Source organism: Anolis sagrei, chromosome 1, assembly GCF_037176765.1.
Source record: "Anolis sagrei isolate rAnoSag1 chromosome 1, rAnoSag1.mat, whole genome shotgun sequence".
NCBI classification, from domain to species: Eukaryota; Metazoa; Chordata; class Lepidosauria; order Squamata; family Dactyloidae; genus Anolis; species Anolis sagrei.
Genome location: NC_090021.1, coordinates 109,838,323 through 109,982,501, shown reverse-complemented (window position 1 = coordinate 109,982,501; position 144,179 = coordinate 109,838,323). Strand labels below are relative to the sequence as shown.

Below are 144,179 nucleotides of genomic sequence, written 5' to 3'. Positions count from 1 at the left end.
CAAATCTTATTTCCCAGAGTTGTAGTTCAGTGCCCAGTTCTGTACTCCATCCTGCCTCTATTCTGTACATACACATACGTATTTGCATATGTATATGCATACGTATTTGCACACGTATATGCATACGTATATGGATATGCATATACTGGGTGGCAAGAGAGAAAGATGCTTATATCAATATAAATAGCCACAGTTGTATGCATATCTCTTGACTCATTCTCTGTGTGTGGGTGTGTGACTGTATACAAGTGATTTCTTTTTTGCTCACAGGTGACAGTTTAGACAGCCATGTCTATTTTACTAACAAAGGCCTTGGAGATAAGTGGGGACAGATGGTATGTGTTTTATATATTCAATACAGTTTTGGGTTTAGATCTAGACTTATTTTATTTCTTTTATTAGCTTGTATATTTTGAAAACAACATCACAGGAATTTCTCTGTCATGTTTTGATTTTAATGTAGAGACCCATCGTTCAAAGCCTTTGTGTGTCAACTAGTTTTTTCAGTTTTAGTGAATTCTCTAAGCTTCTTTTTCCTCCACTGTCTCTGTTATTGCTTGTGATTAATTTTCCAGCTTCTTCATATGGATAATGTAACATCTCTCCAATTTTCTACAAGGCACAGACTTACCCCTTTACAAGATAAGTAGCCGTAATGAGGCATGAAATTTCAGGTCAGGGAAATGTGTGACCTCCAACTAGGCTTTGCAGTCAAATGGTCTTTTTTCATGTCCTGTTAAACTTACCAACTTGTTGCTCAAAGAACATATCCCGATCCTTAATACAATTTGACACCACTTTAAGTATAATGGCTTAATGCTATGGGATTATGGGAGTTAAAGTTTTGTAAGGCACTGACATTCTTTGGCAGAGAAGGCTAAAGACCTTGTCAAACTACAATTCCTGTGGTTCCATAGCATTGATCCATGGCAATTAAAGCAATGTCAAGCTGCAGTAATTCTACAGTGTGAAAGCACCCAAAATCAATTAATAACACTACTTATCTCTGAGGTATAAAAATGCAAAAGCAAAGCCATCCGATGTGCATTGCTTGTACAAATAATTGGCTTTCAAGTTTTTCTGTTCACTTATGTGTTGTAATGTAAAATAAACCATGTGTAGTTCACGTTTGATCAGCCCACATAATGACTTGCCAGAGAAAGAAAACATGCCATGCAGGTGAACAGTAAAGAACAAGTAGTTTACTCTTCGATGTTCAGAACATATGTACAATGTGATCAGCTGCATCAACTCACATCATGTCCTTTTATGAGAGATTTAAAATGGTCTTTCTCTGTCCATGTGGATAAACTCCTTCAACAGCTCATGGAGCTAGAGCACACTCCAAACTCTCTGATTCTCTCTTCTTTTCTCTCTGCACCTGCATAGCTCAAGCCTGAACAAAAATGTAAAAGTATCCAAAAGGCTCATGTTTAGCCATCTCCCCAGGCATTGACTGACCAATCAGCTTCATGCATCTTATTTTACAGTTCACACACACACACTGATTCCTTGTATGCTCCAACAACTTATATTCATATAGAAAAGTGTTACTCTAATTTGATCGCTCTGTATTCCTTTCCATTGCAGAGCTGTGTGGGGTTTGTTTTTTTTATTTGATCCTAACAAGGCTTTATGGTATTCACTCTAGACTTTTCATGGAGTACTACTCATGCTTCAAAGCGTGTTTTGTCTAATCCTTTCTCACCTGTGCTTTTCTCTCAGTATTGCTGAACTTAGCAAAAGATGTGTAATTCTGTTTTAATTGAAATCGGGAGAATGAATCCTCCTGTCCCTTCTAGCTACCAAAAGAAAATAATTCTTGGATTAATCCAATTATTTTAATTATCTTCTGAAATGTGATCTACATTTTACCTGCTCAGTCTATCTCCTCCATCCCTTTAGCAATTTAAGGCACCACATCATTATTAGGAATATCTGAGAATACAACGGTATCTTACAGAAAACATTACACTGTATAAGAATAAAGAGGATCAATGAATTGTCAGAATTACCATATATACTTATATACTGATCGATCTCATGTATCGGTCAAGGGCAGGTTATGAGGCCAGAATTATGGCTTTTGATATGATCTATAGATAAGTCCAGGGCCATTTCCATTCCACAGAGATAAAGTGCCAGTACTACCTAAGGAAAACTTGCCAAGAAAATTCTTTGATATGTTCACCTTAGGGTCACTGTATTTCGGAAATTACACAAAGCCACACTACAAAAAGTGTACTGTATTGATTTAAGAATTCTGTCCTTCTCCTTTCATTGTCAAGGTCAGCCTCTGTAACAAAGCCAGCTGCCCAAGAGTTTTATCTGTGAGTAAAAATTTAAATAGTCAAATAATCAATATTTTTATTTGTTGGCTACTGCCTCCCATGTTGCTGCCTCCACTGTGCTTCTCCATGCACCAAAAGCATTAGTAGGGCGGATCCAGACAGGCCTTTATCCCAGGAGAATCCGCATTTTAAAAACGTGGATTTTCCTGGGGCCTGTCCACACTTTCTGGGGTGGGTGATTAGACGTTCTCCCGGGACTAGCCTGAGAGAATGTCTGGAGGCCCTACTCCCCTCCCCTGAAGCCCTCAGACCCCTGAGAAAAGTAATGAAACCTTACCCGGCCTCCATTATAGGCTTTGGCCAGTTCTCCCGGCACATAGAAATGATGCACCAGGAGAGCGGGGGGGGGGGGGCAATACCACAGTAAAGGTACTGTCTGGACGGGACCACAGTGACATGGAGTGGTGATTCATTAACCCAAGATGATGATCTCTCTTTCTCTCATCAGCTTCCCTATGCGATCAGTGGTTCCCTTGATGTATGGCAGGAACACTTTTCCTCTGGGTGGATCTTCATCTTTACTCTCGTGGCTTGTTCTTGGTCTTGCAGCTCTTCTGATGTCTGAGGTGGAGTATCCATTGGCCTGGAGAGCCCAGTTGAGGTGGTTCAGTTCATCTTGGAGGAGGTGGGGTTCGCAGATTCTTTTTGCACGGTCTGCCAAGGCTTTAATGGTGCTTCTTTTTTGACTTGGGTGATGGTTGGAGTTTTTATGTAGATATCTATCTCTGTGTGTGGGTTTTCTGTAGACGGTGTGACCCAATTGTTGATCTGGTTTGCGGATGACTAGGACATCTAGAAAAGGCAGTCTTCCTTCCTTTTCTTTTTCCATGGTGAACTGGATGTTTGGGTGGATGCTGTTAAGATGGTCCAGGAACCTGTTGAGTTCTTCTTCTCCATGGCTCCAAATGGTGAAGGTGTCATCCACATATCTGAACCATATCGTGGGCTTTTTGGTTGCTGTCTCCAGGGCTTGTTCTTCAAAGTGTTCCATGTAGAAGTTAGCTATGACCGGGCTGAGAGGGCTCCTCCATCTTTCTGTTCGTAGAATTCATTGTCCCACTGAAAGTAACTGGTGGTGAGGCAATGGTGAAACAGAGCCGTGATGTCTTCTGGGAACCTCTGGTTGATGAGTGCCATGGTGTCTGCTACCGGGACCATGGTAAATACAGATACCACATCGAAGCTGATCAGTTTGTCGTTTGTATTTAGCTTGAGATTGCTGATTTTTTCTATGAAGTGGGCTGAGTCCTTGATGTAGTGTGTAGTGAGCCCAATATGGCTTTGTAACTGTGCAGCAAGAAATTTTGCTAGGTCGTATGTGGGGGATCCAATTGCACTCACGATGGGTCTGAGTGGGGTGGAGTCCTTATGGATTTTTGGAAGTCCATAAAGCCTGGGTGGATGGGCTTCCGATTTACATAGCTGTTGTCATATGTCAAAGTTTATTGAGAAGTTCTTAATCAGGGTGTTGGTTTTCTTGGTTATTTTGGCAGTTGGGTCTTGCTTGAGTTTTTTGTATATAGTAGGGTCCAGGAGTTTTCTGATCTTCTCCTTGTATTGTTCTGTATGCATGATAACTGTGGCATTCTCCTTGTCTGCTGGCATAACGAGGATATCAGGATCTGAATTCAGTTCTCTGATGGCTTGTCTTTCCTTCCTAGTAATGTTACTGGAGGGAAGTTTTGCCTTTTTTAGGATCCTTGCTGTTTCTGCTCGTACTTCTTCTGCTTCCTCCTCGGGGAGGCGATAAATTGCTGATTCAACATTGGCAATGATGTTTTCTACTGGGATCCTGGTGGCGGTTACAGCAAAGTTTCCTCCTTTCGCTAGTATGGATACTTGGTCTTCAGAGAGTTGTCTGTCTGTCAGGTTGATGATGGTCCGTGATGTATCCAGTTCTGGTTTCGGCTGTTGCTTTTGGCGTTTGTGGAATTTTTGTTTTTGTCTGTTGGTGTGGACAGCCATGTTTTTCTCCATTTTCCTGTAAGTGAGGTTGTCTATTTTGTCCCAGTCCTGGGAATTCATCTTCTGGCTGATGTTGATATGGAGGTGCAGCAATTCCTTGTCTGTGTTTGCGAGTTCTTTGCGGATGGTGTGAATTCTCTCTCTTAAGAGGTTGCGTTCTAGGCGGTCATAGATCCGATGAGCCTGTGGTGTTTTGAAAGTCCTTTGTAGCTATTTTCATCAAATCTTTGTAGCTATTTTCATCAAAGATATCTCATTTCTGCTTTCTGATTGCATGAACTTTAAAAGGTTGCAGTGTTTTGTTTACCAAAGTGGATCAGCATATTATTGTTAAAATAAACCTGATTCCCTTTGTGCACCATTTTGAGATGGAACGTGACATGGAAGTATGTGAATACCTCCTCATATACACACACATTTTGGTTGGAAGGACAAATATCCATTCATAGGCTTTTATAATTTATAATTTCGAGAATATGATGGTGGTAAGATGGCGACACGCTAACAGCAATCCTTTCACCGGGTAAGAGAAGATCGCTAATCCGAGCTAAATCGAATCCATCCACTCCCTCTCTATTCACCCATCATAGATTTCTGAATCAGCAGCATCTCAGGACCCTGAAGGGGGCCTTGGGGTGCTGACTGGGGAAGAAACAAGGGAAGATAAGAGGGGAGAAGGAGGTAGAGCGAAGGCAAGCTTCACCACCTTCATTGCGGCCTGACGCTCCCTCCCAATCTGACTGCCGGATTGCTCGGACCTTCCCGGTTTTACCTTATCAGAGACCATTGAGGGATATCCATATCGGGGAGAGACCAGGAAAGCTGCGTTACGGCTTTAGTCAAGCCGCTTCTCCTCCATCCACACCGATCCAGGGCCGGGCCAGAGCACCCTGAAAATGGGGCTTCGAGGCTGCTAGATCTGAAGTCAGCCTGCCTCTTTCGAGCGTCGGCCCGATCGCCAATCCGTGTGGCCGCGGGTGTTGGGCCTGGCCCACAGACAGCTGGAGCCGACGCGCCACAGACAGCTGGAGCCGACGCGCTGCTGGATTTGCCGCTGCCGTCTTGGCGTGCTTCTCGGCGTGCCCTCCATCTCGGCGTGCCGTTGGATCTGCGTGCGTCTCCATCTCCCGCTGGCTCTACTGCTGGATCTGCCGCTTCCATCCCGGCGTGCTCTCGCGGTGCGGTCGCGATCTGCCGCTTCCATCCCGGTGTGCTTCTCGTGGCGCGGTCGCGCTGCGGCTCCTTTACGACCAGGAGCTCTATTACGAGGCCTGGGTTGCAGGCCGCGAGCGGTGCCATGTTGCTGCAAGCTGTGCTGCGAGCCATCTGTTGCCTCCGCGCTACCATCCTGGCGGAGGCCTCAGGAGCGGCCTTGCTTTGAGTTTTCCGCGCACCCTGGGCCACGATCCCTCCGCACCTCTTTAGCGCCACCTCCTCTCTCCCCCCTGGGTGCCCATTGCTGCCTGGCCTGCTGAGAGAGCCTGACCAACAACGGCCATCAGAAGGGAAAACCCCGGATAATTGGTTTATATAGAATTGCTGATAGTGTGTATAGGTTTTATTGTGATTTACGCCTCTATTGTAATAAGAATGTAACAACAGTGCAATAGCAAAAATTAACATCTTATTGCGGTCGTTGGGCTCAAAATAACACTTTACATCACGGACAGCTGAGCCTAAACGGAAACCGGAAGTACTGTCCTGCTCATGACTCAGGGTTTTTAATATAATATAATCTGCAGAGCTCCATACTAAAGAACTGGACACCCATTCCTCCCACACTGCCCTCTGTGGCCAAGATAAAAAGTGCAAATAACATCCATCATATAACGGACAGCTTACAAACTGTGCTGCTAGTTAGCAATAATTGCATATACTGCCTTCATCACACGGACTGCCATCTGTTCCTTTGGATCATCCCCACCCAAGACGGTCAAGAAGAGCCGGAGTCCTGACCCTGGGTGCCGGCTTGTTGCTCCACGGGCCCAGGGAGCTGGGTTTCCGTGGCTCGAACTGTCTGTCTGAATTAGTGGTTGGAAAGTGAACTGACGTATAGAAGACAGAACTATCTCAGCACGAAGTCACTTTAAATTAAGCACTTTAGGTCCTTCTATCAGAACCCATACCATTTCTAAACGGTTCAAAGTATCAGGTCAAGTGGTCACAACAATTGCACTTTTATGTTCTGTACTCTGGGTCCCCACTCTATTATCTTGGAGTAAGCACACCTATTGCTAACAGCATTATATTATCTTAATGTCAATGTTTACTCTATCTTTGCTGCTATTGATACCCCTCCAAATTCCAGCACACGTGCACTTTATAACAGCCTTTGATACACTGGAGGGAATAGATAGCTTTAAGGGGTGGGATTATCGGGGCCCAGAGACAGTTAACCATAATTGTAAACATGCGCCTATTATTGAGACTACAACTGCTGGAAACAGAGGAAACATCCCCGGGGGGGGGGGGGACGACAGAACGGGTGGGGGAGCCGCCATAGAGGTGGTGATGGGTAGAGGGAGATACGGGAAAGGGAGAACAAAATTTCCATTTCGGCCCAAAATTTATAGCAATAAATTGGCAATTCCTAAAGATGTTAGAAATCAAAGTCAGAAGCAAATTCGGCCCAAAACTATCAATAGGACATTGGCAATTCCAAAAATAAACGTTACTATTCGGCCCGAAATTAATAAAAATAGATTGGCAACTCCAAAATCTACTCCTGACAAAATACAACTGAGGTGCCAAGATGGTGGCCCCTCCAAGCTAAAGGTGGTGCTGTTCAATGCCAGGTCGGTAAACGGAAAAACTTCCATTATCCAAGATCTAATCCAAGAAGAACGAGCCGACCTGGCTTGTATAACGGAAACCTGGTTGGACGAGGGGGGAGGGGTTAATCTCTCCCAACTCTGTCTTCCGGGTTACTCTGTTCAGCACCAACCAAGGCTTGGAGGGCGGGGAGGCGGTGTCGCAGTGGTCTATAAGGAGTTTATTCCACTGATCAGGTGTCCCATCCCACAGTAATCTTCTTTTGAGTGTGCCGGCTTTAGGATAGTTGACCGGGATAGGATAGGGATTCTGTTAGTGTACCGACCACCCCACTGCACTACAGTCTCCCTACCTGAGCTAGCGGAAGTGGTCTCGGACATGGCATTGAACTCCCAACGGCTTTTGGTCCTGGGAGATTTCAATATCCATGCCGAGGCCTCTCTTTCTGGTGCGGCTCAGGACTTCATGGCTGCCATGGCAACCATGGGCCTGTCTCAGCTAATATCTGGTCCCACCCATAGTGCCGGACACACCTTGGATCTAGTCTTCGCCCAGGGATGGGATGAAGGTGACGGGGTGGAGGAGCCGACCATCGCCCCTTTGCCATGGACCGATCACCACCTGATCAGATTTAGACTAACTGTGCCTTCTAACCTTCGCAGGGGTGGTGGACCCATTAGAATGGTCCGCCCCAGGAGACCTGAATGCCTTTTTAAGGTCCTACGGTGTGGCAATAACGGCAGCTCAGAAAACATTCATCACAGCCAATATTGCATCAGCGAAGAATCGTCCAGCGGAGCTTTTCCGAGTTGTCAGGGGCCTGTTAAATCCGCCAAAAAGCGAGGCCTCGGATAACTCGGTGGCTCGCTGTGAAGCATTTGCTCGATCCTTCGCGGATAAAATTGAGCGGATTCGGTCAGGTTTTGACGTCATGTTAACGGCAGTCTCTGGGGATGTAACAAGAGCATCTGCTTGTCCAGTTTTGTTGGATTCTTTTCAATTGGTTCAGCTTGAGGATGTGGACAGGATCCTTGGAGAGGTGCGACCCACCACATGCATCCTAGACCCCTGTCCATCCTGGCTGATCAAGGAAGCCAGAGGGGGTTTGGCGGAGTGGGTGAAGGTGATGGTTAATGCCTCCTTACAGGAAGGAAAATTTCCAGCGAGCCTAAAACAGGCTATTATAAAACCGCTGTTGAAGAAACCATCACTGGATCCCACTCAATTCGACAACTATCGGCCAGTTTCCAATCTCCCCTATTTGGGCAAAGTCATGGAACGTGTGGTGGCAACACAACTCCAGGGGTTTCTGGTAGACACTGATTATCTAGACCCGGCACAGTCTGGCTTTAGGCCGGGACATGGAACTGAAACAGCTTTGGTCGCCTTGGTAGATGATCTACGCAGGGAGCTAGACAGGGGGAGTGTGTCCCTGTTAGTTCTGCTGGACCTCTCAGCGGCCTTCGATACCGTCAATCACGGTATCCTTCTGGGGCGCCTCATGGACATAGGGCTCGGAGGCACTGCTCTGCGGTGGCTCCGATCCTTCCTGGAGGGACGGACCCAGAAGGTGTTATTGGGTGACACCTGTTCGGCTCCGCAACCGTTGTTGTGTGGAGTCCCACAGGGTTCAATTCTGTCTCCGATGTTATTTAACATCTACATGAAGCCGCTGGGAGAGATCATTCGGAGTTTCGGACTAAGATGCTATCTCTATGCAGATGATGTCCAAATCTGTCACTCCTTCCCACCTGTCACCAAGGAGGCTGTCCAGACCTTGAACCGGTGTTTGGCTGCTGTGTCGGACTGGATGAGAGCTAACAAATTGAAATTGAATCCAGACAAGACAGAGGTCCTACTGGTCAGTCGTAAGGCCGAACAGGGTATAGGGTTACAGCCTGTGTTAGACGGGGTTACACTCCCCCTGAAGACGCAGGTTCGCAGTTTGGGAGTGATCCTAGATTCACCGCTGAGCCTGGAACCCCAGGTCTCGGCGGTGGCTGGGAGAGCTTTCGCACAAGTAAAACTTGTGCGCCAGCTGCGCCCGTACCTTGGGAAGTCAGATCTGGCCACGGTGGTCCACGCTCTTGTCACATCCCAGTTGGACTACTGCAACGCACTCTACGTGGGGTTGCCTCTGAAGACTGCTCGGAAACTTCAACTAGTCCAGCGAGAAGCAGCCAGGTTGCTCACCGGAGCGACGTACAGGGAGCATACCACCCCCCTGCTACGTCAGCTCCACTGGCTGCCGATCCAATTCTGAGCACAATTCAAAGTGCTGGTTTTGACCTATAAAACCCTATATGGTTCCGGCCCAGTGTATTTGTCCGAACGGATCTCCCTCTACGTCCCACCTCGAAGTTTAAGATCTTCTGGGGAGGCCCTGCTCTCGACCCCGCCACTCTCACAAGTGAGGTTGGCGGGGACGAGGAGCAGGGCCTTCTCAGTGGTGCCCCCCCGCCTGTGGAACTCACTCCCCGGGGAGATTAGATCGGCGACGTCCCTTCTGGCGTTTAGGAAAAAACTGAAGACCTGGGTGTGGGACCAAGCCTTTGGTCATTCTGACAATTAATTTAAGGATCTGACGATAAATATGGAATGGATATATGGACTCTAACCCTGATCATGAGATTGTTTTATTATTGTATGATGTATTGATGTTTTAATTTAACTGTTGAATTGCTTTGTATTTTATACTGTTTGTCAATGGATTTGACATCTAATTGTGCCTCCTCTGTAAGCCGCCCTGAGTCCCCTCCGGGGTGAGAAGGGCGGGGTATAAGTAAGTGAAATAAATAAATAAATAAATAAATAAATATACACAGCTCGCTGAGGTCCCAAGAAAACTAAACATCATTATTTCCTGGAGATTGGACTGTTTTGATCTTCTTGCAGTCCAAGGCACTCTCAGAATTTTCCTCCAGCACCACAATTCAAAAGCGTCTATCTTCCTTCGCTCAGCCTTCCTTATGGTCCAGCTCTCGTATCCATAGGTTACTACAGAAAATGCCATTGCTTTAACTATGCAGATCTTCGTTGCCAGAGTGATGTCTCTACTCTTCACTATTTTATTGAGATTAGTAATTGCTCTCCTCCCAAGGAGTAAACATCCTAACTTTTAGCTCGCCAGAAATTCCTGACTGTTGGCCAGCCCAACTGGGGCTTCTGGTAGTTAATATCTTAAATGCCTAGTGGGTCAAAGGTTGGGAAACTTAACCCAGCCTTGAAGCCTAGTTGGAGGAAATGCCAAGTCATTAAGATCCTTATACACTGCCATATCAAATCCAGATTATTTGATTTAAACTGGATTATATTATCCAGTTCAAAGCAGATAATATGAATTATCTCCTTTGATAATCTGAATTTTATGGCAGTGTAGAAGGGGCCTAAGAAGATGATACATGTGAGTAAATAACTATTGCTAAAGATGTCAGAGGATAGTCGCAGATTTGGTTATGTCTTCTGTTTAAAAAATGACTGACCTGGAACCATAGGAAGTGAATGCGCAGTCTAAAGTCTTTCTTCCTTTTATCTATTTCTCTAATCTCTGAAGATGGGAGCACTCAGAGACAAAAATTTAAGGCAATGTGAATGGGCAGTAAAGGTAGGTGGGTGTAACTACTTACCTAAGAGCCATCTGTATTGAATCCTACATACCAGCACTGTATATGTACACCTGGTGCCATGTTTAACAAAACTGGTAAATGGTGAAACATAATCAAACAAGAAAAACAAGAAAAAGTATATCATATCTGTGAGACCAGTACCCATGGTTTCACCTACCTGCATTCAACATAATATGTCCTCTCTGGGAATTTTGTAGGTCTTTCAAATGATTTTACACTATGCCTCTGATGGAAATTACTATGCATCTCTTGGAATTTTTTGGTCCTCCAACAGGAGTCTATGCTAACTTTTCACAAAAGTCAAACATTTCAAAAGTTTTGGTGTTATTCCAGGTTTTCTTTTTCCACAGTAAGTTCAGAAACATATCCCCCAAAGCCAAAAATATAGTAGACTGTTTCTGGAAATTATAGTACTTCTGTGCATCTATTTCATTTCCTCCATTACTGTTGAGAAAAGAACATCGGTACTGTTTCATTATCTGGGCAGGGACCACTAGGGGGCGCTAGAGAGAGAAGGGCAGTCCATTTTACGAGGATAGAGGTTTGAGTTAAACCATTTCCCCCTATTTCCCTATTATTCCCCCCACCTATGTGCCCATTGTAGAAGCAAGCCTTGTTTGTGATATGGGAAGGAGGAAGGGGAAATAACCAGCAAAAACAGGGGAAATTGTTTTCCTCCTTCAAGCCCCCCCCCCCCCCCCGAAAATGGACTATCCTTCTCTCTTTAGCACCCCCTAGTGGCCTCTACCCAAATAATGGAACAGTACCAGAAAATCAAATCATTTCATTTGGTGCTACACTCAAAATCAAAATGACTTATATCCTTATTTGCCTACATTGTTTCTTTAATCAATATAGCTGAAGACTTAACCCAGTCTTGAAGCCCAGTCGGAGGAAATGCCAAGTGACGCAGAGGATGATATATCTGAGTAAATAACTATATAAGAACCTTTGAAAAAGATTCACTATATGCCACTATTACATCTGTTACTTTATGTTCATATGTTTCTATGCTCTTTCTTAGAAAGACACCCATGGATTCAGTCAATGTGTGCATGGTTTCCCACTGCACAGTTGTATCATTATGAATCAGAAAGTTATACTTCTCTCTGTTGCCTTTGATAAACCCACTTGCAAAGTTTGTTCAGTTACTATTTTTTCCTTTCAATAATCCCACAATACAAGGCTATAGGCTCTTTCATGCTGCAAAATTATAGCATTATGTTTTTACTGTAAATGCTATAGTAACATCCTATGAAATCTATGAGTCTGTAGTTTGGTGAAGGTAAAGAGCTCTCTGACTGAGAATGCTAAACATTCTGCCCTGAACTACATCTTTGGGAATTCCATAGGATGGGGCCATGACAATTAAAGTGGAATCATAGCATTATATTTGCATAGTATGGGAGGACAGGAGAGTGGAGGTGTTAGAACTATCTTTCTGGGAACACTATCATACAGAACCTTGAAATATTATGGTAATCCATGAGTAGGCAACTGTACAAAATGTGGGGCTACACTGGTCGTCCTTAAAAAATGCCCCCAATGCTCCCTCCCCCAACTCCATCTTTCAGTCAAGGAAGCATGTGCTGTGGCCTTCATGGATTCTTAAGAAGCTTCACTAATTTTCAAACATTCTGAGTGAAAAACCTTTTTTTTTGGAAAAATTCTGCAAAAATTATTTTAGATGTTTGTTGTGGCAAGGGTTTCAATGGCACGCCAAAGTGCCCCCCCCCCACACCTCCTCCACAAAATGGCTCTGGGGGGCACCATGGAGTCTGTGCCAGTTTGCCCACTCCTGCTACAAATAGTATCACGTTATTTATTGGTTTTCCTAAAGCAGAATATTGCTCATTTTGTTAGCTATACCTCTTGAGTAATAGGCAAGATAACACATGAATAATGCTTTCAGGGAGGGGATGCTATTTTTATAATATAATTTCTTTTAAAAGTGTATTCTCTTTGAAGGATCTCTCCTTACCATCTATTGCATTGACAGGATAACTCAGTCTTCCCTTCCTTCCTTCCTTCCTTCCTTCCTTCCTTCCTTCCTTCCTTCCTTTTGTCTTTCCTTCTTTGCTGTGCTTAGAATTTTCACTGACAAAATTTTCACCAGAAGCAAGGTGCATGGATGTTTCTAATGTATCACAACCTGACCATATATCCCAAAAGAGATATGTTTGGTAACATAGCACTGAATGAAACATGTAGAATAATCACAGGATGTCTTAAACCTACACCTGTTGATAAGCTCTACAAGCTCTCACACTTTGCAGTAACTTCGCTCCTGATGTGAGATGGGAAGTGGCTGCTAACTGTGAGAGAAATAAGTTTGAACACTGTGAAAACCATCCACTGCATGGATATCAGCCTCCTCCCAGTAGACTCAAATCAAAGAAAAGCTTCATGAGAAGCACCATTCCTCTTAATGTTTACCCAGCAAGAGCATCTCTCTGAGCAGCTAAACCAGGAAATCCCAAATGGATGGCCCTGTACGAGAGTCTGCTTCCAGGGGCAAACCAAGAATGGGCAACTTGGAAGTCCCTGAACAGACTTGTAAACAATGCCCTGCCTCATGCACAGAGGGTTTAAAGCTACAGACAATGCAGTTGCTGTTGCCCATTTTTGGTCAAATATTATTTAACAGTCAGTGTTCCCTCTATTTTTATCAGTGTTGTACTTATTTACACAATGCTTTTGACACAAAATAAATAAATCCCAAAAGATACTTGCTCCTAAGAATACTGTAGATTTTTTAAACCACTGAATAAGGGGTGGTCAGTATGTATTTTTTTAACATTGAAGTATGAGTCTTTTGGCTATAGTAGCTGGATGCAGACTTCACTCACACTGGTCATCAGTTGCAGTCTCAACAATAGGCACTAGTTCATCTAAATCAGTACATACATGTTGTTTAAGAACACATGTAACTATGCATATGTGCATCACATCTATCAAATGTTTCTTCAAACATAAAATAATTATATTGCAATATATCCAGCCAGACAAGAGTAATCTCTTGATATGTTCACAGCTCTGAAAAAAGGAAGAATTACCCTTATTACACATGTATAGGCATGTACGTATTCTTTTATCTTCCCAAATTTAGTATTCTGAAGTTTGTATGAGCAACTTATACTTTCTATTTTGATTTCTTTTTTTTCCCCTGAAAGCCACATGTCTGTGAGTAAAGATTTAATGTCAGACCACCAGGAGAAGAGGCAGACAGCAGAAGCAGGAAGTTGAAGATGAAAAATCAATTTTTATGAAACTATTGCTTTTAACAACTCCCATCATTCATGTGCCAAATAATAAATTATTTTCCTGCATTAGTCATCTGGTAAGGTAAAAATCACCACATCTATTCTGATCTATGCTATTTTAGCCTTCTCTCCTGAAACTCAATGCTCTGTGGAACTGCTGTACTTTAACTTAGAAATAAATTGTGAAAGGATTTTATCTATATACATTATGTGTGAATATAAATAACAGCACAATTATATGCATGTTTGCTCAGAAATGTCAGCAGGACTTCTTCCCTAACAGCTGAATATAAATTCGCAGTGCAAATATCACTAATGTAATATAGATTCATTTTATTTACTTTGATACATTGTCTTTTTCTATCTTTACATGTTCTATGTGAACAGAACTTCACCCATAACTACTAGCTAGGTGACAGGCAAAGGCGATAAACTAAACTCAAAGTTCTTCTGCAACCAGTTTCAGCATTCGTTGTCAAGTGTCAAAAATTACTTTCAAAAGTTTCACAGGCAGTTTTGAAAAGTGAGGCAAACAAGTTAAATCAAACAGAATTGTCAGCCAAGGCACTAAATATCTGAAGGACAGTTGAGCAGACCATAAAACTGAGGGAACACAGTTTGTTTAGGAGGGGATGTTGCTTGAGTAAAAGACCTGCTCAGGACTTATTCAGCACATTTCCTAAAAGTGTGCTGAAATAGAGGCAGTGGTGCTATAACTCACAGATGTATTCATGACAAATAGACAACCTGCCTATTTGATATAGCAACCTGATGCAGTCCCCAAACCTCAACAGGATGTATTGGTTAGCTCTAATCAACCTTTTCCATTCTCAAACACAGCTCTGCCATTCCTCTTTCCAAGGGTGCATCTACACTGTGGAATTAATGCAGTTTGATGTCACTTTAACTACCATGGTTCATTGCCATGGAATCCTGGAGATTAAAAATGTTAAAGACTTTCTCTGCCAAATAGGGCTGGTTCCATAACATTGATCTATGGCAGTTAAAGTACTGTCAGACTGCATTCATTCTACAATGTAGATTTATTTATTTATGACATTTATATGCTGCCCTTCTCACCCAGAAGGGGACTCAGAGCAGCTTAAAAGTATTATGTAAATACAATTTATTATATTATTAGCATAGCACAATATTAGTATTACATATCACTATATTGTACTATACTATTATACTGTAATATTATTATTAGATGAACCCTTAGACTGGGAAAAATATTCTCAAAGATAGGGTTTATATTACATAACCTAGGAATGTAGTCCTTCTACATTCCTAGGTTATGTAATATAAACCCTATCTTTGATAGGGTTTATATTACATTATATTACATTATATTACTATAATAATACTTGCACTATAGGAGTGTGAGTCCCCCCTCCTTTGTCCCTGTATCTGAGAGACAGATAAGATTCCTGTTCTCAGACAGAGATAACCTTATCCATAAAACTGATGTGGCCTAGCATCAATTGTGCATTTGTTTACAGTTGCACCAAATGTCTCTTGAGCTTTCTCCAAGGAAGACCCAAATCCCAAGTTGAGTGATCCTAAAACACATAGTCCTTAAAACAAACCAATGCAGATAAGTCTGATCAAAATAGGGGAAGAATAAGGCTTATTCCTGTATTGCCACCTCCACTGTTAGTTAGCTACAGAACTTTATGAGAGCACGGCCATTGCAATTTCATCAGCAATGTCAGAATGAAGTACCTTTCAAGATCAGCAAGAAAGAGGGAGTGTATCTACCTCCTCCTTCTTACTGGTGGCTTGGACACCTCATTATAACATCACAGATACAACAGACAATGGTCAGGTGTTCATAAGAAGCTCCATAGGTAGTAAGGATTAACAGTAGTGACATGGATAAAGAAGTGACATTGTGGTAAGGCCAAAGTAATTTTTGTCTCAGTGCCAACCTAGCATTACAGTAGGTTTGGCATGGTCTGTCTGGTTGCCGTCACAGTCACTTTGGACCAGTCTGGTTGTAAATGCTCCAGACTGGTCTTGGTTTAAGTGGGCATTGCAGACCCACCCTTGCGAGGGTTGATAAATGTAAATGAACATAAGAAGAATCTTTACCACAGTATTAAACCAAGATATACCCTGCAGTATAATAAAATGTCACTCAGGCTTGTGTAACAAGTAACAGTATCTTTACTTTAGTTCAAAAGTTCAAACAGGGTAACAATATATATTTCAATCTCTTTGAATTCAGGCAAAGAACAGAGGAATAAAATAGTCTTTTAAAATAGTCTTTAAAATATGCCTCATGCCTTAAGATGATCAGTCTTCAAGATAGTTGGCAGCCAGCAACCTCTTCACTATCCAAAGTGAGAAATGGCAAAGTGGAAATGACAGTTAGAACCGTTGGTCTCAGCAGCTGTCCAGAGGCAGCAGCCAATCAGAACTTTGGCTTCTGGCATGCTCAGCCAATCAGCTGGTGACACATGCCTCTCCTGTTAACCTCATATCATGGCGTTCTTTTTCAAATTCTCACAACCCTTAGTCCTTGTCAGTTCTGGTGGGACATAAAAGACCTTTGACTGAAACATTGGAAAGCTGTTGGTATTCAATAAAATAGGTTAAAATTAGACAAATCAAAGGTGTGACTTGATATAATGGTACTGCCTATGACTTTTTTTCTATCAATAACTACACACTCCCTTTCTAGAAATAATGCAAAACTCAACTGGCAGCAAAAAACATGTGGCATATTTAATTTAATATATGCCAATCCTTAGACTTAAATCCTATTGTTAGTTCCAAATAGATTAGACTCATTAAATCAATGAGAATTTGGTAAGTAAACACTATGCAAAATCTACTAGTGCAGTGAGTCTACTTTAGGCAAGGTTTAAACTGGGATTTAGGTTGTTCCTATCCTAGGGGGCAAACTAGCTGTTAAATAAGTAACTTAGCTGAATCCCATTTTCTCTCATCCTGAAGTAAACATGTATGGATCAGACCTACCACCTGTGAACCATTTTCACCAATAATTTCTCCTTTCGATTTGTATTTAAAAAGTCAGATGGTAGCAATGAATATTCAGGCAGGCTTTGGGAGAATGTAAGAAAACACCAGCTAAAAGGGAAAGATTTAAATGCAGGATATTCCCTATCTGAATCAGATTAGTGTTTTGCTTATCTTAGAGTGAGAAGGAAAACCAAGACTCAGCTGCATGCCACACATTTGATATGGCCCATAGTTTAGCCCTAGGGCTGCAAATCTGTCACCGTGACTGCTTGTCCTGCTTCATATCCTATAAAAATACCTAGTAAAATGGGGAGATGTTATCATTGTCATCTTGTCAGACAATTGTCTAAACTTTATTACCTGCCAGAATTGCAAAATGTTCCCCCTTTCCATCTCTGTTCACAGCTCAGTTGTCAAGTACAGCTCACTATGGGACATCAACCTGTGCGAGGAAGGATCTGCTAGACCTTGGAATACTAAACTGAAATATTAATTCAGGACTATTGATCACAGAAAGTAGGGGTGTTATTTCACTGTTTGAATACTGGGAAGGAAGAAATTTAATTGGTTCTTCAATTAATTGCTGTATGGTTCTCTGTATCCAGGGGGATCAAGATGTCATAGATATCTGAAATGGTAGATAATAGCAAACCCTATATTTTGACTAATATGTGAGCTGGAAGCATACCATAGACTTGCACTGGAAGACATTCAGAAACCAACAAAAATGGGAGGGGGTATTTTTTGGAATGTGGATGTGTGAAGGTGTGGATATTGAATCTATAGATAAAGGAATTGTACTATAGTTTTAAATTGAATGTATGAAGAATGTTGTGTTAGATTATCACTGTTGGTCCCATTTGAGCACTGATGGTGTTAACTGTTAGAAGCAGCATCACAAAGACATCAGGTAAATCATTCTATTCCACAACTGAGGTGCCCTCACTAAGTAGGTCCTTTTATTACTACCTGACCCACTTTACTTGGGCAGTTGTACATGGAACGGGATCTAAAATGAGGATCTGAAGGTTTGGTGAAATAATAGACTAAAGTCAGCCATTTAGAATGTACCTACATTGTAAAATTAATGGAATTTAGAACCACATTAACTACCATGGCTCAGTGGTATAGAATCCCGGGATTCCATAGTTTGGTGAGGCATCAGCAATCTTGTGTAGAGAAGGCTAAGATCTTATAAAACTATACTCCTATTATTCCATGGCATGGCAATTAAAGTGGTGTCGAACTGCATCAATTCAACAGTGTGGATTCTTCCTTAAACTGGGAGTGTGGCAGGTAAAGCGCTGCCATAACATGATCGCAGTACTCCATCTCAGTTATTCATCTAGTGGCTCTGTTATGAACCGGCTGGGTCACTGTTAAAGACAACATCATGGTCAACTCATTGCCCTACTTTAAATGGGACATCTTGTTTGATGTCTTTATGCTAATATGTCTATAACAATTTGCAGTGTGCAAAGGAAGGAAATTTCCTTCTTGGTGACAGCTCCCTCTGCAAGCAATGGATGTGTTGCACCCCATTTATTCAGTTTGTTTTCATCCTAAAAGTTATTACTTCCAACCTGCCTGGGCGTGTTTGCATTGTGCTTTGAATTCTCCCACATGTTAGACAGCGACGTGTGTCCTGACAATTATTTAGTTTGTTGATTTTTTTCCAGTCTAATGAATTTCCAGTCTAATGAATTTCCTGTTCATTGTTTCTTTGAATGGCAGGTTGCTAGTTCAGCTTCCAAAAAGAGTTTAAAACGATCTGTTATAGGAAAGAAACTGTCTTTTTATTTGCATCATTTGCTTGCCGCTTCCTGTTTACTGGGCTGCTCTCTTGAAGTCTGTAACTTTGGAAATCCAAACTTGGATTAGTTTCTTCTCGCCCACATCCCTTAAAAGAAATGCATTTACCATTTTCAGTTTCTAAAAGGCCAGCGCTTAGAGTCTGAGCATAGGTTCTGTCCACAATTTAATCCCTGGTTTTTTTCAATTTAAAAGGGATTTCCAGCATTACAGCCAGGGGGAAATGACATCTGCACCAGATCTTTGTGATTTTCTGCTAGGCAGCAAGCCCAGGCAGCACGGTTAAATTAGCTGGACTGATGGCATGTTGTCTTTTTGTAGGGGAATTTAGACCTGTGAAACTTCATTCTGTAATAGCTGTGCATTTTAAAGAGAATGGGGGCTGAACAAAATCAGAGAAAGAATTAAAGGTTATCTACTTCTTGTGGAAAAAAATATACAAAATGTACAGCTGGGAAAGAATTTTTCCAAAGTTCAAGAAGGGGCAGTCCTGTTGTATCCATGGAGTCTGCATCCACAGGTTCAATCAGCCATGACCATTTTACTCCATCCATATATATATATATATATATATATATATATATATATATATATATCTGTTCGTTTTGAGCAACATCATAACTCAAAATCCGCTGGACAAATTGCTGACAAATCTGGCCACAAGATAACTACTAACCCAAGGAGTGATCATCACTCAAAAAATGATTGTGTCATTTGGGAGTTGTAGTTGCTGGGATTTATAGTTAACTTACAATCAAAGAGCATTCTGAACTCTACCAATAATGGAATTGAACCAGACTTGGCACACAGGACTCCCATGACCAACAGAACACACTAGAAGGGTTTGGTGGGCATTGACCTTGAGTTTTGGAGTTGTAGTTCACCTACATCCAGAGGGCCCTGTGGACTCAAACAATGAAGGATCTAGACCAAATTTGGCACAAATGCTCTATATGCCCACATATGAAAACAGATGGAGTTTGGGGGAAATAGACCTTGACATTTGGGGATTGTAGTTACTGGGATTTATAGTTAACCTACAATCAAAGAGCATTCTGAACCCACCAACAATAGAATTGGGCCAAACTTCCCACACAAAACCCCCATGACCAACAGAATATACTGTGTTTTCTGGTGGTTTTTGGTGACCCTTCCAACACCCCCTCGCAATCCCCTCAGGGGTCCCGACTCCCAGGTTGAAAAATGCTGCCTTAAGGCCATCCAGTCCAACTCCCTTCACCAGGGCAAGAAAACATAGTTATAGAGCTCTCCATAGTTATAGATATATATGATTCATACACACACACACATGTATATGACAAATATAATATCATAGATTTGAAAGGGACTCTTAACAAAAGACAATTATAGGTTTTATGTTTCAGAGTAGGCAAACGAGACAATATCTACATCAACACTGACAAAGAAACAAGAAATATTGTTTATTCACAAGCATAAAGAAATTATATATATTAGAAACCAGTATCTTCTCATTACTTTATTTTTCAGGTCACCATACTGGGCCACAGCAACGCATGGCAGGGGATAGCTAGTCATTGTATATAATGGGACTTGAGCATCCATGGATTTTGGTTTCCACAGCCTCTAATATCCTTCTCTCCAATGAGCAGTCGGGCTTTATTTCCTGAAGTATGGACTGGATGGATCTTCTCACAGTCCAAGGTACTCTCAGAATTTTCCTCCAACACTACAGTTTAAAAGCATCTATCTTCCACAGCCCTATTTCCCAAAATATCAAAGCGGAAAATCCCACAATATCTGCTTTGAACTGGGATATCTGAGTCTACACTGCCATATATCCCAGTTCAAAGCAAAAAATGTGGGATTTTATTCAGCTGTGTGGAAAGGGCCTAAGTCCACCCTGGAAAAACCAAAAAGAAGCACCAACCACTTCTACTCTTTCTGCTGTGGAACTGCTTCTGGCTGGGCAGGAAAATGGTGGCGGCAGCAATACAGCCATCTTACCCATGGATTTAATATCCACAGATTCACTTACCTACACTCCCAAAAAATAGTTCCCCCAGCTCATGGGCTTTTGTAGGTCCTCCAGTGTGATTCTATGGCATGTTTCCAACCCATGTATAGTCAAATCATAGGGTTCACTATCATCCACAGTTTCAAATATCTATGAGGTGTCTTGGAACCTATCCCCCAGAGATACAGGAGTCATGCTTTATTTTTATTTTTCTATTTTTAAAAAACCCATCAATACAAATCTATGGTGAGGCAAATAACGAGAATGAATTTTCTACTTACAAATTAGTATATATCTCCAAACAATGTAATTTGAAATGAAACATAGCAATAGAGCCTTAATTTTATTCCCAATAGGAGCTGGATGATGTCTTTAATTAAAAAGCAATGAATCTCATTGATGGAATGAATATTGGTAAAAATTCATGTGTCAAGAATGGTCAAATGTCATGATCTAAATGCAATCTACGGTAGTCTGTGACACAAGAAATCTACTAATTCCTTTCAAATGTCTAAAACCGCTCCTATGCACGTCTCCTCAAAAATATTCCTACTGATTTTCACTGGGCTTTCGTCTAGATATGGCTTGTAAAAAATGCAATATTTAATACCTTTTCAATGGTCTAGACTTCCAAACTACTTGATAAATGAGCTGTTAAAAATATTATTTAACCCCAATGGTTAAGGGTGTCCACAGATTTTTTTTCTAGGGTTTGGGGAAAAGTGAAAATAGAGATATGTGACCACAAATTGTGTATATGCCACAGGTTGTTGTATCCTACATGTACATTCACTTTATGGGTTTATGCATGCTTTTCTTCAATAATACAAAGATCTCTGCACACATCTGGAAAATAATTTTCAGGACCTGGAACAGGAACAAATAATGAGGAGCGCATAGGAATAATCATAAACCTCAACAAAGTTTTATGAGATTTTTTTTAAAGGAAGAGAAACACACGAAGACATACAGCACTTAATAATGCATCACCTGTTTTCTGACATTTATGCCCCTTTCTTAACATTAACTTGTCAGAAAAAGGGCCCTTTGTTCTAGAAGGATTTCCTTCATCTTGATTGTCATATATATTGGTGTATAATTTTGGTTTTGAAGCCAAAATTGTGGATTTTCATATGACCTGTGGATAAATCAAGGGTCGTTCCATGGAGAGAGGAAAGCAGTAGCCCCGCCTTAGGGGGCTACTGCCCCTGGCCAATGTTGCCACTATATTCCTGCCTAGGCATCCAAAAAGATATTTTGCTCCTCTGCATAGAAAAGAGGATGAGTCCTTCTTAAAATAAAAATTAATAACAATAATAACTTTTATCAAAAACATAGCCATATCCTTCTTTGAGTAGAGTGGTAAAAGGCAAGAGTTGAGTACATCCTGGAAGAACTTTAAAGAAGCATTGACCCACTGTCAAAACTAGCAAGGAGAGAGGTGCCCATGTAACTAGGAAGAATGAGGGAGCCAACCGCCTCACCTTCTTCCTGGTCAAACAGGTGCCTCAGTATGAGGTGTCCACAACAGAAGGAAAGATTACTGCTGCTAGCCAGCTACAATGATCTGCATGAGATAGTCATGATCCTTTCCCTTTTCCCTATGCTGATGACTGCCATGCCCTGTGTGGACAGTGGACCAGTCCAAATCAGCCCTGATCCTGTTGTTCACACTAGACGTGAGCATTTGTATAAAATCGCTTATCTATTCCTGTTTGATTCATTTGTAAGCCCCTCATTTTCATTTTCGCGTGCCTCCCAAAAATGGGCGCCTTTCTGAATGGGCGTTTTTGTTCTGCTTCCAAAAAAAAATATGAAAATTTTGCACCCATTGGCACTTTCTGTTTCTTCTGCAGAGGAAAACTGGGTTGAAAGACAGGGCTTAAGATACAATTATTTCTGTGATGCTTTCCCTTCTGTGAGACAAGTGGTGGTGGGCAAGGCGAGGCAGGCAGCAGGCGAAGTGGATGGAATTATTTTCCTCCAATTGGCCAAACAGGCAGGGCTCAGAGGGAAAAAGCACTCAATGGGATGAGTGAAAAGTGCCACGTGGCCCGAAAAGCAGGCAAGGAAATGGTACCTGCTCCCGCTTTCTTTCATTTCGAGCTTATTTTTGTTCTGAGGGAGAGGTTCCCGTTTCGTTCTCCTGGCCAAAACAAATGGAATGAAAGAATGGATGAAACAGGAGAAATGGGTATTGCCCACACCTCTAGTCCACACTGCTCCAAAATCACAGGGTTGTTTTGGGGTTTCAAGCAAACTCAAGAGATTCTCCTAAATTTTCATAACATGGGATTAAAACACATTATACCCACCAGAAGCATAAGAATATCATGGAGAGAGTCAAGATCAAATTCAAGATGATTCTAGGTTATGTTGCCATGTACATGATTCCTGAAGACCCTGAGGCAAAGGATTCAAATCTTGTATCCAGTTTAGTCCTCTTGAATGATGTTAAACAAGCCATACATCACTAACTATTTGTTTTTGTGAGACTTCAAATTGTGACCTGAAGGCAAAGCTATCCCGGGGGTTTTTTCAGCAAAGTTTGTTCATCTGGGATTTACCCTTGACTTCCTCTGAGGCTGAGAGGTTTCCATGGCTGAACAGACGTGTGAACCTTGGCCTTCCGCAGTCCTCATCCAACACTGAAACCATTCCATCATGTTGGCTCTTTTCATCAACAAATCTAGTGGAAAGATCAGTGAAATACTTGTGGAGTTTTGAGTTTTTCCAACAGTTCTAACACATATTAAATGTAACAAATGTGTTAAATGGATCCCACAGGAATGGACACAACTTGTTTGAGCAGGACTGTGACCACAACTTGCACCTTCACCCTTTAACTCCTAAAACTAAGAAAAAGATTATCATTGCACAGGTTTTTAGAATGTAAAGCACATAAAAACATTACTCATTAAGACGATTATATAAATTAATAACCATCATGGTTGCCATAATTCCCAGCATGGCAAAATTCTTCAGTTTCATTATTATAGACCCCACTTTCATCCTAATATGTGGTGTTCATTCCTTTTTGGTCTTGTGTTGTGTTAGTTGCTATAGTTACTAGCTACAGCGCTATTCTAGTGGCTTTTTGTAGACTGTCATCTTAATTATATTTGTCAGGCTTTTTTTTTTTTTTTGCCCCTTTGTGACATTTCCATAACTGCTAGGCACCCAGCGTGGTAACTGGTACAGTTCCAATGAACTGAGTTATTTTAGCAGCATGACATTCATAGACTTTAATGGGAATCTGAAGGTTGAAATGTTGCTTTGATATATAGGATAAATGTTAAAGTCTATATTAACAATTACACAGCAAGACATACCACTTGTTAAATATATTCTTCATAAGTAATCATTTCAACATCCACTCTTTCAAACTACTACAGTGATCCTTTCCTACACAGAATATGTAACATTTTTGCTAGGCAAGGGAGAACCTGGGAAAAATTCTACCTCTTTTGTTCTGAAAATGGACAATATGTGAAATTTGGATCAGTCAGGAATGCCTGCATTCTTTCCTTATTGTTCTTTGTTTGTGGGAACAATTGTAAAGCTCTTTTTGACCCATTTAATAAATTTCTGGTTGCATGTAATAATTAGATTGCACTGAACATTCATTAATCCATACATATATTAGGGAGTGACTCTAGTTTGAAGACTGGTCTATTGGAGTAGGGGGCTCCAAGAGATTTTCTCTTCCTAGGGCTGACCAGTTACATATCTAACACATTTAGAAATCAATTACCAAAAATATGCAATACTATAGATTTTGTGAAATTTCTTCCCATGCTTGCATATTGGATTCAAAACCTTAAAAAAATAACTTGAGCAGAGTGGCAGCCCTCCATTGAATGGCTGCCATTTCTGTTGTAAACCACCCTAAGTCCCCTTGGGGAGATGAGACAGGGTATAAATAAAGTTGACTTGACTTGACTCCATGGTCTACTAGAAGTTCAATGCATCTACTAATCCCCAACACTTGCCCGTTCCGATATAGACTGAAATTTACAGAGAATTTCTATAATTAGAATAGAAATTGACCATGATCTATCTGAGGGAGGCCTCCTCAGTGGAGATAGGGAATGAAAGAGGAGGCTGACATTAAACGTAAGAGATACATAAAATTTAAACATTCAGACAAGCATAAAATCAAACTAGTATAAACATTAAAATCCCATAAAGTTTTTGTTGTTGTTGTTGTTGTTATTATTATTATTATTATTATTAATAATATTTATAAGAGACTATAAATTGGCACAGCCCCAGATGTTTCTGTACTGCAAAACAATCACTATCAGGCATCATATGACATTCCCTGTTCTAGTGTTTCCTGAACTCCAATCTATTCCCTGAACTACTTACTCTCTTAAGCAACTCCCTGTTTGGCATTTGACCTTTCTCAGACTGCCATTTTTTTAAAACTTAGCCTTTGAATTACTTCCACTACACTTCTTCTCTTGTACACTCATTGTGTATGAATCTGGACAGATTTGATTTGCAATTGTTGTTCTCCTGTAGGTGCATTTCATTGTGTATTTGCCAACCTACACTTGGACAGAAATAAGAATGTGAGATCAATGACAAAAGATACCATCATCCTAAAAAGTTAGGTTGCTGAGTACATATGATGGAGATGTATCTGTAGGAGCACCAAAGTCATTCTGAATTTATCCTTGCTGGGCTTCTGGCGAGCAACCACAAAAGTTCTGTTTAGATTTTAGTCTTTATGACTGTTTATAAAATTGATTTTCTAAATGAGTTTCACCTGCTTTTAATCTACATTATTGCGTCTCACCTTGGGATCCATGGTGGCTGAAGAACAGTAAATACAACACAATGCAAACATTCAGTGCAGTGGGGACTTGTATGTATAAAATCAAGTTTCTCATTCTTGATGAGCAATTTCAGGATCCCTGCTGTCCTTTTTAGAGGATTCTTTACTGTGAAACTAGCACTGGACTAGACAAATAGGATCCTGACTTTTTTAATGCAGGGCACACAAGCAATCTCCAGTACAAGGAGCAGGGCTTACCAACCAATTCAATTCTGCTGCCCTGTTACTTCCTCTGAGAGAGGACTCTCTGAAATAGCTCTTGGAAGTTCAAACCATCGAAACCAACAGATGCATGAAAGAACACTCCAGGCTCGCTTAGAGTTCTTTGAATATTTTCAACTGCTCTCTCCTCAAGAGTTGAATGGTTTGCTGCTTTAAAAACAAGAAAGCACATTTTAAAAAATGGAATTTCTCCAGGCAATAGAAGGACATGAAGAAACTGCCCATTACTTTGTAAATGGAAAATGGGGGGGATGCTCTCTCATCAGCCCTACTAAGTAAAAGAAAACCTAGGTGAACATATAAAATAGCAATTCAAGGCAATTAAAACAGTAAGCAAGAAGAAAATTAAAATAGAATTATAGGGAAAATAGTAAGTTCTCTATGTAAAGCACCTGTTTAAAGAAAATATGTTTTACTTGCTGGTGGAAAGCCATAAGTGAGGCAATACAGGTGCTTCCCTCTGCTTTACATTAAAAATAAATTGCAACCAAATGGAAGTGGTGATTATTAATTGGATTTAGTGTTTCGGCTGAGACAAAGGGCCCTTCTACACATGAGTAAAACCCATGCCAAATAACCAGCTTCAGTGCAGGTTTTAGTCTCCACTCACCCACTGAAACCATGGGCTTTCCTGGGGGTGGGGGTGGTGGTTACATGCCATCCCGACTGAAATTGGGATGGCATGAAGCCAGCCCAAAGCCCCCCCCCCCAATTTTCCAATAAAATTTACTTTAAAAGGTCCCTAGCTGCCATAAATCCTCTCTCCGTGTCCTCCTGGTGTGAAAAAATGACACCTGATGAGATGGGTGTTGTAGTTCAGCCAGCTGAGCATGATGATGAGGGGTTTGGGGGTGCAGGGCCTGCAGAGCCTGATGCTTCTGGAGGTGCTCAGACAGATGGGATGTTGGAACAGGATGATGATTCCCCAGTTGGGTGAACGGAGGGGGATTTGATTTATTCTCTGTGTGAAAACAAAACTGTTTTAGAAGCTGAGAGGCAGAGAAGGGAGGAAGGAGGTTGGACAGAGATTCAAGACTGATCCTGCAAAGGAAGAATTCCAGGTGCAAGCCAAACTATGGGAAAAGAAGTCAGAGGCCGAGAGAGACTTCTCAAGGCCAATGGAATGGTTTCAACATTGCTGTCCTTAATTAGGGAAAGAATAGCTCTCAGGTCTCAGATCAAGCAATGTAGCAAATAGAGCAAGAAGCTCCTGCCTTGCTCCTGCCTGGTTCTATCTTAGCTCAACCCAAATTTTCTAGTCAAGTTTTGCTACCAGTCTTGGGGATTTTACCATGGACTCAAGCTCATGTTTTGTTCTTTGTTTCTTGGACTACTCAAATTCATGTTTTGTTCTTTGTTTCTTGGATTACTGAAGGTCATGTTTTATTCCTTGTCTCTTGGATTAATAAAGCTAATGTTTATTCCATACACCTTGGATTAATGTTCATGCTTTAACTTTTGCATTGGAGATTATCTCTGGGCTATGGGATACTTTCTAGCTTTATATATTTGGATTTTTTAGTCTTTTACTATGTGTGCTTTAACAATAAACTGTTTATTACTTTGCTTCACTTCCTGGTGAGTGCTTGAGCAAGGTGAACTCTAGCTAAGGTGCAACAATGGGAGCTGTAAGGAGGAAAATCCCTCCTCCCCCACCCTTTCAGGCATTATTTTCTTGCACCAAGGCGATGCGAGGAGAGGATTTATGGTGGTCAGGGACCTCATAAATAAATGGGGGCTTGGGGGAAGGGGGCTAGATGCCTTCCCAAACTTTTGAGTTCCAGAAGCCCAAAAGTGTGGGATAACTATGGAGGCTCACCCTGGTGTTGTGACCCTGGGAGTCAGTCGCCGCAGGCTCAATACCTCCTTATACCCTGACCTTTCAGGAAGATCTGGATCTAATGAGATATTTTATTGATTTGGAATAACTTGGTTTATTCAGAATTAATTCATTTTTACCAGAGGTATGATTTGGAACATTTCATTGGGGTAGACTCAAAATGCCCTGGAAAAAAAATAAGAGATTGATGAATCCAAAGAAGACTTATACAGTTTGAGGGAAATTCTGGAAATATATCCAACTCTTCATATTTTTTCCTACTAGAGAGTCCCCACAGTTGCACAACTGATACAACTAGGAAGTAGAATTAGAGTTTTTTCACATGAGGCTTTATCTCCACCATAATAGCATTAATTGTAAAAAAAATGTTATTCAGTTGGGATTACTCTCTTTCCTTGGGCACTTTCAGAACCATTCCAGGATTCCAGGATTCATTTGCATTAATTCCAGGATTCCAGGATTCATTTGCATTAATACCACAGAGGTTTTTTGGGTCTGCCCACCCACTACCCCATCCAAGACATTTTCCCCACAAACATACAGTTCCCTAGCCCCAAAATATACATGAAAATAATCTCACCTTTTAAAATGCCTTTTTTCTTGGGTAGAGGGTGGGGAGGTTGGAGGTTGAATGGGTAGGACTTCCTGACCAGGACAGATCAGACTTCTCAAATGTAAGTAACTGCTGACAAAGGAAAGTCAGCAGCTACTATATCTGTCTGATCTATCCCCATGACAGTGATTAGTGTGTCTCAAGAAAGAAACAGAAAGAAAGAAGCAGAAGGTTAATCGAAGAAATGTTTCTGGCTTTTTCTTTTACATTTCCAGGAGTGTGTGTGTGTATTGAAGGAGGGAAGGAGAGAGGGAGGAAGGAAAGGAGGAAGGAAATAAATGAGGCATTGGCATACCATGGCGATGTAGCACAGAAAGAAGAGAGGGATGTCAGAACAGAACTAGAAAAGGAGCTGGGAAGGTAATTTTTTGGCTTCTCTGATAGTCCTCAAGGGGAGCAATGGATTTTTTCTATCGAGAAAAAAAGTTGAAAAGTTTCTCACAGTTACTTTGCCAGTTGAAAGGAAATCACATTGAATGCCCACTCCTTCTCCCCTAACATTTCCCCATTCAAAACATGCCCAATGACAATGACAATGACACAAAATCAGCATAAAGGCATAATGAAACTATTGCATAGAAAATAATAGTACAGTAGAAGCTGAAGATGTAATTAACATATTTGTGTGTTTGTGTGTTAAAACAAGAAATACTTTTGAAATGGTTTTGCATGAGAGAACAACACAAGAAGAAGCAACACCATGCAATAACCCCCAAGTGAATGCAGTTGTAATTTGCTGTCTCATGTGATAAGGCGCTTAGTTTATGAAAGCTTATAAAGTAGATTCTCAGTTAACTGGCACCCATGAGGATTGGTAAATACCAAAAAAAAATGTTGTTTCTGATTGTTTGTGAGTTACTACTAAAAATAGGCCTAATATTATAACCCATAGTATACCGTGCCATAAACTCTGTATTGACTTGATATTAATATTGAAATTAAAAGCAAATAAAAACAAATAGACACATTTAACTTAAACTTACATTTCTGCTAAAATATTTTGTTTTAAAAATATTTTATTTTTTTAAAAAAATACTAATGTTTATTTTGAGTATTATTTCTTTTATTTTTCCCAGTTGCTTGAGAGTTCCAGTTGCTTGTGTTCTGGCTAACTGAGAATCTACTGTACTGTGTACTACCAACTTCATTCTCTCAGTCTCTAGGCTACTTACAAGATCCCTCTGCAAACTAATGTCCTGTAAAGGACTTTTAACATTGGTACAGAATAGAGAGATGCGACATGCCAGGATTGGAGAGAAGTACTGAAATAAGGAGCCCAATTTATTCAAACCAGTCTCCAGAGACTCCATTCTTGAATCTGAATTCTGCTGGGCATCATTTTGTTTCTTTCAAGACAATGGGTCACCCATCTTGTTTTATAAAGCTCGGGTTTTCTTTTTCCACTGTCATCTTAGGGGAAAGGTTACAGTATCTGAGCAGAATACTGTACACCTTCACTAAGTAGGTTATAAATTGCTGCTCCGCTTTTCCTATCAGCATTTTGGATAGCCCTTCCCCCTCTTAATAAGCTTAGCCAGGGAGATAGTCTCTACTGCAAATAAGCTGTACTTGCTTACTTACTTACCTCATTTTTACCCTGCCTTTCTCATTCGAGGGGACTCAAGGCAGTTTACAGCTCCGGCAAGAATTCAATGCTGGTAAAAACCAATAATAAACAGTAAAAACATATCCCACAGTTAAAACAATTAACAGTTAATCAATAAAACACATAAAACCATATACAAATTAAAAACATATAAGGTGCATAGTTCCATTCATCCGATAACCTTGCTCAAATTCTTAATTCAGACCATGTTGAAACTCATAGTAACTTATTCTTCAAATGCTTGTGTGCAAAGCCAAGTTTTTAGCTTTTTTTCTGAAAGCCAGAAGGGATGGAGCCTGCCTGGTGTCACTGGGGAGGGAGTTCCACAGCTGAGGAGCCACCACTGAGAAGGCCCTGTCTCTCGTCCCCATCAATCGCGCTTACGAAGAAGGTGGGACCGAGAGCAGCCCCCCCCCCCCCCAAGGATTTTTAAGTTCTAGTAGGCTCATAAGAGGAGGTGCATTCAGACAGATAAGTTGGACCAGAACAGTTTAGGGCTTTATAGGCCAAGACCAGCACTTTAATTTGGGTTCGGTAGCCAGCTGACGCAATAGAGGAGTTGTGTGCTCCCTGTCTCACTGACATCTGTTGAACTAGTTGAAGTTTCCTGGCTGTCTTCAAAGGCAACACCACATAGAGCACATTGCAGTAATCTGTATGAGATGTAGGAAGAGCATGGACTACTGTGGATTGTTTATTTTCACTAGCATAGTAGTGTAGTGTCTGTGCATAATCTTTGAATAACAAAAATATAAATTAGGTAATCAGAAAAGAACAAAGACTACATCCTCCTCTTCCTTCTTTATCATCTTGCCCGATAGACAGACAATTTGTTCTGAATCTGTGTTTAATTTTGAATTTCCAATACATCATTTTAAACAACATTTTAAAAAAATTAGGACCCTAACAGTGTGTAATTTTTAAAAATGTAATGCAACAACCTATAAAATTAAAACCATTTAAAAATCTATTCAAAGCCAGAAGATAAAAATCAATAAAACCACACACCATTAAAAATCCATTATGGTTAATTTCTAAAAAGCCTGTTGGAATAAAATAGCATACCATAAATATATGGCAGTGTAGCTACGATGGGCCCTAGTTGCCCAACCAATTGTGTTTTGAGTGGCAGAGTCTGGGGCTCATTATTCGTACAAGAGTTGATTAGCTCCTTGCTCAGCAATTTGCCACTTTGAGAGAAAACAGTATGTAAGCTTGCAGACCACACCTGCACAACCTTGGAGAAAATGCACCTGTTTGCGCAATTATTTTTATGTTAGTGTAGTGTCCCAATCGGATTCTGACCACAATGGGCTGCATGTCAGAAAGTGTGTTTAAATGGGAACATTAAAAATAGTGAGAGGGAAACTAATTTAATTTCAGTTGGTGTTGGAAATGAAGGCACTTCTGTGGTTTTGAAGAGAAAATGAATGTAATAGTTCAACAGAGGATGACCCTTCTTCACTGGAAATAGGTCCCAGTGACTGATAATGGTACAAAGGCGAACAAGAAGCAAATTGTTGCTGGATCCCATTTCACTGGAGTCAATGATGCATGAAACTTGCAGCTTAATCCTTTAAGAACTTCTATTACACTAGCAGCTAAAATGCTGAGATCATGGAAACTGTACAAAATCCCACATTTTATTTCCCCCCTCTTTTCTTCCTCCCTTTTTTCCATTCTGGTATGTGTCATGAGCACAATGTGTGGCAACTGCCTTGTCGATTGTTTGTTTGCTTGCTCGCTTTTATGGCTAAGGGAATAGAACCATCCCTTGAAACTGTGAAAAGGTGGCATGGCAATTTCTTAGGTTATAGTCTGGAATATGAGAAACCCTCAAACAAATCGACTAAAGATAGATAGATCACTTATGTTTCTCCAAATCCCAATAAATTCCAGAATCAAGGAAATACACTGGTTCTGATACAACTCTGCACTTTTGTGGCTCATTCAAGAGTGCTATGGGAGTATCTGGGCTACAGAAGGGTTAAGAGATTATGTATGTATGCATTTTCTACGGAAGCTGTTCGATCAAACCCACCTAGCTTACAAACAAATGTCTGAGCAAGAGATGTGGCAGGAGAGAAATAGCGCAGGCACCTGAATGTGTGCCTAAGGCAGTCGTTGGTATGCGAAGAGCAGAGTGCTAATGTAAGTAAAGTAAGAAAGAAACCTTTGCATGCAACTCCAGGTTTCTACAGTATGGAAGCTGTCCGATAGCACTAGATGCTACAATAGTCATGATGACTGGTATATTCTGCAAGTTAGAATCCAAAAAGTAACTTTTTTGAGCTCTACTTTTATACATAGACAATACAACCTTGCTGAAATGTGTTGATTCCAACTAAACTACCATTTAGAAGATAGAGGTATACCTGGATATGGAAGCTGGAGAAACTGGAAAGAGTCAGGACTTCATGTTATCCTTCATTTCTCACTGTTGTGGCTCATTCTCCTTTCCTGGAACTAGGCAGAGATGGGTTTTAGGAACAAGAAGAGGCAAGTAGCAGCCATTTCCTACCAAGATGCTTTAACAATCTTTTCCTTGATAGCCAAGCTAGTGAAACAAATGGGAGAAAATGATGGAGAAATTGGTAATTTCCATGAAACAAAGAAAAGTCAGAGGAAAGAAGAAAATAGGAGGAAGTGTGGCATTATTTCACAGCCTCATGTATGTATGTTATGAGTTTTTTATTGCCTTTATTTATTATTTATTTATTTAAAAGTTTTCTATACCGATCTTCTCACCTCCAAGAGGGACTCAGATCCGGTTCACAACATGTGTTCATATACAAAAATACAAACCACACAATGTATTATCATTACACAATTAAAACATATTACAATACAACATCGTCATCATCACACTTACACAGCCACGTCGTCAAAACATTCCTGGTCATAATTCACAGTTAGTTTTATTCCCTCATGTTTCCATTAAAACAGATGTTTTATTTATCCAATATCTAAGAAAAGGTAAAGTCTTTGCTGAACCTTCCTGAGCTATTCAGAGCATAGTTATCTCAATTATAGAAGAATGCTCTACAGCTTGTTCCCACCTTCCTGAATTGCATAAAAACTGGTCTGAAACAGTAGCAGTAAAACCTATGTGAGATGTTTGTGGCCATCCAGATGTTACTGATTTACAATGGTATATATATATATATATATATTTGGAAGGAGAAGTCACAGAGTCAGAATTCTCTCTTAATCCCATGCAATGATGAAAATTTCTGGGTTTTAGCTAGTCAACTACCATTCTATAACCATTTGTGAAGGTCCTATTGGATAAAATTGGCATTCTGTGTCTGGTTATAAGGACATAGCCAGACTATGCTTCTGAGATTCTTGCTTCCACCAGTCACTAAATGACTATGGAGTAAGGGCTGCAGAAGCTAAAGGTTGGTCCTGGAGAAGATGAGAGGGAAACAACTGAAGTTACACCCTTGAAGTTCATTATCTCGAACAGTGGTTCTCAATCTATGGGTCCCCAGATGTTTTGGCCTTCAACTCTCAGAAATTCTAACAGCTGGTAAACTGGCTGGGATTTCTGGGTGACCCACCTGGTGACCCACAGGTTGAGAACCAATGGTCTTGAACATTATTGAAGATCCAATTGGTCTGAGATACTGTGGCAGTCCCTAGTCCTGTGCTGAAAAAATCAGTATACAGAACATTGAAGGTCATTCAGCAGCCATCGGAATTCTAAGCAGATGACATTCCTTAATTGTGGAACATGTTCTTTCCAGTACAACATCGTCAGTAGCTAAGGAAGCATTATATTCAGTAGAAAAGCTATTAGCAAATCTTCAGGTTATGCATTGCTTGAGATTACACTGTATCCGCCTCCACACAACCGCCCCTTTGAACATAACCCTGTATCAAATGGTGCACATGAATATCTAAACTAATTTTGTGTATTCCAACTCCCAACCCACCATGAGTTTATTCATAAAGATTGGCATATCTGTAAAGGATTTAAAAATGCATTAAATTGTGGTGATGCAGGATTGCCTCTCAACTACAGAGTATTGTTTTGATCATGAATGTTCAAATAAAACTGAACATTGGCATTTCAGCTCTAATTCCCGAGGATCCGTGGTAGCACATGTCACTGTCACTTTTAAATGGCACTGCCTACCATTTTATTTCAACCTCACCGGAGTGTTTTATGTAGTGCAGAAACTACTTCCCGTGGGGAAGTTTGTTTCAGCATTTGTGTGACTCACATTGATTCTCTTATTATTATTTTCAGTACTCCCTTTATTCCAAGTGCCTTTTAGATCAACATAGTACTGTTAATAATAATTGGAAAGGGTTATGTAAGGATTTTAATGCAAGCATAATACAAGCTTCATAAAAAGAATTGCCTAATTAAGCCAGTCACAACACTTCTCTAAAAGTATATTTATAGAGGATTATTTCACCCACCACTGAAATCAAGTCACACTAAAGGTCAAACAAGGTAGTACAGGGTAGTTTCACACAGTAGCATGCGAAGATAATGTAGTGTAGGAGAGGAAAAGTACAATTAGTAAATGGTGAATCACTGTTCCCGTTCCATTTGTTATCATCCGCGTGTATGTGAAAGAGCATTTTTCTCCTATACAGGCAGTCTCCAAGTTATGATCAAGATAGGTTCTGTAGGTTTGTTCTTAAGCTGAATGTGTTTGTAAGTCAGAACAGGTACATTTTTAACTTATGTATTTATCATATCAGAAGCAGACCAAGGGTATAATTATAATGTATTTAAAAACACAAAAAAGTTTAAAAACTTGGCATTATACTACATGTTCCTTTGATCAGTAGCTGACCACTTGGCATGTCTGTGTTGTAATAAGAAGGTCCTCCATTATGCATGTGGCAGGGCTCAGACTACATTGTAACAAGTAGTCTGTAGTTTGATCTTCTCCACACTCGCATGTCAAGGACTCGACTTCATAGCCCAATTTCTTATGGTTGGCTCTGCATCTCATGGTGCCAGAGCACAGTCTGTTCAGCGCCTTACTAGTTGCCCAGTCTTCTCTGTGCCCAGGGGAGAGTTTCTCTTTTGGTATCAGGCATGGCTTGAGGTTCTGGGTTTAAGCCTGCCATTTTTGGACTCTTGCTTGCTGAGGTGTTCCTGCAAGAATCTCTGTAAATCTTAGAAAACTATTTCTTGATTTAAGGCATTGGCGTGCTGGTTGATATGCAAACAGGGGATGGTATGCTGGCTGATATCCATACAGAAAGCAGTAATATCATACAAGAGCTGACTGACACAACCTGGGGGTCACAACCAGACACAGTGAAGACATCTGCCCATGTGCTGAATATGCATGCCCAGTGTGGAGCACATCTCACCACATTAAAACCGTGGATGTAACTCTTCATGAGACATGCCACATTATCGCATTTTAAAGTGTAACTTCAGGTGTGTGTGTATGATTTGGATAGCATAGGGAAGGGTTAACATCGCTGTGGTGTTTGTTTTTCTGTCTGTGCCCCTGTTCAGAAGATTTTGTCTCACTTTCTGTCCATGGGAAGGTTGGATTTTGAAAAAAAATGGCTTGTTTTGGAAACAAGAATTGGTGATAAAGCTTCAGTAGAAACACCTTTTCCCCATGATCACTTTTCCAGGAATGAATTTGTAAGTTGGCTGTTTGTAACAAGGGGACTGTCTGTTCTTGATCACTGTGATGACTGACAGTCGAATGAGGGACCTGACATTTTTAAAAACTATTATCTTCGAGATTGACAGGGAAGCATTTTTGTGGCATCATATCAGAGATGGTCCAGTCACAGCTGCTAGTCATCCCCTGATGACAATCATCACTGACACACACATGTTAAACATACACATGTTAATCAGCCTTTCAAGAGGTTAATTCATGGGCAGTTCACTGACCAAGTGGAAGGCTTCTTCCCCTCTACCATTTCAATGTGAGGCATCCCCTCCCGACTTGCTCAGTACACGAGCAGTCGCTGAGATAAATCAATAACTGCTTCAGGCAAGTTCTATCTTCCTTTTGATACTGGGCTACATTCAAATTGGGCTCTGTAGCAGAGGATACGGTATAATCTCAAACAAGTGATATCTCAAACTTGGGTAACGGCTTTTTTATTGAATGTAATGTTTTCTTAGGTGTTGATGTTCTCGAACTGGAGGAAGCTTTTTCCCCAGGATAAAAACAGTTGCAAAGGCTAGCTCCCGGCATATTTCGTGCCTTCGCAGATACACAGTTATTTAAATTCAGCAAAGGATTTCATCTGCTGTTATAGTTTAAGGTTCTGGATAGTCTCCTGGTTGTTACCAATACAGTATGATGACTGTAATTTAAAATGTATCATCCACCTACTGTGTGAGGCTCTGTATAATATATCACATTACAAGTGTTCAAAGAACATCATGTATATTATTTCTATAACCTGCAATGATTCTGAATGGTGAGCTAGGATTACAAATAAATTCCAAGACTATATTGCAGATGAAGATGAAAGGATAACCTTCAATATTGATTGAACGTCATTTGGATAGAAAAGAATGCTCCTGCCTTAACTTGCTCTTTTTCATACACCCTGACCTCAATGCAGAGATCCTAGTCTGTGTCAAATCATGATTTTAGGTTATATTCCTAAGAAGGACTTCTTGTTTAATCTTGGTTCACTTAGGGCAGTGTTTCTCAACCTTCCTAGTGCCGCGATCCCTAAATACAGTTCCTCATGTTTGCTACTGTTATGAATTGTAATGGAAATATCTGATATGCAGGATGTATTTTCACTCACTGGGCCAAATTTGGCACAAATACCCAAAACGCCCAAATTTGAATACTGGTAGGGTTGGGGGGAGGTTGATTTTCTCATTTGGGAGTTGTAGTTGCTGGGATTTATAGTTCACCTACAATCAAAGAGCATTCTGAACTCCACCAATGATGGAATTGAACCAAACTTGACTCCCATGACCAACAGAAAATGCTGGAAGGGTTTGGTGAGAATTGACCCTGAGTTCTGGAGTTGTAGCTCACCTACATCCAGAGAGCACTGTGGACTCAAACAATTATGGATCTGGAACAAACTTGGCACGAATCCTCAGTATAACCAAACATGAACACTGGTGTAGTTTGGAGAAAATAGACATTGACATTTGGGAGTTGTAGTTGCTGGGATTTATAGTTCACCTACAATCAAAGAGCATTCTGAACCCCACCAACAATAGAATTGGGCCAAACTTCCCACACAGAACTCCCATGACCAACAGAATATACAGTGTTTTCTGATGGTCTTTGGAGACCCTTCTTACACCCCCTTGCAATCCCCTCAGGGGTCCCAGCCCCCAGGTTGAGAAATGCTGCCTTAAGGCCATTCAGTCTAACTCCCTTCACAAGGGCAAGAAAACATAAAGCCCTCCTGACAAAGAGCCATCCAGCCATAGAACTCTCTGACCTCACGACTCTGACCTCATAGACCTCACGAGTCCACCAGGGGTGTCGACCGCCAAGTTGAGAAACGCTAACTTAGGGGCTCATCACGGGAGGCAAGTAAATCACAATTGTATCAGAATAATAACATATTTTGCAGAGACTTATGTTATGTCAGTTTTGTTCTATTGTTCTCCAAGTGGATGATGGTTTGGAAAATGTTTCTTTTGTGGTCACAAAAAAATCCATTAATAACCATCGTTTGAAATGGTCACTGGAAAAGAAAGGTATTAAGTTCCATTGTTTTTCCGCTGTAATTGCTTTTTACCTACTTTGTGTGATAAAGTCCAATCTAGAATAAAAACCAACCTTAAGCCAGTTCCCCATTTTTGACAAGATATAACCACATCAGAGCTAGTTCAGAGAGGGGAGACATTGTGTCTTATTGGAATTCATCTTCCTTTTCATGGCTTTCATCCACCCCATTACAGCATCCAGGGATTGTTCTAGAATCTGCCCTCCGCCAGCTGATACCAATAAAAAAAAGTTAACAGAACTGAGTATGATCAACACCCTGATGGCACCCAGTCTTCAAACAGGGGGAAGGGAGCAAAACATAGATGTTAATTATGCATGAGCCAAATAAGCTCTTGGAGACATGACAAAAAGCATGGCATCAATTTACATTAAAAACAAACATCAACAAATAAGACTACTAATCAAGATAATTATACAGAAACCAACAAAATTATAATTATATTAAAATGATAAAGCATCTGTCAATTATGCTAGAACTGAAAGAACTATGTTAGACTTAGCTTTTCCCTCCCTGCATATTGGAGGGGGGGGGTGCATTTGTTGGCACCTAGTGATGAAAGATTAATGTTTAATTAGTCCCTATGGGTGTGTAAGCCCCTTCAGTCAACAGAAATGCCATTCTACTGGGAGAACCCTCTTCTGCAAGGTGATCTCAGGTATTTTCTAACAGAGTGATCTGCTCTGCTGTCCAAATTCTTCAATAAGGGAAAAAGGAATATGGAGAATGGCTGGGGTGAAGGCAGTGGCACCATCAGATGGGTGCAGACTGGGAAATGATGGTTCACACATTGTTTTAACAAATCAGTGTAGTTAAATATAACTGCAGAAACATTTTTAAGCCAAGTTTTTTTTTGTATCAATACAAGGCTGAAACTCTAAGCTAATTGATATTTTGAACTTTCTAACATTCATGCACTTTGGTCACAATGGTTACCCAATTATAATGGCATTAGGAATCATGTGTCTCATCTGCAAATGTGTTACAAGTACACATTGTTGTTTTTGTGGGTATTGTTTTTTTATATATATAATTATTGATCTTGCCAAATTTTCTGGTGTTTTAGCTACAATAATGTGATAACAGGTCCATGTGGGCGTTTAATCTATAATATTGTGGTAAGAGATCCATGAGGGTAAAGAAGCCCATGGGAGTGACACCATGAGTTAGCATGCCAGGTGACACCAACCCTAATGACTGCACTAGTTGAAAGCTAGACCAGGGTGAAAGTACTCCTACATATGGTAATCTCTAACATCTCCAGGATGAGAGGGGTTGGGATTCAGGGTAGCTTCAGTTAACCTAACATCAGCTCAGTAGGCCTGTGGCTAATGTTGTAGTGGGATTTGCATTCTAGTATTTATATTCTAATGATGTTGGGTGCACTAGCTGATTTGTATTTGAATATGGACATATGTATGCAAAACTTCTTCAGAGGTGTGTATTATAAAATATAACATGATTACCTATACTATTATGAAGATCTGTACTTTTGCTTAATTAGCTAGTTGTTCATTAACAGAAGACATCCATCTTATAATATTGCCGTTATTTTATGGCTCCACTGGAGCCCCTGGTGGCACAGTGGGTTAAACCACTGAACTGCTGAACTTGCTGACCAAAAAGTTGCAGATTTGAATTCGGGGAGTGGGGTGAGCTCCCGCTGTAAGCCCTAGCTTCTGCTAGCCTAGCAGTTCAAAAACATGCCAATGTGAGTAGATCAGTAGGTACTGCTCCAGCGAGAAGGTAACAGCGCTCCATGCAGTTATGCCAGCCACATGACCTAGGAGATGTCTACTGACAATGCCAGCTCTTTGGCTTAGAAATGGAGATGAGCACTACCCCCCAGAGTCAGTCACGACTAGACATAATGTCAAGGGAAAACCTTTACCTATGGCTCCAGGCAAGACTAAAGTAATGTCTTTGATATAAGATGTGACTTCTACTATTTTAATTTTTTTCCCCTGGGAGCACCTGAGAAGCCTCCAGTTTCTTCCTCATTTTTGGGAAGAAAAGAAGGATTAAAAACCTATGTTTGGCATCAGTCCCTCTGTTCAACATTGCTATTCTTCTACCTTATAAATCTCTCAAATGTTACAGATAATATGAAAAAGGAAATTATGCGCTTTGTCCAGTCAATCTTCATCGCTATGTTTCTCCCATGGAAATAGAAGCATACAACTATGAATATTGACTTGACAATGTGCAAAGTGTCCTCTTTTTATACCATCTGCTTCCCTGTGTTCAGCAACATTTGGGAGACTATCCCTGCTCAAAGAGCAGAAGGATTTAAAAGACAGGCTTAAATTGAATAGAGGAAGACAGGAAATGATTCTGATAGGGTGGTGACTCGCTGATTTGTGACAGTTGCGTGTCTGCAAATCTGATGGCCATTCTTGCCCACTAACCCGTAACACTCCATATCAGGGCTTTCAAGTTAATCAGTCCTCAGAAAAACCCTCAGCATTTGCCAGCAGTAGTACAGACAGCACCCTGCATTACAAATGTGCTAGTATACACACACAACATTACACAAATGATACCTGTGTTGAGGTAGAATGCCTGCTGCCAACCCTAATGAACACAAAAGTAAAGTATTTGGAAACAATTGGGGCAGAGGCAGAATACAAGAATATCTCTCTTAGGTATGTTTACTTAATGCAGCTTAATTCTACATTGTACCTGTAGTTGCTGCTGCTCTTATTGTTTAAAGCAGTGGTTCCCAACCTGTGGTCCATTGACCACCAGTGGTCCACAAGAACTTAAATATGGTCCGCGACCTCACCGTTACTACACCGTTGCAACAAGAGTGTCTGGTCTCACAAAACCCTCTTATAGTGCCGAGGTTTATTCAATATGGTTTTCTGTGGGCAAACAGATCGTGACTACTGGATGACATATGTTCTGTATCAGAAACTAGAGCTGATGTGGTCTATCCAATGCAATTTTCTGAATCAGCACCCTAAATGACCAAACCGAATCTAAAATTGATTCGTAGCCCTTTTGGTACTGTTTGGTACTAATGTCCCTGGTCAAAGTGGTCCCTGGTCAGTAAAGCTTGAGAACCATTGGTTTAAAGTATAGGAAATATTTGTTCTTATGTATTTTACCTTAATCCACACTGTATTATTTCATTATCTTTTTTTTTTTTTTTGTATTACACTTTTCTAAATGATTACCAAACTTTGGGATTGTTATGAGTCCCCACGGGTAAAAAGTCAGGATATAAATAAAGTAAATAAAAATAAATTAAATAACTATAAATAAGAAATAAATTCTTAAATTTTAGACCTATTCACAGGGTGTCCTGAACCAAACCGCTGCAGATACTGAAGTTCCAGCAAACTGATTACAAAAAAAAAAACAACTCTGTAGGTTTCAAAATAATAAGTTTATTTTTTTTAAAAAATGGAAATAATGAAGCAATTAATTCAAGTTTTTAAAATCTAAGATTAAATATATCTGCTGCTGGAGGGAATAGAATAGCAGATATCAATACAGTTGTGAATACAGTAATTTGATGAGCTTGAATGTCAAACTGTGGCACAATTCTAATATATTCACAATGTAATCCTCCTCAAAAGTAAGGCTTGATGGTTTCAATGCAGCATAGTCCTAGGGAAGTGTCCATAAGATTGCAACTTAGACATGTCTTACTCAAAAGCAAATCTTGAGTTGTACTGAGATTAATGCCAGGTAAATGATCAAAATTCACATGACTTTCAGGTAGGGCTGAAATCTCAATTATCATGCTGTAAATCAAGCACACAGTTACTGGGCTGGATCTTGCCTCAACTCATTTAATAGCACTATAATAGTGGGTGCTTTTGACATGCAGAAAGTGACAGTCCATCATATGCATGAAGAAGAGACATTCCAAGTATTTTCTTTAAGTGATGATTATGCATATATTCTTTGCACTCATCCAAATGGGAAGCTGGTAGAATTCTGTGGAAGCAAAAACCAAGAAACAAATCAAAACCAAATACCCAAACAACAAAATTAAATATTAATAAGTCAGCATATTAAAAAGTTATATTGTTCAAAGAGCTAATTAACTTTATTGCATATTGATCTTCCTGAGAGTTATTCAGCAGGAAATATGTGGTGCTTACATTTTGTAGAGAGTGTATATGCCTTAATATCAATCAAAACTATTTGCTAAAACCGATGTTTCAGAATTGCAACATCAACTACTAGGTCATTAATCAGAGTGAGAACTGTAGTCAAGAAACTAGAAGACTAGCATTTAGAAGGTCAGCTGTGAAGAAAATAGAGTTTCTTACTAAACTTGAGATTGTCCATGCCATCATATTTCCCATTCTTGTATATAGTTGCAAAAGGTGGATAGCGAAGAAAGCTGATAAGAAAAAAAATCAACTCATTAGAAATGTAATGCTGGAGAAAAGTTCTATGGATACTGTGAAGTGCCATAAAAACAAATAAATTGGTTCTAGAGCAAATCAACCCTGAACTCTTCCTAGAAGTCAAAATTACTAATCCAAGATGGCCTCTTTTTTGGCCATATTATCAGAAGACAGGACTCACTAGAAAAGACAATAATGGCTCAAACTCAGAATGTTCTACATACCCTAGGTGACATATACTTGTATGTGTGTTTCTCTTGTTGTGTGTCATTTCTAACTTATGGCAACTCTAAGGTTATCCTGTTATGAGGTTGTCTGAGGCTAGGTATGTAGGACTTGCCCAAGGTCACCCAATTGTTTTTCATAGTTGAATGGGGATTAGAACGTCATCCTACTGAATCATAGTCCAGTATTCAAATTACTCCAGCATGTTGGCTACCTGCAAAGAGTAACAGAGTTAAGTGATCCCTCGTTGTCAGAGTATGATGGTATTCCAAGTGTCCACCTGTGCGCGTGGAGGTTAATGCACAGCCTATCAACACACAGTCTTCACAGAGTGATGGTCCCAACCAGTGTCCTGGTTAACACAATGATGGTGGCTTCTCAATCTGTTGCAGCCTTTTTCTGCCTTCACAGCCATTGTAACATGTACCATGTTATCTTTCACCTAATCCATTGTTGAGGTCTTCAGGTCTTCAGATTGTGCTTGGTCTGGAACCCTCCCTGTGGCCCCTCCTAGGAGTACATGACTCCAATGGTTACGTCCGTAGGTTCATTGGAATACGTAAGCCCCCTCACCATGACAAGGTGACAATCCATCGACGGGGATATGTGTGTGTGTGTGTGTGTGTGTGTGTGTGTAGATAGATAGATAGCTTCCTTTTGATTCTAATTGCATAGCAGAGGATTATGCAATGAAATCTATCTCTTGGTATTATTTGCAAAGAAACAAACAATAGAACCCAATGTGTTTGTGCATGTGCGTGTGTTCAGTGAAAAGCAACACAACAAGATCTGTCATCTAAAGAAAAGTGCAGAGTGGAACTCGTAATATTCTTTATTAGAAGAACAAATACCATGACATACTCAAACCATCCATACTTGAACAGTATTAGCTGACAGTATGGGGCACAAAAGAGTTAATTGCTTGGGCAGAAATAGCTTCAGCATGTTATGCACAATTTTAAAATGACGCTTCCAAGCTCTGGACGTCCTCAGTCAGTGAAGGTCGCGTTGAATCATTTCTATGATTTATTTTGGAAAAGGAGGCGGGGGAAAAAAAGGAAAAAATGCAAAACTGTCTGGGGAGGGGAGGGATAGGAGGAGCAAAGATCTTGCTATTTTAAAACTTTTCTTCTCTCACTATGATTTAGTGGTGCCAGTATGGCATTAATTTGGATCATTACTGGTTTTTTCTCTTTACATTTTTTCATTCTTACTGATATGCTAGATTATGAACAGGTTTTTTTTAAAAAACGAACAAACATCTAATTAAAAAATAAAGTCCTAGGATAGGTAAAAGTAAAGGTTGTCCCCTGATATTGTCCAGTCGTGTCCGAGTCTGGGGCTCATCTCCATTTCTAAGCTGAAGAGCTGGCATTGTCCATAGACACCTCCAAGGCCATGTGGTCAGCATGACTGCACGAAGTGCCGTTACCTTCCCGCCGGAGCGGTACCTATTGATCTACTCACATTTGCATATTTTTGAACTGCTAGGTTGGCAAAAGCTGGGGCTAACAGCAGAAGCTCACGCTGCTCCCTGGATTTGAACCTGCAACCTTTTGGTCAGTGAGCTCAGCAGCTAAGTGGTTTAACCCACTGTGCCATCACCCATAGTCCTAGGATACTTCATGTAATATACTGAGCTTCCGACTGTGAACACAGATAGTATGGAACTAAATCATTTTTGAAGAAATCAATTTGAAATATGGTTTATAGCAAATGGCTAACTTACAATAAACGTATTGCTTGGTTGCTTTTTAAATTCATGTAATGGGTGATGCATCACATAATTCTGCTGTTCTTCAGGAAATAAGTTATGTTCATATAACTGAGTGAATTTTTTGTACATATCACATTTAATAATTGTGCAGATATTATGGACACTGAGCTGACACATGTTTAACACATCCAAGGGTTGATAATGAGAACAGAAACTGTTAAGCAAATGGAAATGGCTTAAACCGATGTTAACAAAACAACATTTCTCCTGGAGAGCTTATAAAATCCCTACAGCTGAGTTGTTTTACCATCCATGCTGCACCATGTTGTGGCAGTGAAATCGATGACATGGATGAGTTGAGCCGGAAAGTCTAGTTGTGTTATGAGCAAAGCAGCTGGCAAACTAGCTTCTGTAAAGGAATTAAAAAAACAGGTTGGAATTAAAACTTCACAGTGGATACGTTTGTGTATATGTGCCTTCAAGTTGCGTGTCTACTTACGGCCACCTCATGAATTTCACAGGATTTTCTTAAGTGAGGAATGCTAAGAGATGGTTTTGCCTGTTCATTCCTCTGAAATATAGCCTATGGCACCTGGTATTCATTAGCAACCTCAAGAACAAATAAAAACAAGTGACAAGAAATAAAGAAAATAAAGCTTAAATCCAATTATTGATCCCAAGTAGGAGATCTATAAAAGCTGGCATACCCATGTGTCTCTGACATATTGTGCATGCTGTACAGTATATACTTGAGTAGAAACCTAGTTTTTCAGCCCTTTTTTGAGGCTGAAAAAGCCCCCTTTGGCTTATATTCAAGTCAAAGTTATTTATTATTTTACTCTTTTGTTGTTACATTTATTACTTTACTCAATTATTGCTATTATTACATTTATTATTTTACTCTATTATCACTGTTATTGTTACATTTCCATTATTTTACTCTGTTATTATTTTTTATTACATTTCCATTATCTTACTCTATTATTATTATTATTATTATTATTACATTTATTATTTTACTCTATTATTATTGGAAGGATATGTAAGCACATTTACAATGAAGAATGTTAGAATAATAGTTTAATCAGAGTTAGACAGTCTTATCTTAAATTACAGTTTTATGTAAATATTGAAAAACATTTAACCTACTGATGCCTCAATTAATATAATTTTATTGATTACTATTTTTATTTTGAAATTTACCAGTAGCTGCTACATTTCCCACCCTTAGCTTATACTCGCGTCAATCCGTTTTCCCAGTTTTTTTGTGATAAAATTAGGTTCGGCTAATACGCGAGAATATACAGTATGTTACATTATGCAGGCAGAGGGAACTATTTGCCACAATGCAACAATATATTCTGCTGTCAGGAGAAATGACTAAGACGTTCACTAGTCATTTCCACACATATTTCCAATAAGCATGGCTGTCCACCTTGTTTTAGGGCAGTTGTTCTCATCCTGTGGGTCCCCAGGTGTTTTGGCCTACAATTCCCAGAAATCCCAGCCAGATTACCAGCTTTTAGGATTTCTAGAAGTTGAAGACCAGAACATCTGGGGATCCACAAATTGAGAAGGACTGCTTTAGGGGAATCTCATACTTCCAATAGTGTGATCTTTCTTGGTTTTGGTGGCAGTAGGTGCTTGAGGACTGCAAAATAAGTGGAGATTTGTATGGTGCTGACCCTTATATGGGATTTCTGCCTATTTCTATACCTTCCATATCTATTGTACCTTATGAATTGGAATGGCAAGCCAAGCAGGAGGTGGAGCAGTCAGAAAGAGCCAGAAATTGTTGGGAAGGAAGCTGAATTTCACATATTGCTTTGAACTAACCAGATAGTACTTGTACAATAGGCTTCTAGTTATCTTCCTGGATCACAAGGAAGAAAAGACTTCATTTATTTCTCCTTAACAGAAGTTAAAATGATACCTGTCTGGAAATGTCTAGTTAAGGGTCTAACAACGTCTTACTGTGGATCGCATCCCAATGAGATAAGGTGGCCTTACCTCTGAGTAAACAGAGTGTAAGCTTAGTTTGTTTGCAGCCAAATACCACTGTAGATATTAATTCTTAATTTTCTTAATGCAAGTAAAATAACAATAAAAACAGCAAAAAGTGAGGATCAGGAAGAGATCTGAAATACCAGCCAAGAAAAGCCCAATACTGCTTTGGCTATTTTTCTTCTTATTTGGCCCCCCCCCCCCCCCCATGGACAATATGAAGCTTCAAAGCATGGAAAGCTAGGGTTTGTTATAAAGAGACAAATCAGATGTGAGGAGTATGTCTGTGGATTATCAAATAGTGTAGCTGAGATTGTGTAATAAAGGACAGTTCTATAAAATAAAGGAAATTATCATTTCAAATTCCTGCTCTGTTCACTATACTTTAAAAAAAAAAGCTTCTTTGAACATAACGTCTATCACCAGGTGAAAGAATATGGGTGAGACTACAGCTTTGAAAAGTGACATAAATTATGCATTTATAAAAGAGCCAGGTTAACAATCCCTTGGCATCCTAGGAGTTTGTTTGTTTTTTTACCCTCTGGAGAGACCAATAAGGAGCACTGGAAGACACAAAAGTCTTTTTATATTCTAAATTTATATTCTATATTTATATTCTATATTTATATTCTCAAAAATTGGAGCTTTTCACCAAAACATTTAAATGCTTCTTTCTTCTCTTGTTTCCAGGTGTCAACCACTTCTGGGATTATTCGGATTTTTCCCCTATTTTCTCCAGAGTCTATTGCATATAACAGTTTGTTTTTGTTCATTTGAAAAGACTCAACTTAAACAGAATCAGTAAGTTCACCCACTGTCATCAGAAGATATATAAATATTAGAATGCAAATCTCATTAGCCAAAGGTTTGCCGTGCTGACATTAGTCATGCTAAACACCAACCACTCTAATCCTAGGGTTGTTAGAAATGATGTAGGAATACCCTCTCCCTGACCCAGCTGGGGTTGGGCTGGATGGCCCTTATGGTCTCTTCCCATTCTATGATTCTAACCGTTGATCTAGTCAGGCATATACTCTTGAATGGAATTCACATCACATAATGTCGCTTCTGCAGTTTCTCAAGTTGCTCCTAACACGACAAAAAAATAAATAAATCACATAATGTGATCTCTTTGCCAAATGCTTGAGGGACTGAAGACTGAGGAATCTTAAATATGCAAAGGTAAAGCATCTGCCACGTTTAAGTTTGGCCTTTAGGTTAAAATAGGTTTTGATTTTAAATAGCTCACTCTAATTCCTCCACCAGGAACTGCTTCTAAGGATAGCATTACTCCTGGCATTCAGCAGTAAAGGTTAAAGGAATTGCATTGGTAAGCAGTTGGAAAACAAATGAATAACATTTGCACTTCATAATATATTGCTAGTGATCAAAAAGAAATGATTGAAAATATTCTTGTGTTATTCAATTCTCTTTCATGGCATGCATGTTTTTTCCCTGTGTTTTCACATTTATCACTGCCTAGTTAAGGTTTCTTTGAGTAGAGGTGGTGAAAATGAATTCTATTCAGTTGCAACATGTACATATGGATAGGGAATGGGATGAAATGTGTTTCTCACATACTTTCTAAAAGCAAGATTCAATATCTTTTTGCTTTATTTCAACAGAAACTGAATTTCGTTAGTCATTTGTCTTTGGTGCAGCACTCAAAACCAAAAGGAGAGTGATGAAGGTGGCAAAGATTTTGGAAACTAAGCATTTTGAGCAATGGCTGGGTATGTTTAGCTTGGGGAAGAATGAGAGGTGACATGATAATCATCGGCAAATATCTGAAGGGATGTTACATACAAGATAGAGCCTGTTTGTTTTCTGCTCTTCCAGGAATTGAACCAATGGAATCAAATTAGAAGAAAGGAGATTCGACCTAAATATACAAAGAGCCATTCTATGGTGGAATGGGCTGCCTCGGAAGATGGTGGCCTCCCTTTCTTTGAAGATCTTTAAACAAAGGTTGGATAGCTATCTTCTGGAATATTTAGTGATGGCGAATTTTTAACCAATTTTAATAGTTTATCTGGGAGATGTTTGCAACTATTATGCTGTTATTTCACAGTTACTTATTGGAGAGTGATTGTAGTGTCAACATCTAACTCTTAAAAGTACAACAACACTCATTCAAATGCATATCTTTGTAATTCCAGTAATCATGTATTTCTTTTTTTGGTGCAGTTCCATAACTCTGGATGAACTATTCTCTCTACACTGCCACACAAAAAGGCTATTGATGCCCTTATCCCTTAACATAGAGGCTAGGAAGCCAAAATTGTGTTGTAACACATTAGTGTCTTGGATGCAGTGTGTAGGTGTGTCATAAACATAAGGAGTATTATTTATTCTTCATTTATTTATTTCTAAAGATTTGTACCCCATCCTTCTCAACCCCCGAGGGGGGACTTGGGGCAGCTTACAATGGCAACAATTAGATGCCAACACATACAAAAAACACAATACAACATGACATAACAGAGTAGACAAAAACGTTAGGTTGAAATCCATTTAAAACATTGTTTTAACCATATTGCCATATCCGTGTCCAATTCAGCGACCAACGACCCAGTTCAAAGCTTGTCCATAGTCAATTCTAAAACATTGCTATTGCTTTCAAACCTGTTACCCAAATGCCTGATCCCAAAACCATGTTTTGAGCTTCTTCCTAAAGGAAAGGAGAGATGGAGCCTTTATTGCTATGGAATATGTAATAAATAATACATATTTTAAAATACGAATGAAAGGTTTTCATTAGATTTGTTGTGTTGCCCTACATGTCGTTATTACCATTTATGTATGTGTCAGTATTTCTTATAAGGGGTTTGGGTAACCTAAGGTTTGCTAACAAAACTGAACTACTGTGTTGCAAAATGATGCAGGTATAAAAAGTGTCACCAACATAAAATGTTCAGAAAGTTCTGCAAAATGGTGTCGTGGCAAAATGGTGTCACCTAACTCTGGCACTGGAACTCTAGAGACCAGGATCTGAATCCTCACTCAGTCAAGAAAACTCACTGCGTGATCAAATGAAGTCTCTGAGTTCTCAGCAGAGTTTGGAAAATTTACAATTTCGGCCAAAACTCCCAGAATGGTTGGAGGCGGAGATACTGAGAACAGTAATCCTTCAGAAGTGAGAGCCAGCATGATATAGGGGTTTGAGCGTTGTAAAAGAATGCCTGGAAAACAAGTTTAAAATCCCTACTCAGTCATGGAAACCCACTGGGTGAGTAAGGGACACACTCTCAGCACCAAGGAAGGCAATGGCAAATCTCTTCTGAAGAAATCTTGCCAAGAAAACCCTATGATTGGTTTGCCTTAGTGTTGCCATTAGTCAGAAACAAGTTGAAGGCACACAAAACAACAACAACAACAACAGCAACAACATCAACAACAACAACAAACAGGACAGAAGATGTGCTTTATACCTGAATAAAACATGAGTGGATAATATACTGACTGATCTTGGCATGTGATGTTGATTAGGCTGTTTTATTTTATGAGACTACAATAGAGTAGACTCTCAGTTAACCAGCACCCCATATATGCAGTTTATGGTTGCTTGAGTGTTCCTATTAAGAATAGGCCTAACCATACCATAAACTCTGGATTTACTTGATATTAATATTGAAATATAACAATTAATAGCACATTATTACAAATATAGGCAAGCATAATACAACAAAGTTTTACTGTTTTACTATATTATAAAAAGTATTTTTAATTTAAAGCACTATTTCTTTGATTTTTTAAAAATTATTTTTTGCTGATTGCTTGGATTTCAATTAACTGAGAATCTGCTAGATTACTGAATCACATTGTTGATTCTAAACTTGTAAATGCCCTATGTTTCCTCTGGCACATTCAGAAAGAGTTAACTTTCAGTTAAATAATTTTTTAAAGCTTCCTTATCCCTTTTGTACAGAAAAAGTGAGAGAAACTATTTCTCAGGCTCTGTAAAATCCTTTGCTCTCAGATTAGAAATGAAATCGAAGCAATGGGTTCCATATTCTCGCAGCCATTTTAACCAGAATCCATCTAAGTGAAAAGCTGCAGCCTTATCAGGATGTTCTGAAAACTTGCCAGAGAAACATCTCATTATTCTCCCAGCATTTCGGTTCAACACATCCGTTTAGAATTGCAAATTGAGATCAAAGAAGCTTGTGTGTGTTTGAACTGTATTTCTGTCATCATAATTATCAACATAATAAGGCAGCGACAGTTACAAATGCATTATAATCTATTGCATAGTACCGTACGGAAGACCAATTAATACAAATGTTTATCTTTCATTAAAAAGGCAGCCATAATTTCAATGAGCAAAATAATAGATTGGGTAAGATGGCAGCAATTCTCCCTCATAAGGAAGTCCTCAAGAGTTCTTTTTATGTATCATTCTAGAGAAACTCAACTTAGATCTAAATGTATAATAAGGCAGCATAACTCTTGAATGGAAGGGTTCATTTTCTTCCTGTATGCTTTGCACAACTGTCTTTTCCTTCCTATATGTATTATATTGTATGTGTACGAGTTTTCAAAGGTCTAAATACTCTAAAGTGACGAGGCACCATCTTATCCTAGAAATGGAATGAGCACAAGATGGTTTGCTGATTTGTGTTTAAAGCATAATAAAATATGTGAAGAAGAGGAAGAGGAAGAGGAAGAAGCAGAAGCAAAAGAAGAAGAATGAGCACAAGACTGGGAAATAAGGGGCATCTTACAGGATTATCCTCGGGGACACTTCCTTCCTTCCTATATTTATACTCTGCTCTTCTCACCCCGAATGATGGCAAAAATTCAATGCCACATTGTTGTTCATTTGTTCAGTCGGCTCAGACTCTTCGTGACCTCATGGACCAGTCCACGCCAGAGCTCCCTGTCGGCCGTCACCACCCCCAGCTCCTTCAAGGTCAGTCCAGTCACTTCAAGGATGCCATCCATCCATCTTGCCCTTGGTCGGCCCCTCTGCCTTTTTCCTTCCACTTTCCCCAGCATAATTGTCTTCTCTAGGCTTTCCTGTCTCCTCATGATGTAGCCAAAGTACTTCAACTTTGTCTCTAGTATTGTATGTATAATGCCACATTATACATACAATAATAAATATAACATATCAAAGTATAAAACTGTCAAAACATATAAACACAATAATGCAGAATAAAAATGCATGTAATGTCGCAAAAGAGGGGAAGCGGAAAGATCCAGATACAGCTATTGATCACAGACATGACAAAAGAGTGAGCAGCTGGATCAATGACTTTTAGCTTGGGTAGCCGTGAGTTTTCCGGGCTATATGGCCATGTTAAAGAAGCATTCTCTTTTCGTTTTCTGCTTGGTTGGGGTATTTTGTGAGGCCAGCAAACTGGCTGGAGCCAATTCCCATTTATTGTGATGGTGCAAGAAAAGAGAAATGTGTGGTGCTTATGCAACTTGGTGCCAGACCCTGGAGGAGAAGACCTACTTGTTTCTGGAATTAGGGAGGCGTGGCACAAGGGGACCTCTAGATGAAATTCATCCATTCCTCATTTTTGGGGGGTCCCTTGTTTGATAACACATATTATTGAGCCATGGCTATTAAAGGGGTGTCAAACTGCACTAATTCTACAGTGTATATGCACCCAAGGAGTTCTGGAAAATTGAAAGAGGACATTTTCTTTGGTCCTAATAATGGTATAGCCTGATTGTGAAGTTTGTTTCTACCCAGAGAATAAAAGATGCACTGAAAAAGAAAAAGAACCCCAGAATAAATCAGAAAAGCGGCTTTCTGATCACGGCAGCTCAGAGTTCAGTGTGCACATACTCTGAATATGGCTCAAGTAATAACACTTATTGCTGCCTCTTCATGACATATCATGAATCACAAGTGTTACTGAATTAATGCTTCAGCCTCAAGAATGAAACGCTGCATAAAAAAAATCTTTATTTTTTAAAAAATCTTTCCAGCTATCAAAAGACAGTATATAGCTCACAGAAGTGGAATCTTACACCTAACTATCTAGCCTTTTTACTTCATCAAAAGGTTTAGATATGCTTCCCTGTCTTTCTCAATAATAATAAAAATACATGATCCACCTATGTTGCTGAATTTAATAGCATATAATTTTGAGAAGTGGTATTGATCATTTCTGAACCAGATAAACGTAAGCATCAGCAATCTTTCCCTCCACAGTTTGTATATTATTCTCTCAGTATTTTGCTTTCTTATTCATTCAACATAGACTTCCAGATTGAAATGGAAAGTAGAACATAAAGCTTTCAGCCCTGTAACTCAAAAAACATGTGTTGTATTTTTAGAAGTTCTCTCACTTTTCCATAAGGATAAGGAAATATAATATAGGGTGCTGGAATGAGAACACAGTCCGTGTTCAGCATACTGTCTTCCTATCTTGTGCTGAATTAAGCATCAAGAATAAATCAACCCACAATTAGAAGACAAATGTTTAGCTTACTTAAAGTTCACTGCAATATATAATCTATGAATTTTACTTATATTACCTTTGGAGAATGTGACTTGATTTTAATGTACCATAGCCTGCAATGCTGTGATAACACAAGTAGACCTCAATTAATGAAGTTAATGTACTGTATTCCTAGGCATTTCTTCTTTCATAGAAACTTTGGCACTGCTATATAGAGCAGTTCAAAATTGCATCCTATGGCCAGAGTAAACTAATACAATGCAGGTTAACTGCACTGCACGAGTGTACACTCACCATATAATGCAGTTTAAAATTGTATTATAGGGCAATGTCGATGGGACCTTTGGTATCAGAGGCAGAAATATCATAGACTAGCTATAGGTTCCCATTGAAGAAGAATGGTTCAGTATCTTTCAGCAAACTTTTAAAATAAAAAAATAACAAATGAAATGGGGTGCATCTACACTGCAGAATGAATGCAGTTTGGTACCACTTTTACAGCCATGACTCAATGCTATGGAATCCTGGGAGTTGTAGTTTTGGTGAGGAACCATTTGACAGAGAAGGCTAAAGTTCTTAGTGAAATTACAACTCTCAGGATCCCATAGCATTGAGCTATGGCTGTAAAAGTGGTACCAAACTGCATTCATTCTAGTGTGGATGTAACAGTAAAATAATTAAGAGCACTGGCTTTAGAATTATGTCAAGGAACACCTGTAAAGGTTGGGTGAAGAAACACTCTCTCTTAATGTGGAGAATCCTGGGAATTGTGGTTTTTCAAGGCCTTCTTTTCGCAAAAGGCTGATGCCTTGCTGGACTATAATTCCCCATTATTCCACAGCATGGAGTCATGGCAGTTTAAGTGGTGCCAAACTGCATTCGTTCTATAGCACCCCAGACACGGAAGCCTGTTCGGTGATCACAGGTATATCACTTTCTCTCAGCCTCAGAGGAAGCCAAAGGCAAATTTGTTCAAATGTAATAAGGTCACCATAAGTTGGAGGAGCCCCGATTGTGCAATGGGTTTAACACTTGTGCTGGCAGGACTGAAGACCGACAGGTCGCAGGTTCGAATCCGGGGAGAGGTGGATGAGCTCCCTCTATCAACTCCAGCTCCTCATGCAGGGACATGAGAGAAGCCTCCTACAAGGATGATTAAAAAAAACATCAAAACATCCAGGCGTCCCCTGGGCAATGTCCTTGCAGACGACCAATTCTCTCACACCAGAAGCGACTTGCCATTTCTCAAGTAGCTCCTAACACACACAAAAACCCATAAATTGGAAAGGACTTGAAGGCATATTACATCAAAATCTTCCCACACTAGTTCAGCATAATTGAGGATGGAATCACACACAGGCTTTGCTGAGTTGCAAGTAGAGGCACATAGGTCCCTTCCACACAGCCCTATATCCCAGAATACCAAGGCAGAAAATCCGACATTATCTGAGTGTGGACTCAGATAACCCAGTTCAAAGCAAGCCTTGTGGGATTTTCTGCCTGGAATATGTCCAGAGGAGGGCGACTAAAATGATCAAGGGTCTGGAGAACAAGCCCTATGAGGAGCGGCTTAAAGATCTGGGCATGTTTAGCCTAAAGAAGAGCATGCTGAGAGGAGACATGATAATCATGTATAAATATGTGAGAGGAGGTCACCGGGAGGAGGGAGAAAGCTTGTTTTCTACTTCCATGGAGACTAGGATGCAGAACAATGGCTTCAAACTACAAGAAAGAAGATTCCACCTGAACATGAGGAAGAACTTCCTGACTGTAAGAGCTGTTCAGCAGTGGAACTCTCTGCCCCAGAGTGTTGTGGAGGCTCCTTCTATGAAAGCTTTTAAACAGAGGCTGGATGGCCATCTGTCCGGGGTGCTTTGAAAGCAATTTCCTGCTTCTTGACAGGGGGTTGGACTGGATGGCCCATGAGGTCTCTTCCAACTCTATGATTCTATGATATTCTGGGATATAGGGATATGTGGAAGGGCCCTCTGTCCACACTGCTATATCATACAGTTCAAAGCAGATTTTATTCATCTGTGTGGAAGAGCCTGAGACGTTGCTATCTTCATGTAGAATCAATGAGGCCGCTTGTTCTCAGCAGAAGTGGCTATTTGGGCCACGCGGCAGCGCCCCCTGCAGGGCATTCGCGGGAGATGCAGCTCAGCCAGGAGTCACGTGGTATGGCTCTAGGCAAACAACCTACGCTTAGAATTCCTTGTGTTGGCCTTCAAGAACTAATGGCGGCGCCATGCGTTCCATGAGGTTTCTTTAGGGAAGGACAACTCAGAAGTGGTTTTCCCAGCTGCTTCCTCTGAAATACTGCCTACAGCTCCTGGTATTCATTAAATGAATACACCAGGACCGACCCCTGCTTAGTTCCTAAGGCCCAGAGGGAGAATCCATAAGTGGAGAGGAAAGAGCCTTGAAGTTCCGCATCGCTTCTAAAAGAGAGCGAAGTAAAGAAGCCGCACTTCCCGCCGCGGCCTGCAGGGGGCGCTGCCTCCTAAGGGGATTGCAGCGTCAGCGCAGAGGAGCTGCCTGGTGCATTCTGTGGCTGGCAGCGAGGCCAAGAGGATGGCATGGAGGCCTTCGACTGCCAGTCAGCCAACCTGGACAGGTCCAGCGGGCCCTTGTTCTCTGGAAGGCGGACGCCTGCAGGTGAGGTTCCCTGCTGCGGCAAGCCCTTCCTCTCTCCTGGCTTTTCTAATGGGCTGAGAGAATGTGGCGTGCATCAGGCTTCCATGACAGAAGACACTGCTTGGAATGAATGCTGCTTGACATCACTTGAGATCTCTCATTGGAGTTATTGTGTATTCGAAGGCTTTCGTGACTGGAACCACTGGGTTGCTGTGAGCTTTCTGGGCTGTATGGCCATGTCCCAGAAGCATTCGCTCCTGACGTTTCACCTGCATCTATGTCAGGCATCCTCAGAGGTTGTGAGGTGTGTTGGAAACTAGGCAAGTGAGGTTTATATATATGTGAAATGTCCAGGGTGAGAGAAAGTGCTCTTGTCTGCCTGAGGCAAGTGTGAATGTTGCAATGGACACCTTGATCAGCATTGAATAGCATTGCAGCTTCAAAGCCTGGCTATTCTCCCAACAAAGAATTCTCCCAGGCAGGAAGCTGCAAGGTGATTCAGTGCCAATCAAGGTGGCCAACTGCAACATTCACACTTTCCTCAGGCAGACAAGAGTTCTTTCTTCCACTGTGGACATTCCACAGATATATAAACCTCGCCTGCCTATGTTCCAACAGACCTCACAATCTCTGGGTACCAGTATTTTTTTTTTAAAAAAAAACCCCTCTAAAATCAGGACAGTAAATAAAGAGGAACGCTCAAAAAACAGCGGAATTCCACACATGAATCAATCAGGGCTAGCTGACACTCCCAACAAAGGTTTCCCCAGGCAGCAACCAGTTAGGCTTTGAAGCTGCAAGGCCATTAAATGCCAATCAAGGTGGCCAATTGCAACATTCACACTTGCCTCAAGCAGACAGGAGTTCTTTCTCCCACCCTGGACATTCCACAGATATATAAACCCCAATTGCCTAGTTTCCAACAGACCTCACAACCACTGAGGATGCCTGCCATAGATGTGGGCGAAACGTCAGGAGAGAATGCTTCTGGAACATGGCCAGACAGCCCAGAGAACTCACATATTTTTCTCCCACCTTGGGCATTCCACAGATATATAAACCTCACCTACCTAGTTTCCAATAGACCTCACAACCTCTGAGGATGCCTGCCATAGATGTGGATGCAAACGTCAGGAGAGAATGCTTCTAGAACATGGTCATAAAGCCCGGAAAACTCACATTGGAGTTACAGTTTTAAAAGGTCTTTAGCCCACTACCAAAGAGCATTGATGATGATTCCACAACATTGCCACGGCAGTTGACGTGGTATCAAACTGCATTACATCTGCAATGTAGACACAAGGAAAGAATCAGGAAGTGCCAACTCCTCTCAAAAAGTTCAGCAATTTCAATGGTGTCTTGGTTTGAGTATTCGAACAGAACTCTTGGAGACAAGGCCCTCCAAGTGTTTTGGACTTCATCTCCCACAATTCCTAACAACCGGCCATTAGGAATTGTAGGAGTTGAAGTCCAAAACACTTGGAAGGCCCAAGGTTGCCCATGCCTGGTCAACATTGAAGAATTAATGCAGTTTGACATCACTTCAACGACCATGGCTTCATGTCCTGGACTCCTGGGAGTTGTAGTATTACAAGGTAAAGGCAGTCTCCGAGTTACAAACATCTGACTAAGGGCCCTTTCAGATCGACCCTATATTCCAGGATCTGATCCCAGGTTTTCTGCTTTAAACTGGATTATATGAGTTTGCATTGCCAGATAATCTGGGATAAACAGAAAACCAGGGATCAGATCCTGGGGTATCGGGCCTGTCTAGAAGGGCCCTTACAAACAACTCACATTTACGAACAGGGGTGAGATAACAGGAAGTAAGATAAATCTACCCCTAGAAAGGGACATTCCTTCCTGGAAGAGTTACTATCATGGGGAAAAGGGGTCTCCACTGATGGCCCTTCCAGACAGGCCATACAGCCCAGAAAACTCACAGCAACCCCATTCCTTGCTACTTGAGGTAAAAAAATAAACTCCCACTGATAACATATCCCTGTATTTCTGTGAATACTTTAGTAGAAAACATACATCTTTTTATTATTATTTCTTTCCAAGTAAGGTTCTTTAACGTGATTATTGCAAGCATTTTCTTTATGTACAATAATTAGCATTTGTTCAAAACCTGTAACAAATGAAAGTACCTTGGGAAAGGGCAAGGCTGAGGTCCTCCTTATTTTAAATACGTTCCAATCTTGTTTTGCCTTTATTGCCCAAATATATTTTCTTCTGTTGTGTTCTTGAAACCTCCCATTCATCAGAGCTTAATGGAATATCTCAGCTCCTCTTCTCACAGTGAGTTAAGTGTTGAACTTTGGTGTAATATTATAATTGTTACTTGTAAAATTTATGTAAATACATTTGCATAAAAAGTGGTAGTTGTGCCTGGACAACATTTATACCTATGATTTAAATCACAAAGACAGATCTGGTGGGGAATCTGTTCATTGTAAATACATCTCTGGGGTGTAATTGTATGCCTTGGAAGAAGAGGTTCTTGAATTTACTTAGATAGAAATGTGTGCAGTAGACGATGCTTAATTTGCAATGCTGAGGAGACACTACTCTTGTGTGGGCTGTGGATCTGTCACAGTGATGTTGTTATTCTATACTTATGGATAAGTATCGAAATTTTAATAAAAAATCAACCCCAAAACCGGGACCAACTTATCCACGAATCAGTGTGAGTATTGTACTTAATTGCTTTTTTAAAAAAGGAAACAATCTCCATCTCTTAGGACCCCTCCACATCTGAATAAAATTCTACATTTTCTGCTTTGAACTGGAATATATGGCAGTGTGGACTCAGATAATCCAATTCAAAGCAGATAGTGTGGATTATCTGATTTGATATTCTGGATTATACAGCTGTGTGGAAGGGCTTTTAGTCCATCTCAGGAGAACCAAAAAGAAGCACAGGCCCATTTTATTCTCTCTGCCTTGACAACATTTCTGGATTATTTTTTTCATGCCAAAAAAGGCACAGAAATGGTGGAAAAAGGCAGTGAGGCAGCATTGGCACTTTCCCATCTCCACAAAATAACTCTTGACACAGGACATATCAAAATCCATAATTTTAGCCCCAAATCTGCCCTCAACTAAGACATGAGGTAAATTTATATATACCAAGCCACCTTATCTTTCTCTTGAGGAATCTGTATAAGAACCAAGTAGCAACAGTAAGAACAGACCATGGAACAACAGACTGGTTCAAGATTGTGAAAGGCGTACGGCAGGGTTGTATACTTGTATGCAGAACACATCGTGCGATGTCAGGGCTTGATGAATGCAAGGCTGGGGTTAAAATTGCTGGAAGAAACATTAACAACCTTAGATATGCAGATGACACCACTTTGATGGCTGAAAGCGAGGAGGAGCTGAGGAGCCTTCTAATCAAGGTGAAAGAAGAAAGCGCAAAAGCTGAGTTGCAGTTAAACATAAAAAAACCCCAATATTATGGCAACAAGAATGATTGACAACTGGGAAATAAAGGGAGAAACATGGAGGCAGTGACAGACTTTGTATTTCTAGGTGCAGAGATTACTACAGACGCAGACTGCAACCAGGAAATTAGGAGACACTTACTTCTTGGGAGGAGAGCATTATCCAATCTCAATAAGATAGTGAAGAGTAGAGACATCGCACTGGCAACGAAGATCCACATAGTTAAAGCAATGGTATTCCCCATAGACACCTACGGATGTGAGAGCTGAACCATAGGCAAGGCTGAGCAAAGGATAATAGATGCTTTTGAACTGTGGTGTTGGAGGAAAGTTCTGAGTGCCTTGGAGAGCGAGAAGATCCAACCAGTCCATACTTCAGGAAATAAAGCCGACTGCTCATTGGAAGGAAGGATATTAGAGGCAAAGATGAAGTACTTTGGCCACACCATGAGAAGAAAGGAAAGCTTAGAGAAGAGAATGATGCTGGGGAAAATGGAAGGAAAAAGGAAGAGGGGCTGACCAAGGGCAAGATGGATGGATGCCATCCTTGAAGTGACTGGATTGACTTTGAAAGAGCTGGGGGTGGTGACAGCTGACAAGGAGCTCTGGCGTGGGCTGGTCCATGAGGTCACAAAGAGTTGAAAACGACTGAACAAATTAACAACAACAACATACAGTATATATGATGCACACGTAGCATTGTGCCACTTATAACAATTCTATTGAAATAGAAATTAGTATTATTATAACTAGATGGCTGTACAGTGCCATTTGTAAAATGTGCCTTACCCGTGCTGTTGAAAATATGTCAGTCTAATTATAATTGATGGGGTCAATATCTTAGTAGATGTTGTGGAGGACAGCAAGACAGCAGTGGCTGTAAATAATTTGTCATTGTCATGTGAAACTTTAATTAACTAGGCGATCATGACAAATACGTTGGGAAGACCATGGATGTGTTGTTAGTTAGGTTTTGTTGTTGTTGTTTGCTACTTGAAGTTCTTTGAGGTTTTTATATTAGGGCCTCATCTGCACTGCCAAATAATACAGTTTCACTGCATTTACTTTCATTACATGGTATCGTTTTTCAGCCTTTTGGCTAAGATCAAGTGTGGAACTTCATTATATGGCAGTGCAGACTCATAATCCAGTTCAATGCAGTTTGACTGCATTATGAAATTGCATTGTATTACAGTGTAGATGAGGCCTAGGTCCTCCAGAACATTTCCCAGCAGATGTTGATGATAGAATTGGACTGGAAGACTCAGAGATTTCCCAGGTTTAAAAAAGCAGTTTCTGTATACGTTTTTTCCCCACTTTGCAGGAGTTCTGCATATCTAAAACCATTGACTATATGCGGTTGATTGCATGTCCTATTATAATTTTTGGTTTAACAAATGCTTCCAATGAAAAGAACAGAATATGAGGTTGCTCTGATTTCAATATTAGCCACACATTCACACACACTACCTGTAGAAGTGTTTTCAGACAAGACTTTTGTGCTTGGGTTGGTAGCTCTAAAAATCTTCTATTCAGATGAACCCTTAGGTTCTGCCTTAATATCCTCTTCTGAATTTAGGGTGTTTTTGTAACCTGAAAAGAAGCATGATCCTGAATTATATTAAAAGCTGCATCTTAAAAAAGGTAAAAAGAATGCTTCGAGATAAACTGGAATCTCAAACTGACTGTGTTTATTAAAACTTGCCCTGGGCAAGGTGACAGATTCTCTGCTGTTATGTTTATTTTTTTTTCTTTTCTGCTTCTGAAGTAATGAAATAAACCCCACAAATTATGTAGTAAACTTGGGAAAATGTGCTTTTAATTGTAAAATAAGGACAAGGGTATATTTTTGAACATCGCCACTTTTGGCTTCAGGTGCAAAAATAATTTCACTGTCTGACACCTTAACTCATCAGGGGGGTTTATTTATTGCTCAGCCTCAAGCAGCAGCATGTTTTAGACACAACAAAGCCATTTATTTTGCTTCCCTGGGCTGGAAAGATGTTATTTCATTTGATTGGCAAACCACTTTTCAATGTTAATAATGACACATATGAATCTAATAGCCATGAGGGAGCATAGATACTTCCCAGTTCCTCTGCTCTTTCTTTCTAGATTAGGAAAACTGGCGATTGATCTTACCAGGTTTCATTTGCCTATCTGTGTGCAAATGTAAATAAATGGAGTTGTTTCTTTAAAATATTTATGTACTGTCTCTGTGCCTGCTAGAGGCTTTAAAGCTATTTACAATGGCATTGGCTGTTCATCACAAACTCAAAATATATGGAGTAAACCTGTCTTCCTTTCACACCAGAGGAAATGGCTGCTACAGAAAAATCCCTGTCAGCTGTAAACAAAGGGGTAATAATAATAATAATAATAATAATAATAATAATTTAATTTTTGTACCTCGCCAACCATCTCCCAAAGAGGGCTCGGGGTGGTTTACAAGGGACAACCCAAAAATTACAAATAAATCACACATTTAAAAGCATCAGATCTATATAAATAAAAATGTAATGTTCGTTTGTGGGATTAACATAACTCAAAAAACACTGGACAGATTGACACCAAATTTGGACACAATACACTTATCAGGGTAATGAGTGACCATCACTCATAAAACACTGAAAAACACAGCAGAAGAGACTTTAAAAGCCAAAATATGAAAAATACATTACAACGCATGCACAAACCCACATATTTACACAAACACACAGGAGATAGTTGGTGGGATATAAATAAAGTTTTATTATTATTTTATTATATACACAAATATATATAAACACAAATCACATATACACAGCCTGGACCACAGCAACACGTGGCAGGGGACAGCTAGTAAAATATAAAAAAACAAACACAATTGTAAGCAGTATCAACAATATGGCTGAGAAAAAACATAGCTGAGGTTCAGGCTCCATGAGTACAATACATCCTGAAAAAGGAGCGTAAGGAAAGTTCAAACAAGCAAGTAGATAGAACTGGGAATAGTGTCATCAAAGTGATGAGATGGACGATAAGAGGGCCGAACGTAAAGTGCTGAATTTAAAGTAGGGACAGGAAAAAAATTACTGCTTAATTGTATGACACACAACGGGGCATAAACTGAGTATCTCAACTTTTAGGTAGTTCCCATATGGGAGGAAGCCATCTTTCAGATATCCTGTCTTTAAGCAAGGACAGAAATACTTAAAAGTCACTGCAGTGTGATATTTACTTTTCATTAACCATGCAGTCAGATGGCAGTCAGAGTAATCCGAGGCTGATTTCAGACTGGGCTCCTAGCCTTATCAATCAGAAGGCTTAGTGCCTTCTGTTTTTTATTTTCTAAATGGATATATTTTTAAGAGATGAAAAAATAGGGAAAGTGATAGAAAAGCACAAGTGGACAAGACTTTTTTGTATCATATGTAAACTGATTTCAGAGAGACCAGGGGATGATATGATAAAAGTCACATCCCAGATCTTCCCTGTTTCTATCTAATGGGTTAAAAAGAAAGGCAGGACCAAAAGCAGGAATCCCTGCTGTTACTTGGGTCATATTTGATGTGAACATTTCAAATGTTTTGGAATATTTAAAAGTTCAACTGTATCAACTTCAGCCCAGTTGCAAGGCTGGAAAGGCTCTAAAACTGATGGACAGTTGTGCAAAGTTGTAAGTAGCTTAGAGGTTTATCAGTGGCCCTGGATATGAATTACATTGTTTTGGGCTGCCAAAAGCCATTGTTTCTTAGCCATAGCAGCTTTCAGTCTTCAGTGTGGAGGCAATAATCTGGATTCTTTTTTCAAATGCTAAGCTGAGTTAGAAAGAGCTCTTCTCTCGTTTGCCACAGAACAGGGAAGTAGATGTGTTTCTACTTGGTCTCAGTTGCAGTAAAATCTTGAATGTATCCATCAGTTTCTTTGGGTTGCTTTCACATGTATTCCTCAGAACATCTTAAAGTACAGTATTGTTAAGGCTTTCATGGCCGGAATCACTGGGTTGCTGTGATTTTTTTGGGCTGTATGGCCATGTCCCAGTAGCATTCCCTCCTGATGTTTTGCCTACACCTGTGGCAAGTATCCTCAAAGGTTTGTTCAGAGGTCTGTTGGAAATGAGGCAAGTGGAGTGTATATATATCTGTGGACTGTCCATGGTGGGGGAAAGATCCCTTATCTGTTTGAAGCAAGTGTAAATGTTGCAGTTTGCAAGGTTGATTAGTATTGAGTTGCCTTGCAGTTGCATAGTCAATTAGTGTTGGATTGCTGCAATTTTTCTGGGCTGTATGGCCATGTTCCAGAAACATTCTCTCCTGACGTTTCACCCACATCTAGTGTTGTTGCCTGGAGACATCCTTTGTTTGGGAGGTGTTAACTGGCACTTGATTGTTTGCTCTCTGGAATTCCTTCTGTTCCACCCGGCAGACTGGGGATAATGGGAATTGCAATCCAACAGCACTTGTGGCTCTGAGGTTGGGAAAGGTTAAAGGACATTTTACAGTCTGATATTATATCCACAAACCTTGTATCTAAATTCAAACCCTACTATCTTGATTAAACAGAACAAACTGCATCTTTCAAATGGTATTGTATCACAATCCCCATCAGGTCTGATTATGATGTTTAGTGATATATAGAGTTGTAGTCCAGTAGCTGGAGAGCCACATAAAATGACATGGTTGGCTTTAAACTATATATGCATTTTAAACTATGAAATAAAATGGCAAGCATTCTGAATCTTACCCAGTTAGGAAAAGTCTTTGTTACTGAGTGTATGAAAGATGGAGAAATCTTGACTTCTGGGGAAATCTTAACTGGACAAGCCCTGAAGCTCCTACACATACATGATTAAGAACATATCAGCAACTGTAGTGAAGAAGAGCAAAGACTAGTTTCATCCTCCTTTTTGCTTGCCCCAACTGTGGTTAACCAGATAACTTTGAAAAGCCCACAAGTAACACATGAGTACAAAAGCCTCATTCTTCATTTTCCATAGCTACAGGTTCAGTTGGTAAAGAATGAATATAAACTAATAAGAGGCAAGATCTGATGGCTGGGAGGAAGAGGATCAATAATAGGACAGACATTAGGGGATGGAAAGAAGTTTGTTCAGAGGAGGCAGGTGATGACCACCACAAAAGTAATGTATGCGTCCTCACTCAAACATAATAAATTATGTTGCCTTGGGATCCACCATGGCACTACCTTTCCACTTTGAAAGTTTAAATGCTTCTGTTTAGACTGACTTACTGTCTCCTATCTCATCTCTCTGGAAGCCAGAGATACTGATCTAGCTATGAATTTCAAAGAAATCACTACAGAGCATCTCCACCCATCCTTTTTTAAATTCAGCAAGGCTGTCTGTGGGATGGTACTGTTTGATGGCATTTCAGATTCTAACCTTATATTTCACCTATTTTTTTTTCCTCAGATCTAGAAACTCAATTGTAATTCTTAGTAGTGGAAGAGTTTTGAAAAGTTTTCCTTCCCTCTAAGATGTGTTGTGATTTTTTTTTTAAAAAAAAATGGAGTGTGGAAGATATTTTGTAGAAAAGGGCAATTGCATGGTAAAATACCAGATATTTAAAATGTTTGTTTGATATATGCATACTTGATGCTAAGCATTAGGACTGTGCACATTTCCCGTTTTTGAAAACAGGCTCAGGATGGTTCAGAGGATTTGGCTGTGGAACAAGCTAGGTGGTGGGCAGCCAAAGCCTTAGCAGGAACAGATCCCACCAACCTGATCTTTTCAGCTAATAGGGACCAGTGGGGCTGAGCGACCAGCACTGATTCTCCCTGAGGCGGACACGGTGGTGTGTGGACAGAGCCGTCTCACTAATCAGGAAGCTGCTGCTCCTCCTTTCTTTCCAGCCTCCTCCATCCCTTCCTGAAGGCCTTCCCCCTCCCACCCCCACCCACTTGAGGCAAATAGGAACTCAATTTCCCATCAGCACTTTGTGCTACACAAGCATTGATGGAGCCTTGTGCTCCCTCCCGAGGCATGATGGGAGTTGAGGTTTTTCTCTGTGTGTGTGTTTCTCACTTTTTTCCCAGCCAATCAGATACCTGGCTGATCTTTGTCCATTCTCCTGCCCTCTTTTGGTATGCGCTTGGGACTTCAATTCCCAGAACCCCCTCTTGTAGGTTTTTTAAAATGTTATGGTAAAAACTTTAAAAATTGCCCAAAAATTAGTAGATTGGTGAAATGTTCTGAAAGTTGGCAGGCTTGCAGAAGTAAATGTGGCCTATAAATGATGAGAGTTTCAGGGTTATAGGCCCCAAAATGACGGAGAAATGAGCGTCTAAGTTTTCCCCATTGATGGCAATGGACCAAATCTTTTTGACATGAAATTCCTGAATTCAGGAAGCTCTCTCAAAACAAAACAGGGGGGCAACCAAAAACCAGACACTATAAAAACGGCATGTGTATTTTTAGCCAATTCCCCTACTAAGCATATTTCTTAATAAGTACCATCCATTCAATTTCATTGATACTTATTCCAATAGTAGCAGATAGAATATGTGATTCTGAAATATTATAAAAGAGTGTATTGAATACAGTTTAATATACATCCCTTCTAGTTGCTAGGTTCTATCCTATTCCCCTTTCCCCATTTTCCCCCTCTCTGCTTCTTTTACTACAGTTTCCATTCACCCAAGGCAAGATGTCAGTCTCTTATCCACATTCCTAGCATGTTCCCTCTTTCTCTTAGCATGTGGTGCTAAGAAAGAAAAGTCATTACCTCTGTTTTCTACTTGGAGGTTAGGAAGAGATGTTGTTTGAGATTGAGAGACTTTCTAAATTATAGGCCTCTAGTGTAGCAAATGTGCTGTGTGTTTTCCCTCTGGATTGTAATTCTCTGATGTGACTATTACATTTTCACAGCAGTTGAAGGATGCATAGCATTCCCTGCAGTCAGAGAGTCAGCACGACTATTGCCACTGCAATGCATGACATGTTTGAATATTTCCTATGCACCAGTGAGGACAATTGACAACTCTCATCTTAAGAAGACATTTTGTAATCTTTAAAAAGTTGTGCATTAAATGATGTGGAAAATGCACATTTCTCCCACTTTATCAATCTCTTAGATTTAAAAGGAGGAAGGGTGAGGGAGGTGGTTACTATGTTCTCATTTCCCTACTCTCTCAAGATCATAGGTATTTATAACCATTTTATGAATGTTGTCCCTTTCTCTAGCTCTCTGAAGTCTTGACACTCTCCCATTAAGTCGTAGTCAAGCTGGTCCAGGGGTCATCCACAACAAACAGGGATAGAATCTCATAGAATCTCATAGAATCTGCTTCACTGCCAACCCCATCAAAACCTTCAAAAGACTCTTCATCAGTGGGTTCAGTAAATATTTGCCAAATTCTCTTCCGCTGTTGCTCTTCAATAGATTCTTACTTCCGAGTAGACCTTTTTGCCTATCTAGTCTCCAGCTCCCTGTTGTTACTACTACTCAGAGACTCATCCACAACAGGGCATGTGTACCAAGTTTGGTTCAGATCTATCAAGCCATTTAGGAGTGTTTGTGGATCAAACATAACATACATATATGTATACGTTGACTTTTATATATACAGTGCACATTTCCCTCAACTTAAGAGTGTTTTGAGTTAGTCATTGCTCAGCCCTGGCTTTGCTTTGACATATGAGCAGCATTTTCAGTTAAGAGCTAGCACCAGAGGGAGCACTAGTGCCAGAGTCCTGGGCTTTAGAGTTTCAAGGGAAAGCCTTCATGCCTCCATTACTCATGGTCTTTGTCACTTTGGAAGATTGCTGTCCGCTTTTAGGAACTTTGGGTTAGTTGATTTTTGTGTGGTTTCTATTCCTGGTATGTTTGGCTTAATGAAGAGAGAATGGGAGAGAGGGAAAGAGAGTGAAGGAAATAATTTATATCTTATTTGTTATTTATAAAATTTAAAAATTTTGTTACATTTAAAACATGTAACAAAAATGGGGAGTGGGGTTCGGGGTCTTGGATGGATTAATAGCATTTCTATGCATTTCAATGGGAAAATTTGCTTTAGACAAGAGTGATTTGAATTAAAAGCTCAGTCACAGAACAAATTAAACTCCTAACTCAAGGCATCACTGTATAGACATTGTATTGTCCTTCATTGTGGTTTATCAAAAAAAAATACTAAAATACAGTTTTGAATTCTACATAAACAGTATTAGGCAGGATTCTAATGTAGCATGCAAAGTTTGAAATCCACAGGCACATGAACAATTTCAACAGAAAGGAAAAAACCATAAAAATGAACAAAACCTGACTACTATACTGAGAAACATCTGAATCAAGACAGTAACTAATGAACACCACCTAGACAGGAAGCCCCCAGGCAGCAAGCAATCAAAGGACAGTGAACACCACCCAGACAAAGGATGCCTCCCGGCACTCCAACAAGGGAACAAAGGCCTGCCTGCTTCCAGTTGCTCTCACTATATTGACTATGCAATCTTCTCAGTTACTCACATTCTAATTGATGGATCCTGAGTGATTTACACTTGTAAACCAGGCATGCTAATTGCACCCTTCACACTTGGTTAATGGATTCTTTCTCCCACCCTGGACATTCCACTTACTTTACCACCATCAGATCCTCTGAAAATGCCAGCCATAGATGCAGGCGAAATGTCAGAAGAAAATGCTGCTAGAACATGGCCATACAGCCCAGAAACCACACAACACTCCAAAGATTTTGTAGATTGCAAGTTGATATTGAGAATAAGTGTGTAATTTCTCTGTATAGTGTCTACTGGATTGACATCGAGTTGCCAAGTATGGTGTAAGATTAAACCCTTTGCTGCTTGAATTGGTACAGCAAGACACTGAAATGTATTGCAGGAAGGCAGTAAATGAAAACTGATCCCTGTTTCCAATTCCTTCTCAAATGAGTCATAAGTAAAACAAATGGATATCTTCTCAGAAGCTGTAACCTCTGTGCCATTATGAAGCATTGATGATCACATTTTTAAGAGAAAGAACACAGAAGTGCAGTAAGAGATTTCAGCAACATGGGAAAATCTGCTGAGATGCCATAGAAGGTTTTCTAACATTTTGCAAAGATGACCCACAAATATGTATGACATTGTCTAGATCTAAAGATGCTTCATTGATGAAATGCCATCATTGACCTTAGACAGAGAGAGGTTTTAACTTAAAGTTTTTGACTTTTAATACCATGATGAGATGGGCTGTCAGGTTAGCCTAGAACTCTGGCTCCCAATGTGAAGCATACACCTTGGATTTTACAGGAATCAGTTGGGAATGCGTTATTAATAGTGAATTTTTTCACATTTCTTATGGTTCTAGGGGTCTCATATACAATATATAAATATACATTGCGACATACACATTTTAAAAATTAAAATCAAAACGTCCATGGTGATCAGGTGGTGACAATGGAGAGGGGGAAAGCCCGCTAACAGAGAGGAGTGGTGAGAGCACAGAATTAACTAGGGAGCACAATAACACAGAGAAGTGAGGCAACTTTCATACCAAACACTCCAGTCCTCTCAGTGTTCTTTTAACATCACAAGCTATACAGAATATATAAACATGTATTTTTGTTCTGCATATGAATATAGCAAGAAATCTGTGAAAAAATCCAAAGCACAATTATTACTTTCATAGTAAGTTAAAGTTTGCATGATTTTTTAAAAAAGATAATTAGCTGCAAGAAAAGTAATGTAAGGAACAAGATATTCTCACATATTCTCACCAAATACACACAGTGAATTTAGACACTTGTTACCCCGTATTTGGTACAGATTACTCAAATCAATTGTGCCTCGAATATTACTGTCCACATGAAAGCTGTTATATTTCATTGGTTAACTTTATGAACAGCCAAGTGTTTTCATTATCAAAACCTGGTATTTTTAGGTTCGAGCATAGAAACCTCGTATTTTCCATTCCTGTGAATTTCTCCTGATATCTTCCTTACTTTTGAATAAGTAATGAGCATAGTAAGAATGTGAATTGACACATCATTAAGCATCAACAAATGACATCAACCATCAGAAAACCCACAAGCTTAGGTTTTGGACCTGTCTTCACTGCCTGTGAAGTGTCAAAAGAATACCAAATGTGCCATCAAATTGCAAACAAAAAAGACCTCCTCCATATGAATAGGAGTTCATTTTTTGAATGATAAGAATTATATGTCATGGGGGTTGGAGGGTGGGCATCAAGATTTTACAGATGCTTAGATGGAGCATGGCCAAAAAAGGTTGGGAACCACTAGTCTAGATTCTAGACGAGGGGTCCTCAAACTAAGGCCCGGGGGCTGGATACGGCCCTCCAAGGTCATTTACCTGGCCCTCGCTCAGGGTCAACCTAAGTCTGAAATGAAAGCAGACAATAACAACAACAACAGTCCTATCTCATCAGCCAAAAGCAGGCCCACGCGTCCCATTGAAATACTAATATGTTTGTATTTGTTAAAATTGTTCTTCATTTTAATTACTGTATTGTTTTTAAGTGGGTTTTTTTGCACTACAAATAAGATATGTGCAGTGTGCATAATAATTCATTCATATCTTTTTCATATTATAATCCTGCCCTCCAACAGTTTGAGGGGCTGTGACCTGGCCCTCTGTTTAAAAAGTTTGAGGACCCTCTGTTCTAGACCCTCTCCAAAAATAAAAACCAACCTTATTATATTGCCTGCTCAGAAGTAGATCACATTTAGTGCAATGAGACTTAACTTTCAGATAAGCAGTTATATAATAATACATTTAGTATGCAACTGCATTTGCACATATTCCTATTTTAATCAATGCTTCTTTTCTATTGCTTCCTCCTTTAGTTTTCTCTGTTAATGTTTCTGTAGATCTCACAGATACTTTACCCCTGCCCCTTGAAATACTATCTCAAAACAATTATAATAGGTAAAAGCAGTAATTCCCACTTCATTTTCCATGGCTGTTAAGATCCAAGGAGATACTTTAGGGATCTCTTCACAGGTCCCTCCCCAACACCTGTGCCATTTCACGGGCAGTCACTGGCTAAATGGTAAGTGCACAGGGCGCCCCATGGCACCCCACACACCCTCCTTTCTTTCCCAATCACATAGGGAATTGGTCAGCTGCCCTGTCCCCATCGTATGGGGAAAAGGATAGAGCATCAGTGGGACCGTGCGTGCCGAGTGGTTTGTGATGGTGTTCAGAAGGCCCTGCCCCCAAAGTGTTGCAAAGGGGAAATTTCCCCTCATGTGATGAGGTGGTATAAACATGCATCCTGTGAAAGTGCAAAGGGTTAAACAGGTAGAAACGAGGTCCCAAAGAAGCCTCACAGTAGACTGAGTGAAGCATTGTAAAAGTGGATTGTGGTTGAGAGTGTATAAAGCATCTTCAGCAGATCCTCAGCTTCTGTTCAAGTTGGGAAGATATGTTTAACAGCATGTGCAATACCCCAATGAATATCAGAAATAATAATTTAAAAATGTCAAATAATTTGTGCCTAAGAGACACTATGCAATTTGGCAGAAATTGAAACTTTTTCCAAACTAGCTCTGAGTCTTAACTTTGGTGATTCTAATTCAGAATATATATAGCCCTCTCTGTGTTATAACTTCGCATTGTTTCAGTCCCCATATTGTTTCAGTCCCTAGTTCATATTGATATTAAATACTTCTTATTTTCTTGGTCCTCTGTCATGCTACTAGCACTAAGTACCATTCCTCACAACTGTGGCCATTGTTAATTGTGAAATATATCCTCTTAAATTTATGGAATTGTTTAATTCCTGTGGTGGAGTCTCCTTCTCTGGAGGTTTTTGAACAGAGGCTGGATGGCCATCTGTCAGGATGTTTATTGTTTGTTCCAACATGGCCAAGGGGAGTTGGACTGAATGGCCCTTGGAGTCTCTTCCAACTGTATGATTCTTTGATATTAAAACTCTCATAGATTGCAGGAGTCTTGCTTTATGAATGTATTATTCTTGCTTTATGCATCTATTTTCCAGGGATGAGTCATGTTTGAATAGCTTATCTTTTGATTTATCTAATGCCTTTAAAAGCCTATGAAAACTCATCTCCTTCCATAGCATTTCTTTTAAATAAATGAAATATGCAAACTATTTTGTTATGAGCTGTTAAACCCTGATAAAGCTTTACTTTTTTGACAGAAATAAAGCATGAAGAAGTTGTGATGTGCTACCTGAAAACCTCACAGTTGGCACTGGCTTTAGCTATCATTCGCTCCAAGCCGCCAGATAAAAGCAGCAAAGAATATGCAGAGCACCTGGCCAAGATAGTATCTGGACAAGATTTTAAGTGGAAGTCAAGAATTGCAATGTTAGAAGCTGAGGTTCTTCATTTAAGGCAGCAGCTCCTACTGAGGAAGACGTCTTCTGGCTTAAGAGCAAAACATGGTAGGTTATTAAATTGAGTGAGCTCTGGATACCGAATCTGGCATAATTGGAAAAATAAAACCTCCCTCACAGCTTTTAAAAAATAAAATTAGTGTTATTTTTCTGTACATGTTGGCTTCTTAATTTTAAAGAAATGGTTATGAAAATATTTATATCTTCCCCTATATTCCTCAAAATCTCAGGGCAGAATACAGAATAGAAAGCAATGTAAAATAACATCAATTGTACAAAATAATTGAAAACCTATAAATCAATGTAAGATGATGTCCAGTACTTAAAACACCACCCCACATGTTGTATCTACCCATTTGCTTTTAAATGGAGGGAATAAAGAATTGTACCTGATGCTAGATATATGAAGTCAATCTCTTTGAAAGCCTCTGGGATGAAATTGTCAGGTCATTTAGCTTGAACAGCACATCACCCATGTTTGGACTGGAGTGATTTATTCTGTAGTGGTTTATGATAAAATGCAACCTTTCTTTGCAATTTTGGCCACTATTTTGTTAAGTGAAGGATAGAAGAGCTTTCCTTTCTGGATTCCAAACCTTATTTTTTTCGTGTCAGGAGCGACTTGAGAAACTGCAAGTCACTTCTGGTGTGAGAGAATTGGCCAATTGCAAGGATGTTGCTTAGGGGACGCCTGGATGTTTTACCATCCTATGGGAGGCTTCTTTCATGTCCCTGCATGAGAAGCTGGAGCTGACAGATGGGAGCTTACCCTTCTCTCTGGATTTGAACTGCCAACCTTTTGGCCAGCACAAGGGTTTAACCCATTGTGCCACCAGGGGCTTTTATTTATTAATCAGGATATTTCCTTAGGTGCCAATCGATTACCTTCCTGTGTCACATTATAGTGAAGACAAGTGTATTTAAGGGGTAAATTGTAGCATTCTTTGTCTTCCACCAGCCAACACTTCTCTTGGATCCAGTTGCATCTGTTCATAGTATTTGTCTGAAACTACCAAGTAACTGAGATTCACAGTCCATAAAATCATACCTTGTTTGAAGTGCCATCTAGTTTTCAGAAAAGTTCTACCACCTTTCTTTTCATCCATTTGGACGGTGTTCCTTGTGAATGTATTTTAGTTTGATATGCTTTCTTAGTTATTAATTCAACTAGATCAAAGTAGAAAAGAGAACCTTTTCTTGCATCTTTGCCTTCAGTACTTTGGCTACGAAGAATTGTAGAATGTCTCATTTCTTTAAACTTGAAGCTTTAATATTAACAAGTTTTTCCCTAAGTCTTTTTATCTCATCTGACATTCCCTCTCCCCCAAATTGCCCAAGGATAAAAAAAAACCTAGCATTTTCAAAGTTGTTTCTATTGCTATTTATTTAATGAGAACCTGGGTAATTTACTGGTGATTAGTAATTTGTGCATTTTCTCATTAAAGATTCTGTCCCTATTGGAATCAGCTCTTGTGGGACAAAATATGTGTTCTCTTTTGGATTTCTTGAGCTGTCCTTTGAGATAGCGTTCATTTTCTGTCCCCTATCCATGGAGATGCATGGGTCATGCAATCCATGTTGTGTGGCCTCCACGTGTCAAATTTCACAAGGGCTAAGAAGCTAAAGCCTCATCTGCGCATGACTCAACAGGGGTAACATCACCAATAGCCTCCCAATATTTATTATGTCATTGAACTCTTTGAGAGTGAAAGGTTTTATTGGCCTCCCTCAATGGGGGTTAAGTGATTGCCTTCCCAAGCATTCTGGTCTTCTGGTGGGATGAGAGTAAAACATTGTCTCCCTCCAGACATGGCCAAACTTGAAGTGGGCTCTTAGAGACAACATAGTGCAGCTGTTCAAGTGGACACTGATCAGCATTATTGATCAGTGCGATCTTCCAAGAGTGAATTACATGTGCCTGAATATTGCCTTTAGATGGATAAGGTCTAAGCCCACTTTGTGTTCTTTGATTTGCATGAAGACTTGCACTGCCTTCCCATCCAATGCAACTCAAGTCAAATGAATGCGTGCAAGCTGTCTGTTTACTGAATGTTGACCTACCTGACTGTGTGAATAATTTAACAACTAAATCCTGTGCCCTGCCTTTTAAAATCAAGACCATGGCTGTTATGAAACAGCTATGATTTTGAGGTGCAAGCTATAGTGCTATGTCTAACATTTGATTTTCCAAGGCCTCCTTCCAGTTAAGCTCGTAGTGGCTTACAGAACTGGATCTGATGGTTCTTGGAGACCTTCTAACAATTGTGGGTGGGTGGGTGGGAAGGGGGTTAATATAATTCTGAAGTGATCTTACGATAGTGTTGGGAAGTTCACCCACTTCTAATCATGGGTGATCGATTTACCCCTGTGCCAATTTAAACACCCATTCTGGTTTGGGGTCCATTTCAGTGATTTGACAAACTGTCTGATTCAGTTTAAACCACTTTGAAATCAGTCGTTTCTTCTACTGAAGAAATCAAAAGCTTTCAATCTCCCAACAATTTGCTATGATTTCATTATATTTTCTATTAGACTTTGAGGCCTTGTAACCTTTTCAAATGAATGGAGATTGCCAAATTGCCAGAAGCATTTTGCAGTTATAAATTATAGAATTTAGCAAAAATCTTGCTTGTGCTAAAATGAGCTGTGAATACGAACTATGTAACTTACTTGTTCTTTTTGGTTGTTTATTTGTGCTTGTACTCACTCTCCTTTTAGACTAGGATAGGGAACATTTGGGCCAGATACAGGTCACACATTTTCCCCCAGCCCTGGTAATTATGCCTGGAAAATTATCCCTGGTAATTATGCCTGGAAAAGGATAAAAGTTCTTTGGGAGATAATATCTAGTGATAAAGAGTGATGAACCCAAAGTTATCTAGTGAATTTCATATCTGAAAAGAGATTAGAACTGAGTCATCCTAATCTCAAGTCCAGCTTTTTATCCACTACGTTGTTGTTGTTGTTCATTCGTTCAGTTGTTTCCGACTCTTCGTGACCATGGACCAGCTCACGCCAGAGCTCCCTGTCGGCCGTCACCACCCCCAGCTCCTTCAAGGTCAAGCCAGTCACTTCAAGGATGCCATGTATCCATCTTGCCCTTGGTCGGCCCATCTTCCTTTTTCCTTCCATTTTCCCCAGCATCCTTGTCTTCTCTAAGCTTTCCTTTCTTCTCATGATGTGACCAATGTACTTCATCTTTACCTCTGCTATCCTTCCCTCCAATGTGCAGTCGGGCTGAATTCCTGAAGTAGGGACTGGTTGGATCTTCTTGCAGTCCAAGGCACTCTCAGAACTTTTCTCCAGCACCACAATTCAAAAGCATCTATCAAAAGTATCATCCACTACAGTTCACTCTTTTTTATGTTTCAGGGCCTTCACATGAGACTCTGCCACTACCTAATACAGAAGAATTCTCAGATCACCTTGAAGATTCTGGATGTGATGTCTCAAATCACTGCACGGTTGATACTCTAGAAACATTACCTAGTTCCAGCCACAGAAGCCATGGTTGCAACAGTTGTGCATCGGAGCCTTCATCGAGTATAATTCCAATATGGACTTCTTGTAGGGCCAAGAAGCAAAAGTCTTTGATCTCACACATGCAGTTCCTACAAAATTTCTTTGAACTAAGAAAGCTGACGGAAGCTGGAGGCCTGAGAACAGACTTGAAAATACTTGGAAAAGATTGTTCCATAATATCCCATTCTTTTTCACAGTTGCTTGATGGTCTGGTTACTTCGTACAGCCTGCCCGAACTCCCCTTTTTAGATGTTACGACTCAAGCAGTTTCTCTTATAACCAAGTTATTAAGTGATGTGGATATATCTAGTCTGATTCTGGAGAAGTGCTTGAAGAAGCTGGAAAACTGTATGAAAAGGCTTCTTGCCATTGTTTTGAACAGCAGCAGTCTCAACAGAGTAAGTAGAATGCCACTCACACATTCCATTTTCATGGACTTTCACTGTAGAGTTGGGTTTGCACACATGATTATTTTTATCAGATGTGGTTTCTTTGATGATGGAATTGGGATGCCAGGCACTGTAATGCTGGAGGTTCCACCTCAATGCAGATCTTTGCCCTTTGGAACAGATGCAGTTGCCTTGAACTTGGTTAGAGCCTTATCTTTTAGAGTCAGATGTTTTCTTACACAACAGGACTTTATTTTCTCTCCAAGTTAGAGCCAAAGTTGTTAAAGTTAGATTTGAGACTGTAATTCTCAGAATCTCCTGGCCAGAATAGCCAATTCAAAGTAGGAAGTCCAAAAAGTATGTTTGCCATCTCTGTTACTGCCTTCTATGGGAAGAGACTTGGTAATCTCTGCCATAAGGCAGGATGTCAGTAAATCTCAAGTGCAGGAGACCCCTGAGCAAGTTGAGTTCTTTGGCTTGTGACCTTGGCTTTTCTCCCCTTGTCCCTTCTCCACTTTTCTAGGCTCAGACCGCCTGAGCAAATGCAGTCCTTAGTGCCAGTTGTCACCTGATAGACAACACAAAAAGGCCCCATAAAATGAAGCCACTATGAAGTTTTTTTTAAAAAATTCCTACTAGCTTGAGGACCTCACCGTGCCCAGGTTATCTGAAGAAGGCATGGTTTGTTTTGGGAAGTTTGGCTATATCACTTAGGTAATTTGTAACACAATTTTTAAGGAAAAAGACTGTCTTTGGGGGTTTTTTTTGGGGGGGGGGGTTAATGAATGCTCCCATTAGAAAATGCATAAGGATGTGGATAAACTACAACTTCCATAATCATGAGTCAGTCCTTCCCAGACTCTGCCAGTATTCAAAGTTGTCCATGTTGGTTCTGTGTGCTCAGTTTGGTCCCGATATGTTGTCGGCTGGGTTCAGTGTCCTCTGGATAAGGATGAACTACAATCCCAGATTCCCAGGGCATTCACCTCCAAACCCTTCCAGTATTCAAAGTTGGCCATCTTGGGTCTGCGTGCCAAGTTTGCTCTAGATCCATCATCAGCTGGTTTCAGTGCTCTCTGAACTCCCAGATTCGCAGGGCAATCATTCCCAAACCCTGCAGTATAGGTTACCTTAAATTGCACAGAAGTACTAATTTAGCACCACAGAATTGCTAGAATTCTTGTAGGCAGTTCTATGTGAAAATTACAAACTACTAAATGCTGGCAATCTAGATGCTCATCCCAGATGCTCTGGCTGCATGAGTTATGGCATATTCTGAAAAGTGTTCAAAGAGCATATTATGCATGAAGTTTAAGATTAGCCTGTGTCAACCTAATTCAGACACTTCACAGGAGCAGAGTAAATCAAACTCTTTCGTGCCAGAGGAGCTCAAGGAGTTTATAGTTAGTAATATACACCCAGGTGACTTCAGCTTTCAAGTTCTTTAAGTACATAATTTCAGGAAACTTCAACATTTGACAATGCCTTTTACATGCAAAAAGATGTGGTGGCAATCCATGGGACACTTTGGCCCAGAATATTCTTCCTTAATAAGCTTACCCAAGTTTTCATTATAGCATTATAAGCCTTTTTAAAAATCTCATTGACGGTGTTAATTTGCTTATGTTTCTGCCAAGTGTGGATAGTAGTTGCATTTCTGCGGGGGACACGATGAATTGAGTGTCACCAAGAATATTTTTAAAATTGAAGTGTCCACATAGTTTCAGCTTTAATAATAAATATAAGCTTGGTAGGATAATAATGTTACCTAATGACTTCTGGTCCAGTTTCTATGGTGTTTTTTGCTAAGTACTTGTTGTTCATTCGTTCAGTCGTCTCCGACTCTTCGTGCTAAGTACTTACTACCTATCTAAACTGAAAGATTAGAGATGCAGAATTAAAGCAGGAAGCAGAGAAAACGAGAGAGTCATTTTGTCTTGGTTGATTGCAGTGACAGAATATAGTTATTTTCCTTTCTGGGGAAAAATAAACCCAAGACCATCAGTGGATTTTGGTGTCATTCTGTTATCCCCTGCATTCAACCTGAAAGCTTTCTTCCAAACCAAAATTCAGTGAGTGATAACCACTTTTTTTTTCTCCCCAAGTAGATGGAGGGGGCAGGGAAGGGGCAGGACATCTGGGCAAATCCATTCCACTTCCAATAGCTGTTCCATTGGATTGGCCTGGACTGAGAATTTGGAAATTTGGGGGGGGGGGGGGGGGTTGGATCACAACTCCTAAATTTTGACTTGGATTCTGAGACTTGTACTTTAAAAAGTAACTTTTCCAAACCGAGAGCTTGATACAACGCACTCTCTCTGCCTTAAAGTATTCAAATCAATCCTCTAATTAGCATAATTCTGGATCCCACAAGCAGCCATATAAGGAGGCCAGTACGGTATGTTTCCTGAATGAGAAGCACTGCCTTGGATATTCACTTCCTGTATAATACTCAAAAAGGTTTGAAAGTGTCCCTGGTTGTAGAAGAGAGAATTAGGCCATCAATACCAACAGAGATATAAGATTGCTATATACCCTGAAGGTCAAGTCACACTCTCTTAACCTCAAAGGAAGGCAAAGGCAATCCCCACCTCTCAACAGATCTTGCCAAGAAAACTCTGTGATCAGGTGACCTTAGGTTTGCCATAATTCAGAATAGACCTGAAGGCACACAACAACAAACTACCCTGAAGGCGCATGATTCTGTTTTATCTTCAAAGCTAAACATGGTCAACCCTCGTTTGTTCTCAGAGAGAAAACTGCCAGGGAATACAATGCGTGCTGTAAGATTGCATTCAAAGGAAGGCTCTGGCGAACCTTCTCTGAATATATCTTGCTAGGAAAACTCTGTGTTAGGTTTGCCATAAGCTGGAGTCAGCTTGATGTCACATAACAAATACTGCTGTAATTAGGAACAAGTGTGTTCCTTACCAACCTGTCTTCACACCCCCAAAAATAAAATGAAGGTGGAGGGAATGATGATGAGGAAAGAATTCCAAACGGATTAATGAAGACTGTGCATGCTCTGAAAACAAAGAACGATGAAAGCATTATGAATAACTAGGCGTTCTATCTATCTGTTGCAAAGCACAAAGAGGAATAAATGAATAGTGATAATAAACGCTGATCATAAATACTCCATGCTGCCACATTCTAGGATCTGTCAGAATATAGGGATATGTAAATTGAACATTCCTTATCTGGAATTCTGAAATGTGGTGGAGATAGTGACAGTTTTCCTTTCTGACACTTCAGTATACACAACCATTATTTCATGCACAAAATTTATAAAATGTTATATTACCTTCAGTATTTTCTGTATCAGATGAAACATAAATGTATTTAGGCTTGGGTTCCTTCTCCAAGGTATTTCATTATATATGTACAAATACAGGTATGCCAGAATCTAAAATATTCTTGGTCTGAACCATTGCAGATAAGGAATATTCTACATTTATTATAAAAGGTGTGTGTGTATATACATACACACACGCACATTTTGTCATGTATAAGCTTGTTTGTCTCAGGTCCCTTCCACACAGCCATATAACCCAGAATATCAAGGCAGAAAATCACACAATATCTGCTTTGAACTGGGTTATCTGAGTCCACACTGCCATATATTCCAGTTCAAAGCAGATAGTGTGGGATTGAATTCAGCTATGTGGAAGGGCCCTTAGTCATGGCCAAGGCCTTTTGTTGAACAAGAACATCTCCAGGTATGTCAATTAAAATGAAGATGGTGTAGTGTTCAATGAATTTGATGCTGTTTTTATTGTAATCAGCTTTGTGTCTGCCTACATGTGGGATTGCTGCAAATCAGTGTCCTAAGTTATCATGGGTTGTTAATAGTCTTGGTGACTCTGACTGCTTTGTAGCTTGTAAGAGTTTTTCAACATTGGGACAGATGATATTTAAAAATGGATGAATGTGTCTTTCAGTTTCCTTTCAAGTTTAAAGCTACCGAGTTTCCATTGCGTTACATTAATTGAGCCCCCAGAGGATTTATGGCTGTGACTGAAAAAATCAGGCGAATTCTGATAGGCTTTAAGAATATCATATATGGGGAAAAAAAGGGCAAGGGAGCAACAGTTGATTTAAATACAAGTATATTCAAAATTTATGAGGCTTTTTTGGAAAACACAAAGAGCATGTGAAAGAAGGTGCTTGCTATTAAAATGGGTTTTCGGTCTGTGAAACTTTTTACTGGAGATAACAATACTACTCAAATAGTGGTTATTACCTGGAAAAACACTAGATTAAAAATAATTCCTGTGGCATTTTCATGTTAATACAGAGAAAACGTAATGTTTCTGGATAGAAAGATAAGTTATTTAAAACATTTATTTACTTTATTTCTGTTGGATTAGTTTTCTCCACACCTGCCACAGAAATTTAAGTGGTCTAAAGGAACCTGGAGCAGTCACCTTCTCAGTTTGAGGTTTAGTCAGTGCCTAAGAGGCTGGGTGACTTTTGACATGTTATATTTTTCTTTGTTTTAGAAGTAGGGTAGGCTAGTTTATGAATAATAAAGCAGTGATCTACCATGGGATAGTGGTTTGAATGTTGGTTTAGGACTCAGGGTTCCTACTCTACCAGGGAAGCCACAGGATGATCTTGGTTAATTCACACTCTCTCAATCTCAGAGGAAGGCACTAGCAATTCTCTGAACAAATTTTCCAACAAAAACCCACCTTAGAGTTGCTCTAAGTTGGAAATGACACAGAATAGCAGCAACATGCTGACATACAAAATTGACAGGATGCTGATTGCACAAATAAAATCAATGTACACTTTATCTTCTTCTGTGTGCTGTTCACAAAGGAGCAGATAAACAGACCATGGTTACTGACAAATAACCCAAATGCCAACAATAAAACAGTCCAGTCTAAGTATCTAAGCCAAGTAAAAATGAATAAAATATTATGCATCTGTGAAATATTACAATGCATATGAGGGTAATTTAATGTATGATGGTGAAGAATATGACTACTGTATTTTCTGGTGTATAAGACTATTGAGCCGTCTTATACACCAGGAGCGTCTTATAGAGTGGGTGCTAAGACTGGAGAATCTGCGGTCGCCGCATATGGTGGGGGGAGCTCAAAAATGGCCATGGCCACATCCCCACTGTATGAGGTGAAAGTATGAAAGCAGCAAGGGTGGTACTGTAGAATTAAAGTAGAAGAAAATCCACTTACTAGGATTTGTGGAAAGAAGTGGCTTAACGTGGTCCCAATGACAAGGTGAGAGGCCGCCTCACTGGAAAGGTGTAAGTGAAGGGCAGAGCTAGCTGCAGGCATCCGCCCGAGGTATGGAAAAAAGAGATAGAGCAGTGCTGTACCCAGAAAAACACGCCTCTTTCAACCATCTGGCCCGCCCTTGTATCCTATTACTGCACCTCCTTCTCTGCCTCTCAGATCTCGCTCCTGAGGACTGCAGTCAAGTGGCACAGGTGTGCATGTGTGAGATCTGAGAGGCAGAGAAGAAGGTATGGTAATAGGAAAATTACCATATTGAAATCAAATCTGATGGGTTTTTATTTTTCATTTTTATTTGATGTGCGTTGGAAGAGGGGTAGTCTTATACGGCGAGTATATCCTAAACTCTATATTTTAACTGGAAAAGACACCCAGCCGTCTTATATGGCGGGAAATACGGGGTATACATTACAAAATATCAATAAGATATTTCATGAGATGTAAGACTGGTTAATTATGCAGAAGTAGATATAATACAGTGTAATATAATGAGTTTCTGGCAGTTACCTCATTTCATAATCTTTGTCAGATTGAACTCTTTTAGCAGTAAAAACACCTGCCTCAGAAGTACTAGACATAATACCAACTTTCCAAGTCCATGTGGCTTTAATGTGATTCTAGTTTCCATTTACTCCTCTCATATGGTAGCATAATTATAATGTTCTCATTTTTTCAATTATTATTATTAATAGTGAAGTGGTATGTTTAGGACCACAGTTGGCAGGATATTAATTGTGTGAATAAAATTAACATTCATATTTTATTTTGTAAATAAAGATGTTCAGTCCAGGGAGGATTGGGCATCTTTACAGATTTACCTACACACACATTTCTCAATATTTGTGTGTGTGTGTGTAGGTAAATTTCTAGAGATGTTCAATTCTCCCTGGACAACATCTTTATTTACATAATAAAATATGAATGTGTGTGTGTGTGTGTGTGTGCGTATGTATGTATATATATGTGTGTATGTGTGTATATATATATTTTACACACACACACACACACACACACACACACACACACATATATATATATATATATATATATATATATATATGCTGCTACTCTGGCTAAGCCCCATATATATATATGGGGCTTAGCCAGAGTAGCAACACTCTGGATTGGCCCCAGGTTTCATTGAAACTCTGGAGCATTCCCAGACTTTGTGTAAATGGGGGAAAGGCATAAAGCCATGTTATGGACTGCAATTCCCTAGATACGATTTAAACATTGAGGAGGGACCTCTGGCCTAAATCAGGGTTTCGGATCAATGTAGACATCCGCTAGGACTGTGTGTGTGTGTGTGTGTGTGTGTGTGTGTATGATGAAGGAAAGTCTTCCTTGCCTGCCATACAATATTTCAAGAGCTTGCCTCACACAGTTGTCATTTGCATAACATGGGTGTGTATACCACAGTGTACAACAGCAGTAGAAGATGCTGAGAAGTCTCTTGCTGCATACAGACTATACAACAACAAAGGAAAACGTTCAACTTGTTGAAACTGTACAGCTCTAAGAAGATTTTTTCCCCTGCCATTTTCTGGTGATTGCATGTCACTAGACTCTGTTTGGATGTACAAGCCCTGAACTGAAGTTCTCTAGTCCTTCAAGCAACCAATCTGAAGTGCTATTAGCTCCTGAATTGATGTTATGTACTGTGGCTGCTAATGGTTTCTTGAAAGAAAAGTGACAAGTCTGAAGTTGCTAGAGGGTCAGAAGGCTTTAATTGACAAAGTAACATGTAGTTGCTGTGAATTGAATCTGGTGTTATTTCTTATGTTCGCTTTCTTATTATGTGAGAGCAGGCTCATTAGAGAGCCTCTTTTATGATCATAGTCTTTGTTCTTTTTGAAATAAGCTACCCCCCCCCTCCCTTTCCTTTTGGTTGTGGGTTATATACTGAAGGTTTGGTGACGTTGAGAGTTAAAAACATGTTTTGAAAGCATCCAGTTAAAACCTTTCTAATAGATAATGTGAAAAGTGATTCTGACCCCTTCCTATCTGATTAACAAAAAGCCATTATGGATGAAAGATCGTGTGCAATGCTTTTCGTTGTGTTAATTTAGCATACCAACCTCTTTTGAACATTGTGAAAGGTTTCAAAATGTGAAACTGACACAGTCAATGGCATTACTTCTGTTTTCCAATAAATCACTGACAGTATAGTTCTGTTACACACCTGTTGACGTAGAGATGTAGACCAAAGCAGTATGTGCCCATTTCAGTACTACTTTTCACAACATTAGGCCTATAATCTTCCCTCTTTCATGATTCTACAAATGTGATGTGGGGAGTAGGCAAATTATATACCTTCATTCTTCCATTGCAGCTTCCATCATTTCTAACCACCATAGCTAATAGAGGGGTGGCTGGAGTTACCTTTTCTTTGCACACAGATTGCTCTTGTTGTCAATTTTGATGTGCAGTGTTCCCTCACATATCACAGAGGTTCCATTCCAGGACCCCCCGCGGTATGTGAAAATCCGCAATGTAGGGACGCTGTATTTATTTTTAAAAATGTACATTACTTTAGTCAGGGAGGCTGGCCTTCCCTGCCCTGCACCTCAGGCTGGCAGGGACCTTCCGCCTCTGGGGCCATGCAGACAGCAGCAGGCCAGGGCAGCGGGGGAAATCCCAGGTGGAGAAGGCCTCGCAAGCCGCTCTAGGAAACCGCAAAAGTCCGAGTCCGCAGTAAGCGAACCGCGAGGCACTGAGGGAACACTGTATAGTGGCCTTATGAATGAAAGACCTCCAAATCATCCTAGCCTTAACAGCCTCACTCAGGTCTTGCGAACTTTACCAATGCTAATAAACAGACAAAGGTAACAATTTGGCAAATTTAGTTTCCGTCAAGTGGTTGGTTTTATACAAATGACAGAGCAAGGGAACTCATATGTTGGTGATAGTGGTGATCCAGGGATGGGAATGGGGCATGTGAAAATGTATAGATTCAGGAGAAAAGAAAGATAGATGAGGCAGGATCAGCTAAAATTGATTCAAAGGAAAAAGAACTCAAAAGATATCATTTCCAGTTGAGTACCAAACATAAAAATGCTGTGGACTGAGACCCTTAGATTTCCAAATTTTCAACAGTGAAACATTTACCTGAAATGTCCTGTTCATTTTTGAGAACTACTTTGGCCTGATAGAATTAAAGGATGGGCCATTCAGTGATGATTTTGACTTGGTACTCATGTCCCATTCCTTTAGATTCACTCCTTGACCACCTCCACTTTCTCCCCTTGCACTCAAAGCTGATAAGTTACAATTTTTTGTTTTTTGTTTTGTGTATAAGGGCACACAGAACTGCAAGAATTGCAGTAGGAAAATGCAATGAGAAATGTAGAACAAAAGTGTAGAACAATTATGATAGGGAATAAGTTGCAAGAGTAAAACACCAAGCAATTCCCAGATTTATTTTCAGAGCTGAGCAAAATCATGCCCAAGATATCCCCAAAAAGGAATGAACAAATGACTTGAACTCCAAGGAAGTTATGAAGTTCAAAACAGAAGATATAATGAGCTTGATGGGCCAGGCATGATACTCAGAATAGATCAAAACAACAAGAACACAGATGTGACTCCTTGCTGTCCGTTCAAAATAGCATAACAAAATATAGAAAAGTTACTTCCAGGATTGCTTTGGTTAGTATTGACTTGACGACAATGCCTCTAAAGCAGAGATACTTTAAGACTGAATAATTTGCAACACTGTGACTTTTGTCGAAGGCTTTCATGGCTGGAATTACTAGGTTCTTGTGGGGTTTTTCGGGCTATATGGCCATGTTCTAGTGACTTTTGCTTTGCCAACGGCTTGCTTGTGTGGCGCTTGACTGAGTGACGGTAAAGTAATCACACAGGTATTTGCATGTTTTCCAAACATAAGGAAAACTCCCATTATTAATTATGCCTGAGTATATAAATGCTATGGTTCTTAACCCATTGCAGCATTCTAATTTCTGACAACTATTCAAGCTGTATACTCTACCGCAGAATATATAGGAAAGGCGAGCTTTTGTTAAATGCATACATTACTCTTCAGGTTTTTAGTGTTTTCAATTATTGTAATTAAAATGGTTACTTAAAATCATCGATCTCTTATCGCTTAATCATTGCAATCTGCTGCATTTTGCTTTCCTAATAAAAGTATTGATGGGTAAGATCCCTAAAAGCAATGCAACAGTACAAAGAATAACAAATTTTGTGGGTATGAGAATTCATCCTGATAATTTGTGAGCAAACTATGAGAGGAAAAAAGCATGGTAAGAGAGCAGGGGTGGCCAAAATATGGTAAGCAGTATGGTATTCCGCTTACTGGCAGACAGCAATTCCCATCATTTTTCACTATGAGTTGTACTATCCAGTGCTCGTGGGAGTTGCAGTCCAGCAGCATCTGGAGTACAGCCCCTTCCCCAACCTTACACTAAAGGAAGTAAATACAGGTTGAATCTCTCTTACCTGGAATTCTAAAATCCAAAATGTTCCAAAATCATCCACATAGCCGATTGAAATAGTGATACTTTTGCTTTCTGTATATACACAAATTTTGTTCATGCACTCAGTTATTAAAAGTATTATATATAAAATTACCTCTGGATTATGTGTATAAAACTATATATGAAACAAATTAATTTCTTGTTTAGACCTATTTTCAAGTTATCTCATATATAGGTGTTCCAAAATCTTTGGGGGAGGGGGATCTGAAATCAATACCCTTTTGGTCCCTCGTGATTTTGGATAAGGGAATATGTACAGGTTGAGTTTCCCTTATCTGAAGTGCTTGAGACCAGAGATTTTGAATTTTCTTTGCAATTTTTAGAATATCAGTATTGCACATAGTGAACCAAAGATTTGGGGTAGGGAGAGCTAGTCACATGTCCAGCACACATAGTTTTTCCTCAGGGGTTGTCAGCACACTTTCCACCCATTTAGCAAGCTATTACTACTACTATTTGGGGGGGAGGGGGTGAAATTGAGGAAGATTAGCATAATTTACAGAACATTTTATGGACCTTTTGAATAAGAGATATATGAACAGCTCTGCCACGCTTGCCTCAACATACTTAGCATTAGATGAATATTTTCAATTTCAGATCACTTCTATCAAGAGAAGTTTCTTTATGGATTGAGAGAAACTAATTTTGAAATAAATCATTCATGAATAGCATGCTTTTCAAGTGGCAAATAGGAACAGAAATATAATAAATCAGCCCTGTAGTAGTCCCTCTGAAATTGATTTATTAGATACACACCTTTAACTCGACCCTCATTTTCACTACCTTTCTTCTTGGACTTAAGCTATTCATTTTTGTGAGGTTGGCAAGTGTGGTTTATAATTTAAGACACTGCCTTGTTCTTTTATAGTTGGGATTCATCATCAGTCTATAAAAATCTAGATTAAAATTGAATTTAAGTTTTTTGTAAAAATATTAATATATTTTTAAACAAAGCCTACTTAAATATAGGAACTCATATATTTTATTATAGGAGAATACCTGCTAATCTTCATTCATGTGAACATTTTCAAAAAAGAAGAGGCTGCACTGAATGACTTCAAAGATACTTTCTTACACCATTGTATGTCATTCATATGTTGTGTGAGTACACACACACACACACACACATATCTTTTCTGGATCCAAGAATCAAGAGTATTCCACAAAAATGTGTTGCTCAAAGCCAAAAGACACAGAGTTACATGAAATGTAATGTTAATTTTAAACAACTATCAGTCCTTGTTTGTTCTGTACAAATGTGTAACCCTTGTTGTTGTTGTTGTTCTTATTATGTAATATTAACTTTATTTATACCCTGTCATTCTCCTCATGGGGATTCAAGGTGGCTAACAATCACACACTTTTAGTCAAGTTCAAAAAGCACAATACAAAAGTTTAAAAACAATTAAATAGTACAGTGTGGTAAAATCAGACTAAAATATAATAAATATAAACTTAAAATACCTTTAAAACTTACAGTCCCCCCCCCCACCCCCATATAATTTCATTGTCTCATTAGCTAGGTCTTCAGGAATCCATCAGCAAACTAATACTTCTAAATTTCCCTCCCACTGTACTGAAAGGCACCAGATACAATCTGATCTTGGAAATTTAAATGGGTCATTCTTGGTAGGTATATGGATGGGAATGGTTCTATATATGTCAGAGGAAGGGATTGGCAAAAACACAGTAGATTCCTTAGGTAAGAAAACACAGTGAAATCCATCGAGTCCCTATGTCAATAGGCAGTCTAGAGATACACACTCACATTTATTCATTAGATAACATCTATGTTTGACTTTTCTTCCATCGACAATAGTGTACGTGGCCTTCCTCTTCCTCCTCACTTTATTCTCTATTAGGAAATCAGTCTGATAGAGAGTAGGTGGCTCAAGGGCAACCAATAAGTTTTGTGGATTTATGGAGCCATTAATTCTAGTTTCAGTCAGAGGAACTCACTGCACTACCCTGACTTCATATTTGCAGCCATAGAATCATAGAACTGGAAGAGACAACATGGGCCATCTAGTCCAACCCTCTGCCATGCAGGAAAAGCATAGTCCTAGGAAGCAAGAACATGATGGGAGTATCAGGCAATTTACAGATCATAATTCATGGTAGTTGGGCTTCCTTCTTGGTTGGTTGGTCATCAACAGTATTGGTTCAAGCCACAGTTTTCTGTTGTATTCAGCTTCCCAGTTTCTAGCTACACTTGCTTTTCAGATAGGAAAAGCTGATAGGAAGTTCAAAACAGCACATATCGGCATTTGTATGCTTCTATCACCAGTTTGAAAACCACCCACCTAGTAGGACATGAAAAGCACCATGTCTGACACATTTCACTGACATTCACACAAGCATATAAATACATAGCAAATGCAACTAAAAGCCAGTATGAACTGACTGAAAGCTGCAGCTGTCACACATGAAACAAGCCCCGGGTTTATGCCCCTTGGTGAGCCAAATTATTCAGTCTGAACTGAAAAGAAAAAAATGTCAAGACTTTTCTTTGGAACAAAATGATAAGACATTCAATTTCTGGTAACTTTCCTTAACTAGTGACAATATGCAAACTTTTACAAATACCTAACATACTATTTAAGGTTGAATATCCCTTATCTGAAATGTTGGGAACAGAAGTGTTCTGGGGTTGTTGTTTTTTTTCCAGATTTTGGAATGCCGTATTTGTAGACATGCATATAATGCAATATCTTGGCGATTGGACCTAACTCTAAACATGACATTCATTTATGTTTCATATATGTCTTATACACATAGTCTAAAGGTAATTTCATAAAATATATTTAATAATTTTGTATATGAAAAAAGTGTGTGCACACAGATTTATAGGAAAGCAAAGGTGCCTCTATTTCAGCTACCCATATAGAAAAGTTTGGATTTCAGGGTGTTCTGGATTCTGGATAAGGGATTCTGAACCTCTACTACGGAGACCATTCCATCAACAACCGGAGGATAACTAGTCTCTGTTTATGGAACCCAGAAGACCTCTTGCTAAACTCACTAAATGTACAGCTACAATCAGTGTCAAATGCAGAAGGTTGGAACTGAAGGAATGTAGCACCTTTATCCTATGCTGTTCCAGCATAACATTGCACAGCTAAGTGTTTAGGTCCCAAAAAACATGGCAACAGTAAATATTTTCTGAATGTCACCTAGTGGCTGTTTTAGATATTTCCATCAATCTGTTGTTCAGTGATTACAATTGACTCTGCAGAAGATGCTTCAGCTGTACTTCATTAAAAGGCAAATCGGCATGTTTAGCAATCCTTTAAAATGCTGATTTGTTAACAGTAAATGTTTGATATAATATTATATACCAGTATACCTGGGGTTTATGGGACTCCGAAAGGGGTCAAGAGTAGAAAATTTTAAGAAGCCCAGTTAGTTGTAAAGCTTGACAATGTAAACAGATTTCTGTTTTGTTCAAAAAACATATAGAGATACAATCTATTTGATGTGTACAGTTAGCCATATACACCGTTTAGTTAGAATACAATTTTTCAAAATAGACTTTTTTTGTGAACTATTAGATCAGCATGAAAAGTATCTTCATTTTCATTTGAATCAAATCTCCGTTTACCTACAGGGCATATATGCAAACAGACTTTCCTGTTCAGTCAACCAAGTACATTTTTGTTTGCTTCTTAGAAATGTAGTCACTCACTGTTACAAGGAAAAGTCCCCTTTAGACAGTTAATAAAGCATGAACTTGTGGAATTAATAAAGAAGGTTATCAGTCAAATGAAATCAAATGAGAAACCCCTTTATACTTTCCCAGGGGGGAGAAAATGAACCACAGGCAATTTTTAAATTGTTACGGGCTATAATAGATCAAGGCTTTCATGAAATAACATGTTGCAGGGGGAAAAGAGAAATCGAATAGTGGCAAGGTTTACTAAAAAGAAAATTAGACTCTTCAAACACTGAAATGAATAGTATAAACATGTTGTCCATCTTAAATAGCAAGAATTGTAACTTTCATGAGGACAGATTTTCCAATCATTGCTTTGCTTGAATGAACTGGGGCTGGAGGGATAAGACTCTTCAAACTTTCCTGCTAGTGCCAATGGACTTTTAATATCAGTACTGTTTCCTAAATAATTAATCTATGTTCATGCATTCTCCTTCAAGTCACCTGTCCATAATAATAATAATAATAATAATAATAATAATAATAATAATAATAATATATTTGTAACCCACCACCATCTCCCCTAACAAAGCACTCCAAAGTGCTGCACAAAAAAAAAACAATTACATAGACACAAAAGCAATAAAAACATGAGCAGACATTTATGTCAATCCTATGCATGTTATAGGGTTTTCTTAAGCAAGAAATAGTCAGAGGTGGTTTAGCCAGTTCCTTCCTCTGAATTAGAACCTAAAGCACCTGATATTTGTTGGCAGTCTTCCTTCTAGGGGCTAACTAGGTCTGACCTTGTGTAGCTTCCAATATAAAATAGAATCTGATCTCTTTAGAGTATTTAGTACTGTTTTGCTTTTTTCATTTTATACATAGGCACACATGAACACACACAAAATATTTTAGTTTCATCTGTTATCTCTGACCTTGAAAGTATTAAAATCAGTTCTGTTCAAAGCACAACAATGTCTATAATGCTCTGAACATTTTTGTAACAAAAATTCTCAAGGGGTTGTATTTAAATCTATTAACATAATCAGACTAGATAGGCTTTGTAGAGTTAGTGAACTGTTGTTCTGAATGGAAGAATATATGTAGTTGTCTATTACTTTCTGCTGGTTAACCTAACCATATAAAATAAGTGATGTATCATTGACTGGGGGCTATTCCCAGTTCCTTTTTTTTATTTTGAGGCTGTCTCACAAAATCTTTTCATGCCTCATTTCATCCTTTGGCTATTAATCTTGATATCTGCCCACCCTCCCCCATTCTCTTTCATGATCTTTTTCATCTTTCAGTTGTAAGTAAAGTTCAAATGATATGCTCATGGAAATTCTGCCATGACTTATCATTACAACACCTAGCTTTTGCTCCCTGGCATCTTCTCAACCTCCGACCTCTGTGAGAATATATAATAATATATTATAGGGGAGTCATCCTTATGGAAATCATCTTTCAAGTCATTCCTAAAATTAACCCCCACCTCAAACAAAACACAACAAATTTTGCCAAGAAAATTCCTTAGGGTTGATATACATTGAAACAACTTGTAGGCACAGAACATCAAATGGAAACAAAAAAAAGTATGCTTAAATTTATGGCAGATGAGGTGTAATAGTTACAGTGCTGGAATAGGGTTTGGGAGATTCAGACTGAGTTCCCCACTAAGTCATGTAACTCATGGATGCGACTGAACAAAGCTTTCTCTCATCCTGACCTATCTTGATAGGTTTGTCATGTGGTTAGTAGGGCTGTGCAAAAATCAGGATGCAGGTCATAAGTTGTAAGTGATTCAGTAAATATGTACTTACAACCTCTGTTACAAAGCCCCCCCCCCCCCATACAAATGCATAAAAACAGCCGCCTACGGAGATTTGGTAAGAAGTTTGTTACTCTTCATAAGTTGCAGCGAGTCAGCTTTTTCAGCATAAGCAGACTCTACTGGGTGGCCCAGCCAAACTTGGTATGTCACATGATCTCCTCGGCCTATCAGGGCCGAGGGAGAGGGGAAGGGAGGAAGTGCTACTGGCGCCATTGTGAGCAAGTTGGGAGAGGGGTGGAGATCTAGGGTTGGAGCAGCAAATAGTGATAATGAGTAGCACGTGGGCTGAGAGACTAACTAGGAGCTGAATTTGTCCATTCTTGAAGGCTTTTGCATGTGCCTTGCAAGCTTAGTTTGCCTCAGTTTAGGATTCCTTTTAGGATTGCCACAGCTGGATTTAGGATCCTTTTAAGATAATTTTCTTTGTATGTGTGTGTGTGTGTGTGTGGGAGGGGGGGTCTGTTTAGGATTCAATGGTGAGCGGGGTTCTGTTTTTCCCCATTTGGATTTCTTTGATATAAAACTGCTATCATGGCAGAGCATGGAATTTAGACCTGAGTGCTTGGAGACTCTTCCTGTTGTCAATCTGCTGGATTTAGTCAATCATGTTATTGAGGCAGTGCACAGACTTTCCTGCTTATATAAGTCAGGGAGGGGGGAGTATTGCATTTATATCTTAGTTGAAGTTAACTCTGGTTCAAGTCTCTGGTTGAAGTATGGATTAGTTCTGTTCTGGAGTTTCTCTCTTCTCTCACACACATACACAATCTATCTTTTTGAATCTATAGAATCTAGGCAAGCTTTCATGTTTCCTAACGCCCCCCCCCCCCCCAGTCAAGAGGTTTCTCAGGGGATATAAGAACTTTCCATGGGCCAATGTAGTCTCAAACTGGTTCTCTCCCAATTGATGAGATTTCTAACCCCCCTTTTTAAAGAGGTGTTTGATGACAGTGGAGCTCAAATGGTGCCCTCTTGGTTCAGGTGCACAAAACAAATCTGCTAAGGCAAGAGAAATAATTGTGTAACATTTGTATATTGGAGAGTGGTAGGGGATATGAGAGTTATAGGATAGAAGTGTACACATACTGCAGTAGAACATGCCAAAGGAAATGAAGGAGTGTTTGTAGAAGGAGATCTTCAGCTTTCAGAAAGGTATTAAGTTCTGTGGGACAGCGCTATTTATGCTATAAATTGTCACCTTAATTCCATGCGAGAAACATATGACAGTTTCTTGGTAAAAAGGAAGTAACGTGTGACCAGAAACATTTTTACTAATTTTTGGACCGGTAAGATATTTTCATTTATGGAGAAAATATTGACTATCAATATGGAGTGTGTTTATTTGCTGGAGTTATTGTTGTTGCATGCCTTCAAGTCATTTCTGTCTTATGGCAACTATATGGTAAACCTGCCATGGAGATTTCTTGGCAAGCTTTGTTCAGAGAGGGTTTACATTTGCTTTCCTTTGAGGCTGAGACAGATTGACTCACTCAGGTTTAACCAGTGGACTTTCACAGCTGAATGAGGATTCAGACCCTGGTGTCAAGTCATAATCTAACACTTGAATTACTATGCCATACTGGTATATCAAATCCTAAAAGTGAGGTGAAAAAGTCAAGTTAAATATATTCTTATACTTTTTAGGGAATGCAGTTAAATGATAGACTGTTCATGTGCTTACTTTCAAGGTTCAAAGCTGAATGATAAGTAAGCTGGCAAGTAAAACAGATTAGAAGATTTTATTCTCTTTGTCAATTAAAAAAAGGATAGATTGGTAAGGAAGGGATGAAAAGTATGGCTTTATCTTTGTAGCATACACCTTTGGTTATTTTACAATTCTTCACCCATTTCCATAGCTGTTATATGAAAGAAAGTTCCTAAAGAATTGTATGAATACCATCCATGCATCATCAGGGAGTATTTTAGCACAAAACCTTTATCATCTTTCAAATATGATTTCCTTTTTATGCTGTGCATATAAAATTGCAATAATTCAAAGCAAGAAAAGTGACAGGTTATCTGCAACAGCAATTTTGTATTTTTTTAATGGAAAAGCCTCCCTCATAATATTGTGAACCATACCATATTTTGACACTTTGTAATATTGTGAACTATAGCACTTGGCAGACATAATTGCTTTAGTGAAGAAATGACAGAAATTTATAGTCAGTCACTTTTCGTATATAACTCGTGGATAAGTAAAAACCTTTATGATATAAAATATGGGACTAATTTGTAAACGGGTCAGTGCTGGAATAGGGACAGAGCATGAAGGCAGTGACAATAGCTGAGGCAAGAAGTTCCCACTCCATTAGTCCTCCCTTACCCAAACTGGAGAAAGAAAGGTAGCACTCCTGTAGTGATTTAGCTAGGACCAATGGTTAGAGCCGTCGCAAACTAGGTTCCTGCGGGAGAAAACCTTGCTAGCATGTCCCTGACGTCATGAGCCTGCGCCTCTCTCCCCGCCCCTTTCTCCGCCCCTTTCTCTTTGCCAGCGTGGTTTTTCCTTTGCTAGGGGAGCATTGCCCGCATTTTCTCTCAGTTGGCAGAATTCAACTGAGAGAAAATGCGGGCAATGCTGCCCTAGCAAAGGAAAAACCACGCTGGCAAAGAGAAAGGGGCGGAGAAAGGGGCGGGGAGAGAGGCGGAGGCTCATGACGTCAGGGACATGCTAGCAAGGTTTGCTCCCGCAGGAACAGAGTTTGCGACGGCTCTTAGAGAGTCCATGCCTGGCAAGCATAAGCTAAACCAGATATGCCAGGACAGAGAAACCAACTCACCAGGTTGAAGACAAGCCACAAAGGTTTATTACGATTTAGCCAAAAAGGATGCGAGCGCAGCAATTTTCTTCAAAATGTACAAGCATAAAAATAAAGAGAAGTACAAGACGTCTAATACAGGCTTGACAGCTATTCAGACTTCCTGCAGCCTCTCCTGATTTGCTGGGGAGAAAAGGCAGGCTGGGATCTGTGCCGGGATTGGTGGGGAAGGATAATGGCAACTGGGGATTGGTCAGAGTAAAGGATCAATCAGCTGCAGAGATGTCCCCTGGGAGGGCATAGTCTGGGGAAAACAAATGATAAAGATATGTTGATGAGTTTTTGATTAGCTCAGATGCCCAGTTCTGTGCCAAACAAAGATATGATCTTAGGAAAAAAAAACCTGCAAGATTCAAGAAACAAAGGTAATAGAGGTTGGCTGTCAAAAAAAGAATTAATGAATGCACATACTCTATACTTATATTTCCATGAAGGAGCGGCAGACTCTCCTCAGCTTCATATCACTTGTACCAACATTTCGGGTTTATCTGACTGGCAAGTTTGTAAGCCCTTCTTTAAAACCAATATTAAGAAGCTTTGGATTAAGAGACTTGCAAAAAAAAAGGCTTATAAACTTTGATATGTTATTGATAAACTTTTGGCTTTCAAGAAGGACTTACAAACTTTTGCATTTTGCTGTAAGAATCAGTTGTTTATCCCACATAAGGAAATCTTTTGGTTTAGAGAATTTCATGAAGTATACTTTGTACAAGATGCTAGTACATTTAATGTTATGTACTATGAGCATAGATATGATATACATTCTTATGATTATATAACTGTATTACTTTTATTTGCCCTTGTATTCGCCCTTGTATTACAGGCTCACCAGGAAGTAAATCTTAGTGAACACAATATTGAAGCCTTGCATAAAAAAATTTGATACTCTAACCGTAGGTCCTGCAACCAGATGGGGTCCCTTTAGATCAGTGGTCCCCAACTTGTGGTATATGGACCACCAGTTGTCTGCATGAGTGAAAATATGGTTCGCAGCCTCACCATTACTACACCATTGACTCACAACCATATGGCAATGAGAGCGACTGGTCTTGCGAAACCCTCTTATAGTTCTGAGGCAACAGGGATGTTGGGAGGGGAGAGGCAGATTACCCACGAAAAATTACACTACTACATCAGCTCTAGATTATTAAATATTGTTTCCTGTCGGTGAGCAGATGGTGACTACTGCATGGCATATGTTCTGTATCAGAAACTAGAGCTGATGTGGCCTATCCAATGCAATTTTCTGAATCAGCACCCCAAATAACCAAACAGAATCTAAAGTTGACCACAAACTGATTCATAACCCTTTTGATACTAATGTTGGAGAGTGGTCTCTGGTCAAAGTGGACCATGGTAAAAAAAATAATTGGGAACCACTGTCTTAGTTCAGTGTTGGGGTCCTGATATAGGTAAAGGTAAAGGTCTTCCCTTGACATTAAGTCCAGTCGTGTCCGACTCTGAGGTGTGGTACTCATTCCCATTTCTAAGCTGACAAGCCAGTGTTGTCCGTAGACACCTCCAAGATCATGTGGCCAGCATGACTTCATGAAGTGCTGTTAACTTCCCGCCGATTGATCTACTCACATTTGCATGTTTTCGAAATGCTAGATTGGCAGAAGCTGGGGCAAACAGCAGGAGCTCACACTGCTCCCCGGATTTGAACCTTTCGGTCAGCTGAAATACTTGGCCACAATCAAAGTTTTCTGAATGCCATCTAGTGGTGGTTTTAGAGATTTAGATGAATTTGAAGTGCATTGTCTGCAGTGGACTCTGCAGAAGTTGCTTCAACTGTACTAAAGGAAAATCAGTCTGTTTAGTAAGCCTTGCAAATGCCGATTTATTATCAGTTTGATTTTTCTACCTGAGTTCCTGGAGTCAGGTAAAAATTTCTCAGGCCAAAGGGGGCAGTGAGTGGAAATGTCTGTGAAGCCCTGGTCTAACATAGCTGCAACACTTTTTCTAATACAAAGTGATTCAGCTATGTCTGTGTGAAAGAAAGTAGTTTCACTCATCTGCTTTTAACCTCTAATCTTCAAAATTGAACCATTTTTTTGTTGCCCTCCACTCGTTCATACCTCTGTTTGTGTGAATCTTCCAGCATGACTAGTAATTATGAAAGAAATAGTTCCCATCCCATAGCTTCAACCCACCAGTGAAAGATTAGTGTTGTAAAGAACAATGAAGATGATAGTCACTTAATTCAGAGGTCAACTGCTCAAAATGAGCAGAAAATAACAGTTCTTGATAGCAGTGGTGATTATCTGCTTTCAAAATAAAGCCAGTGTAGGTGGAAATGGAAGTTATTTATATACAGACATAGATAATGGTTTTAAGCAGAATAAGCAAAGGAGAAGTATGCAATGATTATAATATTGAGTTATATAGGGCAATGAATCAGACATGGAAAATTCAGGCTACTCTTATATTTTAGCAGATACACCATCTGCACATTGTCCATAGCACACTCTTTCCAGTTTTTTAAATGTTAGTGAATAATACTAAATTTTCTACAAAGTGTGCTAATTGAAAGTCGCTTGTGCTCATTTATACACGTAAATTTTCTTCCTTCTTTTAGGTTTGTTTTACACCTACCGCTTTTGAGAACAATATTTCCCAATGGGAATATCAATTTCCCTATATGAAATTGATATTCCCATTAATTTCAAGGGCAGAGGTTTCTTCCCATTTTATGGAAGTCCAGCCTTTCACATAAGGCAAAATCTAATACCAAGAGAGTCCTCTAGCACCTCTTAATTCCAGCCTAATAACACAAAATGTTCTAAAATAGGTCTCAGAATTAATGAGATAATTCTTCCATGTTTATCATTTTTATATCTCCCATTTTAAGACATACATTTTGGCTTCAGGCACAAATCTGCATGGAAGCAGGTAATAAAGCATGGCAATTTTAAAGAAAAAGCAAATAATATTATGTCATGGTGATTTGATATATTGACCATTAAAAGATGCACACTGAACGATTATTAGGTGACAGTGAAATATTGCAAAGCAGACATATGATTGACAGGGCTGAAGGACCCACTGTCACTGGGGAAAGTTTTTTTTTAATGTATCTGATCTGTGGTGTATTGTGTTAGTTCAGTGGATTTGGATTAGGGTCAGCAGACATAGGCTTAATACTGTCTAAATGTGCAAATTGCTTCCTGCTCATTACATTGCTGCTGGGACTCCTTGTACTTTTGGGGAAAGTAATTGGTTGGAAGATGAATGAACCAGCACTCAGAATCTTATTGAAATTTATTGTCTCCAGCCATTGTACCACAGTTCACTGTATTGAGCCATAAAAATGAACTGAGGCCCCATCTACACTGCCATATAATGCAGTTTCAATGCAGTTAGAATGCATTATGTGAGTGCACTGGCCATATAATACAGTTTCAAACATCATCATATGACGATGTAGATAGGGCCTGAGTTATAAGAATCTGGAAAATTTGCTGCCCTATAACTTGTTAACTCTAACCCTATAGTGATAAGTTGACGGATTGAAACCTAGAAGTTCTCATTCTCTATGTAAATGTTCAGAACATAATAACTTGTTCATTCTACTCATCATAAAATCATGCAGGTACTCTATGTCATCTGAAGATAATTTTAAAGATGCAAACCTTTTGCTATGATTTGGAGGAAAGCCAGTTACACTCTTTTGTAGTGAGGTTTCCACAGAAACCTTTTTTCTGGTTGAAACACCAACCTTGAATGGTCATATGGACTTGGGTTTTCTTTTAATACCATCTAGAGATGTAGTTACACAGTAGAATCAATGCAGTTTGTCACTGCTTTAGCTCTATTGGCACAATGCTATGGACTCCATTTATAGTTTGGTGAGACACCAGCACTCTTTGACAGAGAAGGCTCAATATCTTACAATGGACAACACCTGTAATTCCATAGCATTGAGCCATGATAGTTAAAGTGGTGTCATTGTGTAGTGGTTCTTATTCTCAACCTGTGAGTCCCCAGATGTTTTGGCCTTCAACTCCCAGAAATCCTAACAGCTGGTAAAGTGGCCAAAACACCTGGGGACCCACAGGTTGAGAACCACTGGCAGTGTAGATGCATCCCAGGTCTCTGCTACAGCTTCTGAGCTTAGGGAAGAAGTGACTATATTATGAAATTCCTTCTCGAAAGAGTTTTTTAAAAATTAAAAACAAACACGATTTCAACGTGTTTCTTTTAAACAAAGAAATACTCTCTTTTTATCTTCCTATTGTTTGTTGTTGTTTTTTTTAATTACTAATCACAAAGCTCACCCACTTCCAAGGAGGTAGGTCATCTTTGTGATCTTAGATATACACATACACAGAGAGAGAGAGAGATTTCTTTGTTTGAAATAAATTCTATAATATTGTATACTTTAACTTCATCCTTTTCTCTGACCTGGAGATGTGGGAGTGTGCTTGATATGTGACAAGTATGCTCCTGAATGCAGCCTACAGAAACTGGAATCCCTTAGTGGTTCCCCATCCAAGTGCTAACCAAAATTGAATCTGCTTAGTTTTCAGGTAGAATCTGGTGCCTTTGTGGTATTTAGGCTTAAAGAACCTTACTAATAAGTAAATCCGAATGAGCTTAAGTGCACTTAACTTCTGAATGAATTCACTTAAGAGAGCATAGTAAGAAGAGTACTATATTTTTATTTGACAGTAACTCTTTTCAGTGTCCTATAAATGTTTTAACTATATTGGCACATTTTCACTCAAGGCTTTTTTTTAACAAAATGAATTTTGTTAAATAATACTTTTCATCAGTTTCAGATGCAGGAATCTATATCCCATGCCCTTGTTTTGCTTGGCCGATGCAGCACTTTGAGGAACTCTACAATATCCCTGCTTTTCGGAGAAGTCTGTCGATTTGCTGATGAGTTGCAGCATGCCAATAAGGTACCATTATGCTTGAGATTTTACAGCTGCCATAAAGATTTAAGTGTTATAGATTTCACCTTGGCACTGGAGAATATCATTTTTGAAGTGTAAAGTTACATCGTGAAAATCTTTCCATGTTTACTTTATGTTGTAATTTTGGCATTGAATTTCAAAATATAGGTGAAGATTGTCTGTAAAGATGATTCAGTAGGGATTGATGAAGTGTATCTGAACTAGGATGATAATGATTTTTTCCAGGAGTGAAGGGGGTAGGAAAAACTCAAAAAGTCCAAAAGAAAGGATGAGCTTTTATGACCCTTACTTTTCCAGTTCCAATCAAAATTTGAACAGGCAAAATGTTTCCACTCAGTCTATTTATTTATTTATTTATTTATTTATTTCGCGTATTTCTACTCCACCCTTCTCAACCCCTGAGGGGGGACTATGATTTGTCTTCACCATTGAATCTGAATTCCTATATTACATCATTATTCATATATGTAAGTTTAACTGAGATGATCCTGATCCTGTTTAATTGCTCTGTTCTCATGATATCTCCTGTGCCATTTATGTTCCTATCCACCCTATTGAATTATTTACCCTTTAATCAATTTGTATGTTGGCCTTTTCCCCTCTCCAAAATTAGTTTGCTATTGCTTGATACGTGTTTATTACTGTTATGCTGTTCGTGCTATTTTAATTTGTAATTTGCTGTTTTATTTGCTTTTAATCTGTATGTTGCTTGGGCTTGGCCCCATGTAAGCCACCCTGAGTCCCCTTGGGGAGATGGACGCGGGGTAGAAAAATAAAGTTCTTCTTCTTCTCTTCTTCTTCTAATATCGACACTTTTTTGCTAATCCATATCCTACAACATACTCTATTTTTTTTACATGCCTCCCTTTTTAAAAACCGATCATCATAGAAGTGGTGGCTCGGTTTTCCCTTCCTTCCTTCCTTCTTAGCAGCCTTTGGAAATTGCACATCTCCCATGAGGCACTGCTCTGAATCACAAACATGCTGCATTACCACTCTTCCCAGTGGTGAGAATGACAAGGAGGGAGAAGCCATCTGAGATTGCCACACATATTGGTTTTTAAATGATAAACAGAAGAGAAGAATTGGTTTTATTTCTGGAGATGTGGGCAAAGTCTGCTGAAGATGGGGGGAGAGAGGTGTATTTCTGAAAACAATCTGTTTTTCCTCCAAAGAAAGATTTTTTGTAGGTCTCGACCAACCCTATTTTTAACCACCATATGTTTTCCTTCCGTCTCTTTTCATTCTTTGAGGATCATTCGAATATGTGCACATAGGCTTTATAATGGTATGGATCTTTGTGCTGCTACTGCTTATTATTATTGACTTGACATTTATGTTTCAGATATAGCATTTTGTGTTCAGAATCTTAATATTTCTTAAAACATATCTGGGCCCCATCACAGTTTTCACTGGCTATTTTGTTTTTGTTTTTCATGTCAAAAGTTACTTGAGAAAGTCACTTCTGGTCTGTAAGAAATGGCCGTCTGCAAAGATGTTGCCCAGGGTATGCCCAGATGCTTGGTTTTTTACCATCGTTGTGGGAGGCTTCTTTCATATCCCTGCATGGGGAGCTGGAGCTGACAGAGGGATCTCAACCTGCTCTTCCCGGATTCGAACAGCTGACCCATCAGTCAGCAGTCCTGCTGGCACTGGCTGATGGGAACTACCTCCACTGGCTACCAGTTTGCTACCAGGCACAATTCAAAGTGCTGGCTTTAGCCTATAAAGCCCTAAACGGTTCTGGCCCTACTTACCTCTCCGAACGCATCTCCTCCTATGAACCGACTAGGACACTAAAATCATCTGGAGAGGCCCTGCTCTCAGTCCCGCCTGCATCACAGGCACGCTTGGCGGGGACGAGAGACAGGGCCTTCTCAGTGGTGGCCCCTCGGCTGTGGAACGCCCTGCCTGCAGATATCAGATTGGCCCCCTCCCTGCTGGCGTCTCGGAGGAAAGTGAAAACCTGGCTGTTTGAACAAGCATTTGATTAAACAGTGTAATTGAACATAGGAATATGGAATAATGGATGACGAGACTTGATTCTGATTTTACTGTTGAGGCGCTAATGATTGTTATACTGATGTTAATGATTTATGTGATAATTGTTTTTAATTGCCCTATACTTGTTTTGTGATATTTTGTACTGATGTTGTTCACCGCTTTGAGTCGCCTGAGGGCTGAGAAAAGCGGTATAGAAATAAAGTAAATAAATAAATAATAAAATATGTTTTGAAGGTGGATCCCAGGACAAAATCACAAAAAAAATCAAACACAGAAAGAAAGAAATAAACAACACAAGGGACTTTGTCACCTATGTAAAAGGAATATCACTGGTCCTGAAGGCTGGCAGCAGATGCAGTTCACCTCCTTTGTCGGAGAAAGGACAGTCTAGTGATTCTCAACCTGTGGGTTCCCAGGTGTTTTGACCTACAACTCCCAGAAATCTCAGCCAGTTTACTAGCTGTTAGGATTTCTGGGAGTTGGAGGCCAAAACATCTGGGGACTCACAGGTTGAGAACCACTGGAGAGACTTTCAGGCCATCGGGGCTCCTGAAATATGCTTTCTGGAACTTTGTAGAAAGCTAACATTAAGATCAGAAAAAGCTGTAACAGAGATAGGACAGAATTTGGGGGAGTGTGAATTATTAAATAGTTAAAGAGCTCATTTATTATCTAAACACATTTTTATAAACTTTTTTTTAAAAAAAACGTGAGTCTGATAGTTTCAATTGTGTTTGATAGCATGAATGCACAAGAAGGATATCCACTGGTTTATTTATGAGTCATCTTAATAGGAATTAGGAGGGGGAAAGAAGGCAAGATAAAGGAGACCAAGAGATGGAACTATGGGGCCAACCTGGAGAGGAGACACATCACACATATTTAATGGTCTGCCTATCCTTGCCTTACAACTGTTATAAGAAGTGTTAGCTTAGGGGGCTTTTTTTAGCCATGTAAGAATGTAGTCCTGTTCATACTTGCCTGTCGTACGTCATAGGATTTTCAGTGAGCAAATGCAGGACTGAGAGAACTGCAGCTTGCCTAAATTGCCGTGTGTGGCTGAGGCATAATTTGAGCCATTAATTTACAGTCTTGCAGATCTTTCTCTTAGCTACCATGCTGTGCCATTTTTCATTCCTCCAATTACTACTTAGATCAGCCCTTGGCTTTCAGAATTACCACAGTATTCACTTAATGTGCTTTGCTGATTCTATCTTAAACAATGCAACTTTTTCTAGATAACTGTCAGGGGCACAGAGATACTTCAGGAGTTCAGAAACTATAGTCGTTAGTTTATCTCGTATTTCTACTTCAATAATCTGAAAGAAATTTGAGGGATATTTGAGAAATCTGCAGAACTATCTTTTTAAAACTTACTAAATTTACTTGGAATACACTTGCAAGTTGATATCAGTTGTTGTAATACAAGAAAGTTTGTGCAGAAATGTATTGAAGAAAAATATGCCTCTCTTCAAAAGATAGGCTTTGAAAAATGTATACAAAAATGCATACTTTGAGATGTACATGGAAATACCTATTATTCCATACTATTTTGGCATCTGTTAACTGCAAAAAAAATGAGCTAGATCAAGCTTGGCAGATTCTTCAATCCCTAAAGCTATATCACAGCTTCCTAAATGTAGTCAGATTACATAAAGGACTGTGAGAAATCACAGAGGAGAGAAGATTAAAAGGTGCAGTTTCAAATGGAAACATGGGGAGGGCAAACTGTCAGGGAAGTATTTCAGGCTCACTTTGCTTTCCATCTGTGACCTTAAAATCACTTTACTGGAAGACAGTAATTGCTAAGCCTACAACTGGAATTAGCAAATTTGATTGTAGTTTCAGGGCATGAAAATGAACGTGGTTAGTTCTCTCACTCCAAAAAGGAAATTTTTCTGATTTATAGGGTTTCTGTTCATCATTATTTTAGGATGCTTCTACACCGACATTTGTCAAATTGGGCCATTTTACATTATTCATTGCAATACATTCTTGTTGGTTTCTATTTTGTTAGCTTGGGTTGCTTTCATGTGACGTTTGTATTGTGAACCCTCCTTGCTTCATTTGCAGTATTTCATAGAATCATGGAGATGGAAGAGACCTTGTGGGTCATCCAGTCCAATCCCCTGCCACGAAGCAGGACAATCATGTCCAAAGCACCTCCAACAGATGGCCATCCAGCCTCTGCTTAAAAGCCGCCAAAGAAGGAGCCTCCATCACATTCTGGGGCAGAGAGTTCCACTGCTGAATAGCTCTCACAGTCAGGAAGTTCTTCCTAATGTTCAGGTGAAATCTCCTTTCCTGCAGTTTGAAGTCATTGTTCAACGTCCTAGTCTCCAGAGCAGCAGAAAACAAGCTTGCTCCTTGCTCCCTAAGCTTCCCCTCACATATGTATACATGGCCATCATATTTCTCTCAGCCTTCTCTTCTGCAGGCTAAACATGCCCAGCTCTTTAATTCGCTCCTCATAAGGCTTGTTCACCAGACCCTTGATGGTTTTAAACACCCAGGGTGTCTAAAGGATGACATCTTCCATCCTTCCATGTCCTTCTCTTATGGGAATGATGGTGATGGTATACGTACATTAAGAGAGGAAAGTGCAGTCACTTTTGAATAGAAGCTCTTTATCTGGAAACCCCTATGGTAAATATATTATTTGTGCATTGTAAATTAATACGTGGTGTGCCCACAGCTTTTTCAGTCTTGTTTAGACCACTGATACAAGGAGACTGTTGCTGATAACATGCAACAGTCATCTTGGTGACAAAAGTGTAGTCTTCCTGGTATCCTTGTACCATAACACCTATCAGCCTCAGGCAGCACAGTGATGAATGATGGGAATTACGGTTCACCAAAATCCAGAGGGATAGATTTTCTCCACCCCTGCTGTAGTCCCTTGTATGTCTTACCACTTTTTGACAATGTCTTGAAGATATGCTATGCTTATTGAAAGCATCAATGAGAAATATTAAAGAAGTGGAAGTACTTTATAATGCAAAAAAGATGGCTTGGATCAAGGAAAAAGTGAGCAGTCAGAAGCAGAATTGCAGCTTTTTTATTTTTTGTTTATGTAAGTAGCATTTCTCCTGGGAGGGGAATTGGCTCTCATGTGAAACCCAAGAAGAAATTTTGGTATTATGGTTCAGGTATGTCAGAGGGACTGCTTATTGGCCAGCACCCAGTATGGTAACAGATGCCCTTTAGATGTCCAGAAAATACATAGAATAATGTGGCACACCAGTCAAGACAGTGGAAAGATGAATAATCCTTTCAGTGTTACTGTTCATATGGAGAATGGCTTTATAGAATTCCAGCACAGAAAGAGCAGGTGCGTGTCACTTTGTTTTCCTGTGCGACAAAATTGAGGGTGACACTTAATCAGAAAACTCGGGTGTTTTGTCTTCAACAGAAGGAACAGTGAAATTGATTTCATGAAGATCTCTTTATTAACAATAGCTGTGAAACTATTGTTGGAAGAATGTAGCTTTCCATTCAAGAGAAGTGTGTTGTGGCTTTGAAAATGACAGCTCATATCACACTGAAACATGCCTTCTCTGTATCCTACCATTTTTAAGGCATACCTGTAAGTCTTCTAAGCACCAGTAGTAGCATGATAATCCTTTCAAATTCTAGTAAGAGGAATAGCTGTAGTACTCTTTTCACCTATTGATTATTGTTCATTGTCCAAAGAAGGAATGAAAATGGAAGTGGGGAGCAAAAGGAAATGCATGTTGGAGATCTGCCGTGAGTGGATCAGGTATGAAGCTCACTTCTACTCCATATCAAAATCAGTGAAACCAACAACCCTACAAAATTGTGATGCTGGCAGATAAGTATGTCTCTAGTCTGAATGATCTATGGGCATTCAGTCAACAGAGCCTCTCTCAAACATACTGGCAGAAGGCTAGCATCAAGATACAGAAAAGAAACTTACTGATAGTTTCTATACAAGCCAAGAACCACATATGGAATGGATATGGTACTTCAAGATTAGGAATGAGCAAAATGAAATAGCACAGAACTAAAGACAAGCAGAAGGACAAAACCAATCCAGAGAATGAGGCCAAGTATCCATATTCTCTCTCATTGGAGTTCTGGATCAACTTGTCAAGGAAGACCTGGACTGAAATGGAAAATGATGTCTGAGTGATGTTTGAGATTAATTGAAACCCAGGCAGCTGAATCTCAAGAAGGAACTGTGGAAGGGATAAATCATGGCCACAGAGATACCTTTACCAGCCATAGAGAGATTACTGCGCATAGAGCAAATTGCCTATCTCCTGTCCTCGAGGCAATGTGACATTGGGCGATAAAACTTAAAAAAGCCCCTATTCAGTCATTTCTCAAATAAAACTGCTAAAAGGTTTTGGGTTTTTTTCTGGCTAGGTGTGGTTTGACAACTCATTTTTTTTCTTTTCCATTCTCTTGTGCCTTTAGACTTGTAGCTAGAGAAGAGACATCTGCAACATGGTTTTAATGTTTAACATTTGGAAATTTCCTTCTGCTCTTAAAGGTTTGCTAAACAGTGGGAAAATTCTGAAGGTTCAAATCTCATCCGCTCTAGACCTGTCATGGAAGTGACCAGAAGGGAGATGATTTTTATAAAATATCCTTATTTTAGAGGAGAGCTGCATCTGCTTGAAATCAGTAACTCGTGTTTAAAGCCCTATATGGTTCAGGCCCAGGCTATTTGGCTGACCATATCCCCTTGTATAACCTGCCTGGGCCCTGAGATCTTAAGGAAAGGCCCTTCTCTCGGTCCCAACCCCATCTGAAGCCCAGTTGGTGGAAACAAGAGAGTGGGCCTTCTTTCTCAATGGCTGTCTCTCAACTCTGGAACTCCCTGCCCAATGGCCCCCTCCCTGCTGTCCTTCCAGTAGCAGGCTAAAAACCTTTTATTCAGCCAGACTTTTAAAGATGAAGGTTTTTAAGATCAAGTCTGGGGATACCGTTATTTTAAACTTTAAATATCTTTTAATGGTGATTTTAACTGTGATTTTTTTCCATTCTGTTTGTATTTAATTCTGTTTGAATGTCTGCATATTTGTATATTTTAAATTGCAACATCAACAATCCATGCTTTATTTTTTAACACGATCATGAGGTCAGGAATACTGTGCTCCAGAACTCTGTTTGAATTCGGAAGTCCCAAAGAAGTTTGATGTGTTCATTTTCTGTAACCTGTTCAGGCTTGTGATCCCACCAGTTCTTTGTCGTAGGCAGGTGGTATTTGTGGCACAGGTTCCAATGAATCATCAGAGCAATGGTGTTATGCCTCTGCTTGTAGTCTGTAATAATAATAATAATAATAATAATAATAATAATAATAATAATAATAATAAATGTTTACCACAAAAGGGAGAGAGAACTTGGTTGGGGAACAAAGAATAGCATAGGAGATATGCATGATTTCCACTTGGATTTTAATCCCTAGTCACATTTTCATAACAGATATGACAGTTAGAACATTTATCTCCCCCACCTCCTACCCCCCTTTCAGATTCATTCTAGGACATGCCAGCATGAACCCATGAATAGTTCCTTGAGTAACATGGTCATACCGCCTGTGGATAAGAAGACCCTTGCACTATTATCAAAGCCACATTGTGTGGAAGCATTTTGCCACTGAAAATCATGTAAAGGTTTGCAGCTATTATGAAGCTACCAGTTTAGGGCCAGTTTGTGTCTGTCTCAGCACAACCCTGTTGGTTTCATCTCTTGTGGTGAGGATAAATAGTGCAGCAGACCATATATAATTGTTTAGACAGCATGGTTTCACTTGCTATACAGGATTTTCTTTCACTGGAGAAAGGCTGTTTTGGAGATGTAATCTTTACCAATTAAAGTGTATCTTTGATGTGGGACTGGGGAGTTCCTAAACCAGCATGTCAGAGAAATAAACTTGAGTTTTCATACACAGTCTCTTGATGATTCAAGATGGACAAAACGTCAGGGAGGGTATTTGTTTGCCACAGCCTACAAGCACAGCACATTGTTTATTCTTGATGCTGTGGGGTGAGTCCATTTTAAGTTCCCTCCATCCATCTCCCAGGAGCTACTGCAGACAGGTTACTGTCACTTCTCCCTTCACAGTTTGGTATGAAGTTCAATCTTTAAATATCAGATGGATGCAGATGAAGCAGTACCTCCTACAAATAATCACACACTATTTTTCCTATTCTTCTGCAGTGTCCAGACAATTGCCCTTCATTAGTAGTTCATTAGTAGTTACATTAGTAGGTACAAACCCCTCAGACATTATAAATCAGTCAAGAGACCACAGTGCTTGAATCATTGCAGATAATTCCTTTGACTTCAGTATTCATTACTAGCCATACTCCTATTCATGCTCAGTATTTGAAAGTCGGTCTACCTAAATTGCCCTGCAGTTTATTTCCTTGCAGTGACTTCCCAACAGCATGTCTGTAATGTTTACTGCAATTTTTACAAACAGTAACTTGTTTTCTGTTTGTGGGCTCATATTTCTGGCACCTCTTTTGGGCAAGCAAGCTCACTGTGCAGAGAAGCTCACTATACAGTGTCAAAAGCCTTGCAACCTCGTCCAGGAATTAAAATAAGTGTGTTGGAATGGAACATCAGTGTGAGGCAGCAGCCCAGGCTAAAATAATGTAGTGCACCGACTTTCCTTGAATTACCAAATATACAGCTGTGGTAATATGACTTTCCAGACTTTGGTTACCTTCCTGCTCTTTTTCTTTCTTATAATAATTAGTTTCAGCTCAGTGTTTTTTGATTCGGCTATCATTCAGAAGTGACAGCTGTGCCTCTTGTAAATACGCATAGCCTATTTTATTCATGCATTAGTCCAGGGGATCATTTTCTTGTTCCTTAATCTTAGTTGGTTATGGATAATTAAAATGCACCTGTTGAAGACCCTGCTTTGTTCACTGACAACCCTGTTTAATTATACCACATGCTTGCTTCTTTGCAAAAGCAAATTATTCTAGAGAAATGTGATTTACTCTCTTCGTGCTCATTCACTTCAGTGTGATTCCTCTTGGTAGCGGTGCTGCAAATACCATGTTGCAGAAAAAGCAAATTAAAGTACACTCAATTTATAATGTGTGGTCACTGAGGGCACTTTCTTAAGCCAGAAAAAAGCAGGTAATAATTTTGCATGGATGATGGCAGCCATAACAATTATACTCATTCACAGTAAAAGATAGGTTTTTCTGTTTAAAGATAGGATTTGTTGTAAATGGAAGGAATGCAGTTATATGAGGATAGAGGAGCCCTAGCAATGCCTAATCTAGCTTCTAAACATATTTCTTTGGTGCAGAAGGATGTTGTGGCACTTTCAGACTTACAGAAAGAAAGAAGTTAGTAGCATAGCTTTTGTAAACGAACAGCCTCATCACACTAGAGCATGGATCCACTTAAAATCCAGTTTCTGCCTCTTGTAGAATTCTGGGATTTACAGCTTAGTGAGGCCCAAGAGCTGTCTGGCTGAGCTGTTTAAAGGCCCCTTCCCTAAACTATTGGAAGCCCAGAAAACACAGTCATAAAGATAACCTTGAGGTAACTCGCTCCCCTGGGATTCCCTCTGATCATTTAGATCAATCAATATCAATTCCAAGGACTCTTTCTCCTAGAGTTCCTTCAGTTCCCTCAGATCCACCAATGGCATCAACTCCAAGGACCCATGGAAACTATCCCAGCTCAACTTTACACACCCAGTCATGGTCCCCTACCCTGGCAGTTCCTGTAATAGATAAGAGCCAACAAAGAAATATCCAAGAAGGATTACAGTCACCAGAACTTTTATCTGGGGACATTAGTGACTGCTTTTCTCTGATCTTATGAGACTTGTTGGAGAAGCTGGAAGGCTTAGGTCCACAGGCCTGACTGAACCATCACAACCCCCAGCAGGCCATTTCAACTATTGGGGGAAGAGGAATATATTACAGAAGAGGTAGGGATTTTAGAAGGTCAATAGACACCAGAGTTAGGACATTAAGGGTGCCCCCCTAGACACCCCCTCTCAGGTAACCTGGATAAACCTAGCAGCCAACCCTCAAATCGTCACCTGCTGCTGGTTAATGCCAGAATTTTAATGGAAAAACCACGGTCATCCATGACCTTATTCTGGATGACAATATCAATCCGGCATGTGTCATGGAGACCTGGCAGAATGAAGGGGGGAGGGTAATCTCTCCCAGCTCTGCCCAGCAGACTTTGTGGCTCAGCATCAGGCAAGGCAAGGGTGCCGGGGAGAAGGGTGATCTATCAGAGTAACGTCCCCCTGACCCAGATACCCATTCCCCTATCAGATGGGGTTGAATGTGTCTACCTCAAAGTGGTAATGCGGGGCAGGCTAGAGATCTTGTTGGTATCCCAGCCACCTCGTTGCCCAACAACCTCCCAACTAGAGCAGCTAAGGATTATTTCAGGGGAGGTGTTGATCAGATCCGCCAATTCCTTGCTGGGCTTCAGAAAGAGTCTTCAAACATTCTTTTTCAAGAGAGCTTTTGGCTGATTGGATCTAGTGTAATTAAATGTTGTCACCCAGATGGCTTGTAGGAACCCTTGATTTTTTTATTTTAAAGTTTTATTTTGTTATGCAGGTTTTAACATTCTTTGGCACTCTAAAATATTTGGTTTTATTATGTATTGTTTTTAATATTTGTATTGTTTTATTTTATTAATACTCTTAGCTGTCTTGGGCCCTTAAGTGGGGCAAGGTGGGATAGAAATCACCTAAATAAATAATAAAGTACAAGCCTCAGAATTCTACATGAGGCAGAAACTAGATTTAAAGTGGATCCATGTTCTAGTGTGATGAGGTCATACGGTTACTTCTTCAGATGCATGGAACAGACCATGAACAGACCTTTGTAGCACATTCCCTACAATATTAGAGGTACTTTAACTTGATTATCTTCTAATGTGCTACATGCCTAAAGTGCTGTATTGTTGACTATCTATCAACAATTCATTACAGAATTTTACAAAGGGCAAAAAGGCTAGTTGTTGCATCAGAGGATAAATGAGCATAAATGAGACATTAGGAACGGAAATACACAAAAACCAATCGCAAAACATTTCAGTCTTCATGGGCATTCTATCTTGGACCTTGAACTACAAAAGTACAAAGCAAGATTGGAAAGAGAAACAGCAGAATTGGAATCTATCCTCATACTCCAGTTCCTCAGCAGTGGGTGGAATAGAGACTTTCCTGCCACGCTACAAATGAGGTGCATATATCATTAGTTAATACCCCAGCCTCATGAGGACTCTTGCCCACTTTATCACATTTCCTTTCTGGTTCCCAGACAACATCAGACTACATTCCTGTAACTCCTTCCACCTTGGCCTTCTTCCTTTGTTCCATCATTAAAAGTGAAGCTATCACTTCATCACCATATTTTTTGCATTTGTCCTAATGTTCACACATACAACCTGCTATGCAAGCTATGAATGGGCTTCCATCTGACGAAGCTATGAATGAGCTTGCATCTGACAAAGTAGATTTTGTCTACTAAAGCTTGTGTGCTTCTTTCTCAGTAAGTCTCAAGATTCCTTTACATACTGATCCAGAGTGACACTGCTGTGCCTTTGAATCATATTTGAGATGTTAGTTAATGGAATCCCAGGATTTACATTCTATAAATAATAAAAGCTATGTTTCAGTTGTTTTGCATTTATCTTAATCTCGCTTCAAACAATGAAAATATACTCTGTCACATTAGACACATAATTTTAGACCTCCAGCCAGAGGTGTGTATATGCTACACACCATGTTGCTCAAATGAAAACATGCTAATCTGTTAAGAAATTAGCCCATTAACTAGAGTACATGCATTAGGTTATAGAGCAGTGGTTCTCAACCTGTGGGTTCCCAGGTGTTTTGACCTACAACTCCCAGAAATCTCAGCCAGTTTACCAGCTGTTAGGATTTCTGGGAGTTAAAGGCCAAAACATATGGGGACCCACAGGTTGAGAACCACAAGAGTCCAGGTAGGAAATGTCCGGCTAGGTGCCCCCTCCCAAAATGGAGTGTTAAGCATCCATTTATCCAAACCATACTCATTACTTTCAAATTAAAATGGCTGATAACGGCTCATATGATGGCATGCCCCCCCCCCCCCCCCAAATAAATAAATTGAAAATGTGATGTCACTGAAAAGACTTCTACCACAGACTCTCTGATATGCTATTTGGTTTTTTACTGCATGATTTTTTTTTTGTTTGTCTGGAAGAACATTCTGTAAAAAGTCCTACAACCAAGTCATAGTTTTACCACTTACATGAGCATTGGAATCTACGTTAGAGCTTGGAGATATTTCTGTTTTGAATTTTAACTCCTGGAATATGCCAGTTGGTCTGTAAATTCTGGAAACCATAGGAAAAAAGTAACATTTATAGTCTCTGATCAAGTTAATAAAGTTTGTCTGACTTCCAAAGCCCATAGGCAACTGAAATGTTTTATTAGAACAAATCAGTATAATTGTCCTGTGGATTAAAATTCTGCCTTTCAATTTGCTTGATGCACTTTACTCCTGAAAAATAATTAGAAAAGGTCTTTGTCTAAATATCAGTATTTGAAACCATCATTACATCTCAATGTTTTAAACGAACAAGTATCTTTTACTGTTATGTATCGATTGGAAACAGCAGGAACCTTCCAAACTGAGATTATTCCTTGTGGAAATTTTCTTTCGCCAATCAGCCAGGGAATGATTACAAGGTTTCATGAGAACAGAGCCGTAATTGAAATGATTCATCTACGAGATGCAGAGGAATTCACAGCTCCCCCTGAAATAATGTGCTCCTAACGTAATCTGACAAGCAAGTTGCAAAGTGGGAATATATAATCACCCAGTTTCCACAAAGTGATGATTTCTTCCTAATCCATGAAGAGGATGTTTTAGAAGCATCACCACTGGTTTTCTTTGCACCCTTGGATTTTATTTTATGGCATAAAAGTGATTGCCAGAAATGCTGTGGAACAGATTTTCACACAGAATTATAGATCATCGTCTCAACATATTCCTATGCGAACCATGGCTCATATGTGTTGATGTGATGAAGACAAAGCAAGTAATAATTGACTGGGTGGGACAGCAAAGGAGGCGAAGAGTTTTGATTATATAACATGTAGACTGTGAAGTGCCTTATATACAGTACAACCCCCTTATCTTTGTGAGATATATTCTAAGACTTGTACAAATACTCAAAACCATGGATAAGAGCAAATCCTATGTTTTGACTATACATGGGCTGGAAGCATACCATAGAATTGTACTGGATGACCTAGAGAGACTGCAGACTTTGAGGAAAAGGGAACCTTTTGTTATGTGGATAAGTGAAACTGTGGACAAGAAGACCATATGACACCACAGAGAAACAAGATTCACAGGTCATCTTTGACAGGTTATTAGTCAGGTTTGAACAAAGAAAAAAATATTAAGCTTTTAGTTTGAGATGTCTGTCTCTGGAATTGTCAAGCATTTTGTTGCATTGTGATAAATCGATATCTCTGAGGCTTTTGGAGGTCAGAGAATGCTTAACACAATTGAAGAACAAGGTCTGGACAAATCTGAGGAAGAGTCAGAAGGACAACTAAATACAAAAAGGCTTTCATGACTGCAAGGTTGAAAAACTTTATTATAATTTTAACACTTTTCCTAACATTTTTAATTCTTTAGAGCAGTGGTTCTCAACCTGTGGGTCCCCAGGTGTTTTGCCCTACAACTCCCAGAAATCCCAGCCACTTTACCAGCTATTAGGATTTCTGGGAGTTGAAAGCCAAAACATCTGGGGACCCACAGATTGAGAACCACTGCTTTAGAGCAATCCCAAGGGCTCAGTAAAAAGGCAAGGATTTTTTAATAAATTGAATATTATTTTATTATTTTAGAAATAAATGGGGGAGGGGGGAATCTCAATATGGTGATTTTGGTTTTTCTTTCTTTTTTTCTTTTTTTCTGCACCCATAAGCAGTGGGTAGAAAAGTATTGAGTAGAGTAGAGAATATACACATATAGCACCTGCCATGTGAATCACATACTATAGACCAGCGGTTCGCAACCTTCCTCTGAATTTGTGACTCATTCTATAAATTCATGCTTGTAGCAAGAATATATAGGCTTCTCTCCCTTGAAAATGACAGGTTATTATTATGGTTGCATTTTGCTTAAAGTAGGATGTGATATGGTTTCAGACATAGTTTCTAACTTTCCTTCCAAAGTCCAAATTGGGATTAGGTGTCTCCATCCAGAGTTCTTTACATGTCCTGAAAATCTTTTTATGATGGGTGGGAAAATCTTAGAAACTGTAGGCTGATGCAGAAAGAAGGATTTGATGGGCAATTATGTGACTGAAGAACCAATTAGGAGCCAAGCATGCCTTGTTATTTATTTATTTATTAAAATGTGTATAAGTGTGGGAAAGTGGCATCATTTTGCTTATGATGCAAAGTGCTACTTCTATAATCTTCTTGTATTCAAGGAAGGATGGATAAAGGGAAAACTGGAGTCCTAAAAAGAATAGGTAAAATGGTTGCACATTGTAAATAGCTGCATGATACGATGATAAAATAGTAGTTCTAAACAGTAGCGTTGACACATTTTTAATGTAAGTAATTCGGCTTTAGGACATCAATGATAAATAACACAAATATTTTTACATACACAGCAAATTCCAAAAACACAATTAACTTTGTCAGATAATTTTCAGAGTTTATTTAGAGAAAATTCCTAATAGTGGCTTGCAGTACTGAATTTATAGGTAGCTATTTATGCAGCCATAAATGCAAGAGTAATTCTTTTAATTAATCACCATTTAGAGATTACTCATTTTAAAATATTAGCTATAAGGTCACAGTGCTGATGTTGCAATTGCTGTGCTTTTGCATGCAGAATATAAAAAGGGAATCTAAAACTTCTAACATGTTTATTGATGAATATTAAATTTCACTGTTTTCAATTGATGGGTTTGTTTTATAACTGGACTATAATATTTTAATTGCTAACAAATGAGAACAGGTTATCGTCAAAAACCCTGCTTCAAAATCACATCATTTTCTAATGGTCATACAGTTATTATCCAGTCAATTTTTGTTAGTAATTCTAGAAGAAATATACTAAGACTGGGTCACCTTTATCTGTAATTACAACAATTACAGATTGTAGGCATAAACCTAAAACATGGGCATAAACCTAAAGCATGGAGTTATAAACAAGCCTGCTCAGCACTTTACCTCTTAGTATAAGAACAAATAAAAGGTTGGATCGCCCCTTCCTAATTTAAACTAGCTGTGAGCAGGAAAGGGTAACCAAAATGATCAGAAGGATGGAGCAAAAATATAATAACATTTAGGATTATTTAGCTAGAAGAAAATCAAATAAGGGAAGATCAGGTTGAGATGTATAAATTATGAAGGAGATGATGATAGTTGAGGGAAGCTGAATTCAGGATAAATAAAAAGATGTAGATTTTTACACAGAATGTAAAGCTAAACTGAAACATGCTGATACAAGATTCCAATTTTCACAGCTTTCCAACAGACAAATTTGTGAGAATGGGAATATTAATGACTACTAATTGTGGATGGGAAGGCTACTGTAGCATATTGGTTTGGATGTTAGATTAGGACTCTTGAAACCAGGATTCAAATCCTTGCTTGGTCATGAAAATCCACTGGACGGTTCTTGGGAATTCGTACTCTCTCAGCCTTAGAGGAATGCAAGTGCAAATCTTCGCTGAAGAAATCATGCCAAGAAAACCCCATGAGAGGTTCACTTCAGGGTCGGCATTGATCAGAAATAATTTGAAGGCATATCATCACAACAAGTGCAAATGGATATATAGCAGGCATGGGAAAACTTTGTAGCTTGGGGGCACCATGGTGGACCAGAGTTGTGTGGGCAGGCCAGGAGGAAGAGAGTTCTCCCCAAGTCCCTTCCCTATCATTTCCTCCCCTTCCTCTTCTCTTTTGGAGGCAGAAAGTGAAGGAAAGACAGGAAATATTTGGATCCCAAAAAGGGTTGGCTTTGGTCAGGAAGAGATAGTGGAAAAAGAGAAGGGAGCAAGAAAGGGAAGAAGAGAAGGAAGAAAGAGTGGGAGGGAGGGTGGGTGGAAAGAGGGAAGGAAGGACAATATAGGATGAAAGAGAAGGAAGGAGGTCGAAAAGAGAGAGGGAAAGATAGGATGGTGTCAGAGAGGAGGGCCTGAGGAAAGAGCCCAAGGGGCTGCATCCGGCCCTGTGCCTGGGTTTGCCCATACTTGATTTATAGTATCTCCAGTACTGTAAAAATGTTCCTCAGTATTTCTGTTGTTGGGGAGCATGAATGGAAGAGCACTATCGCACTTCAGTCTGATTTAACTTGGTTTGTCTCACCACAAGAACCTAAAGTTTAAGGCATAATTTGGGATGGGGGGGGGGGGGGGGCAGGATAACAAATTTATTTATTTATTTATTTATTTGCGGTATTTGTACACCACCTTCTTCAACCCCGAAGGGAACTCAGGGTGGTTCACAGTGTTGGTAACAGTTCAATGCCATCGACAAAAGACAGTATAAAACATCAACATTGACCCTCCCCTGACCCTGATAAAACATTACTTACTGGTTTGCTTCAGTAAAGTGTACTTGAAGGTCAATTTACTGTTGTTATGCTTAAAGACAAAGTGGCATCAGTTTAATTTCAGAAGTAAATACTTACTGTTTGTCATTCAGATTAAGAGAAAGTAGTGGTAATGCCAAAGCTCACATTGGCTTTTTTTGTGTAGTTTTAAGCTGTTTTTATAATCTTGACTATTAGTTACTCACAAACAAATATTTCCAAATATTCAATAGCAGCCTTACATAAGTGGCCTTTTTTAATCACTTCTTACAGTGTCATGAGTAGCAATTGCAGGTGTTTTATATCACTGCAGGAATTAAACTGTAGTATACATACATTTCTTCCCTATTTAGAACTAGGCACCAGCTAATACTAAACATTGCATAATGTGTGTTATGTCTATCTGTTGGGAGTCAATACATTGATTGTAAAAAGTATACAATTTAGACTGTCATTTCAAGTTAGAACTGTAATATTCTGTTTTAAATTTAATTTTCTGGGGTCATACATACAAAGCTATATTTAAAGTGATTATTACCACATTAGAATGAAATACTTTAGTTATTTCTGTGTGATACTGGAATCTCTAATATAAATCAAAGTGTTTTCAAAATGGTAAAAGGCCAGAGGGAATGTTTCTGGTTATATATACATATGCAACACTTGTTTATTGAGCATTTGATGTTTGGCTGCTGAATATGCCCTGTTCAGCTGTCTTGTATTTGAGATTATATTTCTCCATTTTTAAAATTAAAATCATTACAGTGAGCCCTTCACATTTTCTGGGGTTAACAGCACAAGACCCCTCTGAAAGTGGAAAAATTGCAAATAAAAACCACTATTTCTTTTACCTAAGAGAATATATCTTTGACTTTTAAGTCCTCCATTGTGACTCTATGGTCAACTTCCAGCAGAGTCACACAGGAGAACCTAGAGATTCCTAGGAAGAACATTTTTTTAATAAATTTTTATTGATATTCACTCAAAGATAAACATTTACCAACATATACAGACAACATTTAACATTTTACATTTAACAATACCTACAGAGACCACAAAGACCCCGACCTGATTTGATGTATTCCCTCATTACATGAGTACTTTTCTTCATAAACAGTAGTACTAACAGAGAAAGTAAGATGCGGGGGAGGAGAAAGAGAAGAAAAACAAGAAAAAAGTAATAAAAAGTAAAACTAGAATAGACTAAGAAAGAGACAAACAAACGCAACAACCTTAACACACGTGTAGACTTCCAGATCTCCCCAAGCTGAAGATCTTCTCTCTTACTGATAATTTTCCCTTTTCTCTTTCTTTATTTGTTTGTTTTCTTTCCTCTCTTCCTCTTTTTTTTCCGACTCGTGTCTTCGTTTTCTTCTTAAAACTACCTCCAAGATCTCCTTAAAATTCACTAATATAGATCTCCTCATTTTCTTTTTTAATGTAATCTATAAATTTTGACCAGTCCGTTTTTTGACTGGTCAAAATTCTTTCAGTGAGCCTGTCCATGTTTAATATATCCATGACTTTCAAATTCCATTATTCCTTTGTGGGTACCTCTTTTGTTTTCCATACTCTGGCGAGAGTAATTCTTGCCGCTGTTGTCATGTAGAAGAAAAGCTTTTCTGTGTTCCTGTCCATTTTACTATCTGTTATTCCCAGTAGGAAAGCTTCCGGTTTTAGATCAATTTTTATCTGTAAAATTACCTCTATTTGCTTCCCTATTTGGCGCCAGAATTCTTTAACTCTTTTACACTTCCACCACATGTGGATAAAGTTCCCGATTTTTTCCTCACATTTCCAACACTTTCCTCCTGTTCTCCCTTTACTGATTTTCGCTAGTACTTCAGGTGTTAAATACCATCTAAAAATAGCTTGCACCAGTTTTCCTTCATTTCTACTGCATACAAGTATTTCAGTTTTTTCTGCCATATTCCTTCCCACTCTGCCATGGATATTGATCTACTTACATCTCTAGCCCATTGCACCATATTTTCTTTTACCTGTTCTGTTTCCGTATTCCATATTAGTAGTTGTTTATAGATTTTACTTATTATCTAGGAAGAACATTTTGATTAGATCTCTGAATAAGTAAATCTTCAAATGTCAAACCTGCAAATACAAAGGGTCAACTGTACACATAATTCAGTAGGATTCAGACCATTGATTAAATTCTGTCTTTTCAAGTAAGCATTTTAAACCAATGCCAGTTTGCCAATGGTCCTTGAGATATTTTTGGACTTTGGCTTCCAAAATCCCCGACCATTGGCTAAGGTCACATATGTCGTGCACTAGTTTATACATGTGGCGTCTGGTTCCATATATCTATTCCACCACCACAAAGAAAACCAAAGGCCAATGAAGTATATGATTCATTACAAATCAGTGTGTAACACCTAGCTACAACAACTATAGGAAATGAATGTATTTCGTAAAACAGTATTCAATTGAGTATTCCTATGGTTTGTTTGTATTTTGCATTTACAGTTCATGTTGTTGTTTTTTAATATAATTCATACAAACTAGCTAGTAAAGAAACATCAGGCCACATATGCATAAAGAAAAGTACTCTTTAAGAAATTTTGCTTTGATCACCAAACTATGCATCTTGTATTTAGACAAATGGAGGTCAGTGAAATGTTTCAGCAACAATTCAGTGAAACTTAGGCGTTGTGTACTCTGTCATCAAAGCCGTATCATATGGTCATGTAGACTTAGCTGTTAAGCTGTTAGCAACTTAACTGTTTTGAACTGTGTTGTATATTCTAAACTGTTTATGTCAGAACACTGACGCCTTAAAGGCCCAAACTTAGAGTTAGTCCCAAAACAGAGTTTATTAAACAAAGGAAAAAAAAACTCAGAGACACTTAACACAATGACTCTGGTCAAAACTCAAAAGTAAAGTCCTGGTTTCAAAAGGTTAACCAAAGTAATAATCCGGATTATCCAGAGAAAAGAACCAGATTAAACAAAGTACTCCAAAAGTCACACAAAACAGCACAGCATGCAGATGGCTAACAAAACAGAGAAGCTGCAGGGAAGAAAGCATAGTCAAGCGAAGTCCAGGGAAGTAGCAAGCAGAATCCGAAGTAGTGAAGTCCCAAAGTCCACGGAAGCAGCGTCATAGTCAAACCGGTCCAAGGTCAAGGAAGGGGGAAAATCTACACTCACGAGAATCCAAGCCGAGTCGAAAGCACACACGAACAGGAGCAGCAACCTGCAGATGCCAAACCCAATGCCAACACAGAACAGGCAGCGACAAGTCCAGACAGTACCCAATGCACAAACGTATACCAACACCTTGCCTTCTGCAAATATTCCCCATTTCAGAACCCACCTTTATTACACATCATCCTCATCAGAAGATGAGCTGACCACCGCCCCATGATCATCCCTTGCAGCTGCTCCCAACTCTTCACGTGAAGTCCCACGCCCATCCCTCCATCTTCTCCATCTCCTGTCAAGACTTAGATCCCCCCAAGACTCATTTGGATCCCCCGATTGCCAGTCTTCTCTTCCAGAGAATCCCATAAATGTATCACTAGATGTCGGCTCTGCACAAACAGCTTGCACTTCCTTAACCTTAGTCCAATCCACAGTATCATCTCCATTTTCCCCACTCTGTGACCTATCATCCCCAGAGAAACCCTCAAATGATTCCTCTTCTGTAGGTGCTGCAAGTATATCCCGGATCCTCTTCCTCTGTCGCTCCTCATCCGATTCCTGCTCCCAAGTAACCCTCTTTGTTCCCCTATTCCCATCCATTGTATCTCCTTCCTCTCCTTCACTCATTGACCCTTCGTCCCCAGAGAACCCCTCAAATGAGTCCTCATCTGTAGGTGCCATAAGTATATCCCAGATCCTTTCCCTCTGTTGTTCCTCATCTGACTCCTGCTCACAAGTACCCCTTTTTCCCCTTCTGGCACCCATACTACTGTTTGCAACGTTACTTACAGGCGCTACTACAACAGTTTATATTGTAGTATAGATGAGGCATATCATATTTCACTCCTGCAGATAGTTCAATATGAAAGAACTAAACTATGAAAATATTATCTGAGAATTGCAAGACCAGAAATGAACAATTAATACAGAAGCAGCACAGAGCAGATGAACTCAGGTTTTAAATTAATTAGAACAAACTGTTATAAGTTTCTGTTAAGGTACTTTTGTGAAAGAAGTAATTGCTCACATATTCCATTTGGCAAAATTATTCTCACGTCTGAGCCAGACTGTTGGGTCCAGCTGCCTACACTTCGGTGCCTCTGTGGAAATGAAATTCATTTTTTATATTTCATATATCTCAGATTTGGACTGCCTGTCATTTTGCTTAGAATCTTAATATTCTGTTCAGAATTTGATTCTCCATGCTCAATGGTTATTCAGAAGAGAGTTTTCCCCTTCCTACTGTCGGCATAAAGTAAACAAGAAAGTGCCACAGTTTGGTTGAATTGACATCAAGTTATTTTTTTTTCGTCTTTCCCTTCAGGCTTCCATATGTGCATGAATTTTATTTTCTGTTTCTTAAAATCTAGTTATATTTGAAATAACCATCAGTTCTCATGAGGCAATAATTTGCTAGCTGTAATAAGGATGCAGATGTGTTCATCATCACACTAAAAAGGAAACTTATTTTCACACTTTCTCCAGATCTTACCCAGAAAGCAAAAATGCACTCACATGAACTTCGTATTGTATTCTACTACCCTGTGATTCTATAGAACAGGAATTATGGAATTATAATAGAAAATGTCTGTTTATTTTATTATAGTAGCTTGCTGTAATTCCTTCGTGATAAATGGATAATGTACTCACCTTAATCTTCCCACCTTATAGAGATACAACAGATGTCTATGGGTTCTTTTCATTTCTAAAGCAAAAACAAAGAGATTATGAAGGATTAATTCTGAATATTTAAATAGGGAACAAGGATTAACCAGCAAAGAGCACTTCAAATGAAAAGTGATGCACACTTTTTCATGCGAAGTAGAGTAGAGTTCAAAATACTATCATTGCAAAAAGAAAAAAAAATCAGAACAGGAAATTTGGGGTGGGGGTGGGGGGTGGAGGATATAACCATTTATTGAAGACAAATATGATTATCTCTGTGTGTAATGACGCAGCTTGATTTAGGCCAGAAAAATATTCCATTGCTAACATGTGGCCAATATACACATTGATGGTGGTAAATAAATTAATCATCATCAAATACACTACATTATTGGAAATAAAACACAGAGAAGCTCAATTTTCTCTGCAAAAACAAGACCAGGAGCAGACTGTAATAGACCATTAACAACTAGTATACAAATCAGAATAAAATTAAAGAACTCTAAATCAATATCAAAATACAACATGAAAAATATCCAAGAACAATTTAAAGGCCACAGGAAGAACAGATTGACATAGTAAGCCTAATCGACCAGGATCCAGAAGAACTGTATACCAGGGACACTGTCAGAAAATATGAAAAGATGCTATCCGTTGCTATAAAGAAAGAAAAGACTGGTTGAAATGATGAATAAAACTCACTGAATTGTTAAGAAAATCAAGAAACAAAAGTAAAAGATGACACAGAAATAGGAATCCTGAATTCAACTGTTCGGAAACTTGTGCATAAAAAAAAGTGCCAGTATAATATAAATAAAAAGCAACAAAAATAGAAAAGAGATCTGTTCCACAGGATTTAGGAAATTAAAGGAAATGCAAAGATGAAAGGATGAGTGATTCCTCCGAAGAGGAGTGATTTGAAGATTTTAGAAAGTGACAAGTCTTTTTTTTTTTTTTTTTTGAGAAAATGACAAGGAACAGATAGCATACCTGTTGTAGCTCAGCCAGCTGAGGATGATGTGGAGGGGTTTGATACAGTGCAGCCAGCTGAGGATGGTGATGAGGGGTCTGGGGTCTGCAGGCCCTGATGTTTCTAAAGGTGTTCAGACAGAAGGGAGGTTGGAACGGGATGGCTCATAATTTTTACCCTGCTCCTTGGATTTATGTTCATGCTTTAACCTTTGCATTGGAGATTTTTCTCTGATTTTTTTGAGACTCCTTTTATCTTACTTCTTTGGATTTTTTACTCTTTTACTATGTGTGCTTTTTCAATAAACTTTATTTCTACGTTGGGCTTTCTGGTGAGTGCTTGAGCAAGGTGAACCCTAGCTGAAATGCAACAATACCAATAGAGGTGTTTCAAGCTGTAGAGATGTAATCCACCCCTTTATTTTTAAAACTTGTTTATAAAGCTATTGTCTACAGATGTCACACTCAACTCCTGAAATGATTCCATGAGCTTCTGAAAAATCTTGCAAATCTCTTGGGAAGACAGGCAGACAAATGTCAGCATGCTGGAAGAAGCAAAAACCACCAGCATTGAAGCAATCCACCTCCACCATCAACTCTGCTGGGCTGGCCACATTGTCTGAATGCCCGACCACAATCTCCCAGTTACTATACCCCCAATTCAAGAACAGAAAACAAAATGTTGGTGAACAGAAAAAGAGATTTAAAGGTGGGCTTAAAGCCAACCTTAAAAACTGTTGCATAGACACAGAGAACTGGGAAATCCTGGCCCTTGAGCACTCCAACTGGAGGTCACCTGTGACTAGTAGTGCTGTGAAATTCGAAGAGGTACGAATGTAGGGCAAAAGGGAGAAATGTTCCAAGAGGAAGGCGTGTCAAGCCAACCCTGACCAGGACCGCCTTCCACTTGGAAACACCTTATTCCTCACTGTGGGTCAAGAATACGGCTCCACAGTCACCTACAATGATGGGAAGCCTAAGTAAGAGCTGTTTCAAGCTGTAGAGATGTAATCCACTCCTTTTTTAATAAAATAAAATAAAATCTATCAACAGATGTGGAAAGCACAACATTGGCCCACAGATTGTGTTTTGCCAAAAAGCAAGAGTTCTTTTTTGGATTCGGAGACAATAAGCACAAAAGTGGTTAAGATTACAAGATTCTATTAAGAAGCGGGCAAAAGAATCAAAGACAAAGCCATCAAAGAAAGAAACATGTCTATTCCTTCTTCAACCAGCAGTCAGGAACTCCTGGAACAACAGCAACTAATGCTTCCAGCCAATCTGCAGCACTTTTCCAGTAGTGGTCTGCAGTGAAGTTCAACTTCAGGCCAAATTATAACTGTCCAGATTAATTAACCATTTCATTTTAATGGGAGCACTACAGCATCTGATTGTCTTGATGCGCAACCTATATTCTGAACAAGATGCTACTCAAGACACAGTATGGAGAAATAGAATGCTTTCCCATTAGCAATCAGATCAGAGAAAGCTGCATTTTATCACGCACTGTGTTTGTTATTAATGTTAATAGTTGTATGGAAAGTAGAAGTAGACTCAAAGGAAGCAGGTGTTAAAGTTGAGGAATGAAACATCCACAATTTAAGATATGCAGATGATGCCATATTACTTGGAAAAATAGCATTTGAGTGTTATCAACAAGGTATTTTTTTCCTGAAAAGGAGACATAAAATATGTCTTTCCTAGTTTCCCAATACCAATTCAGTGTTTGTCAAGTTCAGTCGACATGAGATCCAGACAATGATGCTATAACAGTAACAATTATATGATCTCCTTTTCCTCTCTGCCCTTTTTTCTTATATCACATGATTGATATACACACTAAAATATTTTGAAAGGGGGTGGTTTTAAATGGCACCATTGCTTTTTAAAAGATTTCACCTTTCACATTCACATTTCTTTCTCTTCTTCTTGAGCAACAGAAGTTGAATTGTTGAGTTCAGAACCTCAGGTCCTAGAGTGGAATGCATTATACCCAGATTTCTTCAGAAGTTCATCTTCTCCCTGCCATCATTTTTTGGAGACTTCCTAGTTTTCTGTGCCCCTCTCCCAGCTCTAAAATGTTGAAACGCCTTTAGTTATTGATATTAAAGCTAACATAAGTATTTTGGTTCTACTCTTTTTGCAGCACCCACAACGGCAATGTGGCCCAAGATAATTTCTGACTTTGCATTATCCTTCAGAAGGCCTTGCCCACAATAACCTAAATGTGAAGTAAACAAAATATCTCAGTTTGCATAATGAATAATTTCCAGGGAAGAGATAGCTGTGTGAGAGATATCTTACAGAACAATGCAAAGGAATCCTTATGGTAAACATGGTAGCCCCAGGATCAAATGGCTTGAAAAATAGCCACACTGGGATGATTATGTTCCTTATTATTTATCCTGCTATTTGGGTTTACAATGTTCTTGGCTGCCTAAACCAATATTATTTTACAATACAGACTGACAAAACAGGTTTTGAATTGTGACTGATAAGCTGTGGGAGAAATTTACTAGATACTGCCTCTTATTTAATCCTTTCTCTATATCTTGCAAGGAATTGGGCTAAACTTGTGAGATAGATAGATAGATAGATAGATAGATAGATAGATAGATAATAGAGCATATCAAGAAACTATGGATGCAGAAATGAAGTGTTTATAATCAATGAGCAAACACAACAAGAAATATTTGCTCAATTTATATGCCAAGATTTTTGCTTGGCTTGACTCCAAGGGGAGGGGAAAGCCCAGTGAAGTCTTGCTAAAAGCAATTTCCTCAGAGTGTTCTGTATCCATGCAACAAAATAAAAAATAAATTAAAAATAAATGTGTTTCTTTCAAGTGTGAACGTTCCTTTTACTTTGAAATATGATAGGTATTTGTACTTTATCACGCTTAAGATTAAAATTCATCCAGTGTTCAACATTTCAAAAAAGTCAGTACTTCTCTAGTTGTTCTTCACATACCACATCAGGTTGGTTTGTTTGTTTGTTTGTTTCCCATATTTATACCTCACCCTGAAGGGAACTCAGAGCAGCTCACATATGTATAGGCAACGATTCGATGCCATACAAATATACATTCAGCAAATATACATATACATTAAAACCAACTGTTAAAAACATCTGAAATATTAAAGCCAATTAATTAAAACCACACAGTCCAATAGAATAGTCTGAGGCCATTCCAGTTGTCATTGCACTATTCCGTATTCACTTATTGCACTAAAAATTTCTATCCAAAAGCTTGGTCCCACAACCAAGTTTTTAGGGGTTTTTTTTCCCTGAAGGTCAGGAAATATGGGGCTGATCTAATTTCACTAGGGAGGGTGTTCCACAGCCGAGGGACCACTGACAACACCCTGTCACTCGTCCCCGCCAACCACATCTGCGAAGGAGGTGGGACCAAAAGCAGGGCCTCCCCAGAAGATCTTAGTCTCTGAGATGGTTCATAGAGGGAGATATGCTCGGACAGGTAAGCTGCCCAGAACCATTTAGGGCTTTCTAGGCTAAACTTTGAATTGTGCTCAGTAGCAGACTGGCAGCCAGCCAACGGAGCTGATGTAACAGGGGGGTGATAACCTTTTGGCTCTGGTGTTACAGTGGCATAACTGCAGGATACTTTTTTTTACAACTACATAAGTTGGTATTATTCCTACAAATTTCCATCAAAGTTCTCTTTCTTACATAACTGGAAGTTAGATGAGTGAAAACCATTCTGAGTTGTATACAAGTATTTCATGAATAAAAAGGCTCCTTTTAACCTAAAGGCATGCTATTGACAATAGAAGCATGTCTGTTATTTGATGTAAGCCAAAGAATACATAATACAAGATTCCCATGCTCGCATGGAGCTTTTCATAACCTCTGTTCTCATCAGTTTTGACAATGCAAGTAGGTATCCAAAAAGGATTTTCCAGGTTTAAGGGTCTAAAGTGTCACAGTCCATTCTACTACCCAGTACCTCTAAGCCCCGTGTTTTCATCTGTATAGGTAAATCAAATTTTAAGATTCGTTTATTTATTTTTTTTAATAAATTTTATTAAGTTTTATTGGATACAGCGAAAGAGGGGGAATATTGTCAAGAAGATAGTAAAGTAGGAAATTGATAGTGAAAGGAGACTAAATACAAATGAACGATTAGAAAAATATGTGCAAGAGAAAAAAGAAAATACCCAAAAATACCAGAAAAATCCAAAAATATGAGAAAAAACAAAAAAAAAAACAAAAAAAACACAAAAAGGACTTCCTTCTGATTCTGTCCATATACTTTCTATTTAGTGTCTAATATTATATTTTCTTCTTTCCAGTTTGTTGCTACCTCAGTTCCATTAAATAATTTTGTACCCACTTCCAATATACTCGTCTATTATTGACCAGTTTGTCTGTCTAATTGGGCTACCAGTATTTTTTTTGAGTAAAAAAGTTAGTTTGTCCATGTCTTTAATTTCGTTTATCTTCTTTATCCACTCAAATTTGTCTGGTACTTTTTTCTGCTTCCAAAATTTTGCAAAAACCATCCTGGCAGCTGTTGTGAGGTACATAAATAAAGTATCTTCGTTGGGGTCGAGAGTTATTTCCATGTCTGTAATTCCACCAGTTCTCTTTTATTAAGATTCGTTTATTGATGTATTATAGAAAGAGAGTCAAGGATGATTCAGCGAGGTGAGACACTATGAAATATCAAATTGAGCATCTGTTCCTTGGACTATTTTTACCCTTCACTGGAGTTTGTAGGCTGCATACTACCAACCCTTCCCTGAATTTAGTCCCTTGAAGCCTCTGAATGACATAATTTGCACTCTAAATGTAATCCTCTCCCCCAAGTTCAGATAATAGTCCATTTATAGGGAAATCTGATCTCCCTCCAAATGGAGACTCTTTTTAGTGGACAGGGTTGTTGGCGGGACCCAGGGTCATTCTGGGGCAATATGTGCCCCACAAGCATTGCACACCATTTAATAAAGTGCCTGAAAGTTGTCAGAAATAAATGTGAGTCGTGAAAACTGCCTTTTAAAAGTTCATACTTTAAGAAGGGATGGGGATCTTATACTTTTCAAATGTTGGCTTGATTAGAACTGGGTTCTAGCATTCTTCTATCATTTTTAATTATTGGACATGGATTTGGGATCCAATATCATTAGTAAGCTATCCCTAGTATATAGATTTGCAGCCTGAATTATTTAGCCACTGAAGTGCCATAGGATGTTACTGTTTTCTTCTGACGTTATCTTGCTCTTCTTATAGTAGCCATCTCCACGAAACCTAGTGTTCTATATTTTATGTTGAATGCTTTGATTCTCCTCTTTTTTTGCAATAACTTCAGGAATTAAATTTGTTTTTACTCTAGGGTTATTAGTCAGAATGAAGTGGGATCAAATCTTGTAGAAATCTAGCTGGTGAGAATTGAAGATCGCAGACACAAAATTTATGGAGTGACAGATTAACAGTCGCCTCTTCATACTAGCTAAATCAGAAGTATTTAAGGGAGTTTAAAGATACAATGATACAATCAACATTTAGAATGAGTTAGTTAAACATGTCTTTCCTTCTGAATAATTCAGTCTTACAAAAACACTTCACTCTCATGAAATAAAGATTCATTCAAAGGAAATGAATGAACTACTTACAAGTGTCTTGAGAGTTCATTTAGCATTGTAGTTATTGTTATGAGCTGTAAATGTTAACTATTGATATCCAGATACAGTCACATCTCAACCCTACAGCCATTAGGAAGACCAGGCCTGCACAACCCGGCAGTAATAAGGGGCTGAAATTAAATAGGATAAACTTCTTTGAGCTGCAGATGGGTTTTTAGTGCCTCACTCAGGATTTGTGAAAGGGTGCTTTTCCCTCAGAGCAAGCAGAAAAATGGATTACCATCAATTTCCCCATCTTCCCTCAGAATGGTGGCAGGTTGCAGTCCTTTTCTGAGGGAAAGAAAAAGTGTCTCTTCCTTTCTCTTTGCTTCTAGATTGCCTCTGCCATCTCCTCCCATGGAGGGAAAAATTGCCATCGCTTCACCGTTCATTTCCCTTTGTGAGGGGGAAACTTAGCTTCACTATAAAGGCTCCACACAACTTCATGGTGAAGCTACATTTCTCCCTCAGAAGTGTGGGAAATGAATGGCAGGTAGTTTATGGTTTTTCTCTCCACAGGAGAAGGAGACGACTTATGTAACTCACAGCCAAATAAAAAGGATGAGCCAAGTTTTTCCCTCACAAACAAACAGTGTGGAGTTGGCGGTTTTGCTGCTGGATGAAAAGAAGACGACAGAGCAAAGAGAAGGGAAGAATGGCAGAGGCAAAAACTGAGGCCCCTCTTCTTTACCACCTCCTTTTTCTTCTAAAATATTCAATTAAATGTTAAATTTTAACATAACCTGGAGCCCGGGATTCCAATCTCCTGATTAAAGGTCTGATACCCCTTACAATTTCATCAGTGCTCCCCACTACTCCAACAACTTCCCCAGGCTGCTTTCCCAACTGAGACATGTACTTCAAGCATCCTGACTGGATCTATTGGTGGTTCCCTCTTTGTCACAGGTTAGTTTCATAACTTTGGTTCATACCGAAAGGAACTGTGTAGAGCAGTGGTTCCCAACCTGTGGTCCACAAGAACAAACATACAGTCTGTAGCCTCACCATTACTATACTGTTGCCTCAAAACTGTGGCAACGAGAGAGACTGGTCTTGCAAAACCCTCCTATAATACCGACTGAGATGTCGGGAGGAGAGAGGCTGACTACCCACAAAAAATTGCTACTACCACATCAGCTCTAGACTATTAATTATGGTTTTCTGTGGGCAAGGAGATGGCGACTACTGGATGGCATATGTTCTGTATCAGAAATTAGAGCTGATGTAGTCTATCAATTTCAATTATCTGAATCAGCATCCCAAATAACCAAACCAAATCAAAAGTTGATTAGTAACCCTTTTGATACTAATGTTGGAGAATAGTCCCTGGTCAAAGTGGTCCCTGGTCAAAAAAAGTTTGGGAACCACTGGTGTAGAGGTAAAACACTTGGTGGAGGGAATGGTGGGTTCCAATGGCTACTCTGCTGTAGTGCTGCCTGTGACCTCCCTTTCTGAGGATGAGTCGCAGAGCCTCTTAGGGCCACACCAAAGCCTTGGGAGGATTGCATCTGGCTCCTGGGCCGCATGTTGTTCAGACCTGAGCTAGACAGGCAAGTTGCCTTTGCAGCATATAGTGAGTCCTGGTATCTGCTTGTCTGTGTCTTCAGGATTCCGCATAAACACCAAAATGCATGGATGCTCAAAAATCATCATATACAATGGCATAGTAAAATGGTGTTGCTTATATACAATGGTAGAATCAAAGTTTGTTTTTAGGATTTAAAAATATTGTCAGTGGTTGAATCTATGCATACAAAGGGCTTACTGTACTAAATTTGGTTTCAACAGTTGAGCTTTGGTGCTTTTCCCCCCTTACTGCAGTGGTTTCTCAACCTGTGGGTCCCCAGATGTTTTTGGCCTACACCTCCCAGCAATCCCAGCCAGTTTACCAGCTGTTAGGATCTCTGGGAGTTGAAGGCCAAAAACATTTGGGGACCCCAGGTTGGAAATCACTACCTTACTGCATCTTGATGGGCCATGTTTTCCCCATCTATAGAGATTGCATTTTGTACTTCTCCATTCTTCTGTACCGTATCTGAGCCACCTCTGATACTAATCAGGGCCTTTTTTAATTAAGCCTCTGGTTTGTTTGTGAGTCAGCAGTGTTCCTTTTTTTTTTTTAAATAGTCTTTCAGTTTTGTTTGGTATACTCTCATGTGTCTGGATATAAAACACTTATCTTATTGTACCATGATTTAGGGGTTTTTTTTAACTCTAGTAGATGCTTGTCTTTGTAAGAAGTGAGCGTCATAGTATATATTTCATTTAAAATGCTACATATTTCATCATTCGCTTTTCATCTGTTTTGACCTGTTCTAGAGAAATACATTGGGTTTTATTTCTTGTTTTTGATTCAGCTGTCCCAAAGGTCTTTTATTGTAGCTTATATCTGACCAATAACTATATTGATTTCTTAAGTCATATGCTGTAGTCATCCTAGTGCAAGAAGGTATTGTAAAAACTGGCGCTTTCAACTCATGTATTGCTTGTAAATGAACTATCTCATATACACCCCATGAAAAGTAAATAAAGGCTATGAGTTAATACCCAAAGCGTGAAGAATGCTGATAAGATTTTCCAGCCCTCGAGCAGGGTTTTGTCATTGTTAACTTGTTATATAGTGTGCAGCATCTTGGTTTCAGGTGCTTAAGGATTACGATGCTATAATAAAGAGGAGATATCAAACCAGGAGGCAGTTTTCACATATGAGTTAAATGTGCTTAGATCTTAGTATATAGCAAGGCTGGGCAATTATGGAGTGCATTCCTGGCATGTTTTGGTGCATCGAAAGTAAATCAACATCACTTCTACCATTCCAGCCATTATTTTACTCTTCTTTTTTTTTACTAGGGGAAGCAAACAGGTGCCCTAGAAATTTTTGTTCTTCTTCATGATCTTTGTGAATACACACAAATGGGCTTACTGTGCTTGTACAGGTGCTAACGGAAAGCTTTCTAAGCTCTGATTTTCAAGTTTTGGTGGTAACCCCGCCCACTCCTTCCCAGGGCATAAAAGACACCCTGGCTCCTAGCTCCTCAGTTCCTTTTGTTCCTCCACCGCTTCAGCTCTCTCTCTCTCTCTCTGAAGCTTTGCTCTTGCCTGCGTGATCCACACACCTCTCTTTCTCAGAAAATTATTTGTGAATGGCTTTAGACAGGGTTTCAGGAAGGTTCCAAGGGCCACCTACAGTCGGCAATCACATTGTAGCCATGTCTACACTAAGCATTTAATGCAGCTTCAAGCTATCACATAATGTGACTGCTAGATTATGCATACTGCAGTGCACCTTAAACCCAGCAATCCAACACAAACAAAGTCAGGGGAAAATCTGAAATGAAGCCTTTAATGCACACCAGCACACTGTAATATAAATGACATTGCACGTTGAAATCGGTTCTACAGAATGCTAATTACTGTGTGAACTCCCAAAGTGCCCCTGTGATATACACATGCATATTCCAGAGAGGGATTTGGGGTGGGGGGGGGGGGACCACACAAAGACAGCATTGTTCAATACTGAGTTCAAATGGACCTGCTCAAATAGATGTACCCCCTGATATATAGCATGGAACACATTTCTATGCTGTATCAAAATTTACAAAGCTGTCAGAAACTGTTTTGAAAAACTTTTGCCATCCAATTGTATATATGCATTATTTTATGGAAATATTATAATCTAAAGAGCCATGCATATATTTGTGAGTGCACATACACAGAAAGAGGAGTGGCAGAAAGACATCAAATCTCTGTTTTACCCAGTACTATATGCTGTATAATTGTTAATGGTGTTTGCCTAATAAGCTAAATAACCCATTGATGTTGGGAATCAAAGGGAAGCATTTCAGAAAAGCTTGTTTGAACATCAATATAGATTAAGCGTTTTATTTCCAGCTTGAACAGCCAGAAAGATTTGGTCAATGCCCAGACCACTGCTACTGGCCTTTATAGAGAAGCAGTTGTAGCGCAGGCTATAATGTATTTGGGTGTAGAAAGTAACTAATTCATTCAAACTACCAGGATGGTACCAATATATGTTCCCTAATGTACAGGGATGGGAAACTTGGTCAATTGAAAAAAAGCTTCAGAGGAAAGAGTTTAGCAGCTTTCCTCTTGCTCAAATATTTAGCTTCCTCAAAACATTGAGGGATAGGATTTGTGTGATTATGTTGCGTGGTATATCTTAAATGCCTAGGCATTCATTTCAAAGGCTGCCTATAACAATAAGCTAAATATTTCATTTTGACCGAACATCCTTGAAGAAGTAAGGAAGGAGTCAAGCCTTTTTATCATAATTGTTAATGTAATCCTTGCTGTTACTGAGCTGTACTTTAAATATGAACAAGCAGAAAATCTTGGTGCAAGTTCTAGTGGAATGAGAAAGGATTAAGCAGAACATTCAGAAGTTCATTAAAAATAGCACTTTGCTGAGTTCCACATATTCTGGCTGACATCCTCTTGGTTAACGCCCAACTAAAATTGGCCCAAGGGGTTGACCCGTTAATGAGTTGCTGATTAGTTGTTAATTAGTCCACATGTCAGTAAATCTCTTTGATCCAGTGGGTCTACTTTTGTCAGAACTGACAATAGAATTAATTTTCTGTGTGAGTTTGAGAGAAAGAAGGCAGGATCAAGGAGAAAAAAGGAAATGCCTGTCTTGTTCTTGGAGGTTTCAGAAAGTGTTTTGCTGGTAAGTGAGAATCAGAACTAACTTGTGTGTGTGATACTACTGTAGTTGTTGGTTAAAGGAAGATGGAGAGTTCAGTTGAAGATAGTCACAAAGTGGAGTAGAGGAGTCACTTCAGTTTATTTTTTCAACAGGGCTCCTGGCTGAAATGTTACCAAAGCTGCCTACACAAAAGAGAATTGAAAGGGGAGAGGGATAACTTTCCCAGGCAGCAAGAAAAGAGGTAGAATTAAAAAGAAAGGGCAACAATGGAAACATAATCCTTAAATCAGACAAAAGAGAGTGAGAAAAACAATGCAAAGTGAATTTTAAAAATTCATAAGGAAAGCAAGAGACCCTACAATAATGAGAGTGCCAAGTGACATTTAAGAGACAGTCATTTGTAAAGCAGAGATAGCTCTACTTCCAGTCCTCACCCTGGATTTTCAGAATTTAAGCCTTGGCCCACCTAGATTAGGAAAATGAAAAGTAGCGGAATTGCTTCAGAAATTACAGAGAAGCTGCAAGAACACCACATGAATGCTTTCAATTTTGCAACAGGATATATGCCAGTAAATTTCAGATGGCATTCTCTGTCATCTGCTTCTTTCTGTAGAAGACAATAAAGTTTGTAAGGAAGTGAAAGAAGCTTTTGAGAACCATCTTGTAGGGAGACAAAGTGATGTATCTGAAAGAAGTAACATTTAGTAGTAGGTGCCAGGAGCAAGGGGAAACTGCAGCAGCTGTTATTGCCACCAAACAGTGTAATTGTGGAACAGTGAAATAAGAGTTAGTAAGAGATAGGGTAGTAGGTATGAAGTACAAGGAAAGAATGTGTAAACTCACCTCTTGGCCAGATGATACAAACGGATAAAATCCTTAATGGAAAAGGGTAAGGAATTCATTAAAAAGAGGAAGCAAAACCTTTATCAATTGGTAGGCTTAATCTGAACTATTTCAAAGATAGGTTAAGGAACAAAAGTGAAGATTGCAGTCTAATGCCAGCACTAGGCACAGGTTTTGAAAAAGTAATTGATCCCTAGTATTTTTTATAATGGCTGGGTAGTAATTTATTGTCAGTTTTCATCCAGTTTAAAAAAATTACGCCATCACTTGATTCATTGCCTTTTTATTTACGAAAAAAACCCTTGAAATAAATAACAGAAAGGCATAAACCTAAAAAAAACTTCAAATATGTACTTCCAAATTTAATGTAAATATAACTTTGAAAACTAACTAGAAGGCATTACTCATTACACCAGTGTAGAGACTTCATTCTCATTTGTCCCGGTGGCTTTGTTATACACTTGTTATAAAGAATGCCACAATGGCATTCCTTGTAACTTAGTATTTCCAAGCTCCAATTGGGCAGATAGAAAAGCCTTTCTCAGAACAGTTTCCAAGTGATAACATGTGGATACAATTCCCATATATATCAAACTAGACAAAAAGATCCAAAAATTCTTAGGTCTGACATTGTAAAAGATCCTTCAGGATTGCCTCCCCTATGTTTAAATGGTTTAACATTACCAAATTCTCTGGTACAGCCATTTTCCTTTTCTGTAGTTCTATGGGGCATTATCACAGTAGGAAAGTAAATCATAATTACATCAGAATAATAGTGTCTTTGGGGCTGATTATATAGCTATTATTTATTTTCTTTTGTTCTCCCATGGGATGCCATTTGCAACCTTATCCCACTCTATTTTTCCCCATTTACTTTCTGTCTGTGTATGTTGGCAAAATGGAGGCCATCCCATGATGCAGCCATTTCTAGTGGCTGTGCATATAAATCTGTCTTGCGAGCATGTGAAGGTAGAAAGTTAGGTGTTCCCCAACTCTCCTGATTGAAGAAAGCAGTGGAAAGCAGAAAGAAGATGGGGAGATGTGTTGGGATGGCTGGCCATCTCCAAAGTAGGGTCCCCACTCTTAAGGACGCTTTCCTGTGCTTTCTTCCTGCCTGTGAGATGGAGTCCTTAGAAAGTGCCCTTTTATTGGCCAAAAATCCATTAGTGACCTCCTTTCCTGCTGTTTTGCTACAATTTCCTGTACAAAAGTTCTATTGTGATTTTGTGCTGGTTTTGGATAGTCAGTAGACATGATTTGCATGGGGAAGTCAGTGGGGAAATGTCAGTCCACCTCCAGTGAGCAAGGGAGACAGACAACAAGTGGATATTTTGATTTGATTTCCTTTCAACTGGAAAAATAACTAAAGTGGTTCAACTCTTTTTCTCATTGTCTCATTTCCTACCTCTCTATGAGTTTTCCCTTACAATTAGTTTCCCCCCCTTATCTCACCCAGAGTTTTTAAACCATTTTATGTACATGCGGCCCACTCCCTGTCATTATGTTTGGTTCCTATGTTCTGTGTATATTGTTTTACAGGTTTTGATGTTTTACATTTTAATGTTATGTTGTTTATTTTACTGCAATTTGTATTGTTATTTTGTAGTTTGTTGTTCGGGCTTGGCCCCATGTAAGCCGCTCCGAGTCCCCGTTGGGGAGATGGTGGCGGGGTATAAATAAAGATTATTATTATTATTATTATTATTATTATTATTTTAAAAACTCCATTTGTGGGGTTATTTTTACATTTGTTTCTGGCTAAAAAAATAATTAGTAAACTCATTCAACCATTTGTAACTTTTTGTGTAATTCTAACATGTTGTCACTGTAAAATATATTGCTTTGAAATTTGGTCCATCGTTTTGAAAAATCTTGTACTAGTAGTAGTGTGTCAAAGTAAGAAAATGGATGAGATTGGTGAATGATACAGGGTGGGCAATCCCAAATGCTATGTGTAATAATATTTTAGCATAAATAAATGCTGTAATCCCAGAATGGTTACAAAGGGAACAAAAGCAATTCCAATTGAGTAACACTTTTAGAAAAGCAAAAAAAAAAGAGCATAGTGTGATAAACCCTAAAAGAATATTCAGTGATTTATCCATTGTGAATCAGTATTCTTTTTTAATTATGCAACCTATGTGAAGAGTAGGTATTCTAAGAATAGTTTCATCTGTGGATATCACTTGATGATTACTGCAACATTGGTTGGTAACTTGCATCTGTGAATAAGCCATCATGGATCAAACACCACAGAAAGAACTCATTATCACCTCAAACACAATGTTTTTCCCATGCAATCTGTTCACACATGCAACTGTGAGTCATCGTACTCTGAGTAATGTGATAATCAAGCGGGTGCGTGTTTGAACTGGCCTAAAGTTCCCTCCATTTCTTGAAAGCAACAGTATTTTATACTAAAAATAATGTCTTGGTTTTCTTTTCTTTCTAGATTCAAGCCAAGTACAGTATACAATACGAAAATGTTTTCTTTCTGTGTAGAATATTAGAACAACTCCTTGAAAGTCAGACAGAGCAGGAAAACCTTTGTGGTTCCGGATGTGATGAGGAAGAGAAGAAGAAATTTCTGCAAAACCTCAATCAGGCTATTTTTCATCTTTCTGATCAATTCCCCTTGTTCTGTATTTATTTGTGGCGACTGGGCACTCTTCTGAATGCAACACAAATAGAAACTGATGAAAGAAACAGGCCTGCTTTGTAGCCTCGGGAGACATTAGCAAGCCAAAGAAGAGGCCAGAATGATTAAGGCATGTTCACCACTGAAGCAATGTATATCATCAGTAAGGATTAAATCCATCAAACCATGGGGCTGCAGCTTTCTTTTTCATGTTAGAATTGCTTGGGTAGATGTTGAGTAGTTTCATGATGATGGCGGCAAAGAATTTGTTTATGTCACCTGAATTCAAGCAACATATGGAATAAGTAAAAAAATTGTCCTGATTTTTAAATCCAAACACTTATTAAAAACATACAGTGCAACCGGGGACATATTATTAAGAACTTAATTATGCATGTTTTAAACCATAGATGACTCAAATTCAGCATGCAATTTGTTTTAATCCATTGAATTGTCATCTCAGTTGGAAGAAATTCTTCATCTCCTATGTCTAACTTTTTTCGGGAAAGAGTTGTGTACTGTTTGGTAAAACACATCTGATGTGCTTCACTTTATTTCATACATCTATCAAACATCTCCAGGATTTGACAATTGAACTATCATATTATCTTAGAATCTAGTGCTACCTAAAAAAAAGTTTCGTTATCTTACTTTATGTAAAACTTATTTGCTTTTATTATACATTTTGAAGAGTGTTTAATAAAAAATCAACTCATACTTGTGATTAAGTCCTAAGTACATTAATTTATGTTAATATCCCTCCCCCAAATAATTGCGATCTCATTGGAAATGATAATACAGGCAAAAAAGAGAGCTGAATAAATATGGATATATAGACTTTCCTTCTCAAATTCAATTACTAGATAACCAATTGTTCTCTATAACATCTGCTGATAAGCAAAGCAAAGATGAATTCAGAGAGATTTTTCTGTGTAGTATTCTGTTCTTTCTCAGACTGATATAATAACTGACTTTAATTAATTACTCCATATAAAGGCAATCTGTCACACGTTCGGCTTATGATATAAATCCCATTTCTGGTGTATTCTCAGTAGTCAAATCATTGCCTGTTCTGCACAAATAGAATATATTGATATAGTTCCCTGAGACATACAATTCCGTGAGCAATACAGCATCAAAAAGAGATTTTACCCTTTCTTTTTCCAGAAGTAAGACTGCATCTGTATTGTAGAATTAATGCAGTTTGGCACCACTTGAACTGCAATGGCTTAATTCTACAAAGTCTTGGGAGTTATAGTTTTGAAAGATCTATAACCTCTTCTGCCAAAGAGTGTTGGTATCTCACCAATTTCCAAGATTCAATAGCATTACATCATGACTGTATTATTTCTACAATGTAGATCAGGCATGGGCAAACTTCGGCTCTCCGTGTGTTTTGAACTTCATCTCCCACAATTCCCAACAGACCGTAAACTGGTTAGGATTTCTGGGAGTTGAAGTCCAAAAGTTTGCCCACGCCTGGTGTAGATGCAACCGAAGACTGTTGCTCTTGCCACATAATACCATGGTCTACAGCAGAGTTTCTCAAACTCTGCTCCTCCAGGAGTTTTGGACTTCAGCTCCTAGAAATCCCAGCCAGTTTACCAGCTGTTAGGAATTGTGGGAGCTGAAGTTCAAAATATCTGGAGAAGCAGAATTTGAGAAACACTGGTCTGCAGAATACAACCAGTGAGGAGAAACTTTGTTTTGTTTTGCAATGTCAGTAATAGCTATATAATAACCTTTTCCATAGTTTTCAGCTAGGCTTCCACCCGGAAGATAATTCAGGCAACTTCCGCATGAGAGCTTTAATGTGTACACTGGCCGTTAGCCATTTCATCCGTTAACTGAAATCAATTAAGAGTTTAAAATAAAGCACTGCTATCCCCTTGGCAACTATTCAGTAATCCCTAAACATGTCCAGCACCAGCCCAAGGGAAAGACCAAACTAGAAGCAGCATCATTGACTCAACAAGGAAAGGACTCCAATATAGATTAATCCTTTTCCAACCTGAAACTGTGCTGCCGATATAGATCCTAAGCTGTTGGAAATTTAAATGGGAAAAATGGCTCAGGTGGAACAATTGAACTTTTTTACCAGTAGGAATTGCAAGTGGGACCACAGTGGTTTTAAAAAAATTAATACTATAGACAGCCTTTAGAACAATTCTCCAAAATAAAATAAAAAATCTTCATTTTAAAACCTTCCCAACTAGCACTGATAGTTGGTCACTCTATTAGATCTTTTATTAATGTTTTATAAAAAATGCACTGTTCATTAAATCTGTGATAAAGTTCTGGATATGATAAAAGAGTTGCTAAAATACTCAAGGTTTATGGTAAGTTTGTTAAATAGGGCAGTATTAGTGTTTACAGTTATAAAGAAGTTGCTGATTGAACATATCAGCAACTTCCTTATAATATCCTGGAATATCCTGGAAATACTTCATGATTCAGAATGCATCTTGTCAGAGTAGTTACCCCAATCCTAATCCACAGTGAGCTACACCAGATGAGCATCAGGTTTAACTACTCTGTCAGACCAAGCCACTTTGGAAGCTGCAAGGAAGCTTCACCTGAACCAGCCAGGCAACTTTATGATGGTGCATGTGGTGCCAAAACCGGGTTAGCACCTCTACCCAGACCTTGTCCCCTCTAACTTACTTAGTGACCATCAGGCACCAAAATGGAGGCGGCCACTTCTCATTGCCTGGAATGACAATATCCAGTACACTGAAGAGACCGGTGCGTGTGCATCTGTGTGTGTGTGTAAGAATCACTTTCTTCTCCAACCTCCCTCTTTTGATCTCTGAAAATATTTAATGATTCAGCCTGCATCTTGACAGGGCAGCTACCCTAATGCTGCTCTGCCATGTAATTCCAAGTGGTGCCTGGTAGGCACTACTAAGGTAAGTTATAGGCAGGCAGGTTTGGTGCCATCCCCTTTCCCAGGGCACCTGAGCCCAGAGAAAGCAGGATAGTGTATAACCAGATGGGTAGTGACATAGTTTATTATACTGACTCAAAGTCGATAGATAATCTGGAGCTCTGGAATATCCATCAACTTTGTGAAAACACTGGAATAACCAACAACTTCAGGCAATGTGGGTCAAGGCCACATTAAGCCAATTAACTCAATGCACCATATAATGATCATGGGGCTGATCTGTCACCCCTGCATGTCAAGACACACACCATCAGGCTAGAGTCCTGCTGACAGTGGTATCAGTGCATTATGCGTGCAGAACTAGAGCGTGCCAGTATGACCTGTGTGTATGACTCAATAGTAAGACCCCCTGAATCCAGTAGATCTTTCTCTCAGATTATAGAAAGTATGCTTTGAATTCAGCTGACTCTAAACTCAGAATTGATTTGGGATTCAAACAACTTTGGAAAATATCTGAATTCAAGTAGGACTCTTCCGAAAACCATCTGAAGATTAACACTTGAAGATTGGTTAGCAAATTAGAAACACATACAGCTTTATATTTCTCTTCTTCCTATTTTTTGCCATTTGTTTATTGAATTTCAACACCAACAACAAAAAGTAATATATATTCAGGAATATAAAAACACAAGAGTGAGAAAAATTCTAACTAAACATAATAATGCTCTGATGATAAGAAAGGGAAAAAAGTATTATTCTACCATTAGAGATCCAATTCAACTAAAACTATCAATAAATAGTGACTGGTTATTACATTATTAGATTTTTTTATTGCTTAAAAAACCTTAAATAGTTTCTAGGCTTTTAAAAAGTCTTCAGTTGAGTTATCCTTTAGAGCCCATATTAATTTGGCAATTTGAACCAAATCAGCAATTTAGCAATCCATTTTTTCTTCGTTAATGCTTCAGCTCATTTTTAGGTTTGAGCAAACAATATTCATGTTGCTGTTGTCATTACTGAAAAAGTGATCCATATTTATTGTCCAATTCTTCATCCATAAAGACCAACAAAATCATTTCTGGTAATATTACAAAATCTACCTTTAAAAGGTTTTGGATTAACATATAAATCTTAGACCAGTAACTTTTCACCATACAAGTCAACTACATATGAAAAGCAGGCCCTTGACGTCATTTTATTCTTAATTATAGTTCATAATTAAACTTTGTTAGGTAATGACAGCATCATTAACACAGCCAAGTTGTAACTTATTCAGATAGCCCTTGAGTATTTATAGCTAAAGGGGATAATTAGCCAAATGTATTTCACAGAGCTAGGATGAAATACTTCTGATGATTTACAGTAAGATCAAATCATCCAATTAAACGTTTTGACAGCTATTTAATATTTTACACAGCCATATCCTAAAATCAGTTCCATTAATAGCAAAGGAATTGTCTTGCATAAAGCAGGAGGGACTAAAAACAGTCCAGGCCTGATGAACATATTTGAGAGAGCAAGCTTTCATGCAACAGTCTTGCTGTCATCGCCATATACTGAAGTAATTGTGACTTTTCAAGCCGTTACACATCCATCAGTCCCAGAAGAAGAAGAAATCTGGTTGTAACCCTCAAGTCTAGTCTTTATCGTTTTGTTTTGACACTCTTAATTCTCATAAAAAGGTAAATTTTCTTAAATTGATAACAAGTCACTAAAAACAATGATTTCAGCAGGAAGCATAAAGGAATACATGTCAGTCAGGTGCCTTGTGTGAAGTTTTTCTGACATTGTTTGCTTCCTTACACGTTTTCAATAAAGCTGGAAAAGATTCTAGGTGATACCAATAGTCTGAGATGTCAGTACATCATGCTGCAAAGTGAATGATTTTTCCCTTCTGTTCTTTTGGTTATCTGTTTGCAACAGAGGGGAAAGTTTTCATTATTGTAACTGACACCCTGTCTGTTTAATTATCTGCTCTAGAATCTTTCCCAATCTTGATACCAGACTCACTAGGTGGTAATTTTTCAGGTATTCTTTTTCCCTCTTTTTAAAGTTGTGGAGAACATTTCACTTCCTCCTGTTCTCTAAGGATTATCAAAGATTATTGCCAGTGGTTCTGAGATTAATTCTGCCAGTTCTTTTAATATATGTATTTGGATGTGGTTCAATTGACTTTTGAGACTTTAATAATTTAGAGTAGCCATGTATTCCCGTGCTAGCCTTTTGCCTATTCCGTGCTGCATTTTCTCTACTGTATCTTCTGCTCCATTTTTCCCAAGTTGAACACAGTCAGCCTTAACCCAACAGACTCAAGCGCATTAAACACAATAGAACAACAGAATACTAGCTATCACACAAACAAGTGAGCCCCCTCCCAACTCAACAAACAGCCTTAACCCAACTGTTGCACTCCACCACCAAAACACCTCTTCACTCAGCACCACACCAGAGTCCAGTAGTACTATCTAAAAATATTTATTAAAGAAAGCATGTAAAAATGGGGGGAGGAGGGCATTTCCAAAAGGGTCAGTAGAATAGAAAATACAAAATAGCAGTAATCCAAAAAATGACAAAGTAAATAAAGTCAAGAGAACCAAAATCCACAGCAGTACTTCAAACGTAAATCCAGAAACAAGGGAACAGGAACTTTTTCCAAGGTAAACCCTCCAAGGAACAAAGGCATTAACCAGAACAGGAAACTTGAATCATGAACTTGAGCGCAGAGACGAAAGCCATATCCTTATGGCAACGTTATCACCTTTGAGAAGCTTGACTCCCAAACCACCTAATTTAAGTCTGTCCAGGTGCCCATGAGATCATGTTGAACACCCTGGGCCTTCAAGGTCTTATATCGGATTCTCTGAGAATATTTGTTTTTATTTTTCACTCCTTGTCTTCTCAGACCTAATCTAATTTCCCAAGAAAACTCCCCATCGGCCCAAGGCTGTTTCACAAAGAACTAAAAAATTCACTTTCTGTTGCCTGGGAACAAACACAGGAATCCAAAACATCGGCCACATATGAATGCAATTCTCTCTGATCACTCCCAGACTTCTCACTTTGAAATCCACCAATCCCCCCCCCCCCCCAATTCTCTGAAACATCAGAAAAATATTCTGCCGCTTTCTGAGATCCAACACCAATAAAGTTTTCCAAAAGACTCTCAAAGGCTGAAGAGGTTTACCCCAGAATACAAGCTCAATTTATAGTATCTTGGCCTCATCTCCCTCCCAATTCTGATATATCCAGAATAGAAATAAGAGCATAATTCACAGAATAGTTGAAGATTTTCAAGATAATATGTGTGAATCACTTTGAAACTGCCAAAGCACTATCTAAATAGTGTTCTGATAGAATATTTTCAAGTTACTACTTAGTTTTGTGTGGTTTTTTAATTTTTATCTACTGATGACATTCTCTCCATCTACATGGCTCACTGCGTATTTCTCACAGGAAACCCTTGAGTATATAAAATTTGAATGTGGCAGTCAGCCTTAGGCTCATCTATATCTATATCTATATATATAATAAAAGTCAAAACTTGTATGCGGAGGGCAAAAGTGTGGCGGTGTATGTGCTAGCTTTCTGATTGGCTGCCACTGTGGTCTCTGATTGGCCAGCCTGAAAGTTCCAAGATTCCGATTGGCTGGGCAGCGGTGCTATTTGCATATGGTCTCTGATTTGCCAGCTTCAAGAGGAGTCCCTGGTGGAGAAAAGAGTTCATGACAGAAACGGGGACATGAGAAGGAAATTTGCATATGGTCTCTGATTGGCCAGCCTCAATTCCAAGATTCTGAGATGACAAAGAGAGGAAAGGAAAAGGCTAGGGGCTGAATCAGAAAATTACCAATACAGACCACACTTGGCACACAGAGCCTGCAAGACAGACTCAACATCCTACTGCAACCATGGATGATGGGACTTGCAGTACCATCACTCACATTCTGAGACTGCTGTTAACCTCATCCAATGACTGATCAGGACCAAACTTGGCACATAGACCTCTCATGACCCACCTTATGTCCAGGTGTGGTTTGGCCGGGGATCACCATGGATTATGGGACTTGCAGTACCTTTGCTCAATTCCATAGACCACTGCAACCCTCATCCAATTACCGATAAAGACAAAACTTGGCACACTGAGTCTCCATGATGCACTCTACATCCTGGTGCAGTTTGGAGGAGGATGCACCATGGACGATGGGACTTGCAATACCTGCACTCCCTTCCTAAGACCATTACAACTGCCAACAATGATGGATCAGGACCACAATTTACACAGAGAGTCCACATGACCCACTCTACATCCTGGTGCGGTCAGGAAAAAATTGTCAATGGATGATGGGACTTGCAGTCACTTCACTCACTTCCTGAGACCACTGACTGATCAAGACCAAATTTGGCACACAGAGTCCCCATGACCCACTCTACATCCTGGTGCTTTTTCGAGGAGGACAGACCATGGATGATGGGACTTCAAGTACCTCCACTCCCCAAGACTGCTGCAACCCTCACCTAATGTCCGATGAAGACCAAACTTGGCACACAGAGCCCCCATGACCCACTCTACATCCTGCTGCAGTTTGAAGGAGGATCGATTTTGGATGATGTGACTTACAGTACCATCACTCACATTCTGAGACCTCTGCAAACCACATGCAATGACTGATTAAGACCAAACTTGGCACATAGACCTCTCATGACCCACTTTACGTCCTGGTGTCATTTGGAAAAAAATGGAAATGGATGATGGGACTTGCAGTAACCTCACTCACTTTCTGAGACCACTGAGACCCTTGCCAATGATTAATCAAGACCAAACTTGGCACATGGAGCCCCAATAACCCACTCTACACCCTGGTGCAGTTTGGAGGACAGACCATGGATGATGGGACTTCAAGTACCTCCACTCCCTTCCCAATATTGCTGCAACCCTCATCTAATGACCGATCAAGACCAAACTTGGCACACACAGCCCCCATGACCCACCCTACATCCCAGTGATGTTTGAAGGATGGACAATGGATAATGGGACTTGCAGTACGTTCACTCACTTCCTGAAACTATAGCGACACTCATTCAAAAACCAATAAAGACCAAACTTGAAACATAGAGCCCCCATGGCCAACTCAACATTCTGGTGAGGTTTGGGGGACTATGGATGATGGGACTTCAAGTACCTCCACTCACTTCCCAAGACCTCTGCAACACTCATCTAATGACCGATCAAGTCCAAACTTGGCACACAAAACCCCCATGACCAACTCTCCATCCTGGTGCAGTTTGGAGGGGTATGGACCACAGTAACTTCACTAACTTCCTGAGACAACTGCGAGTCATATAAATAACTGATAAAGACCAACCTTGATACACAATTCCTTTCTCAAATAACCCGGGCAGCGCCGGGTCCCCAAGCTAGTAGTACATAAAGGTTAGAATGAGGAATGGGTCACAAATAGCTGTTATAGCTGAAATCCTTGGTCTTATCCTTAGGTCAACTCTGATGTTTATTGCTTGCTCTGGGGAGAAAATAATCACATTACATGGAAATAAAACACATAAGAAAGTTATAGTCACTGGGAAGTGTGATGCAGATAAAAACCCCTCAGGTTTTGCAGAATGTCAGGCCCCAAGCTCAGAATTATTTTGATCCCACAATTGAGTGAAACAGCAAGCAGTTGTAAGGCCTTTAGTGCCCAAAGTTTTCAGCCATACAATGGTTGCCACTTTCCAACAATTTGATTGTGTTACATATTATTTGCAGAATGACCTTCAACATATCAAAATCCACAATTTTAGCCCCAAAATCTGTCCTCAAGTGAAGTCTATGTAGACACAAGAGTATATGATAAATTAACTTTATACTTGCTTCAGTGTACCAACTTTGCCCTGAACTCTTTCCTCAGCACTTCACTACACATTCAGTTCCCAACTTACTCTCTATTTCAGTCTGACCCTACCTCTCACGGCCCCTACCTCTGTCTCTAACTGGCCTTATCTAACAGTTAAACTGTCAACACTCCCATTTTATACTCGTCTCCCCTTGCCGCCACCCTGCACCATCATTCAAAGAACCACAATGCTCTCTCTACTTAAGCCATGCTGCCAAATGCCCTGCCTTTCTTCACTGTTTTCAGCATTGCAACACCTTTAGCTCTGCCTGTTCAAATCAATTGAGACATAGAACATTTGTTGACTTGTACATGCTGGTTTAAATATTCTGAAACTCTACAAATAGCTGTTGAAATGAACACTATGTAATTTGTGATGGCTTTCTCTTTTGGGGAGCAAGATTTTCTCAAAAATGTTTGAGTGCTTCCACATACCCATAGGAAATGTTCATAAAAACCTGAATACTTTAAAAATAAACATCCTTTGTGTGCAGATGTCTTACTGACCTTGGCCATGCAGTCACCTGTAGCCAAGCCTACCTCAAAGAGTTGTTTTTGTGCACTTGAAATTGTGTGTAGGATGGAAAAAATTCTAAAACAACCATGAAAGCCTTTGAAGTCAAATTCAAATGTAATGCTTTGGTGAGCTGTGATATCTTCGGTACAGATAGTTTCCCCTACTGTTGCAGATCACAACCTTTCCATTCATAATTTTGTGCATTTAATATGTGTTTTTATTGAATGTACGTATTTTAGTACAGTAGAATCTTGCTAATCCGACATAAACGAGCCAACAGAATGTCGGATAAATGAAAATGTTGGATAATACAAAGTTCTTCTGAGAGTTGAAGTCCATATCTCTATCCTGACAGAGATCAGTGGTGAGTGAGGCCTCCTTCTGTTTGGTTTTCCATACACAAGAAGAGAACTCACTCACAACTGATGGGAAAAAGAGCTAAAAACAAGGAATTGTAATGAAAAGGTAGATAGTATACTTACACAAATCCTCGAGACAACTTCCCACTTTCATTCTTTTCTCTTCTTGTCTCTTCTCGTATTTTCTACAAACACCCGCATAGCCACAGCACCTCCTTCCAACTTGGATTTAACCATTGCTGCACATGGGGGGTGGGGGGAAGGAGATACAGAACCATTAAACCGTTATGCTCTGGCTCCTCCTTCGGTGGCCACACAGTAGTACTGGCCAAAATGGGAAAGAAAGAAACTAAAAACATGGTCTCTAAAGAGGAAATGCTGGAGGAAAAAGGGGGCAGGGATGTTGGATATGAGCATTGGATATGACAGAAGGTCGAATAAGCGAGACTCTGCTGTATTATGATGTATTTTTGCTATGTTTTGCCCTGCATTGAATCATAAGGAGAGGCAGGTAACAAATAAAAAAATACCATTGCTACTACTACTACTCCAACTAGTTCATCACTTGCAGGCCAACATTCTGCTGGTAAATATCTCCATAACTAGCTATGTGGACCTCAAATGACAAGCACTTAATTTGCTTCCAGAATAATAGGAAGTCTTATGAACCTGGCAGACCCTAGGCACAGCCCTCAA

General features: G+C 39.4%; 1 protein-coding gene across 1 annotated transcript; it reads left to right on the top strand.

Moving 5' to 3' along the window:
• Positions 1-54,921: 54,921 nt before the first annotated feature.
• Positions 54,922-134,181, top strand: MEI4 (meiotic double-stranded break formation protein 4). Its single transcript, XM_060755040.2, has 5 exons — positions 54,922-55,000; positions 70,554-70,799; positions 74,124-74,671; positions 97,503-97,634; positions 133,644-134,181. The coding sequence occupies exons 1-5, from the start codon at positions 54,922-54,924 to the stop codon at positions 133,911-133,913; spliced, it is 1,275 nt and encodes a 424-aa protein (XP_060611023.2). The 3' UTR covers positions 133,914-134,181.
• The last annotated feature ends 9,998 nt before the right edge of the window (positions 134,182-144,179 follow it).

Excerpts from the sequence above, each read along its gene's own strand:
- MEI4 (XM_060755040.2), top strand. The coding sequence starts at position 54,922 with ATGGAGGCCTTCGACTGCCAGTCAGCCAACCTGGACAGGTCCAGCGGG. Across the intron at positions 55,001-70,553 it reads TGGAAGGCGGACGCCTGCAG|AAATAAAGCATGAAGAAGTT; the intron begins GTGAGGTTCCCT and ends CTTTTTTGACAG. Across the intron at positions 70,800-74,123 it reads TGGCTTAAGAGCAAAACATG|GGCCTTCACATGAGACTCTG; the intron begins GTAGGTTATTAA and ends TTTATGTTTCAG.